Genomic DNA, 109,202 nt, shown 5'->3' with positions numbered 1-109,202 from the left:
TTTCACTCTCTCCTACTCTTTTACTCTCACATCGAGCAGGTAGGAGAGAGCTCTGTTGTTAGTGAGGCTAGCTGCCTGCGAAGAAGGTCAGTTTGTCTCAGACACCATCTGATACTGACGGAGGATGGATGTGCTCCCCAAAGCACGGTCCTCCGTGAGGCATCTTCTGGTGGCTGGACGGATTTTTTGTGGAGGGGCTGGGAATCGAACCCATGACCTTCCGCTTATGAAGCGAAAGCGTAACCTCAAGGCTACAGACCCCCCTATGAAAATAGGATGTTCATCTAAATATTGATGGGGATGTTGTCGTGACCCGGATTTGTAAATATAGACGATTAGCTATCCAATACAATAGTAAATCGATTGGATTACCAAGTTACCCAAAACTAATGTTTAGTGGTCTATTGAAAATTTTCACGTCATATAACAAATTTGGTCATAATTTCTTCACAATGAAAGCAGAAATCATTTTTGACCTTTGGAATCGTTTTACTGGATTGCCAATTCCGTAATATGTGACAATTAGTCTTGAAATTGATCTATTATCGACGTACAACAACAGTAATAACAACGATTCCTTTAGCAAATTGTTGCACTTTATTGTTATTTTCAAAGTTATTCACATTGTTTAAAAACCCGAAAACATATATAAGGAACAATACAGAGGAAGATTGATTGAATGGTAGTTTAAATTATAATATGTTTTATTATACAAGGAATAAAACATACTTAAATTCTTCAACTCAATTTTATTAACAAAAAAATTTTATCAAAAAGTATTTCAAAATTTGCAAAACCCCCCCTAGACCCAAATCTTGGTTGCGCTACTGGTCAATATTGATATTTGATCATCTGTATCCGAAGATATTCCAAAATTCCGTGGGGACCGACGTGTAGCCGTAACTCACGTAAATATCGCAGGCTACAATTTTTTATCGTATTCGGATATTCATACCTCGAAATAATACATTAATGCGAGTATGTTGTGAAAAAATGAAGCAATTTGGTGCAGCCGTCTTGGAGTTATGAGCATTTATGTTTCTGGTACCACGCTGGACAAATAAAGATCTTGAAAACTCTTAAAAACCTCATATCGTAATTTTCAGATTTCTTCAAGAATACTGAACCGCTTTGTATGATTTTTTCAGAGTAGCTCTTTATTATCTGACATTGGGCCGTATGAATAAAATGTAGTAAAGTTGAGTTTACTACATTCTCGGTAGTAAACGCTATATGTGGAACACGAGTGGAACATGTTTGTGTCATTTTCCTTTCTACACCTTTCGAACATACTACAAACAACGCATTGCTATGAATAAAGGTAGCATTTACTACAAAGCTACTGGTAGTTAGCTTCAGAGGTTGCTACACATGCTTTGAGATTGCGGAATTGAATGGAATAATTTACTTTTGAGTAAAAATCATGGGAAAACGATATGAGTTTTGATATTTCGGATGGTATTTTGAGTTTTGCTTAGGAATTCTGAGGTAACGAAAACATTCGCCCCGCCAATGCTGAGATTCCGGTAAGATTACCGGCAGTAGCAATTTGTAATATCCGTGTGAATTCTGGCATTACGATAATTATGTTATTTTCTAGGAATTTTAGGATGTCGTTAGGAATTTAGATATTTATAATATAATTTGGAATTTTACTTGTAAACTCTGACATCTCAGATTTCCTTTTGAATTCCGGAATTCCTGTAGGAACTTTGGGATTCCGATAGGGATGTCGGATTTTTTGTGATAATTCTGGAAGTTTAAATACCATTCTAGGAATATTGCGGAAATATTAGGAATCTGTTAAAAACTCTAGAATTGGGGTGGGAATGGGATTCCGAATAATAATCTCTTGGAATTCTGTGGGTATCTTTGAGACGGTATTTTTGTAAGAATGTATGAGATTGCGGTGGGATTCCTGCAAATTATTGTGTGAATATTTGTAATTCTGAAAACCAATCTTCGTAATTATTGTAAAAACCTTTAAGATTCCGTTGATCTCCAGTTCCGTTGGAATTTCAAAGCAAAGCTTTAATATAAACGATTTGAATGTCGGTAAACATTTTATAGATTTCAATGGGATTTTTTGTGAAATCGACAAGAATTTTGATAATTTCACCAGGGTTCCCGGTGTTTTAGGGGAGATCCTCATTGAATTCTAACGACTACCAATGAAATCACTACAATTCCCATAAAAATCTCGACATTCTAAGTTCTAGACATTCCAAGGATACTATCAGAAACCCCACCAAAATAACGAGAATATCGCAGAAACACTTAAAACTTCCGGAATTCAACATGCTGTTAAGAAAACACACGGGGAGCATCAAAATTCTACCGCAATTTCACCAGAATCTCAGTACTGGTGCTAGAAAATATGTGGTTCCAAATTTGATAGCTGTAATCTCAAGATCTCTTCATAGATGTTAAGCTAGTATTTAAAAAATCATCAATCACTGGCGTTGGCGAAGGCCGAAAACCACCCAGAAAATTCTTTGATGTACATCATCATAAAATCATAGACATAAAGAGAATACCAGACTAATCGCAAAATTACACTACAAATTTTGTCAAATAACAGCACCTTCATGATTTGTGCAAATTGTTGCGTAATCGATTAGATTCCATGCATTTTCTTCATATGCATGATTGTATTAATTTTAGGCGTCACTCTGAATAGATTGTTCTTTACGTGCAGAATCACTCTGCACTCTGAATGGAAATTTCTTAACGTGCAGCTTCAGTCACTGCTCATGTTCGAAAGTAGTAAGTACTACATGTTCGAAAAGTTTTTTATTCATACCAAAAGTGTAGTAAACTTTGTGGATTTTGTTTTTGAGTAGATGCTACATGTAGTAAAGTTCAAAGTTTTTTATTCATACCACCCATTGTATAGTACACATTATATTTTTTTGATAAATTGACCAAAAACAAAATGGTTGCCAAAGACATTTTATATGGAAAATGTCGGTCCCCAAAGGAACATTGGAATATCTTCAAAACTTGATCATTAATGACGACACGGATTCTTAAATAAGAAGAGTTTTTTGAGATGTGCATAGAGTATCCCTGGTATGAGCCACAAGTAGAAGCATTAGCCGTAGAAGGCCAATGTCGCGACTGTTCTTGTGACCAATATCTAGTTTGCCACGCTCTGACAGTCTGAGCACCGGGTCTATAAGTGTCAAATCAATTTTTTTAACCACAATAAAACATTCTCTACAACATGGCACTAAACCATTATTCAAAAACTTCAATAGTAAGTATTAAGAAAATAATTATATTTTGTGATAACAGCGCCACTAGCGTTCTACTACATATATTTTTATTGAGCCACACGATATACGAATGCGAAAATGGTAACTTTGGCAAAAAAAGCTCTCAGTTAATAACTGTGGAAGTGCTCATTGAACAGCTGAGAAGCAGGCTTTGTCCCAGTGAGGTCGTAATGCCAAGGAAAAGAAAGAAAGAAGAGAGATTCTTGAAGAAGTTTATGGAGTTATTCATAGGTCCCGAGAGAGTTATAAGGTGCAATATTTAAACAAAAATGTTGAGGAATCACTTAATCTATCTAAAAATCCAAAAGTGATTGCTAGAAATATATAATTTGTAACTCCACTGGGTTTATTTCTGAGTTCCGGAGTAAATGCATGGAAAAATCCTAATGCTGAAGAAATCTTCTGAAATAATTATCGGAGGAATCCCTAACAACATTATAGTAAGTGCTTATTAGACATTTTTAAACTTATAATGAAGCCATTATTGTATTTTGAAATTGATTTGCATGCTAGACAAATATCTTGAGGTATTGCTGACGACTCGTAGAAGAAATTCATGATACAACGAGGAACGATTTCTGGAATAAACCAGAGCGTTAATGATTAACGGGTCGCAATGATTGATTAAGTGATTAATGATTAAATTAAATTTTATCATGATTAATGATTATGTTTAATGATTAAAATTTTTGAAGTCATGATTAATGATTGTGATTGATGATTAAGCCAAAGTATGATGAATGATTATGATTGATGATTAAATTTCAATTAAAGATGATTAATGATTATGATTAATGAATTAACTCAGTATGACTAGTGATTATGATTAACCCTTACGTGCCTGATGTCAAATTTGATCAAAATTTTCAATTTCGAAATAATACTTTTTTAATTATCATTTTGATTATTTAGTTGACATCAAATTCAGGTTAACTTCTCAGTCCATGAGTCCTTTCGAGGTGTAGGGGTAACTCACCCTATCTAGTGAACAGGGAGTCGTGAGTTCAATTCTCACCGAGAAGATGTGTAACACAGCAATTCTTCATGTAGTATGTTATTACTCACAAGCTTCCAACCGGGTCTTCGGATTCGGATTAGAGTGTCCATTTCCCGATCATTTTGCTCGTCCCGGGATTCGGGACAAAAATCGAAGCTTGTCCCGGGAAATCGCGGGATCCCGGAATTCATCAGGTTTTTAATAAAAACAGTATTTTTGTTAGATTGGAAGTTAAAATATAACAATGCAATGTTTTCACAATGAAAAAAACATATAATGTGGCTTTGCAAGATGCAAGACCATCATAACACCATAAGACCATCATAACATAAATTTTTACATATGTGTTTTTTATTCTGATTGAGTAAAGCAACAAAAATGGAAGCTCTCCTTAGCTTATTACGGATTAGTTAAAAATTATTCATATTCTCTATTTCATAAATGAAAGGACGGTAACCATTTATGATAAATAGTCATACATAGTAGGCCCGGCAAACGATGTATTGCTATCCAGTAAGCCGTTAAGAATGCTATGAAGACTCCCATACAAAGTGAGTTTTATTTTTATTTGTTTTTTTTTTCATACTTTCCCGGAGAATTTCTTGAGCTATTTCTTCACACGAACATGTCGGAACACTTGACGAACAAAACGAAGAAATAATCATTCAAATCCGTTGACCTATTCTCAAGCCAACTCGAGACATACAAACAGATATTAAAACTGAGTAGTGTTTGATCCTTCGACCTTGACGCTTGCTCCTGCGGGGGCGGGCAATAAGGGCAGGATCAAACATGTCGCGCGTCGTTCACTCAGAGAAATTAAAAAGCGCCGCGGATCGTTAATAGTGTTTGATCTTTTGATCGCGTCGCTTGCTCTTGCGTGGGCGAGTGATGAACACTTGTTCGACGTACAATGCGATTATCGAATAATTTCGCGAATCCGGTTAGGCGTGGGCTTCGTGGCCGTGCGGTTAGTGTCGTCAGGCAATGAGTGCATCGTGTCATGGGGTGTGGGTTCGATTCCCGCTGCAGCCATTGAAACTTTGCGTGAGGAATGTTTCTCGGCTGTACCATTGGAGTATGCTTGTCCGTTGTCTAGTGTTAAGTTACAATCTGTGCAGCTAAATGGCTGAAGACGGTGTCCATGTCTTGTTTTTTTTTCGTGGATCGCATCACCAAACATTGGTGACTCCCAGATCTCTACCTTATCCCACTAACCCAATATGCTTTTCATGACAACCGTGGAGATGCAGAGGTGATCTCGGTCTCTAGTAACAACGGTAGTCACACTAACATTCCTTCCCCTCCCCGATGACCGTAAGGACGTGGCCGGCGCCGTTATTGACTTTTAAATTTGAGTTCTCGATTTGTGCACATTGAAGAATGGTACACAGATTCATTAATTCCCCGTGCAACTTCGATTGTTCTGGTCAATCACGGAGTAGCAACTACGAATTGTAAGGTCATCTATGCTTATGCCTATGCTTATACAGATATTAAAACAATTTGCTTCAGACATTTATGAAGTGAACTTTTAAGAACAAAACCAACGATTTAAGATTTTTTAAGGTATTGTAGTACTAAGTATTGTATCATGCTAAAAGTTAATTAAGTACTAAAAATTATCGGCTGAAGTATAGGTGTACTTTCAGATTGGCTACCTCAGCTTAGGCTTGAGAAAACGGGTCATGTTGAAGATTAAACCAATAAATAACCTTTTTAACTAAATGCATTGAAATATGATTTACTTTTTGGTTGGTTTGGTTTTTTAATGACAATAATTACCTATGTATGTAATGTTTAGCTTTTCGGTAGTTGTTAATAATTACCTATTTATTCTCTTTTCTTCATGATGCCTTTCTATGTGAACGAATATTCAAATTTATTATTATCAAATTTATCTAGAATAGAGTCTGAGAAAAATACGTCATTGTTTTACATTGAAATAATATGGTTTTCATCAAATTTTACGTTCATGTTGGAAATCCCGGGATTCCCGGGACGTTATAACTTAACTCCCGAAATTTGTCAAATCCCGGGATTTTTTACCCCGGGATGTCCCGGGATGGTCATTTTAATTCGGATCAAATACAACTGAGAAAATGCACCGAGCGGAAATATTTAAGGCTCTTTGTTAGTCTTATGGTAACGTCCGTGGCTACAAAGCACAGCCATGCTGTACTTAGTTGGATTTGGAACTTCCTTGGACATAAACTATCATTGTTCTTGTCACACGATATAAGAAATGCAAAACTTATTTATACATTAGAAGGCAATGTTGTAAAATTTGTTAAATTTTGTTCAATGATTGATTGATGATTGATTGAATGTTTGACTTATGATTAAGATTATGATTACTGAATAAAATTAGCGATCTTTATGATTATGATTAATGATTAATGATTAAAACATAATATAGCAAATGATTATGACTAGTGATTAATGATTAACTCTTGATTTTTTGTGATTAATGATTAACATTTTTGATTAATCATAATCATTAATCATTAATCATGATTAAATTTATGATTAATCATTAACGCTCTGGAATAAACCCAGGATTGACTATTAGTAGAATCCTTGAAGAATCGTAAGAAAAACGTCTAGAGGAAAACAGATAGATGAATTTCAGGAAAATATGTGAAGTTATTTCTTATTCAATTTTTAAATGTATTCTTCGAAAAATTCCTGTATGAAAATTTCTCATAGGCAAAAATACCGTCGAAAATTAAAGCAAAACATTTTTTGATTACGAATTATATTTCAAAACATGTTATGCAACCAAAACAAAAATAATCCAAAGAGGGTGATATTTTCTAGTACGAACATAAGTTGAAATTGGAAAAGAAAACTAAATTCTATGAATATAGATAGTCAATTCTCCATTGAAACATAAATTCCTGGGAAATACGTTAATACCGGGAAATCACATTTCCCGGGATTAAAAACCCTAGTATAGGGGGCATTTTAAATGCTGCCTGTGAAAATTTTGCTTGATAAAATAATCTTTTACATTGAAATTTTTTATTTTAGAAAATCGATTCTTTTCTAGCCAGCACATACCTTACTTTTGCGTTTTGTTGAAACCTAACTAGTAATGAATGATAATAAATCTTCGAGCTGTTTAGTGGAATACATATAAATAGATGAAAAACCGAATTAGGGCTATACCATATACAGTTGTGTTCAGAATAATAGTAGTGAAAGCCGATTTTCATACAAAATGCTCAACTTTGGCATGCTGTAACTTTGTTTCCCTGCAAGCAATTGGCATTAATTTATGGCGGAGAACTACAAATATACTCAATTTTATTATCACAAAATATGAATTTTTTCACACTACCGGTTAAAAATTTAAGCACCAGGTCAAATCGCTCAAAATAATAGTTGTTTTAATAATTCAAATATCTTCTGTATTTAGAGTTTTTGAATTTTTCTTCACTCATCATTTTAACAATTTCCACTCAAACTATAAATGTATTAACAATCCAATATTTTAGAAAATTGGTACTGAACAAAAATTTACTAAAGAAAAACTACTATTATTTTGAGCGATTTCACCTGGTGCTTAAATTTTCAACCGGTACTGTGAAAAATTTCATATTTTATGATAATAAAATTGATTATATTTGTAGTTCTCTGTCAAAATTTCAAGCCGATTGCTTATAGGGAAACAAAGTTACAGCATGCCAAAGTTGAGCATTTTGTATGAAAATCGGCTTTCACTACTATTGTTCTGAACACAACTGTAATTCCACTAGAGTTTGTATCTTTTGACAGATACGCGTATTTCGACCTCAACTGTAAGGCCGTCTGCAGTGTCGTGTACTAGACTCGCCTTAGTACACGACACTGCAGTCGGCCTTACAGTTGCGGTCGGAATACGCGTATCTGTAAAAAGATACAAACTCTAGTGGAATTAAATGGTATAGTACTAAATTCGGGTTTTCATCTACTTTGTAATGAATGTTATTATCAAAAAATTTCGATATGGTGAGTTCAAGTACATTGTATCTAAGATGCACCACAAGACTTTTTGTTTAAAATTTGATTTGGCATTGCTCGGAAACATTTTACAAAATGATTAAATTAAAAAAAATGCTAGTTTTTCTCTCCACATAAAAGTTATCTACGAAATCGTAGCTTTTCAGGTACCGTAAAACGGGGTAATTTTGATAGTTTTTTCGAATAAATTCAAAGAATTATAATTTATATTTTAAAAACAAGTAGGGGAAAAGCACTAATTTTCGACCCACAAGAATTCTGTGCCAATTTTCGGATTGTCATACAAAGTAGGCCGAAATCGTATGAATGGGTCGAAAATTAGTGCTGGGTCGAAAATTAGTGCTCTTCCTCTACTGACATCCTAACTATCGACTGCAGTTGATAGATTGCCAAAAGATTTATTCTGAATGGATATATATTTCTTCATATACTCGAAAGTCGGTTTACTGTTTTGGGGTAACTTTGATAATGGAGTATGAATCGAACAAAATTGATAGAATTATGGAACATTTCTCGCATAACTTATGATCTCGCCCTAAAAGCCATTGGTAACCATGTGTGTAGCTCGTTATTTCTGAATATTTGAATGGATTTACACGTTATTTAACAACTCTATGGTGAAGAAAGGATCATTCTCTACCTGCCAGTGGTGTTGGTTTGGATGCTTATTCATTCATTTACTCAGAAACAACGAGCTACACAGGTGGTTACCAATGGCTTTTAGGGCGTTATCTCAGATTATGCGAGATTTATAGGGCGTTGCATACTTCTAGGCGTTTAACGCTATATGGAAATTTCTGACTAACATTACAAAAATGAACCCAATTTTCAAAAATGGTTTTCGCTAAAAGATTTGAGACTGAATTCATGTTCTACTACAACTAGGCTGTCAAGGATAAGTGACGAACTCATTATGACTTCATCAAATAGTGATCGTAGAACATATTGTTTGTAAGCGTTTCAAAAATGCTAAAATCTCATAAATTTTTAATAATTGCATATAAATTCTCAAATGTACTTGACTCTAACGAAAATAGCTTTGACATGAAGTGTCATTCTAATACTCTTTACTTTTGCATTCGTTATGCTTAACTGATTAACAGAAACTTTGTTATTTCGTTTAGTATGTTGTAGGTCTCGCACTATAAAAGTTACCCGCATTATCAAAGTTTTACGGTATTTTCAATACAAAAATAATATAAAATTTTTCATTTCAAGTTTACTTGTCCAACATCTATACTTTGCGATATGCCACAAAATCTTTAGCTTTTTTACATGTTTTAACGCAAATAGCACTTGGTTTTGATCCTATTAAAATCGACCACAGCAGAAATCAGATTTTTAGTTTATATTAAAATTTCATATACTTAAGCTTCCGAGATGAGCTAGCCTCGGACTGCAAATCTCGTTAATAAAGATAATAATAATAATAATACTTAAGTTTATGGTTTCCAATAAAATAAGTGATAGTATGATCATTTCGTATCGGCAAAGATACATATTTCTTTCAAATTTTTATTGTGCGTACTTTATGACCTAGCAAAAATTTCGTACAACAAAATCGCTCGGATATAACGCGATTTGTGCAAAACTGACAAGAGGAGCTTGCAGAAATGTAACACCATCAACTAACAGGTAATGAAAAATCTGCTCTTAATAAGTGCAAGAATAAAATGTGTGATAATCAGATTTTTATTTGCACTAATTTCGAAATGGCAGTATGGTAAAGTCGTGCCCATTAATGTGGGACAAAATTCAGATTCTCGCTTCAGTCCACTTTTTGGATTGCATTTTAGTTGTATAACAGCCTTGTCGGTGAAACTATATTTTAACGCCAGCCGTTCATAGTTTTTAAGGGATTTACTATGGGAAAACTAACTTTTGCTAATCAAAATCCCCAGAGATCGCCCATTGACCTAAAATAAAAGTTTGCTTAAATAAAGTTTCACCGAACGAGCTGAAATTTTGCACAGTTGTTATGGGATAAAAAAAAGGCAGAAAATTGGACTGGAGCGAGAATTCATATTTTTCATACAATCCATGTCCCAGGCTAGTGCTCATACTTTCTGGGATACCCTATATTAAATAAGTTAAAATTTGAAGCCATCTTCTGAATTAGTCAGTCCGTTTGAAATATTAAAATGATTATAAATCTATTTGAGTTGTACTATAAACCCTTATTCAGTTGCTTTGGACCTACCGAAAATCACCTGGAAGACTCACTTTCCCGAACAGTGCAACGATAGATGATAGGCCTATGCCATTCAGCTTCCTGTGCGGTACCGGTAGCAAAAGAGAGCACCACAAAAAAGTCGAGTGAGCCGGGTGCCTTTTGAAGAACTGCAATTGCACCAACAGTTGCAGAACCAAAGCCAACAGCATGCGAAAAACGGGGCTAAAAAGAGAGTGCGAGAGATCCATCCACTAGCTTCACTACATAAAGCAATAGCACATAAATCATTTTTTCTGCTCAACTCGGACACTACAACCAATATATTGGTCAAAGATGAGATGAACTGAAAAGGTGGGGAGCAACTAGCAGAAGCGACGAGAGGTGCTACTGCTGCGGTAGGCTGTCAGCGGAAACGAAATTCAACAGCACGTTGCCTCTACAATGTGACACGACAAATTAGAGAGCACGAATCACTTTGGTTCGGACAAAAAGGCATTGAAGGCAACAATAGTTTTGGAACATGCTCTTCTCAAAATGAGAGTTTCCATTTCTTGGCGAAAATAATCTAATTAGGTAACCGGAATCGAAGCCAGCATAACCGTGAGCTTGGAGCTGCTGGCTTCATATGAATTAGGAACATTCTAACTAAAAACTGTGAAGGACACGCGAAACACCAAGTGCGTAGATTCTGCACCTGACGTTAAATGGTTACGTTGCTGTTGCGAAAAAATAAACTCTTCTATGTACTGCGTCTCTTTGTCTGTGGTTAAAGTCCTATTAGATCAAATGGTATAATTCAGATTTATTATCAGAACTCCAAGTCCGAAATACTTACTGTAAGAGCTTGTGTTCCCCAAGGCAGCATTTTGGGAAGAATATTATACAATATTTGCACATCTGACTTACCTCAGGGATGTCAAAAATCTTTGTTTGCGGATGACAAAGGACAAACCCTGCGTGTCATCTGTAGTAGATTGCAAAAAAGTTTAGATGTTATTTCTTAATACTTGCAAAAATGGAAGATTTCTCCTAATGCTTTCGAAACACAATTGATTGTATTTCCATAAGAGAGGGGTTTCAATAATTTGGTCAGATGAAGTTAAATATCTAGGGCTCATGCTAGATAAAAATGTAACATTCAAAAATCACATTGAGGGCATTCAAACCAAATGTAACAAATATACAAAATGTCTTTATCCATTCATTAACAGAAAATTAAAACTTTCTGTTAAAAATAAGCTTCAAAAAAATCATTAGTCCGGCCATGTTGTATGCTGTAGCAATATAGACTAGCAGTTGTAATACCCTTAGCTTAGCTTAGACTGACTACACATATCAATGGTTGCTATTCCGTGATTGACCGAAGTCAGTGAAAATGCACAAAGAATCAACTAGAAGTTCGGCTGGGATTGGCCATAATCTTCTTCAGTGTGCATAATTCAGTGCCTCTATTTATATAAGGTCAATAACGGCGCCGGCCACGTCCTTGCAGTCAAGTGGGATTGAGGGAAGGAATGCTAGTGTGTAACCTTTGCTATTTGGAGACCGTGTTTGCCTCTGCATCTCCACAAAGGTTACTGGGAGGGATGTTTGTTAATGGGGAGGATCGTTGGGTCAAAGGATTCACTTTGATAAGTGATTAGACCATGATAAATAGTTATTTGTCAAATATAAATATGCTTTTATGAAAATATAATATTTTCATTTGATACTAGTGGTCCCGGCAAACTTCGTCTTGCCATCAAGTAGGCTGTTGAATTCAAAGTTTGTTGAACAAATTCCTAAATGAAACATTCCTACAGCTGTCAGGACGAAAGCATGTGTTATTATATTTTACTTATTTGAAAAGAAACAAAAACTCGATTGTCTGGAACATCATAGAACACTCTTATTCTTATGCCGACACTTACAGTGGCGAACCATCCAAAGTTTGTTGAATAAAGTGAACCTTTCGCAAGTCTACACTTGTAGTGTCGAACCATTCAAAGTTTTTATTTTAATTACAAAAATAAAGATAAAAAGAAATGAGTGTTTTGAAAACAAAAAAATGTTAAACATAAATACTTCATGAATTAGAGTTTATGTCGACACTCACAGTGACGAACCATTCATAGTTTGTTGAAAAATCATATTTACGTCCTACCGTTGTATCGGTTAAATGTGCATTCATACATGTTTTATAGATTAGAAGTAGTAGCATGAAACGAGCTCACCAATTGATCCGTCATCCTTGACTGAGCAGCAACAATCCACTTTCAGCTTAACTCGTTTGCTCGGCTATATAAAAGCACTCAGAGAAAATAGGCGCACGACTCGAGAGGGAAAACAGCTGACGACTGCTCGGGCTTTCTTGACGCACTGCCAAGGTCGAAGATCAAACAGAACTAACCAATCGCGGAACTTTTTCACTTCACTCGACCGACGCGCGACATGTTTGATCCTGCCCTCGTCACCCGCTCCCACAGGAGCAAGCGTCAAGGTCAAAATATCAAACAGAACTCGCAAAACCGAACTGTCCTGCTTGGGCTTCACAAAGCACTACTCGCTGGTACACCTCCATTTTCATTGAATCGAAAAACACGACCTATAGACTAGCAGTTGTAATACCATGAACAAAGTTCAGCAGAGGATTTCACATATTTTTTTTAATGATTCTCAAGCTCCCTATCTGGTATAGTACTAATAAGTTACATAGAATAACCTTTGCTGAAACATTGGAACAAATGTCAAAAATATATAATAATTTTAGACAAAAGTCGTTGCTATCTTCTATTGCCACGATTAATGCGTCATATATTTAGGTTAAGTTAGGTTTAGTAAATTGAAAGCGTTTTTTTCTCTTTTATAAGCAGGTGATTTCGACTCACCTATAAAAATTCTGAACTGCTACGGCAAATGAAATGTAACATCATATTACATTTCATTTGCCGTAGCAGTTCATAATTTTTACAGGTGAGTCGATTTCACCTGCTTATAAAAGATAAAAAACGCATATTACTAATATGTTGTTGACATAATGCCACAGCTCATTTCTTTTCACTGAATCGTACGCCACCTTGAAATCAATAAACAGATGGCAGCATGTTATACTCTCTTGTCTGCGACTGTTGTCGAGCGGCCCTTACGAAACTACTTGGTATTCGCAGACGAAGGACTCCTCGAGCAGCTGTTTGTTTATGTTAAACAGGATGCACGACAATATTTTGTACGCCAAATTCAGCAGGTAATCCCTCTGCAGTTGGCGCACTTCCTTCTGTGTCTTTTCTTGTAGATTGGGCGTATGAGGCTATCTAACCAACCGGTAAGCATTTCTCGCATAATTTATGATCTCGCCCTAAAAGCCATTGGTAACCATGTGTGTAGCTCGTTGTTTCTGAGAATTTGAATAGACTTACACGTTATTTAACAACGTTATGGAGAGAAAAGGAACATTCTTTACCTGCCAGTGGTGTTTGTTTCGATGCTTACTCATTTATTTGCTCAGAAACAACGAGCTACACACGTGGTTACCAATGGCTTTTAGGGCGTTATCCCAGATTATGCGAGATTTCTTCGTTCTCCCATACCTTCAGAAGTAATCGGTGGATCGATTTGTAAAGCTGCTCACTTCCGTGCTTGAAAATTTCGGCCGGGATCTCATCCTTCCCAGCAGCCTTACAGTTCTTCAGCTGGCTAACAGCCTTATTAACCTCTCCTATAGTCGGTGGGTCTACAAATTGACCGCCTTCATCAGTATTCACCCTGTTTCTCGCTACATTTCCATTTCTTGCTAATAAACAACTGTTGAGAGTGCTCCATCCACCTGGCAGCCACCGCCGTTTTAACGGTCAGCAAATTCCCTTCTCGATCATTGCGCATTAAGGGGCACCATTGCCATTGACCATCGTATGAAATCTCCGCATATCGTTCCGGTTTATGCTATCTTGAGTTTTAGCTACCACTTTCTTCGCTTTCTGCATTTTCTTTCTGCGGTAGATTCACTTTTCTTCGACTGTCGCTGCCCTGTATCGCTCTCTTCATTACATTCCGACGACGCGTAGACGAAATCACCCTGAATTTTGATATGTTTACCTGCCTCTCGTTCTGATAACATCACAGTAATACATCATCAATGTCATTTTGTAAGGCAAGACAGTCTATGGTTGATTCGATCACTCTGTAGAACTTAAAATTATCTGCAAACAATTGCTTCGGGGACCTGAGTCGTTAGAAAATGTCATTAACGAAAAGAGTGAAGATGAGTGATCTAAGTACCCTTCCTTGTGGTACGCCAAACGGTATGAAGAATTCATCAAACCGTCCACACCACAGTCAAAGAGTGCTGACTCCTCGACATCTTCCAGAGCTTTTCGCACACTCTCTAATGAGGAACTTAGTTCAGGACCGTTGATATTGCACGTTGGTACATTTTCATAGCATTCCGCGTGAGCTGTAGGCGCATCTGCGCTGTAGAACTGGGCGAAAAGTCCTGCTGCTTCAGCATCCGAATCCGCAGTCACTCCGCCAAACAATATATTGATCAACAATATTCGTTGGTATTCTAGAATTTGCTTTCAATGACCTGACATATTTCCAGAACGACGTCAGATTTTGCTTCAAATCTTTCTCTAACTTCTGAATGAATTCTCTGTAAATGATGGCTTACAAATTCTTGTAAGGCGATTCCATATTTCGAACATTTGTATAGTTGGTCGATGACCTCGTCTTGAAGAACCGTTTCCTCGATTTACGATGCATGTTCCTCATGTTCCGCCGAGAGAAGGTGTTAAGTGCCCCACACATAGCAAGGATGTGGCTACCCGGACTTGATCCCCGGAAAAATCAACTACAGTTTTGAAGGACACTAAGCCTTTTCGAACTTTTAATTATCCTTCCAAAAATGCGTTCAAATAAGCTTGGTTTAGATTTTGTTTTACTTATCTCGTTTATTTGGCAGGCTCGGGCGCCGTATGGCATAACAGAGCCGAAATATTTTCTTTTTTTTTGTACATTATATACATTTTTAAATTTGTATTCATTTTAAAAACTATGTTAGTTTGGGGAAGTTTTAAGGTTAGGGAATACATTTGTACATCAGGAAAGGAAAGGATTTTTCGGGATATCTTAAGCTACTTAGACTACTATACTGATGAAGCTTGAAGGGACAGGATTTCCAGATCTGTAACGAATCTAAACAAAAACGGTTTATGGGAGACACGACGAAAAGAGGACAATTTGAAGGTGAAAAAGAAAGACATGGAACGAACGACAATCAAACTCGGATATTGATACTCTTCAAAAACAGATAGATAAAATTCATATATTCTAAATCAAGGCCCGCCAACACTTCCCTGACAGGTTTCTGCTGTTTTCCTCGGATCCGGAGAGTTTCAGTCAGCACAGATCTGATGCCACGATGCTCACCGCATCCCCACACAACATGTTCGATATCCTAGTAAGCCACGCCGCAAACATAGAGATTGCTTTCAGAGAGCCCAATACGGTGGGTATGCGCGCTTAACGAATAGTGATTGGACATAAGCCGACACATGACACGAATGAAATCACGGCTCATGCCCAACCCCTTAAACCATGGTTTTTTCGACACCTGTGGAAATATGGAATGCAGCCATCTACCCATTTCTCCGTCTCTCCATTTCTGTTGCCAGCTGATCAAGGTCTCCCGACGGGCCAATGCAAAAAATTCATCGAAGGCGATTTGACGCTCTTAAACATCACCTTCTTTAGCGCCTACCTTAGCCAGAGCGTCCGCTTTCTCATTGCCCGGAATGGAGCAATGGGAAGGGACCAAAGCTTGGGTAATAGTGTAAGAGCGAATTATTCTATTCAGGAAGTACGTTGAGTGCTTCACCGGCTTCATTGACCGAACAGCCTCCAGAGAACTTAAACTGTCGGAAAAAAATGAAGAAGTGCTCGGGTGGGAGAGAACTGATGTACTCTAAGGTGTAATGTATAGCTGCTAGCTCAGCAACATATACAGAACATGGCTTTTGAAGCATGTAAACACCGAAACCAGTGATATCATCCGTTTTTGACAGTGAAGAACTGTCGGTTCTCGCTGACATACCCAAATTTACTTAAAAACATGGGAGGGATAAACTTTGAACGAAAGTGATCTGGTATACCATGGATATCTTGTTTCATGGACAAATCAAATACTACAGAGGAACAGTTGAAGTCTAGGAAGTTGTCACGATTGGTGTTAACCGAAGATGGGCTGACCTCCAGCGTCATGTACCAGTAGTACACACTCATGAAACGAGTTTGAGGATTATGTTGAAACAGCTTTTCGAAGTTTTCAATAACCAATGGATTGAGAACCTCACAACGGATGAGGAACCTGAGTGTTAACTCCGCGAAACGATCTGTCAGGGGCTGTACTCCTGCAAGTACCTCTAAACTCATCGTGTGAGTCGAGTTCATGCAGCCTAGCGCAATGCGAAGACAACGGTACTGAATCCGCTGTATTTTCAGCATATGTGTTTTCGCCGCGGATTTAAAACAGAAACTACCGTACTCTAAGACCAACAAGATAGTTGTTTGGTACAACTTGATCAGATCTTCCGGATGGGCTCCCCGCCATGTGCCGGTTATAGTTCGCATGAAGTTGATTCGTTTTTGGCATTTCTGTGTCAGATACGCAATGTGTTTCCCCCAGGTGTATTTGGCGTCGAACCAGACCCCGAGATATTTAGAAGACATGCTATGTGTGATTGTCTTACCCATGAGTGTTAGCGGAAACTTGGCAGGTTTGTGTTTCTTTGAAAAGACAACCATCTCAGTTTTCTGCGTAGAGAATTCGATACCCAGCTTTAAGGCCCAAGTAGACAAATTGTCCAGAGTATCTTGTAAGGGTTCTTGTAGTTCGGCTGCTGTTGGTCCTGTGACAGAAACAACACAGTCATCTGCCAGCTGACTTAACGAACAATTTTCCATGAGACAGTCATCAATGCCTCTCACATAAAAATTATAAAGAAGAATGGGACTCAGATATAAGCCCTGTGGTAGAGTTATTGTAGCTAATTCGTGAAACTGTCAATCTGCCATGAGTAAAACTCATATGCTTCTCAGACAACAAATTGTACAGAAAGTTGTTCAAAATTGATGAAAGGCCACTTGCTTGAAGTTTGTCTGAAAGGACATCAACACGAACTGAGTGAAAAGCACCCTTAATATCCAAAAACACTAAACCCATCTGCTCTTTTTGGGCAAAGGCAAGTTGAATTTCTGAAGACAGCAGCGCAAGACAGTCGTTCGTTCCTTCCCGACTAGAGGCTTGTAACAAAAATATAATAAAATGTTATCAGAATATGATATGCATATCATATTATGATATAATTTTGTTAGGCTCCGTTATCCATAGAACATAATAAAACAGAAATATAACATAATGTGTTTTATTTCCCTTTAACATATTTTTTTGTTCATTTTTAACAACTTTAAAACAAAATAAATAGATAGTTATGCATTTCAATAATATACAATGGTATCGTATATCGACCAGTATTATAATTTTGATACATTGTATCAAACATTATAACTTGGTTTGATATGTTTTTGATAGAATTAAAACACATTTTGTTATGTTTATGTTACTATTGATACACTTTTTGTTATAATTTTATTTTAACAACATTCTGCATCAAGTTTGTAACAACCTATGTTCGAAAAAAAACTTATAACATAATAACATATGCTGATATAATTTTGTTATGTACCCTTAGTCGGGTTTGGCTCTGCGAAAACTGCGTATCTGACAGAATGCCATTCGATTCAACCCAATTATCCAGTCGAAAAAGAATCATCTTCTCTAACATCTTGCGAATACACGACAACATTGCAATTGGACGGTACGAATTACAGTTCGAAGCGGGTTTCCCGGGTTTTTGGATGGCTATTACTCTCACCTGCCTCCAGTCATCCGGAACAATGTTACACTCCATAAAGTGATTAAACAAGTTCAATGGGCGCCTCTTTGCGACGTCAGGGAGGCCCTTAAGCAAATTGAACTTGATTCGATCCATTCTTGGAGCGAAATTGTTACATGAAAGAAGAGCAAGTGAGAATTCAACCATCGAAAATGGTCTATCCAAGGCGTCCCTATCCACCGATATCTCGTCGCACGCGATCACGTGGTAACCCTTCCACAAAATGACGCCAATAACCGCTTTTCTTCGCTTTGACCAAGCTTTTAAACTTGCGTTCAAGGGAAGAATAGCGCTCATAGTTGTCAATTGAACCACGTTTCCGAAAGTCCTTAAACGCGGCGGATTTCTCGCGATAGAGTTCCTTACACTCGTCATCCAACCACAGATAAGGAGGCTTCTTACGAACCGACGGACCTGGCACAGGACGACGTTGTGCTTGAAGAGCGCTGTTGAGAATCAACTCGGATAAAAAGCGATACTCTTCCAACGGATGAAGAACTTCTACCGCTTGTGCTCCATCAATTATCGCATCCACGTACTTTCCCCAGTCCACGGCATAAAAATTAACAAGGCAGTCTCTTCACTAATGTAAATATCGAATTTCATTATAAACATGTGACGTCACTCCTATCGTACCATATACCTTCCGGACCACTAGATCATTTTTTTCGCAAATTTGTTCGAGGTGGATAGGAATGACGTCGTCAAGTAGCTGTCAGCTTTCGGAGTATATCACCTTCTTAATTTTAGTACACCGTGCCCCAGTCTATGTGTTTTGTGAGGTCGTATGCAAGATCGATGGATGAAGACTGTTGTGTTCCATTGGAAATTGAAACTACGATCGGCAAGTGATCGCTACCATGGGGATCCTGGATTACCCTCCACGAACAATCCAGCGATAACGAGCTTGAACATATTGAGAGGTCTAAACGGCTATCCCTAGGACTTCCATCTTGAGCTGGAGGTGCCACTCGTGTAACTTCCCCAGTGTTGAGAATTGTCATATTGAAGTCGTCGCAGAGGTCATATATCAACGTTGATCGGTGGTCGTCATACAGTTCCCCCCAGCCTGTTCCGTGGGAGTGGAAATTCCTAATGAACAACCGTGGTTAAGGCATAACTGAGCATACTCCCATACTGCCATAAAAGGCACACTTGTTATTCAATTTACTCAATGCCTACTCTGCCCATAACTGCATATTTGTAACATTCGACAAAAGTAGGCATTGAGTAAATGGAACGTTAAGTGTGCATTTTATGGCAGTATGGGAGAAAACTAAAATTTCTAAAAATTATCAGGAACTCAAAAGTGCTTATTTGAGGTTAATATTTTGTACAACTGATATCACATACTAGGTGAATAGTCAGAAAATAATTCTGAAAGAAATTTCATTGCTATTACATTACAAGGCTCATTTATAATCTCAGTGTGACTGTTATGCGGTTATTATTACCAATGTGACAAAACAACTTGGTATTTTTTTCGAATTTTCTAGAACAATCTCACAGATTTCAGTAAGTTGATCGAAAGTATTTATCATTTAATTACTCTCCATGGTATTAACTCCAATTTGTCAAAAATGTCGAATGTGACTGTTTTGCAGTTATGGGCAGTACTTTTGTCGAATGTTACAAATATGCAGTTACGGGCAGAGTAGATATTTTGTGATTCAGCAGACGGAGCAGCCTTTTCCAACAACTCGGTAAAACTCCGCCGATAGCGCCGCTCTAAAGATCGTCGCTGATGTTGCTGCCGGCGTACGTACGTCGGACAGTTTTCGAGGGCATGTGGTGGACTTTCATTGCAATAAACGCATTTTGGTATACTACATGCACCATCCACATGTCTCTCCCCGCAAGAAGCACAGCGAGGTTTATTGCAGCAATACTGGGCAGTATGGTCCAGCTGCTTGCAATTGGTGCAATTCATTACCTTCGGAACGTACAGCCGCACAGGTAAACGAAGTTTGCCGATTATAAGAAAATTCGGCAAAGCAGATCCGAAAAAGGTCACACAGAAGGAGTCTGAATTTGAATAGATCTTCTTTTCTCCCACCATTGATACGGAGTGCAATTGCTTGCATTCCAGTATGGGGACAGATGGGAGAGAAGGATTTTTGAAGCGACCACAACCCTGCATCAATTCTTCGCAGGTCATACTGCCTTCCGTGACCACTCCCGCAATCTCAACCCGATGGCTTGGCAGCTAAGTGTGATACTTTCGAGTAAAGAACTCACAGGCCACAATCTCATTGGCCTGTTTACGGTCACTGCTTACCAGAACCCACTGTTTCAATGGCGACAACGGAAGAGAATCGCTTAGTCAGATTCTTACTGATCTGAATAGTGTTCAACCGTTTGCCTTTGGGTTGAAAGAAAACAACAAAAGGCCCACCAGAGTCAGGCGGGTAGGCCTTGAGGCGGGGGACGTCGGAGATGATAGATTATTGGAGTCCATTTGAGACACATCTCCGCTGTCGCACACTACAGAAGATGATCACACTGTTGATCACTGCGCTGCACTCAGGTAGCACACGGGACGAGGTACGGGCTGTCTTCGACGATACACGTGATCGGATAATAACCAGACCGTTCACAGCTACGTGTGTATGTGTTGCTTGGTCTCTCACTCTGTCTGCTCTGCCTGCCACCAACCACCATTGGGTCGATAACGATGGTGACCACTGTCGGCGGGGAGTGCGTACCGCTGTCCACGCTACACGCTCACTACAGACGATGATCACTGTTAAATACTGCACTGCACTCAGGTAGCACACGGGAGGAGGTGCGAGCTGTTTTCTACGATACACGTGATGGGAAAAGAACCACGCAATGGCGAAAACGTCCAATAGTTTTGCGCAAAGCTCGATTAAACGACAACACAATGGCTTCGCCGAAAGTGTTCCGCTTCCAAGCCGAACTAAGGCTCTTCACTACAATAAAAACACTTTGCACTAAGCTTCGTTAAACCAAAGATTTGGAAAAAACGGGGGTGAACCCGGACACACGAGAACGAGAATCAATTACAGTCCTGACATCTATGACATCTGAGAAATGTCACCCATCAACCAGCACGTGGTTTATTTAGGAGCAGGCATCTCCACTCTGGTGTCGTCAGGTGTGTTTGCGGATATTCTTGCGTGCGTTACTATGCACAGTACTGCTGGTTTACATCACTCTAGCAGCAGCGAAGGTTACAATCCACAGGCCATTATTATTGGTAACGAAATGGAGGCTCTCCGTTCCAATGGCGGGTTGGAAGAAATCTTCTTACCCGATCTGCGCATTTGCATCGCACTGAAACAAGCGTTGCAGTAATGAGAACCATGAACGTGTTTTTAAATTTACTATTCCAACCACGATTGAGCTATCATGAACGCTTTTTATTTGCGTTTTGTTCCCTCTCAATCCAACCGCGTCGATAGCCGAGCGGCTAGCGTTCGCGCTTGACAATCGCCAGATCCTCGGTTCGATTCTGGTCTGCTCCAAGTTTTTAACCATGATATAGTAATTTTTACTATACAAATGGTGCCATGGTAAAATTGAATGCACAAAATATTCTAAATAAATGCGAATTTAGTCTGCACAAATCAAGTGGCGTTGTGTATTTAATTTAACCCTCTGATATAGTATTTTCAACCGCAACGCTGTTCTCAGTGCGCCGATGACTATCTTGACATCAACTCCACGTTCTGCTCTGCCACCGCCGCTGTAGCAGTACTTGAATGAAGTGTTGGCGATGCGATCCACCGCTCGGAATTCACGTTCTCCAGGTTTTGGTCAGCGTAGTTCCCTGGATAGCTGCCACCTTAGCTGGATAGCTGCCATCTCAAGTAATTATTAGTGGAATTGCTTATGAAACTCTTAACTATTATTTTAAAAATCGCTAAAAGAATACCGGGAATAGTTACTAATACAAATTCTAATAGAATCGTGGAAGGAATGATCCCAAATTTTCCATGCACTGAAAAATTACACTGAACATCTTATTGCCGAATTTCAGATAATTCGACCCCCCATACCAAAGTGAAACATGAAGGTGTCCAAGCAATTCTTTAGATGTGATATCAAAAGAAAAATTATATCCGTACATTAGAGCTCATATTTATTATTAAATCGATCTAAATGAGAAATCAATTACATTTACCTTGTTTTCTGACTTCGTCAACCGAACAATTTGTTGCGCCATGTCATATCTTGTTTCATTAAAAGCTCGATTCATCGGTTCCTAAATGCAAACGTCCGCTTGCTGAATGAATCCCAAAGGGTATTTGGATGAGCAGCTTCGCATATTGATGAATTAAACGCTATCACTTTAAAAACGTATTATTAAGTTAAATTTGAAGCTATCTGAATTATCTAGTGAACGACTGTCAAGTGAAGTGATTAGTGGACGTTAATCACGGTGATTTGAAATGGCATTTCAAATTTACAATTATTTTATGTTCTTGTTTTTCGAACAAAATGTTACGGTTGGATTTGATTCGTTAAAACTAGATTGAAAGTCTTCATCATATCAATTGAACGTGGCGTTGGTAAGACGTGAAATCTCGCCATGTTGTTCCTATATATCTCTGTGAATGAATGGAGTAACAACATTGATTAGTGGAACTTGGTAAATGGTTTAGTCTGGTCCTTGGCATTTTAAAACAGTCTAAATCCTTGTGGATTGGAGGTGACGACCACTTTATTCAGCAGCTGCTCGATGTGAGGCCATTTCCGCTCGGACACAACTCTGCTTTGTTCTTCCACAATTTCTCGCGAAAGTTTATCCTCGTAAAGTTTGCCTAGGTATTTCAGCATGCGCCCATACTGATTCAAGGTGTATGCATGCCAAATCGATGATAATAGCACCTGTTGATAATGAATGTGTTGTGAAGCATTATATTCATTTGCATAAAAGCATTTCAATTTGGCTTACCTTGGTGTCATTGTAATCGATAAACTTTCCAATGTCACTGAACAACTGCTCGATGTTTTCCAGCTGATCCACACCGTCATCCCCCACCTCGTTGCTGTCCACAACCGCCTTGATGACGCGCAGTTTGGATAGAGCTATTAGTTTCTTTTGAGCTGCGTCCAGTAATTGCTGCTTTTGTTTGTCCATTTGACTGCAATGACAAACCGGAAATAGGTACATTAGGAGTGTTAAGTTTACCTGTAATCAGAGTTGGCAGGGTCTTAAAAATACCTTGTGCATGCTATATGTTTTCTAATTTATCAATGAAATTGCAAACTATTTTCTGTACATAGTTCGACTACAATGTACAATGTTGTAATAATAAAAAAAACACCAAAATAATAAAATCTAACATGAATTAGACACAACGTTTAGAACGGTCGATTTTCAAACGTCTTCATTATTGATTTAATTAATTGACTGAAAGTTTGACAGTGTTATTTTTATTTTCAAAAAGGACTTGTTCTTCAAAAGTATCATCAATAAGAAGCCTTTTAAAATAAAACAAGTCATTTTTGGAGCAATATTTTTTCAAATCTCTTAACAATTTTCATCGAAAAATATAAAGAAATGTAAAAAAATGTAACTGGTTGGTCGGGAATCGCGTAAGAGTCTTTAAAGCCTGACTGTGAAAGAAGTGACATTTTGGTTAAAAACGAGACATTAGAGACCTTCAATTAAAAATAGAGATCTGCGTTAAAATAGTGACCAAGTATCTAAAAAGAGACCTGCTATCACCTTTTCTGAATAAATACTCACGTTTTAATTTTCGCTGCATTCGATCTACTGTCCGTTTTCAGTCCGTAGTATGCCAGTAGTGCGTTCTGATCGATTTCCTTCATTGCCAACTCAGCCAATTCAATGATCTTGATCAACTTGAACTTCAACAGTGCGGCGGCATTTTTGTCATTTTTATCCAAATTGTTGGCGAATGTGAGCGGCAGGTTCATCTTCAGGTCGTTGCTATCCAAATTCTCGATCAACGCCAAGTGAGCTCCCACAAAAGTGGGATTGTCTTTCAGTACAGTCTTGTAGACAGCTTCGGCGTTTTCCGCATCCAGTTTGGCAATCTGCGCGACTTGATAATCACGGAGGCCTTCGCTGTATTCCTCGAATTTGCTCTTGTTTTCCTTGGGACTGCCGGTGCCATTCTTCTTCACGGTTGGGCCTTCCGTCAGAATATATTGGAAGCCATGAGTGTCACACTTTTTACCCAATTCGTCCTTGGCATAAACTATCGTCCCTTCTAGCCAGGAGCACTGATTTGGGAATGAGGCTTTCTGAAGCTTTTCGTTTGTGATTGGAGCCAGATAGATTGGACGAGTAACTCCGGCCGGGAAAGCGAAAGTTGTTATCTTCTTCCCATTGACGATAGCTTGATTGTACGATTTATAGATGTCTACCGACAACGCATTAGCCAATTTGATATTTGCCAGCATGTTTGTCTCTGAAATCTTTTCTAGCAGCTCCTTCTTTTCGTGACGTACTTGCAAGCGTACAGTATAGTCACCTTTTTCCAGCTTCAAGAAGGAATCATTTGAGTACGCATCGCCACATCCAACCATCATTTTGTTGCAGTCGAAAACCATCCAGAACTGAGATTCGAACTCACTTTCATACAGTACGGTACTGAACAGAGGAGCGTAGAAAGCAACCTCTTGACTTTTATTCAAGTGCATACTATACGTTAGCACGTTTTGGTAGATTTGACGACCTGGGTGCACAACGTCTCGCGTGGTCAACGGTGTGATTTTCGTTTCCGACGGTTTCAATATCATGACCGCTGATTTGAGGGACACCGATGGGAGCACTTCTTCGGCCGACAGAGTGGTCAGATCAATTCGATGTATCCCACTGGCGCTATGCATAATATCTGGAAAATGCAAAGTATAAGTCGCGCATGAATACACCGATATATCTGTATTGTCTGTCTAATGTAGATACTTACTTCCATTCAATGGAGAAATGCCATGGAATTTGACGGAATACTTCAGTGGTACCGTACCGAAATTGGACCAATATTTTGCGATACATACTTCCAATATATTATCGCCCTGAAAAGTTTAAAACGGAAAGTTAGCAACTCAATTAACAACCTCACAATCACTAATTTTAATAACGACAAGTGTAACGCAGAGTTCCACCAAACACCCATTCATATGTTGCATTATAACACGATTGATCACACGTTAGCTTCGAAACTTAACCACCATTGCTGATCAGTACATAGGATGCTAGGGATGCTACTGCTCGTGTAAACGAATTGAAACATCAACAACCAGCACTGGTTTATAAGTAACTACTGAGCCCTGGCGGTCTCTCCGTCCGAAGAGGACCTGACAATATGCCGAAATATATTAACAGATCCTCCTCCTGAATGCAGCCGTTTCATGATAAATCATGAACCGTTAGAGGTGCGCCAAAGTATTGGGAAGGTGATATATTTCACATACGGATATTATTATGATGCACCTTCTACTTTGGCACCGTCAAACCCTGTGATCGTGGCCAGGGAAGATAATTAACAGCTATTCAAAACAATAAATATGATTGTTGCTTTCAATAAACTTTTTCAATTTCTTGCAATTAAAAACAATGCGTAGGAACAACAATGATTTTTAATCAGGATAAAACCAAAATATTGTTGAATTTAATGAGAGCAACAGGAACTTTGTTGAAACAATATAAGAAAAACTTTACATCAAATGAAACTTTTATTTGTTTTATTTTTTCATTGTTGATTCAATAAATTATGCGTATAGCATAAAAACAAATCCGCCATTTCGTTTCGAATTGAAACAGCGAGAAAGTGCTTTTTTTTCGTATATTTTTACTTATGATATTACATGAGGTTGATCATAGCGGAAGGCGACGTTTTTCTCTCGTCTCGATTCTCTTAATTGTTTTCTCTTTGTTCGTTGTTTTCTTGCACATAGTGTTTCGGGTTTGGCCAACAAGGACAAAGGAGTATAAAGAATTAGCAACAAACACCCCGCGTTGAAGCGGATGCCTCAATTACTCGGTAACACCACCAACTTGTGAATAGGTCGTTGATATGTAGTTTGGCCCCTCTGTAGAGTCACGTAACGCACCACTCCGCTTCGTTTCCAATATGCTGGCGGAGTGCAATCGTTTTTTACCAGCACCAAGTCAGTTACCTTCACATTTTCTACAGATGCTTGCCACTTATTCCTGGCTTGCAATGACGACACGTACTGTCTTGAAACGGTCCCACAGATCCTCAACTACTTTTCTTATACGTTGATATTTATCGAGGCGGTTCTCCGAAAGCAAATCCAAACCAGGTTCAGGAACAAGGTTCAGTGGTTGTCCAATGACGAAATGACCAGGAGTCAGCGCTTCGCATGAATCAGTAGATGAGGACAAAGCGTGAGTTCAAGCACGCTTCTATTTGTGCTAATATAGTGGTCATATCTTCGTAGGTTATCATATGTTTGCCAAGGACTATTCGAAGATGCTTTTTCATACTCTTCACAGCACTCTCCCATATTCCGCCCATACGGGGAGCAGTGTTATGAAGGTCCACTTTACTCCGAGACCACTCAAATAACGATTAATTTCGGAATGAAAGTTGACTGCAGAAGATCTTTCAGTTGATGGTCAGCACCAACAAAATTCGTCTCATTGTCGGACCATATTTGGCTGGGCAGTCCACGACGACTGCAAAATCGCTTCAATGCAGAATTGAAAGTACCTGAGGACAAGTCCATAAGTGTTTCCAAATGAACAGCCTTTGTGCCAAGACAAACCAATACTGCAATATACAGTGAATCCACAATTAAGAATCACCCACAATTTATGAATCAGCTGCCTTTAAAGGACAAAATAACAGTAAAAAATAGCACAAAACATCACGGAAACATTTTCACTTATAATTTATTTTGAGTAAAATTGTTTACGTGATGTTTTGTGTTGATTTTTGTTGTTATTTTGTCATTTAAAGTCAACTGATTCATAAATTGTGGGCGATTCTTAATTGTGGATCCACTGTACCCTTTGATTGTCTTGGTAGTTCTCAGAGCACTAGCTTTCAAAACAATGGGACCGGCGTAGTCGACACCTACGTTTTCGAAGGCACGCCTTCCTACGATCCTCACAGTCGGCAAACTTCCCATTACACGGTGTCTCTGGTAGAAAACATTAATATAAAAAAATCAGTATCGCTGAAACACCCACCAAATGAAAGCTTAGGCTTTCCCCTTTCATTTGAGACCGGTTTGAAAATGTTCTATCGGGGGGTCCTGAACATTTTTTTTATTTTAGTAAGAGATACGTACCATAAGTGATCTTCTTCCACCAATAGTATGATACAATGAATCGCTTGTACCATATGATGACAACTCAATCGAACCGTAGAAGGCCATGACACATATTTCTGGACAAACATTTGAAAAGGGCTGGAGAGGTCTTGAGCCTTTTGTCAGAAACGTTGCTGTTGAGCCCTTTTTAGCTCGCCCATGCAAACTAACACCACTATCAGAAAGATTAGTGTTAGCTCTTCCTGATACTAGTATTTGTAAGCGCGATCGAGTTGAATTGGGCTCAACAGCATCTTACAAAGCCATTGTTTACCAACGTCGATGTGCCCTTTTTAAATGTTTGTCCAGGTTTCCATAAAACAAGCTTGTTTTAGCAGTGTTGCTGTTCAGTTGATTCTAAATTCAGTAAATAGTAAAATTGTATATTTTTAATCAAAATTTATTTATTCATACAAAACTAAAATGGTTGTAAAAAGTATTTTAAATTTTATATAAAAAATATGTTTAAAGATTTAAAAGATTTTCAATAAATAACCCTTATTTAGATTCAGCTGTATGCTACCGTCTTAAAACTCAAATATATTTTCATAAGATATTGCTTTTTACGATTAATAATAAACAAAGCGTTTGAGAAAACATTTACTCATGGATCTTTACATTACAAATGGTTTCACAGATTGCACAAACAACTAAATTGGTATCAATAGTAGGGAAATCGGCGCTGCATTGCTTAAGTTGTCGCGTTCTAAGGTGGTATAGCGAAAAATTGGTGCTTGTGTCGCGTGATAAGTTTATAAATTCATTGTTTTGGGTCAACATTTTGGTTTGCTGATCAGAGGTATGCCTGTTAATAATTACAATAAATATATCCCAATTTCACACCTATTAATAAATATATATTTACGCTACACTCTGTCAGGAGACCTGAAACATGAAACCGAAAATCGTTCGAAGATTTGCGTATTGTGTTTAAAAAATAAATGCCTGCAACCGTTATCAGCAATCATGGTTGATATTATTGAACAGCACATTCTTCACGACATCAAGATTAAAGTCTGGTATTGTTCTACAAAAATTGGTTGGTTGTTGAATCTACACGGTTTACCACCCAATGTGCAACATAAAAAAAAAACATTTGTTCGCTGATGACTTGTTTTTGATTAGAAAAAATGTGATTTGAGCACCAGATGAACGTTGCAGTTGAGCAGCCGTCTAAAGGGTTTGGATGTTGCAATCACCCCAAATATCGCCTTCAAAATCAGCAGACTTAATCAATCAGTTTAGGGGTTTTTAGAGGTAACACATCTGCACTTTGATTTGAACGATAATGCAGAAACTTAATTAAAACCTGTAATATACTGTAAAAACGTTCAGGGGTTAGTTGATTAAGTGACGTCCAAACAGGGGGGGTTGGCCTGGGCAGTTCGATCTGCAAGCGATGGAGAAGGGTCGTTTAAGGTTACCCTCTCGATTGAGCATAATTCCGACGTCATCGGGACTCAAGGCCGATGTAAGTATACTGGCGTAAAAATACTGTTGCTGCTTGCTGTTGCTTCTGTCGTTTCAGATAAATATGGCAATATTGAGAAAATTATGAAGACACTGCTGCTTTTGAATAATTTTAGGTGCCTTATTGCTGGAGATTTTAAAATCGTCAATCTGTTTTGCGTTATAATGGGAGGTAGTTGAACATTTCCTTGCTCATACTGTACCACACAAAAAAAGATCTATCCAATGTAGCTGCTCATCCACGAATACTTGGTTACATACGCGTCCGTGAAATGGAAAAGTCTCGGCTCGGACCATAAACTGGCGGAGCAGTTCTTCAATTGTATTTACTATCCACTGCTCGATAGATCACCCGACGAACAAATTGCCCACCACCATCCTTGCATATTTCACTAGGTGTTGTAAATCCAATTGACAAAAAAGTATAATACATTGATCCAAATAATGTCGAAGAAAGGGTAAGTATCAGCAGTTTGATTGTGTGATTTATAAAGATGACCTTTAAATTAATTCTATTATCACAGGTGAGGATCATCAGTTGCCAAAGCCACAGCAAATGTGGATTCACCAGCTGAAACTGTCAGAAGCTTTTGAAAAATCGGCATGTTTTGGAAGTGAAATGGGATCCAAGTTTGCCAGCAATTGAAATTTATCGTACTGTTCTGTAAATTATCTCTTTTCAATGAAAAAATGGATTTCAGGCGCTCGATCATTTCGATGAGGTGCATAAAAGTTGTTTTCAAACGAGTCTGGATGATGATTTTGCAGAAAAGGTTGAGAACTTTTCAAAAACGTGGATTGCTTACCCAATAGCTCGAAGTTCCACATTTGCGCTATCATATCCCGGAGTTATGTTAAATCACAGGAAGTGGTTTGAGCAAATACGGGAAACAAGCCAGTGAAACCGTGCATTTCGATCTTCAAGTTGCTTGGAATCATGTTAAGGTTCCAGAGAACTCCGAAGCATATGATCGACAGCATCTTTGAGTTTAAATAGAATGGTATAATCCTAAATCCTTTTTATTAATTCGTTAACTATTCGTAGTAAATTTTCTCATGGCTACCTAGATAAGCAGGAAAGAAAATGACTATGTGAACCATAATTAAGAAATCAGTACTGAAAAAAAACGGCATTGTACTGTTTTGAAAAAAATGTTCAGGACCCCCCGATAGAACATTTCCAAACAGGTCTCAAATGAAAGAGAAAAGCCCAAGTTTTCATTTGGTGGATGTTTTAGCGATACTGTTTTTTTTATATTAATGTTGTTCTACCAGAGACACCGTGATTACACGGGAAAAAATACTGTGGTAAAAATTACTATTTTAGCTGACTACGCCCATTCTTGAAACTACCATGCAATTTCAGATCAATTTACTACACTCAAAAAAATCCAAACGTCGGTGCTACGTGAAAAATCACGTAAGCTCTCAATTATATCACTGTTGTCAATTTTACCTGACCAACGTAAGACTCACCAATCGCTACGTGAGCCAGACTCAAAACCTGTTTAAAAGTCACCGAAGTGTTGCATCAAGTCTACGTGAATTCCACGTAGCTGATTTCCACTTACGTTTCATGTAAGGGCGACGTTGGTTATTAGTAGAACTGAGTGGCTCATTGCCACTCAAATTTTGTAAACAAAAGTTTTCCTCTGACAGTTGGTACAGGTGTTAACATCGAGTAGAAATTGTAACATTTCAGTTTCGTGCATTTTGCTCAGTTAGCGCTCAACTTCTGAGCGGAGCAGTCGCGTTTCGCACAGAAAGTCTACGAAGTTAAGCACTGTTTCTTCAAGTCGTTAATTCTCGCTGGACATCGCCGAGCCACTTCGTATCGCGTTCTTCGTCGCCGCGTGCGAATGTTTCGCGATGAGTCGCCGCGAGAATACTTTTCGAATCGACTATTCGAAAGTACCAAAGAAGCCAAGCTTCTTCTTCTTCTTTCTGGCGTTACGTCCCCACTGGGACAAAGCCTGCTTCTCAGTTTAGTGTTCTTATGAGCACTTCCACAGTTATTAACTGAGAGCTTACTATGCCAATGACCATTTTTGCATGCGTATTTCGTGTGGCAGGTACGAAGATACTCTATGCCCTGGGAAGTCGAGAAAATTTCCCACCCGAAAAGATCCTCGACCGGTGGGATTCGAACCCACGACCCTCAGCATAGTCTTGCTGAATAGCTGCGCGTTTACCGCTACGGCTATCTGGGCCCCGATAAGAAGCCAAGCTATCAGGAGCTTCACCATTTTGTGGGTACTGTACTCGGGTTGACTCGCGAAGATGTCGCGAGAATCCAGATAAGTCGAAGTCTAGGTTGTGCGTTCGTGAAAGTGAGACAGCTTGAAGTGGCACAACGAGTAGCTGCCGAACACGACAACAAGCACTCGACAGAGGTTGACGGAAAGGTCTACCCACTACGAATCGTATTAGAAGATGGAGCTGTAGAGGTAAAACTCACAGATCTATCAGAAGATGTCTCGGACGAGTGCATTACCGCATTCTTGTCGGGATATGGTGATGTTCTATCGATACACGAGCTGATGTGGGATGAAAAATATCACTTTGGCGGCATTCCGACTGGAGTGCGGGTCGTGCGGATGATGGTTCACACCAACATTCCATCTTTCGTAACAATTGACGGAGAAACGATAAATCTGTCATATTTCGGGCAGCAACAGACATGTAAGCACTGCGGTGAATACGTACACAACGGTATTACTTGTGTGCAGAATAAAAACTGCTCGTCCAAAAATCATATGCAAATGTGACGAAGCAGACTTTACCCAAACCAACACGACCAAAGCCATACGATCCAAATTCATCAGGACCGAAGTCACGACCTGTAAAAAACATCCCTATCGCTCCTCCATCGGAGCCACCGGTCACTCAAACACTGACAAAACCGATTCCTGAATCGTCAGATAGAGCAATGCCTCCACCAGCATCGACGACTACCCACAAGACGCCGAAGCAACGCTCAGAAGCGGACTTTCCCCCACTCCCTCTCCCTAACTTAACGGATAACGCAGATGAGAACGCTCTCGGATGTGGAACCAGCACACGAAGACCGGCATCTCCTGAAGGCATCGAAAACGAGACCGATGAATCAACTTCGATGTATGTGAGAAGAGCACGCAGGCGACCGCCGGGCAAAAAACCTCGAAATGATCGTAGCGACTTCTCGAACGACGAAGATATCAGAACATAGATTTCACCATGGATTATACTTCGTATAACATTGCCACAATAAACATCAACACTATAACCAATGCGACTAAGCTCAATGCTCATCAAAATTTTATTCGTACCATGGACCTCGACATCATATTTTTGCAGGAGGTTGAAAATGCACAACTATGTCTTCCCGGCTACAACGTAGGTTGTAATGTGGACCACATGAGGCGGGGGACAGCTTTTGCGCTGAGGGAACACATTCAATTTTCCTCGGTGGAGAAGAGTCTCGACGGCAGGTTAATAGCTCTACAGATTAATAACACTACTCTCTGCAACGTGTATGCACCATCAGGGACAGCAATGCGTGCGGAAAGAGAACGATTCTTCAACAACACGATCGCGTATTATCTTCGGCACCAAACCGAACACGTAGTCTTGGCAGGGGACAATTGTGTGCTTCGGAAATGTGATGCAACAAATAACAACCACAGTCCGGCTCTACAAGCGACCGTACTTCAAGCACAGCTCCATGATGTATGGGTAAAACTTCGATCGCGTACCCCAGGTCCAACATACATTACACACAATTCGGCATCTCGGCTTGATCGTGTGTATGTTAGTAGTGGTCTCTATGAGCAACTGAGAACTACCGAAACACATGTCTGTTCCTTCTCCGATCATTTAGCTGTGACCGTGCGCCTATGTCTTCCCTCTCTCGGCCGTCCACATGGCTCAGGTTTCTGGTGCCTCCGCCCGCACCTCCTGACAGATGAAAACATCCGTGAATTTGGAATTCGTTGGCAATACTGGACTCGCCAGCGCCGTAGCTATCCATCGTGGATAACGTGGTGGCTCGCATATGCCAAACCGAAGATCAAATCTTTTTTTCGTTGGAAATCAAAAGCTGTTTTCGATGACTTCCATCACGAGCACCAACGATTATATGCAGAATTAAGGTTGGCATATGACGATTACTATCAAAACCGAGACATGATATCCACGATTAACCGCATTAAGGCGCAAATGCTTGCATCACAGCGAAATTTCACGCAACACTTTGTGCGAATAAATGAAACATATGTCGCAGGTGAACCACTTTCTACGTTCCAGTTAGGAGAAAGAAAACGAAAGAAGACAATCATCACACGACTGCAGGGGGAAGCCGATGAAATTCTCCATGAATCGGATGCTATCGTGCAGAATTTGTTCATACATTTTCGAGATCTTTACACGGAAGGAAGAAGTGAGCTAGCTGAAGAGGACATGTTCCACTGCGAGAGAATAATCCCACTAGAAGACGTCCATAATGATGCATGTACTAACGAAATAACTACGGAAGAAATATACTCGGCCATAAAATCAAGTGCAAATAGAAAATCACCGGGTCCCGATGGAATTCCGAAGGAGTTCTACCAGCGCACATTCGATAGTATCCACCGAGAGCTCAATCTTGTAATCAACGAAGCGTTAGCCCAAAATTTTCCTTCCGAGTTTGTAAATGGTGTAATCGTGTTAGTTAAAAAGAAAGGTACAAATGATTCTGCTCGTTCCTACAGGCCGATATCTCTACTTAACGTAGACTATAAAATCCTATCACGTGTTCTCAAAGGTAGATTAGAGACTGTAATGCAACATCATCAGATTCTCACCCGTAGCCAGAAGTGCTCAAATTCTGATCGGAATATCTACCAGGCTGTTCTCTCACTGAAAGATAGAATTGCCAGCCTGATCGGACGAAAACAGAGAGGAAAACTTGTTTCGTTCGATCTCGAAAATGCTTTTGATCGTGTAAGAAGAAATTTTCTGCACACAACTATGACCTCTCTCGGATTTAGTCGCGGTTTCGTGCAACTGTTAGAGCGAATAGGAAATTTATCATCCTCACGCCTTCTCGTAAATGGACATCTCTCAGCAGCAATACCCATACAGCGCTCGGTTCGTCAGGGCGATCCCCTATTGATGCACCTCTTTGTGTTGTATCTACACCCCCTAATGAAACAGCTGGAGCGCGAGTGTGGTACCGATTTAGTAGTAGCGTACGCAGATGATATCACTGTTATTGTGACGACGATAGCAAGACTCGAGAGGGTTCGAGAGGTATTCACACACTTCGAGCGAATTGCTGGAGCGAAGCTAAACTGGGAGAAAACGAAATCTATCGACGTCGGCTTTTTGGAAGGGAACCCAATAAGAGTGCCATGGGTGGCAACCGAACACAAGATAAAAATATTGGGTGTCATTTTCGCCAATTCCATCAGATTGATGGTTACACTGAATTGGGATGCTTTGGTGACGACATTCACTCGACTGGTATGGTTGCATGGTATGCGCGCACTCACGCTGCATCAAAAAATAACTCTGTTGAATACCTTCATAAGCTCCAAAATGTGGTATATTTCCTCGATACTTCCTCCGTACTGCGTGCACATTGCTAAGATCACTGCAAAAATGGGCAGTTTTATATGGAGCCGTAATCCAGCGCGTGTCCCGATACAGCAATTGGCGCGTAGCACAGACCATGGTGGATTAAAGCTGCACCTCCCAATCTTCAAGTGCAAGGCTTTGCTTATAAATCGGCACATCCACGACATCGACTCCATGGTATACTATAAGTCCTTCATTGGCCAAGATAATCCCCTCCCAGATTATCCTTGTTTGAAATTGATTCACCAAAATTTTCCAAATTTGCCACCTCAAATTCAGCAAAACCCATCCGCCGATCTGATTTATCGTTTCTACGTTGAACAAACGGATCCCCCAAAGGTAGAACTGGAAAATCCAAACGTTAACTGGGCCCGAGTTTGGAAGAATATAGCATCGAAAAAACTATCGTCGATGGAGCGTAGCGAACTCTATCTGATTGTGAATCAGAAAAAAGAACATCGTCGTTTGTTGCATAGGATAGGGCGAACGGATGGAGAAAACTGTGTACACTGCGGTGCAGCGACAGAAACACTTCAACACAAGTTTAGTGAATGTCCCCGTGTGATGGCAGCGTGGCAGTTCCTGGAAAGAAAAGTGTCAACGATTTTGAATGGTTGGCGCAGATTATCCTTTACGAACCTTTCTCAACCCTCATTGGAGAACATCGGACAGACGAAAAGAACTGAAATACTTAGACTATTTGTTTATTACATCTGCTATGTTAACAATATTAACGATAGAATTGATGTAAGCGGACTAGAATTTGCGTTGAATTGCGGAATTTAAACGAATTATTGTAAATAATACTTTTTAAATCGCACAATAAACAAAGTTTTACAAAAAAAAAAAAAAATTTACCTGACCAACGTAAGACTCACCAATCGCTACGTGAGCCAGACTCAAAACCTGTTTAAAAGTCACCGAAGTGTTGCATCAAGTCTACGTGAATTCCACGTAGCTGATTTCCACTTACGTTTCATGTAAGGGCGACGTTGGTTATTAGTAGAACTGAGTGGCTCATTGCCACTCAAATTTTGTAAACAAAAGTTTTCCTCTGACAGTTGGTACAGGTGTTAACATCGAGTAGAAATTGTAACATTTCAGTTTCGTGCATTTTGTTTTTAGTTAAAAGAAGTGATAAAATCGAATTGATATGGTTTAAAAATGAAGGTAAGTTCTTCTATAGTATATTTTTTTTTGGTTTACTAACATTCCATTGATTTCAGCTCGGATTTCAGGCAGCCGGCAAAAAAAATAACATTCCGTTAAGACAATAAAATATTTCAGAATGAATTAATCGCAAACCGAATCAAATCAATAAACGTGTGCTATTCTAATATGTTTCAAATCTCTTTGCTTTATTTTCCTGGATTTCTGAAAAACGAAATGAAAACCCAATATATATCCAAACCACTATTGCATACCTATGAAAGCTATCAAAACAATAACGTAGCTGTTACGTGAAATCTTAGTCACCTCGAGCTTCGCGGAATTGAGTTCCGGCACTCACCATTCACGTAGCTGTTACCTGAAAAGTGCGATGGAAAAAAAACTACGTATGTTTTCACGTAGCCTTGACGTTTGGATTATTTTGAGTGTATGTTTACGGTACATCACACCACATTACTGGTACATTTGACAGAAATAATTAACAACAATCTGATTTCGACTACAGACATGGTAAAATCAAGCGCATTTCTGGTCTGCTGAAAATTGCCGGTGCGAGCGCTTAAGTTAACCCCCTAAAATGGTAGTTTTTACCGCACAATTTTTTTGCGTGTAGCTGCTTTGCGGTTTTAGCTTTCCATCGAAGATATCGGACGCAGTTATTGATGATATTGCGGACGATTGTTTGGCACCCAAAGATCCAATATGCTTGACTAAGTGTAGCCACTACCAGTGTCGGTCCGGCATGTAGGTTTTCAAGGTGCAGATTGATGATTAGGAGCTCCGTGTAACGATGAAACTTAGGCAAGATTATGGGATGTTTCATCTCAAACGATTGGTCTGAGTTTTGTAGTCGTCCTCCTACACGAAGCGTTCCTTTCGCATCCAGAAACGGAACAAAAGATCTGATCATAAATAAATAAATACATAAATTTCTAATTTCTTTTCTTTTATGCCAAACGTTCATTATGCCAAATGACCATTATGCCAAACGACTTTATGCCAAATAGCTTTATGCCCAATGACTTTATGCCAAACGGGGTAGCCCCCACGTTACATCAATCATCAAAAATCTAATATAAAATGTTTAAATGGCAATTCCGCATTTGGTATCGCCATTAAGATGTGTATTCTAGTACACAACACTGAAGACGGCCTTACAGTTGAGGTCGAAATACGCGTATCTGTCAAAGGATACAAACTCTAGTGGAATTAAAAGGTATAGTACTAAATACGTTTTTTTCATCTACTTATAGGTATTCTACTAAACAGCTCGAAGATTTATTTTCATGTGTATTTTTGTTCAATTTTTCCTCATCGGTTCTATCTTTCGCTAATAACTTAGGTCAATGTTTGCGAATGTTATTATTGTTAAAGAACTTCTTATCGTCGATTGTCGATCTTTGTACTTTGTACGATGCATTGAATTTCGCATAACAATGAAAAGAGAAAATCGAAGAAGGAAAATAGATCACTGCTGATACGTCGTTCGTTATAACATTCAAAACATGAAGATCCTTAAAATGAAGTGTCTCCAGTTTGATGAATCAATCTCCACGGCACTCTTCGCCAGGCAAAACCTATGAAGCGGCGTTTTTCGACCCTCTCAACACCGTTATTGTATCTTAAGGCTCCACAGCTATGAATTGAAATAGCACATGTAGATCTTGCTAACACCTTTCCGGATTTTGTCCACGATCGCATGGAGTTGATCTTATTCTCTTCTTCCTGCATCGTCGGCAACATCGGAAGGTACATAACATTGTTTTCTTCATCACAGCCACCCTTTAAGTGGATGGTTATGAGTAAATCCTGTATTGGTTCTGACAAAAAATCTGTTGGTATTTCACATAAATGCAATAATACTCACCACGCACTTGAAGGGATGCACCGTCGTGGAAACACTGTTCACCGGCAATATCTTCTGCGTTTCCTGCGCCTTGCAGTACTTCATCGGCAAGATCTGCATCGTATGGATCAGGAACTTTCCCCCGACGGTGTCACTCTTGTCGGCCGAGATCATTTCCAACACGGCCCAGGTGGCGTATTTTGGCACCAGGAAGAAGTTCCGCAGAATCGTATTCGGTTTACAGGTGATAGCTTCGGTTTGCGTGTATTCTAGGCTTTTGGGATCCACCACAATCGGTTGCACAACCGTTACAGGGATCTCGAATAAGACGCCCTTTTCAACACACGAGGAATCGTATGCTTTAATACTGGAAATGTGCATTGATGCGAATAAATATCTTTTTAAGTGAATTATGAATATAATAATTACCTTGCTCTATGAACACCGGCAGCCAAACCGGTGGGATCAACTTTCACGCAGATTGTACGTTGTGAATAGCACAGATCTAGGAAAGATCCGCACTGAATCCATGATTCCGTTGGAATGAGAGTCAGTCTTACGTTGAAACTGATTTTATCAGCAGCGGCTAAAATACAGATCATTAGAATCCAATAACTTTTCAACAATGTAAGAACTTACAAGCATATTTATCGTTGAAAAATACAGGTTCAATACTGACGTTGAATTCTTCCGGCTTAGTTAGCAGTCCCTGGCGCATATGGATACCTTTGGCGCCATTCCCTCCCACGCTGACCGAAAATCTCAGATAGTTTTCTATACAATCCTTATAGTTGGTCAAATTCTCAAATGCCTTTTCCACATTCAAGAGACCGTTTCCTTGGGCGAATTTGTCAACGTAGTCGATTTTGGTGGCAGTGTTCCAAAGGGCCCGTTTAATACTAAATGCAGTGAAGTTGATATTTTTCTGCTTCAAGCCGGAAATCAACAGAGCAACTGAACCGGCGACATGTGGTGCTGCCATACTCGTTCCATTCATCAGCTGTGCCTTGGACATCGTAAACTGAGGAACAGAGGCTATCGCAGCACCGGGAGCACATACCGTCACTCCGAATCCACCGTCGATGCAAGGATCCCGGGAAGTCCAGGTGTAGACGTTGCCTGGCAGTTTCTGCCTTAGTGCATACTCAGCTTCCATCATTTCAGGAGATACGTAAGCACCAACTCCCACACAGCTTGGCTGGCTTATGTCCGGAGGAGTTCCGATGGTGCACAGTGCCGGTCCATGATTACCAGCTGAGGCAACCCAAACGACGCCATACTTGTTCACTAATTCGCTCATAAGTTCTCCCACTCGTCCGGAATTGGACCAATGGCCATGCTCTCCATAGCTCATGTTGATCACATCAATCTTGCGACCTGCCTCACATAGCTCCATAACTTTGATGATCGCCCTCACCAGCGCAGTGCCAGTCTCCATCGATCCCAATCGGCCATCACCGATCGTCAGTGAGACAACCTTTGCCGCGGGAGCAACACCGTCCAGTTCTGGATTGTCCGGGTGAAAACCGCATGCAATTGAGGCGACGTGAGTACCGTGGCTTGCTGAAAAAGTAAAATAGTAATATGTACATTAACCATCCAGTCGTCGCGTGGTTTGGCACCATAAGAACCACCACGCTGCTGTTGTGAAAGGAAAGCGAGGTTTTTTCAACAGTGTTGTACAAAATACAACAGCGCGACGACTGAAGTGTTAATGACCCGATTTAGACAGCTCCTTTTCGCGGAGATCATCACAAACTATGATATTCCCAAATTAGGTAAGTATTTGTCTGCAAGATTGAATCGTCGCGGCTTATTTTATCGCTATTCAAAAAGCTCACTATGCCCCGCCTATCGCTAACTAAAGATCTTTGCAATTCATACTTACAGCACATCCCCACAATTTCCAGCACATCTCCACCATCATGGACATTTATCGAAATAGACAGAAACTCGTCTAGATTGACCATCTCATGTGCCCTGCTGTACTCTTGCACGTGGACTGCATTCTCCAGATCGCCATTCTCCGTGGTATCGATTACGGCCATCCAGCCATCGTCAGTCGAGAACAGCACGCAGTCGTAAGTGGTCTTAAGATCGGAGAACTTTTTCTCACACGCATTCAAGAACTCCACCGTGCCATCCAGATTCTCTTTGTTCAATTTCTCTCTCAGCGGCAAGTTCTGTGCATTAATATTCTTCGCTTCGAAATCAGCCACCTCTCGGCTAACTTCCGCCATGGCTTTCTTGTGCGCTTCGTCCCATGTTTTCAGCTTGGCATCTGCGACAATCTTATCCCTAATACGCGAGGGATAAAGATCGTGCATACTCTTCAGCCCGATGCGATATTCCCCCGAAGGACATTTCGTTTTCATGACGTTGGACAAACGCAGAACCCTGCCAGACAGGCCCACAATCGTTCCATCCGGAGCGGCCGTAACCTGTTTACTCGTGTCGACATCTCCACAACCAGAACAATCGTACCGCTCGACGACCTTCACGTCTCCTCCGGGGACAATCTGAAATGGGGGTTGGGTAAAAACGAGATTATGACATTTTCACGCATTTAAATAGGGATTTTATCAATCAAAGATTGTGAAATGCTTCAATTGGTGTTTGTCCAGCTAAGGGCTGGTAGCGACTGAGATATGTGCCTAATGCCTGACCATAAAACGATCAGACAAGAACAAAAATGAGACCAAACAGGAACCAAGAAAACAAACAGTCCTGGTTCCAGAACCTTCATAATGATTCCATAAAGGCTTGCATAAAGGAGAATTCCATAGGTGGAATTACTGGAATTATTGCCTTAGTATTTAAACTTTTGTAGAATCCATGGAGATTTTATTTAAGAAATTACCCGAGATAATATGTATGGAAGAACTGCAGAAGTAATTTCTAGTTGAAATGCTGAATAAACTTTTGGAGTAACTTCATGAGAAATATTTAGTCGAATAGAGGAATGATAAGAATAGTTGTCAAAGATTCCCTGGAATAATTCCTAATAGAATTCCTGGGAGAAGTTTTTTTTTGCCGGTAGCGATAGGGGTAGTACTGGCACTTTTAATCTGCCCTAAGCTTTTTCCCAGTATTTGCTTTTATAAGCCTCTAATTGCGTTCAGCTTAGCTTAGCTTAGCTTAGACTGACTACACATAGCAATGGTTGCTATTCCGTGATTGACCGAAGTCAGTGAAAATGCACAAAGAATCAACTAGAAGTTCGGCTGGGATTGGCCATAGTCTTCTTCAGTGTGCATAATTCAGTGCCTCTATTTATACAGGGTCAATAACGGCGCCGGCCACGTCCTTGCAGTCAGGTGGGATTGGGGGAAGGAATGTTAGTGTGTAACCTTTGCTATTTGGAGACCGTGTTTGCCTCTGCATCTCCACAAAGGTTACTGGGAAGGATGTTTGTTAATGGGGAGGATCGTTGGGTCAAAGGATTCACTTTGATAAGTGATTAGACCATGATAAATAGTTTTTTGTCAAATATAAATATGCTTTTATGAAAATATAATACTTTCATTTGATATGAACAATTTCTATGTAAAGGAAAATTATGCCGGCACTTGAGGTGACGAACCATTCAAAGTTTGTTGAACAAATATCTAAATGTAACATTCCTACAGCTGTCAGGACGAAAGCATGTGTTATTATATTTTACTTATTTGAAAAAAAACAAAAACTGGAACATCATAGAACATTCTTATTCTTATGCCGACACTTACAGTGGCGAACCATCCAAAGTTTGTTGAATAAAGTGAACCTTTCGCAAGTCTACACTTGTAGTGTCGAACCATTCGAAGTTTTTTTTTATAATTACAAAAATAAAGATAAAAAGACCCCTTTTTTTGAAAACAAAAAAATGTTAAACATAAATAATTCATGAATTAGTGTTTATGTCGACACTCACAGTGACGAACCATTCATAGTTTGTTGAAAAATCATATTTACGTCCTACCGTTGTATCGATTAAATGTGCAGTCATACATAATCTATAGATTAGAAATAGTAGCATGGAACGAGCTCACCAATTGATCCATCATCCTTGACTGAGCAGCAACAATCCACATTCAGCTTAACTCGTTTGCTCGGCTATATAAAAGCACTCAGAGAAAATAGGCGCACGACCCGAGAGGGAAAACAACTGACGACTGCTCGGGCTTTCTTGACGCACTGCCAAGGAGCAATCGTCAGGGTCGAAGATCAAACAGAACTAACCGATCGCGGCACTTTTTCACTTTACTCGACCGACGCGCGACATGTTTTATCCTGCCCTCGTCACCCGCTCCCGCAGAAGCAAGCGTCAAGGTCGGAAGATCAAACAGAACTAACCGATCGCGAAACTTTTTCACTTTACTCGACCGACGCGCGACATGTTTGATCCTGCCCTCGTCACCCGCTCCCGCAGAAGCTAGCGTCAAGGTCGGAAGATCAAACAGAACTCTTTATAAGCCTCTAATTGCGTTCATCACACAAACGTTCCTAAGCAATGTTGCTCAAATGGTCACTGTGTACCCTAGCAGCAATCAGCCCTTACCTTAGTTTTGCAGTCTTGTAGTTCTGACTACTATCAAACTATGATAAGGCCTGAAATGCTACTAGAGTGGTTAAAGTGAAGAACGAAATAGTTTTATTAAAAGATCTTCATTCCTTATTTCATTTCATTACTTACTATCGACACTATCACGTATATCACCGATTATCACTCATCAACTTTCGTAAAACACTTCAGATATACGTTCCATTATGTCACTTTTCACTATCACAGCTACAAATTTTCATCAAAATTACATCACACCATTTTCATATAATTTCATTGTTATTACCATTTATCATCTGTTATCATTACTAAGTATATCAAAGATATTCAATTTAAATTGTTCATTATTTTTGTTGCTGTAGAGTCATTACTATTCAAACTACGATCAAGAAAGTTACAGTAAAAAAACACTTCGATCTATTCTTCTGCACTCGCTGGCATTATAAACACTTCTATCATATATGTGTGAAGAACTAGGCAATAGTGTATATCTTCAGAGAAATGATTGCAAAATGTATTATGGCCATTGTTAAACTAGTAGAGTTCATATAATTATTATATGTATATTTAACAAAAATAATCCCAATCACTTCAATTTTCGTCACCATACATTTTTTCAAACATCATTATTAGCACCCTCACAATCACTAATTTTATAACGACGAGTATAACGCAGAGTTTCACCAAACACATATTTTATGTTGCATTATAAAACGATTGAACACACGTTGGCTTTGAAACCAGTGCTGGTTGTTGATGGTTCAGTTCGTTTACACGAGCTGTACAATCCTTTGTATTAATCAATGGTGGTAATACAAAGGATTGTACAGCTCGTGTAAACGAACTGAACCATCAACAACCAGCACTGGTTTTTAAGTAACTACTGAGCCCTGGCGGTCCCTCCGTTCGAAGAGGACCTGCTAATATGCCGAAACATATTAACAGATCCTCCGCCTGAATGCAGCCGTTCATGATAAATCATGAACCGTTAAAGGTGTGCTAAAGTATTGGGAAGGTGATATGTTTCACAGACGGGTATTATTATGGTGCACCTTCTACTTTGGCACCGTCAAACCCTGTGTTCTTGGTCAGGGTAATAGAATTCCTGGGAGAAATTGTATATAAATTCTCCATACAAAATTGTATGAAAAAAATACTGGAAAATCGGCGTAGGATCTTTCCGGATCGTTTATGGAAGCGTTGAAGTTGAAATAAAAATTTAATTTTTGATTTGCAGGCAAAAGTTTAAAATGGACTTTTTTCAAATAAAATTAATTTTGAAAGCACTCAAAAAATTTATTTTCTGGCTGATCCTGTTTACCAGACTTAAATAATAAAATTTAAATTGACAAAACAAGATGTCATAGCATTAAATTTTGATTTATTGGCAAATAAGCGGCATTTAAAATTTAGATTTTCGTAATTTTCTAAATTGATATCAATTTAGAGTGTAATAAAAAATATATTTCTGCACAAATATATTCAATACACTCCAACAGTCATCTTTCAGTCGAGAAATCTACCAGTTATTGCTTTGAATTTCGCTTTGTAAGCAAACAGTGTTTCGTATTTTTTTTATTAATACATATATTGAGTGTAATCAAAAAATTCAATTTTTGCCCAAAAATGGTTTCTGGGCGTCTTTAATCAAATTCATGTAAAAAAAAATACATGTCACCGGGTCGAATTTTGAATTAAAAAAAAAAAAGGTTTAAAAAATAGGGGGTTTCGAGGTTTCTTGAATAAAATAAATTTTAAGTGTTATCGAAAATTTATATTTCAACCCATCATTCCTTTATTTAGTTAACATCTACACAGATAACACTGAATCAACAATTTCACGCCACAATACTCGGTTCGTGGCCGCATCTCTCTATCCTCGGTTTTGCCCCACGCTCGCCAAATCGATACGCACTTGATCCGCCTACCTAGCTCGCTGCGCTCCACGCCATCTTGTACCAACCGGATTCGAAGCGAACACCATCTTTGCAGGGTTGCTGTCCGGCATTCTTGCAACATGCCCTGCCCATCGTATCCTTCCAGCTTTGGCCACCTTCTGGATACTGGGTTCACCGTAGAGTTGGGCGAGCTCGTGGTTCATCCTTCGCCGCCACACACCGCTTTCCTGCACACCGCCGAAGATCGTCCTAAGCACCCGACGTTCGAAGACTCCAAGTGCTTGCAGGTCCTCCTCGAGCATCGTCCACGTTTCATGCCCGTAGAGGACTACAGGCTTTATGAGCGTTTTGTACATGGTACATTTGGTGCGGGCGTGAATCTTTTTTGACCGCAGCTTCTTGTGGAAGCCATATTAGGCCCGACTTCCACTGATGATGCGCCTCCGTATTTCACGGCTAACGTTATTGTCAGCCGTCAGCAAGGATCCAAGGTAGACGAACTCGTCGACCACCTCGAACGTATCCCCGTCTATCGTAACACTGCTACCTAGGCGAGCCCTGTCGCGCTCGGCCCCACCAGCTAGCATGTATTTTGTCTTGGTCGCATTCACCACCAGTCCATGATTTTCCATAGCTCTACACGGTCGATACTGTCGTATGCCGCCTTGAAATCGATGAAAAGGTGATGCGTTGACATTTTTGGAGGATTTGCCGTACAGTAAAGATCTGGTCCGTTGTCGATCGGCCGTCAACGAAGCCGGCTTGATAACTTCGCACGAACTCGTTTACTAGAGGTGACAGACGACGGAAGATGATCTGGGATAATATCTTGTAGGCCGCATTTAGAATGGTGATCGCTCGAAAGTTCTCACAATCTAACTTGCCGCCTTTCTTGTAGATGGGGCATATTACCCCTTCCTTCCACTCCTCCGGTAGCTGTTCTGTTTCCCAGATTGTGCGTATCAGCCGGTGCAGACAAATGGCAAGCCGGACCCATCTTTATGAGTTCAGCTCCGATACCATCCTTACCAGCAGCTTTATTGTTCTTGAGCTGGTGAATGGCATCCCTAACCTCCCTCAAAGTGGGGGCTGGTTGGTTTCCATCCTCCGCAGTACTGACGAAGGCATTTCCTCCGTTGTCCCGTCCTTCATTGCCTGTGCTCTCAGCGCCATTCAGGTGCTCGTCGAAGTGCTGCTTCCACCTTTCCATCACCTCACGCTCGTCCGTCAAAATGCTCACATCCTTATCCCTGCACATCTCGGCTCGCGGCACGATGCCGTTGCGGGATGCGTTGAGCTTCTGATAGAACTTACGCGTTTCTTGAGACCGGCACAGCTGTTCCATCTCCTCGCAATCCGCCTCCTTCAGACGGCGTTTGTTTCTCCCGAAAGGGGCGGGTATGCTATTGCCGTTTCCGTCTATAGCGTTCCCCGTTCTGCCGGGTCCCTTGCTGCGGCATGACCGCCCGCGCTGCATTCTTCTCCTCCAAAACCTCCTGGCACTCCTCGTCGAACCAATTGTTCCATCGACTCCGTTCCACGTACCCGACGTTGCTCTCAGCTGCATCGTTGATGGCTGCTTTTACTGTTCTCCAGCAGTCCTCAAGAAGGGGCTTCATCTAGCTCACCCTCTTCCGGTAATGCAGCCTCGAGGTGCTGCGCGTATGCCGCTGCGACATCCGGTTGCTTAAGCCGCTCTAGGTCATACCAGGGCGGCCGTCGGTATCGTACCTTGTTAAAAACGGAGAGTTTTGGGCGCAATTTGACCATCACCAGATGGTGGTCAGAGTCGATGTTAGCGCCACGATAGGTCCTGATGTCGGAGAAGTGCCGTCCATCAATCAGAACGTGGTCGATTTGCGATTCTGTCTGCTGTGGTGATCTCCAGGTGTATCGGTATGGAAGGCTGTGCTGGAAGCAGGGCGGTTAAGAATCATGGCCGGCTTGCGACACTGACGAAACCAGTATTCTCACTATCACTAGGCGAAGCTATATTTCATGTTTTCACTCCGTCAGATCGCAATGACGGGGCTCTCACGAGAGCTATTGTAATGTTGTTTTGCTTTTAACAATTCTATCTCATTTTGGAGAATTTCTGGAAGCAAATGTGTTCGATAAATAAAATGGATATCCTTTCATGATTCCAGCGATATAAATAACAATCATACTAGCTAATAAACTATAGATTGTGTAATTTACAATTCCGTCACAAGCCGTAGCGTCGGAAAAATGAAAGAGAATATGAAGAAAACTTCTGTCATTGATTTGCCGTCCGATGACAGTGAGAGAAGCAAATATGTAAAAGCCGCGCGACATCCTCTATTTACATTGACGCTTTCCAGAACTGGCTGGAAGTAGGTGCTACGAATGGCCATATTCTTGGAGGCGGCGAAATCAATTAGTCGTAGCCCGTTTTCGTTCGTCAGCCGGTGGGCGCTGAACTTTCCAATCGTCGGTCTGAATTCCTCCTCCTGGCCAACCTGAGCGTTTAGATCTCCTATGATGATTTTGACGTCGTGGCTTGGGCAGCTGTCGTACTCGCGTTCGAGCTGCGCGTAAAAAGCGTATTTATCATCATCAGTGCTTCCGGAGTGAGGGCTGTGCACGTTTATTATGCTGAAGTTGAAGAACCAGCCTTTGAGCCTTAACTTGCACATTCTCTCATTGATCGGCCACCACCCCATCAAGCGCCTCTGCATCACCAATCACTATAAAAGCCGGTCCCAGCTCATGTGTGTTGCCGCAGCTCTGGTAGGTATGGTAGGTATAGTTACCTCTAAACGTTCGCACCATTGATTCCTTCCAACACACTTCCTGCAACGCTACGATGCCGAATCCGCGGTCCTTCAGCACGTCGGCGAGTATGCGTGTGTTCCCGATGAAGTTGAGAGGTTTACAGTTCCACGTACCGAGCTTCCAATCGCTAGTCCCTTTACGTCGCTGTGGGTCTATTTAATTCCTTCAGGTACGCGAGGTACCAATGGTACGCCATGCCCAGCCATTTACCAACCAGCCATATTTCAACCCAAACATGTGAATTGTGGTTCCGGAACATATTTTTTACCGAGAAAACCATAATTTACCACCTTCAATATTGTTACATTGCTTAATTTGTACCACAAATCGGTAACAAATAATACTAAGAAGTATCTTTGTCAAAAAAATGTGTTTACTATATTTTTAAATATATTTCAAATGGGTAATGATCTCGAATAGTGTCTGATTCCTCTGCTGCAAAGATATTGAAAATCGGAGATATGCATTGTAAAAGTTGGACTTTTTTTCTGGACCCTTTTGTTGTAACTACTCATTTTTATAGTTTGCACTAACGTAAGAACTACACGACATTCACGAGACGCGACGGAGACAAGACATAACACTTATCGTTCTTACAAATCGTCAAAAAGTTTTAAAAATTACCTTTTCGTCGACCGGTTTCGGGCGCGATATAGCCCATCTTCGGGATAATGTCCGACTAAATACAGCGTAATCAGTCGGACATTGTCCCGAAGATGGGCTATATCGCGCCCGAAACCGGTCGACGAAAAGGAAATTTTTAAAACTGTTTTGACGATTTGTAAGAACGATAAGTGTTATGTCTTGTCTCCGTCGCGTCTCGTGAATGCCTTTGTTGTAAGCATAAGTTTTCAACCCCGTGATAGTAAATAGTTGAATGTTTCCAACCGTAAATATGTTTTACAACGCGTTCCTAAAGGATCAACTAGCATGATTTTTTTCTTAATAAAACGCAAAATTAATTTTATAGAGCTATCAGATATCGACGCCACACTTTCAATAATTTTTTTGAATCCTCACCATAGACTTTAATATTTTTGCTGAAACTGTGTTTATTTTATGGGAACGTAACTATTGATAACAATTTCGGGATTAAAGCACAATTGTGGAATACCTTGGGCGGTAACAGGTTAAGTTTTGTAACGGAAAAAAGGCCTGTATTCCCAGAGAGAGAGCTGCGAATAGGGCCTTTTACGGACTACGTAACCAGCTTAGGTCCCGCAGCTTGCAAATGGACACAAAATTCGCCCTGTATAAAACATTGATTCTTGATTTCGAGCGTAAAGTGCTGCGGACAATACTCGGTGGGAAACTCGACAATGGTGTGTGGCGCAGACGCATGAATCACGAGTTGTATCAAGTGTACAAAGATGCGAATATTATCAATCGTGTAAAATACGGCAGACTTCAGTGGGCTGGTCACTTAGTGCGAATGTCGGAAAAAAGAATTGCGAAAATAATATTCAGCAGGGAACCAGGTAGAGGTTGGCGGCTTCGGGGAAGACCACGAATACGCTGGCTGTGCGCAGTGGAAGAGGACCTGGCGACCCTAAACGTTCGGGGCAACTGGAGAAGTTTCGCCCAAGACCGACGAAGATGGAGCTCTACAACACGCCCGGCAATGGCGTGACGCTACGCTATAGTCATCAAGATATCAAGGTATAAGTCATAAAAATTAAAAACGATGAGAAATGAAACTACGTTCTATGTGTATATCAACCAATCTACATATTGGGTGAATTAAGAATGCAAAGAACTGCAGTAATTAGAAATATTTTTGAACAGTTATCCATCTGGGATAAGACTTGATTAGAGATTTCACTTCTAATTTTTTAAGAGACGAATATTAGCTTTGTATAGGTTACTATTTTCTCTGATTTCAGTCGAAAAAAACTCGTAGTTTATCAAATACATGAGCTCCGGAAAACAAAGTCGTGATAGAACTTTTAATGAAATTCTTGTTCATGAGGAACTTACTGGCAAAAATGCATCGAAGATTTTGATGTAGAGGTACAAAACGAATTACTTGAAGCATTTCTTAAAAAATCTGTGGAATAAAATGAGGTTTTTGGTTGTTGACAACATTATAAGTGGCAAAAATCGTAAATGATTTTCAGAACATTCTGAAAAAATCCTAGCAGAATTCAAAAACATGCAAAATTTCTGTAAAAATAATTTTAATGGAATGGTGAAGTTTGCCGGGACTTCTAGTAAACAAAAAATCCAGAATATAATTGATAATTGACGAATTTGAGACAAACCAAATTAGATGAATGTTGTTCATAAGTATGATTCCATACGTTTCAACTGAATTTCTTTCATATCATTCAGTGGCGACTCATACTCATACTCATACTCATGTCCGATTGGTTCGAGAAATTGCTACAGAGATTTCCATTGGCTAAATTAGAAATGACATTACTTTTCAACTGCGTACTGCGATCAAAGAAAACTGATTTTCATGAGCATTTCTGGCAAGTAATTTGCCACGCATCGAGATAGGCGATTACTTTTCTTTTCAACAGCAAACCAGCCTTTGATATAGAAATGGTCGATGGTTCGAGTAAAATCAGAATTTAGGTTTAAGGTGAAGATGAATCGAAATCAAACCTCTAAACTTCAAGAGCACACAATCTAGTAAACTAGACAATCAATTGTGCTGAAAATTTAATCGATCTGGTTCTAGAGATAAGGGCCCTTGAAAATTTAAGGCGTGACTTCGATGGCATATTTACTTTACTTTTTGGACAAATGTCTGGCGCATTTCTTGGAATTCCACCAGAAATGCATACGAAATATTCACTCTTCGATTCCCAACCTTATTTCCATTTCTTTATCATCAGATCTCGAAAATAGTAACCTTATTGACCATTTTCCTGAGAAAAGTGACTTCCAATGACTTTTTCCAAATAGTGACTGTTAAGTGACCAACTCACTAAAAAGTGATTCGCTACCAGTCCTGACATATACGATGGATGGAATTACTGGAATCGCAGTAGTATTTGGACTTTTGAAGAATTCATAAGGTTATTACTAAAGAAATAACTCGAGTATTTTAATTTCTGGAAGAGCCTCATGAGAAATATCTGGTCTATTGAGAAATGATTGGAAGAGTTTTCCAAAGAATTCCTTGAATCATCCCTACAGAATTTCTGGAAGAAGCCCTCCAGATGTCTTGGAAGAATCCATATGAAATGTATGGAAAAATCGACGTAGGAATACTTGGAGGAAATCTTGTAGTCTTTCCTGGAGAAAAATCCGTAATGAATATCTTCAAACCCTCTGGAAGGAATATTTGTAGGATTATTTGGCAGATATTTTACAGTAACAACTGAAGAAATCGATAGAAGGTTCAATAGAAAATCTCTGGAGAAAAAAAGCTATTTAGAAATGTTTGCAGTGCAATTCCTGATGAAATTACTGGAGTGCTCAAGGATTTCCTGGTGCAATTTCCGGAGAAATTCTTCTAGGCATTCCTTGAAGATTGCTGTAGAATTTGCTGGTAGTGAAGGGATGCCTGGAGGAGTTCACGAAAGTATTCTTAAAGTTAGAATTTCTGAAGCTTTTCCTCAAAGAATCTTAGAAAAATGAAAAATGGCTCTTAATATAAAAAAAAAAATAATAGGCTTTAGAATTCTATTAAAAATAGAGACTTAGTATAGAATTACATTGAAACAGTGTTCAAGTCTTTAAAAAGAGACCTGCAACCAGCCCTGTTAGCAAAATTTAAATTTAATCATCCCGACAATGAGTTGCCAAAACCAGTGCAGACAATGACAATTTTATAACCTTTGCAGTCCGGGTATGTAATTTGAACCACAAACTTTGGACCCGCAACACGACCATAAAACCATCCGTCTTACCTCCAGCCCCTTGGCCCGTGGGTCCACTCCGGAGTCCAGAATCGCAATCGTCACATTCGTCCCGTTGTAGTCAGGATACTTCCGCACGAAGTTCAGCGCTCCGGTTTCGTTTTTCGGCACCAGCGATCCAGCCGGGAACTTCACGTCAATGGCCCCTTCCATTTTCTTCAGCTTCTTGATGGCCTCCGCTGCGGCTCCCACTGAGTGACGACTTTGGCAAACGGGCTAGACGATGCACACAAAACACACGCAGGAAACGGTTCCGAATGGATAGATTACGGTTTTTTTCGTCCCGTTTGGCAGCAGAAGTACGATTCGATCGCAGCGAGCGATGGATGGATGGAAGATGACGATGATGTTTTCGTCCCGAAAGTACCGTTCGATGTGTGCGTGGGCGAGGAGAAGAGAGAAAAGAAAACAAATATTAAGCTCCGGTTACACCGCCGTCAAAACAATGAAGCGATGCGTGAAAGATGTAAGTCCATAATGAGCCTATGCATGCTATAAAACGTTTGACTTTTACTGTGCGCCCTGTTTTCAAGATGCCCGTGAGAGAGAACGAGACAGCACCAACACACGGCGCACAGTAAAAGTCAAAAGAACAAAATAATTTATGGCACGTACAGAGGCTCATAGTGGTTATCACTTCTATAAAAGTACAGCCTTAAATTTCTCGCATAACTTGAGATCTCTCCCTAAAAGCCATTGGTAACCGAGTGTGTAGCTCCTTGTTTCTAAGCAAATTTCGCATAATCTGTGATCTCGCCCTAAAAGCCATTGGTAACCGAGTGTGTAGCTTGTTGTTACCGAGCAAACGAATGGATATAAACATTATTCAACTATGCTACGATGAAGAGAAGATCATCCTCAATCTCCCAGTGGTGATAGTTATCATCCTGATCCATTAATTTGCTTAGAAACAAGGAGCTACACACTCGGTTACCAATGGCTTTTAGGGCGAGATCTCAAGTTATGCGAGAAATGAATGGATCAGGATGATAACTATCACCACTGGGAGATTGAGGATGATCTTCTCTTCATCGTTGCATAGTTGAATAATGTTTATATCCATTCGTTTGCTCGGTAACAACAAGCTACACACTTGGTTACCAATGGCTTTTAGGGCGAGATCACATATTATGCGAGATTTGTAGAATTAATCTTGTTATTATTTAATATTGCGCCGAGATATAATATAGTGTCTCACTTTTATGTGTCTATGCGCCAAGGTAAGTCGCTTGTCATGGACAGTGCGCTGTATTTTCCCTGCTAAGAGCAAATCTGACCTAAATAGTAGCTTTCACATAACGCTTAATATTTAAACGAACCAAAATCAGTTCCCGTTATCGTAACTTGCAACATGCAAAAACAATTAAATAGAGTGGCACGCTGATTTTTGGAAATGATAACTAATTATTTTTTCACCTTTATAGGGTTTCGCACTCGACAAGGACGAAAAGCCACCAATATAAAAATAAATAATAATAATAGTTTTTCATCTATAAAAGGGATTTGAAATACTTTCTCTCTCTCTCTCTCTCTCGGATTGTTTTTGTTCGCGTTTGATGTTGACACACTAGCGCCCATCGGCCAAATTTTTGCACTGAGCGCACATGTTCTCTCGACTACGATTTTGGTCGCGATTTATCCTAAGTGTTACGTCTGTTTGTCTGTGGGTTTTCGAAAACAATCGTGTAAAGGAAGACAATAAATCTCGAAAATGTTGATCGTAATTTTGAACCTTCCTTAACCTGTCTCGGTTTTACGTAGATCTTCAATACTTACGATAGCCTGTAAACGTAAAATCTGCTTGCTATTCAATCTTCGAACTCCAATATGCAGCGATAAATATATCATTTCATATGAACTTTGGAAGATTTAATAAATCACCTCAGACCGTTCCACTCACTTATGTTTCACTCACATTCACTGAAATGAACTGACTGATGTTGTTTCAATATCCCCGCACAAAGCCTCAGGAGCTTCAAACACGAACGAACTGCACGAATCTCGTGCAAAAGTTCACATTTTCAAATGGTTTCGTACACGCTAACATTAAAGTACCCTTCAAATGAGTTCCATGTACCCATTTTCGAGAAAAGTGGTTTAACTCATTAAAAGAGTAAAGTCGCTTTACCCATTAATGAGTATCCTCTTCGAACTTCAAATAATGGGTATTTTTCACTCTTGGTTTTCAAAACAAAAAATGGGTAGTAAAACCTCACTTTTTATGAATGCTGCCGCAGATTGAGCTTTTTTCAAGATTCAAGGAAAAGACCAGGAAAAAGTATAAAACACTATTAAAAACTTATAACACAATGTAATATATTTATCATTCATATACAAATTATACGATACGTTTCTCTTCCTGGAAGTTCACAAACACACTGGGCCATGCTATTGAAGATGCTGGTTTACTTTGTCTGCGCCAAATCATTCTCCTTGGAGCCGGCCCAACCCACTTATTCCACGGGTACACAGCCGTCCGTGTCCGTGTCCGCTATAGCGGACAATAAGAATATTCTATAGGGTTACTACACGCTTCCAAAGGGATGTTAAAATGTCTGAAACAAAGAACCGAATTGTGAAGATCGTCATTCCAAAAGAAAATACCGGCATTACTTACGTGTCTGTATGTGTCGATGGTTAGTTTTTTACGTTATATTTTAGAGGCAGTACTAATATTATATATATTAAACTATTTACTCGGAGATTTTTACATTGAAAATCAACTTATCATTAATACCGGATAGCAGCGAGGGAAAACACAAACAATGGAGGTTATGATGGCACCAAACTAGCATGTGCACTAATTACTCATTATTTTTACGAGAGATGATACTTTAAAATGGGGCTTATATACCCTTTTTCATGTCATTGAAAAATACCCTTCTTCTGACATTTCCATACTGATTAAAAAAATGGGTACATGGAACTCATTTAGAGGGTACTTTAATATTAGCGTGTAATCACACAAACAATAAATCACATTTCAAGCGTTTGCAAACGCTTGTCAAACGTAAAATGTCAAGTGCACACGTAGCTGAACCCTCCTAGTTGACGCACAGCCCTGTTTGTGTTTTGACAGTTCTCTGGCTGCATACGTCACACGTCAAACAAAAGAAAAACTCCAAAAAATCGTCGTCGGTGTATTTTCTCATCATCTTTGTACAATCTTTGCGACGACACTTTTTGCGGACCGGAGTTTGGAAAAAAATAGTTATTCCACTTAATTTGTGAAGTGCTCAGTGCGGTATTTGTGATTGTTCGATTCCCGTGAGGTTCAACTTGGAGAAAAACATCATAATGGAAGAAACACCATCCTGTAAGTAGAAGAATCGATCGATTACAAAAACCAAACATGCAGCTGGCCGATGGAACCAAATTTGCAAATGTTTGACTGGGAACCGTACTTGACTTCAATGGATTCGTAATATTCTGTGCTTTATTATTGATAAATGTGAAATATTTTACCATATCATATAATTTTTCACTGAAACGTGTGCTCGAAATTTTATATTCTTCTTAACAACGATATGTTATATTTTAAAGCATGTGTTATATTTTATGTAACAATCACTAGCAATATTTTTAAAGGAACTTGGGTAATTGAAGTTAATGCGAAGTTAACAATGCAATCATTCAAAGAGTCCATCATTGTATATAATGTGAGCTATGACTCATTACTACAACCTATTACATTTACTGCCCAGAAGGGAAGCTGAGCCAATCACAACTACCTAATCTAGTATTGATAAGCTTATCAATTCAATGTCTGGCTCTAGTCGAATTGATCATTTTCATAGAATGGTTCCAGATACTTAGTATGTATCCTGTATAACCAATAATATGGTTGCTGGGAATCTAATTCAGTTGTTGCACAAAACTTTTTATTTTGTTACAGCTTTAGATATGCAATGACCTGAAAGTGCCCGTCCTTATGGTTCTTTCCTTAATAATGGATTCTTATTCGAAACTCACAAGAAAGTTCTTACCTTTTTGCAGGGCTGGTTGCGAATCAATTTTCAGTGACTTAGTCACTTCTTCAAAAGTATTGAATTCATTTTGTTGAATTTCGAAAATACTGTTCGTACTGCTATATTTTTTTGGAATTTCCAAAGAAAATTGGAATGAAAACCGCAGATTTTGTTTTGACAGGTTGCTTGGCAAACAATTGAAATATCATATGAGAACTGCTAGCAGAAATCTAAAAGAGGCTTCCATGTCCATTCTCTTATGAGCAATCTAAATATAAAATCTACAAACACATCGTGTAAGAAGCTTTGTAGTAAATCCTGGAGTAAATGCTTGCAGAACAAAAGATTTCTATAGGAATTTCTACGCGTAGCTCCTCTGGAAATTCCTTTGTAGATACCTAGCAAAAGAGCTGCAAGAATTCTACCATGAAGTCCTTCAAAAATACATTCAGATACTAATCCAAGGACTCTTTCAGAAATTTCTCTATAGATTTCGCTAGAAATTCTTGCAGGTATTCTATAAAAACATATCACGATTTCCCTAGTCATGCTTGAAGGAAGTCTTTCAGAATCCTTCAGCAGAACCATACTTATTGTCCTGAAAAATCTTATGAGGTGTCCTCTGGGATTTTTAAGTAGAGGGAAAACCCCCAGTACCGGACATTGCTCAATACCGGACAAAGTCTGAAAATTGTGAAATCATGAGCCAAGCAAGATGATTTATTAGAAGAGAAGGAAGCTATTATGTGGAGTAATGTTTGCGTTGAATAATACATGTTTGAAATACGCAAACCTTTAAACAAAAAGAGATGTTTGAAAATCGTTAAATAGTTGATGTATCGCCTTAAATTTAAGCCTAATTAGTAATTATTTAGTAAGTAAAACACACATTGTTCTTGTAAATGTTGCAAATGCAATTAATTGTTTATGAAATACTGTTCCTGGAGTAAAAACATTAGATGATGTACAAATTTACAGAAATCGAGCCATTTTCAAATTGTTGTCGATATTGGGAGCCACCTTTTATAATTGACCAATTTGTTACTAGATTACATCATCAAAATGTCAAAATCAATATTTATATCTACACGGAAAAAAATTCTGTGGTAAAAATTACCTTTTTAGCTGACTACGCCCATTCTTAAAACTACCATGGAAATTCAGAACAATTTACTATGTTTACGGTACACCCCACCGCATAACTGGTACATTTGACAGAAATAATTTACAACAATCTGATTCCTACTACAGACATGGTAAAATCAAGCGCATTTCTGGTCTGCTGAAAATTGCCGGTGCGAGCGCTTAAGTTAACCCCCTAAAATGGTAGTTTTTACCGCACAATTTTTTTGCGTGTAGAAAGATTCGCGAATCAGGCGAAACTGACAAAATGTACACAATTGAAGAAAATATAGCGTTGAAATTGTAGCTCGATTGTCTATTCATTGCACTTGAACTTTTCCCCTATTGATAATTTAACTATTCAAAAAACGCAAATTTGTAGAAGACGAAACTTCACCTCATGCCAAACCACACACTTTATTGATTACGCTTGTGTTTTTGTTTATCAAAGTGATTGGCGCATCTGAAATCTAAATCAAAACACGGCGAGAGTAAACGGCGACACTGCAAACAAAAAATTAGAGATGTACCGAATATTCGGGCTGATTATCGCGATTATTTTGATTTTGCCGAATATTCGGTTTGCCGAATAATGAATTCTGTTATTCGGCCGAATAGGCCGAATAGTGACCGAATAGTAACAAAATTAACTAATTAAAAAAAAAGAAAAAAAATCAAAGAATTTATTCAAATTTAAAATTAAAATTTTCGTCTCATGTATTCTATGAAAGGAGTTTGATGCCAAATATTAAAAAATCTGTGAATTTCTCCGATCTATGGCATTAAGGTGACTACGGTGATGCTCAATATATAAGACATTCTCTGCAAATGAGCCTAAAGCTAACATTACAAGCTTTGCCAAATGTGCAAATATTTCACTAGGCATAAACCAACAGACAAACATCGGTTTCAACACCAACCAAATCTATGCGATGACAAACATTTCTCGAAGACTTATTCAAACAGACTCAAGTCGAAAAAGTTAAAAAACTTACTTTATCAATCCTACGTGTTTCGCAGACGTAATTCTACACGTTCCGCTCTAAACCAACTCGATTTTTCACTTTTGAAACGTTTAATTTCCGGATTTACAAAACGACGAAAGTAAGATTCTCCACTTTCGTAACCTAACCGCAACTTTCGCCGCTCTGTTGTATGGGAGACAAAGTGACTTAACCACGAATCAAAACAAAACACTACTTGAGCCGATTTTACACTGGTAGAAAAACGTCGAAAGTAACTGAATGAAACGGCTTATCATTTTGTTATAATTATTTTTTTGGGAAATAATAAAAACTACCTAGTTTTTGAACGCGAGCTGATTGTATGCTAAATTTAAGTGATGTACACGGCAAAAAAAAATGTTAAAAAGGTGGTTCATTTTAAAACAGTTTAAGAAGACAGGTTGTGATTCTTGTTAATTAATTTTCTCAAAACCGTATGAAAGTTACTTACGTCGATTTGAAAAAGTAATCGAGATTTGTTTGGCTCTGTATCAATCCATGTCAAATATTTGCCATAGTGTACTGATAGCTTTATAATCATTTTTCTGAGGCTGTAAGGTACCACTAGACTAGTTTGATGCGTATGGACTCAATGCTTTTAATTTTAACCGTTAACATATAGGGTAGGTGTACCAATTATGGATGCAATATGTCAACAGTAGTGATAAAAATCAAGTTGTAACCGCGTTTCTAAAACGCAAGCATGACTTGACACCAATTACTAGTTTAAAGCCTTGCGACTCTGTTGATTTAAACAGTTTTAGTACTAAATTGACTTTACGCTTCTAAAAATGGATTTTAAAAAGACAACGTACCAATTATGGCAATAGCGTTCCTAGCATTCGACATAAAAGTGTACCAATTATGGACTATCGAATATTTGCACGAAATGAACTCAAACGCCATGAAGAGCGAATGATAATGCAACGCTAATATGTAATAAAGATATCGCTCATAAAATTTTCCAAAAATTTTGGGTTAAATAGATGTTATATCATTTTTTTGCAATGGGTTCATGGGAGAAAATTAATTTTCGAAAAAGAAGTCAAAATGTAGTGTAAATGCAAATTATGATACAAAACAGCATTAATGATCTCACATTATCTTTCCAGTGCCAATTTTTATCGAAAAAAGAGGGAAAATTCAAAAATCGAGTGTCGCTGAAAACCCCTCTCTACCATGAAATTAGCATCTTCCGCTCGCGAACGTTTTCGAACGTGTGATTGAAAAATCTTTGTAATTGAGTACAAAACATGAAGATAATGCCTTACCGAACCGTCCCATCGTGGAAGTCACTCGTAAAATAGCTTTACTTCTTTTATTTCACTGATCAAAAAATGTAAACAAACCGCCACCAGAGTATTGCCATAATTGGGCTCTCATACACTCTTTGTACCAGTTATCGACATAGTGGAAATAACACGGTTTCCAACTTTAAACAGTAGAATTGATTGCATACCAGCTAAATTTATTCATTTGTTCTCACTAGGCAACATACATTCACCGGTTGAAACAGTTTATCAGGATGAAAACATACATTTCGTAACGGAGGTCCCTTAGCCAACTGTTAAGAAGGTGACATATATGTGAGGCAAAATTTTCAAATGTTCATTTTTCGAAGTTTATTGCACGATTGTTCTTTTCAAGGTTTAGTTACCATCAAAAACAAATAGTTTAATCATTCCTGTGAATATAAGCCATTATAGTCTAGTGAAACAATAAGAAAAATCTCTTTTTGTTCCCACTATTGCCATAATTGGTACTATAGCCATAATTGGTACTTCTACCCTATTAGCACTTTCCATTCTTTCGATATTGTTTGGTTTGAGACACCTGCTCACGTCCTTCCTTTATTATGCTAGTCAGTGGTCTTCAATCTGTTTGTTCCAATTTCTTTGAAACACTTTCAAAAATCGGATGAGAAATCTAGTGACGTATATTGGGTTATTCTTTAACAAAAAATGAAACGGATAAAAAGTGCTAGCAACAGAATACAGATCCCTTACTTTAGAAATATGAAAAATCTTTAGAATTTACTATTTTTATGATTCCTTCAATCGGTTTCAAAAGCTCAAGAAGACGATCATTCATTTTTATTCATAATCCGTTCAATTTTTCACCGTAGACGCTTTCCTTACTTTAGCAAACCCGTTTTTTTTTTCTTTACCCAGGATTAAAAATATAGTTTTAGAGAAATTAGACGAATATATGGGTGTTATTCCGCCGAATATTAAGATTTTGTTTGGCCGAATATTAGGCCAAAGGCCGAATAGTGGTATTCGGTACATCTCTACAAAAAATAAACAAGGCGTACATGGCGGGCTTAATTGAAACCAGAATGTAAACACGGCGCAAAAGTAATAGGCGACACTGAAAATAATATCGATTACAGGCTCATAACATTGGACGATACTGGCATCCTTGAGTGCGTTTAAGGCGAAACCTTATAATATTTTTTTTTAGTACGAAATAGCTAGGGAAATTGTAGGAGATGTGTGTGGTATTGACGAGGATTTTAAAACTAGGTTTATGAAATGTGTATTAAAGTGGAAAGGTTAAAGTTTGACTATATTTTCTCCAATTGGGATTAAAAATTGCACATGAGAATTTCATTGGTTATTTTCTCATTGTTATTGATTTGTCGGATAGGCCCTTATCGCGAATCCCTCTCGATATATGATAATTTGATATTTATGATAAAATGGTAACAGGAACAGATACAATCAATATTTTATTAATTTAGTGGCGTAAGTGTCCGGTACTGGGGGATCTCCACCTAATTCTTTTAGTGATTTCTAGAGTTGTTACTCCAGGAAATCATTCGAAGATTGCTAAAGGAATTCGTCCAGGAGAACCCAAAAAATGTTCCAGAGATTTTGGAGAAATTTGTTTTTAATTTTCTTAAATTTCTATTCCTTCAATAATTTCTCCATGAATTCTCTTAGAAACTGATCGAAAAATTACTCTAAAAAACTATTAAGATTTTCCCGGATTCCTCTATACATTCATCCAAAGATTTCTTATGAAGTCCTCTAGAATGTCGTCCAGGATGGTTGTTTCTCAAGTGCATTCTGCATGGATTCATTGGGCGGTATGAATAAAATGTAGTAAAGTTGAGTTTACTACATTCTCGGTAGTAAATGCTACATGTGGAACACTAGTGGAATATGTTTGTGTCATTTTATTTTAAAGCTAAAGGTAGTTAGCTTCAGAGTAAAAATAGTTATAAATAAAAATAGTAACTGGTAGTTAGCCTTTTGAGTAAAAATCATGGGAAAACGATGTGAGTTTTGATATTTTGAATGGTATTTTTTCTATCTTTATTAACGAGATGTTTAGCCCTGGGCTACTTCATCTCGGGACCAACGGCTTTACTTCCCTTCCGAAGTCACTACAACCTTTATGTCATAAGTGACTATCTAGGGGATGGGATTCGATCCCAGGTCCTTGGCGTGAGAGGCGTGAGTTCTAACCACTGCACCAGGCCCGTCCCCTTTTAGTATGGTATTTTTAGTTATCCTCAGGAATTCTTAGAGTAACAAAAGAATTTTAAGATTCCGGTAAGATTACCAACCGTAGGAATTTGTAATATCCGTGTGAGTTCTGGCATTACGATAATTATGTTTTTTTTTTTTTCTAGGAATTTTGAAATGTCGGTGGGAATTCAAATATTTATTTAGAAATTCTGAATTGCACTTGTGAACTCTGACATCCCGGATTCTCAGATTTCCTTTGGAATTCCGGAATTGCTACAGAAACTTTGGGATTCCGATAGGCGTTGTGGATTTGTTATGATAATTCTAGAATTTTGAAAGCCATTCTTGGAATATTGTGGGAATATTAGAAATCTGGTAAGAACTCTAGAATTCGGGTGGGAATGTGATTCCGGTTACTATTCTCTTGGAACTTTGTGTGTATCATTGAGACGGTATTTCTGTAAGAATCTTTGAGATTTCGGTGGGATTCCTACGAATTCTTGTGTGAATATTTGGAATTCTGGAAATCGATCTTTGGTATTATTGTAAAAACCTTTGAGATTCCGTTGATCTCCAGCTTTCAAAACAAAGCTTCAATATAAACCTTTTGAATGTCTCCCCTAAATTGAATAAAAAAAAAGTGTAGTTTTGAATGTCGGTAAATATCTTCTGGTTTCCAATGGAATTTTTAGTGATATCGATAAGAATTTTAATAATTTGAAACGGAACCCTGATGGTTTGGGGAATATCGTCATTGAATTCTAACGATTACCATCGGAGTCACTACAATTCCTATATTTATTTATTTATTTATTAGTTCAACATCTTTGGCGGAAGCCACACAGACTGCTTAAATATTCTTAATTCTATTTTTAAAAACTAATCTACTAATATTGAAGTCGAACAAATCGTAAACGCCGTTGAATAATCTACAAGATCTGTCCAATGGGTTATTATATCCATAAGCGGTTCGGTGTGAAGGAGTCCATAAGAAGTTAGTGTTGCGCAGTTGTCGGAGAGGGGCATGAATATTGATTTTCTGGAGCACGCTGTTGCAATCAATATGATGATTTATCATGTCAAATATGAACAATCTCTGTAGCGAAGTACGGCGTTTTGACAGCGTTTCCAGTCCGATAAGCGCACATCTATGTTCGTATGCTGGTAAGCTATCTGGATTGGTCCAAGGGAGCCGCCGTAAAGCAAATCGTACAAAACGTTTTTGGATGCGTTCAATACGCAATTCGTGGACAGCATGATGTGGAGCCCATAATTGAACTCCGTATTCGAGAACACTTCGAACTAGCGAGCTGTACAATGTCTTCAGAGCGTAAACGTCGTCGAAGTCTGCGGCATTGCGGCACATGAACCCGAGCATGGAACTTGCCTTAGCGATTGTTTTTGATATGTGTTCAGTAAATCTCAATTTGCTGTCAAGAATGATTCCCAGATCCTTAATAGAGTAAACTCGTTCAAGCGGAGCATGATTCATAAAAATATCTACATTCCTATAAAAATATCTACATTCCCAACTGAATTTAAGAGTGTCCACCAAATCGAGGACTATCTTGTTCGGGCGGGACACTTAAGAGTTCTTTTGAAGGGTAAGTAAAGATGAGCATCGCAACAAGAGAGAGATAGTACCAGAAAAATCCTCGCATTTTTAGCACTCTCACTCGAATTGCTTGAGGATCTGTGTTGAAAATTTTGAGTTTAGTTTTTAATCCTCAGAAAAATGGCAAAATCGCCTCATCTTTGCATCGCAGAGGAGTTTCTATCAAGCCTGGCTGTATTTTGTTTTAGAGTAGATCAGGGGTTCTCAACTGGTGGTCCGCGGACCCCTAGGGGGCCGTGAAGCGTTCTCAGGGGGTCCGTGAAACCATCCAGAAAAAGTGTCGTTTCTCCTGATTGGTGAATAAATATGAGGACTCTTGAATCCAATTTGGTTTCATTAATCGAGTTGCAATTTTTTTATCTGTGAAGTATTTTTAAATTGAAACCTATCTTGTTTCTTTCAACAGTGAAAATACTAGGAAATACCTTCAATGTGATTCTGCGAGTTAACACTTCAGTCGTCGCGCTGTTTTATTTTGTACAACACTATTAATAAAACCTCGCTTTTCGTTCACAATAGCAGCGTGGTGGCTTTGACGGTGCTGAACCGGGCGACGACTGAGAGGTTAAAGATTGCATGTCAGCTATAATTATTCAACATCCATTCAAATTCTATCCAGTGAGATCTTGAAAATTAAAAACAATGATAATTCTTGGAGGTATCCATAGGAAATTTTTGGAATATTTGTGGCTTAATTATTGGTAGGTTTTGACAACCTACTGTAGAAATCTAGGGTTGCACAAATTTTCTAACGATTTTTTTTTTGATAATTCTCCAAACGGAAGATAGTTTGCTTCTAAGGAACCCACGAAATCTGCAATTGATTCCTGGGAATAGTTTTGACGATTTATTAGCGAAATTAGGAATGTTTGCATGTGAAGAATTTTATTTTCTGCACTTCTGATTCACTTTGACAAGGTTTTTTTAACTGCTGAGCTCATATTTTGACTTTCTGTTGTTTCTATGTACTTGCCCTGCATTAATTGTTGAATTTTGTCAAGAACCTTTATGGAAGTTCCTTGTTGTATTATTGCGATTGAACGATGGGCAGCTGGAAACGGCCTACACCCCAATCCCAAAAAGACGCAAGCGATAATATTTAGCAGAGAAGAACTTCCTCCTAACGCTGATATCATTTTCTGTGGTGAAGAAATTCAATTATCAGAAGTGGTAACAAACCTAGGCTTGCAATTGGACAGCAAATTCAGTTGGTCACAACAGGTAAATGCAATCACGTCTAAAGTATTCAACTCAGTAAGAGTCATGAAACGTTTCTCATCTGTGTTACCTGTGCCCACGCGAAGAAAATTGATCCAAGCAATTGTGATACCGATCCTCACCTACGGTGATGTAGTATTCTACCCTGGACTTACGAACCTGCAAAAACAACAACTTCATCGATGTTTCAAAGCTGCAATTCGCTTCGTCTATGGTCTACGGCGCAGAGACTCGACGCAAGCCTTCAGAAACACAATCACTGGTTGCGATCTTCAACAATACTATCACCTACGAGTATGCTGCTTTATGAGACTAGGATACCATGGACAGCTGCCTGAGTATCTTCAACAGCATATGCAACGAGGACAAATGGAACGAGCTAGAACCTTCGTAACTCCACGGTATTCTTCGATCGCTAGAAAGAGTATACTTGTGAGTGGCATCTCCCAGTGGAATAATCTCCCCTTTGCACTTCGAACGATGCCATCAGCAACAAGCTTCAAGGAAGCTTTGAAGCAGCGTACGCATAGTAATTAAGGAAGCAAACACTTTATTTTCATTATTATGTTGAAAGCTTTGTTATCAAATGTAATTTAATCTTGAAAATGTTTTTCCTTGACTTGAGCAAACGTTTGTATAAACAGCAAGTTATCGTACACAATAGCTAACAATAAATACAAATAAATACAAAAGAACACTAGGTAGATTTTAACTCAATTGTTAGTGGACTCCTCCGAAAGACCACAGCATAATTCTTGCATTGACGATTTCTTAAGATCTGTTGTGGATTACAGACCCGATTTGTATGAATGCCTGTTCAGGACGTCAACTAGCACTTCAATATTTGCCTGGTGTATTTTGTACAACACAGTTGAGAAAACCTTGCTTTTCGTTCTCAGCGGTGGTCAACCGCATGATGACCGGAAGGGTAAATCATTTTGAATGATTCGGTATTTCCATAAACATTGATTTTAAGGACATCCATATTTAGGGGTCCGCGAGATGTTTGTAAGGGTTCAAAGGGGGCCGCGGCTCCGGAAAGGTTGAGAACCACTGGAGTAGATGTTACATGTAGCAAAATTAAGCGCTTTTTACTCATATCACCCATTGAAATTTTTCTATCGGAAAATGCTACAGAAATAATGCCAGAAATTCCTCTTCCTATTTTCCCAGAGATTATGTCCAAGTTATCCAGTTTTTTTTTCAGAAAATCCTGCAGGTTAGGGTGCAGAACCACTTTAGCATGAGGGGTTTTTCTTAGCCGAATGGTATGAAACTTTACAATAAGAAGCACGTCAGTACGACGTATATTGTGGCCAAATATGAGCTCTGTGACTCTCAAAAACCCCTCTGCTGAAGTGAATCAAAATTGCTAAGAATAGGATCCGGCTTCCTATTATCCAGAATTTCGTTAATTTTGTTTTGTTTTTCAAAGATCAATTTAGCATGTATGGAGCATGTATGGATAATCATACCAGGCTTTTTAGGGATCTAACGTGTTCTTCAGAGACTCTTACAGGTCTCCAGAAGTTTCTTCAGACACATTATAAAATATTCAATAGACAGATTCTATGAGAACTTCCTAGGAGTTAATGAAAGAAATCCGTGCGCGATAAACTGGATATTGTAAACAAATTCCAGGAAGAAAATAGGCCTTGAAATACCTCGATAAAAATCTGGAAGCATCTCTGTTCCTCTCAAGAAGGGGTAAATAAATGTTCTACAGAAGCTACATTTGAAATGACATGCACGACATTTTGACATTTTCTGGCACGATCTTTCCCACGCAATGAAATAGGCTATTACTTTTCTTTTCCGGTGCATAGTCCCATAGTTTCTGGAGATGTCAATTTTCACCGGGTTAACTGATAAAGAAATTCGAAGTTTATGAAAAAAATCTGATAGAATCTCTAAAAATGTCCATAAAGGAATCTCTGGAAATTACTGATTGAATTCTTGATGGATCCTATGAACAAATCTATCGTGACTTATTACATCTATTCCCTACAAAATCCTTATAGGAATTTCTTTAGATGTTAATTAAATGAAAAAAATGGATAATTACTTGAGGGAGACTGAGAAAATGCCTAAACTAATGTTTGATGAAATTTCTGAAAAAAATCATGACTAAAACATGAAAGTAATACCTGGTGTAATATTGAAATAAAACTCTAAGGAAATCCTTAGAAAAATACTTAATAAACTGGTGTAATTCTCGCAGAAATCCTCATAGAAGCGCTTAGAATATTTGTTGGTTTCTGTTGAATATCTGTTCGGTCGGATGCATGAGGTCTCATAACCAGCCCTACAAACGGCGGAAATTTGAAAAATGATTCACAAATACCGGGTACCCCCGGTACGCATAATCAAAACAAAACAGTGAAAGAGGTAACCAGAAACACGTTTCTAGGGTGACTAGATGTTCAAATTTCATTTTTAAATCCCGATGGTTTGCATGAGGTACCGTTCAAATTAACGGGGGTGTACGGGTACTCTGAATCAAGGAAGTAATAAGGATTGATGTTGTGAAATGTTGAAATTCAATTAGTTTTCTTTTTTATAAATCATACTAGATGAATAAACTCCTGGTGGCGTTCCTACAGTCATCTGTAAATCTGTTAATCACAAAGAATCCTCAACCAACTTTCTGAAAGAATCTCATCAAAACTCCTTCAAACGGTAAAGCTGAGACTCTCAGTACCATGACCCCACAGTTATGGATCAAATAGTGTGGAGTCCAACCTATAAAATTCAATAAAACAACATGGAAAACGTAAAATGGTAATTTAAAAGCACGAATCGAATCATTTCAACTTAGAATTTCGGTTAGTAAACTATTTTGAGTATAATATTTACATAGGATTGCATAAAAATTTAAAATTGTATCGGTTTCTGAAAACCATATTATGGATCAACGTTCATATTATGGATCAAATTGTGACATATTACGGATCAGTGCGCAAAATCAAGAGATTTTCAACTCAATGCATATGTATTGCATGTTTTGACGAAAGATAACTATGCGTCATATATTACTGCAAAAAAATAGCAGTGTTCGAGCTGGAAACAAGGGTAAAATGCCTTTTGTTTGTGATGCTGCATTGTAATATCTGAGACATGTACTGTTTTCGCTCAACACCAACTTTTTTACCCATTTTTGTCGGCTAAAAAATGAAATTTACAAACCTTGATGTTTTATTAGTTTTATCCTTAGTCCTATTGTCTAAAAATGTCGAATCCAATGCTTAAAATGGCAGAAATCTAGATTCTTTGGAAGTGATCCATAACCGTGGTAAACAATCATTTCCTGATCCATATTATGGATCACTAGTTAGAAGTGCTAATATTCGATATTTAGATTCAACAATCGAGAAAAATGTTTTCCAAAGATGGATTCATACTCAATCGTAACGAATGAGTATAAATTTGAATTTTACATTTGAATTTTACCACCTGTGCACAGCTGTGGGAGCTTATGAATGCTGACGGCATTTCTTACAGAAAACGAACATATAATGATAGCTGTGTGGTACCAACTAAACATTTGTCAAATACTCCGCTATTTAGCGGTTGAACGTTGTGCTTAACACTACAAATGGTAGAAGACAAATAGTATAACATGGGAAAAATATGTTTTACATCAACTTTTATGTTTTGAGCGAGTTATCCGATGTTGAACGCCAAAGTGATCCGTCACTGTGGGTGATCCGTAACTGTGTGGGCATGGTAATTCCAAGTTACAATCAAAGATTATTCTAAGAGTTGGCCAGCAACTCGTCTTGGATTTATGCTTAAATTTTATTTGGTGTTTCAGCAATTACGACAATTGGGTCCTAAAATTTTTAATAAAATCTTGTTTTTATTTAACAACACGAAAGAGCATGCTACTTTAACTACTTTAGCTATTTTTCCCACTCAAATAACGGCTAAATCATGTTCAAACTTTAATTTAAAATTTGGGACCATAAATGAACCTTGACACTTGTGATCATGTTTGACGTTCGCTTAGTCGACAAAAACACCACAGGGGTTTCAGTTTTAACACTGGGGTTGTTCCTATTTGACATTTCGGAAGGGACACGGAAAACAAAATACACCCAAAATTTGAGTTTAAGCCAAGGGGTGTGACAAAATCTAAACAAACATAAAAAATGTTTTTTGGACTTAAACCAACGGAAAACATTAGAAAAGTGGGTAAACATGTGTTTTCCGTCTAAACTAAAGCGTTTGACACTAAAATCGGGACAGGGCTTTAGGACCCTATTCGTCCGGTGGGGTGTGCTGCTGTCGTCATGATATTGGTTGACGAGAGCAATGTCAAACTCATTCATGGTTTCGAAACATTCAGAACAAAATATTTATTTTCACCGCTTACTTCACATGAAATTGAATGAGATCCAATGGTAGAGAATTCATTTATCTACCCAATGGTATCTTTAGGGGCAGCGGAGAATGTCCCGAAGCGTGTTTTATTCAAGCGCAAAAATCGCTCAGGCGAAAGTTCCAATAAAACTAACCTCACATATCCTGGTTTTCCAACCTCAAACTAGTGCTCATACCAGCCGTATCTCAATTTTTATGAAAGTAGTGCAATAATACAACAAACAAACGCATGTAGAACATAGAGAATGGATATTCCTACCTTTTCCGCCTAACTGTTTCACTGTGAACCGTCTAATATCAGGAAAATAAAACATTTTTCCCCACAGCGGCATGTGATGGATGCGTGAAAAATCAAATCTCTCATCATCTGACTAGTTGCGCTACCAAAGTATAGATGGCTAACAGTATGTTGCGTTGTGCGATTGGAAGCGTATACGCTATTTTTTTTTCTATGAGTTTAACATGAAGCTCCAACAAATTATCCAGACATCTTCTACTTCTTCTTTGAATTACGTTTTCACTGGGACAGAGCCTGCTTCTCCGCTTAGTATTCTTATGAGCACTTCCATAGTTATTAAGTAGAAAGCTCTCAGTTCTTTGCAAAGTTGCCATTTTCGCATTCGTACGATGGTACTATGCCCAGGGAAGTCGAGGAAATTTCCATTATGAAAAGATCCTGGACCAACCGGGAATCGTACCCAGACACCTCCAGCATGGCTTCGCTTTGTAGCCGCGGACTCTAACCACTCGGCTAAGGAATGCCCCAATGTTATACTTGCTGAATAATTTCCTGGTAGCGTTCCTACAGTGTTCTGTGAATCTGTAAATTATAAAGAACCTTCAACATTCATTCTGAAAGAATCTCAGCCATGAACCATTCTCTCCCACGACTTCGATTATATTTCTAGAGCAAAAACGCGTTTCCATAACGAATGCTTGAACAAGCACCATAAAAATTGTCATTCAATAGCGACATGATTGTTTTCAATAATTCAATTACTGCGAAAATAAATTGATCTAGGCATACTCATTTGGTTTGCTTTGTCTCTTGTTGATCGAATATCAAAAGCGCTCTGGAACTATCGTGGAGATGAGAGAGTTAATGTTAACTGGAGTTCTGCTACAAATTTCTCATGAGATGCCTTTTTTATTCTGGATTCTGAGTAGAATCTTCTGAACTTTATCCACGATTTTTTTTAATTTGCCAAAAAAATGTCTACAATCTCCCCCAACAACTTCCCCTTGAACTTCTCCAAAATGCCTCAAGCAATTCGAGCAGCTTTGCATTTCAGAAATATTTAATAAATGTTAGAATGTATGTTTGAAGTTTGTCATATACTGAAATTCCAGCCTACATTCATCCTGCAAAAAAAGAGAGAGTTCTCCAACGCGTAATCTTATTTGTACAACCCTTAAGATAATTATAATTACAGTGCTGTTCGTGATCGTGATAATAACAGCTCTTGTCTAATTTCTTACAATACTTTGTTCTAGTTAGGTTTAAAGTAAAGACTTTACAGCAATTGAGATGATATTTGTTCCATAGAACTACAAATATGCTTAACTTTGCAATCATGAAATTTCAAAATTTTCTCAATCTGATTGTTTGAAATAAAGCCAAAATTTTAAATCTGTCTAACATTAAGTTCTTAAATTTTATGTTAACTATGGTGTGAACAACCTCCAACTAATGAAAAAAAAAAACAAAAACATACAGTCGACTCTTCACATCTCGATATCGAAGGGACCATCGAGATAGGGAGAGATCGAGCACAAATTTTTAATAAATACTAGATTGAAAAACACTCCGTTACCAGGAAAATTCAAATCAAATAGACGTAATTTCGTCCACGCAAATCGTTTTGAATCCCTAAAATCTAGTCTAGTAATCTTTGATAATAGGCATATTGATATACGGAGAGAAAATGAAAAATCACATCGAGATAAAGAGATATCGAGACATGGAGAGTGAAAATGTACGCAGAATAAAGGGACCAAAAAAAACCATCGACGTAGGGAGAGATATCGAGATGTAGAACATCGAAACTTGAAGAGTGGACAAATTTTCTGTAAAACAACTTTTTACAAATCAAACGCTGCTTTTTTAATAGTTTCGCCGATATAATCGTCTGAAAACTTGCAATGAGAAGCACTTACATATGAAGAATATTATGACCAATATATAAAATAACTCCAATGGTACTCGAAAAACTAGCCATTCATACGACTCCGTTCGAGCTCACTGAGTACCTTAATCCGGGGGCAAATTGATCACTGGGTTGAATTCGATCAGGTCGGTACCAAATAGTATTTCCTTTCAAGGATGATTTCTACTTCGTTGGCATCACATACATTTCATATTTATAGATGTTATAGATGTCTAATGATGATTTTAAACTATTTCATTTTTATTAGGGTCAGTTTTGCATAGAAATATTCACACTTTATGAAGGTGTTAATAATAATGTTGGAAATGTCGGTACTGAACAATCCGTTGGTGCTAAGCCTGCAAGCAAACTTTGAGTATCAAAAATGTTGTGTAATTTGCGCTCGGATTGCGGTATTTCATTTTTGATCTTTTGTCCTTTCGACGTTTTGTATTTAGAACTTTCATCACTAAGACTACATTCTTGTATTTGTTTTTTATCGAACACAAACACTAACTACAGGCCTCATAGTCGTGGACAACGTCATAAGAAGTGTAATAAAAAGCCTCTTCTACTTAACTTTAAGATGTTCAAATAATGGATAAATGTTCATCCATTACGCCAAAGTTTTTATGACTTTAAAAGCGTTTCGTTGCTTCATTTCCTCTTTCCGGACAATTTCTTTGTTAACTGATGTTTTACATTTCGGTCGTGCCCAAAAAAGCTCATATAAAGCCTTATAGCTGCGAATTGAGCAAAAAAAGGCGACTTCTAGTATACACATTACCTAACGCCATACGGCCGACCTATTAGCATAGGGTACAATTTCCGACGAATATGAGCTAAGCAGATAGAGCGTATCTTCGCGATCGACGTCATCATCTTTGGCGGCTTTGGGTGCAATGGTGAAAGGGAACTTCCAACGGAGGACGTTCGATTGGTTTTACTCACGTTGCTTTGCCAGCTCCTCCGTCTAGCTACCACAGCTAGGCTACCTTCACGGTTGGTACGGTCGGCCCGGCGACGTGTGTAGACAAAGGTTCGGGTTTCATGTCGTGTGACTCAGTGACTCAGGACGATATGCACAAAATATCCACAAAAATTGAAGAATTTGAATTTACTTTTTTTGTTACAATTACAATTTTATTGTTACATTTCATGCCAACTTATACATTTTCATCCCATATGACAAAGAGACCAAAATTCGTCTAAAGCATCGACATTAACCATTTCAATCTTAGAAAAAAGCGTGGAGAAACGTCCTTTCTTCCATTTTTGCCACATTTAGTGACAGTTTTCAAATTTACTTTTTCTGGAAGAAAGTTGTGAATTCAGAAATATTCCCTTCCTTTTGTTTGTGCTAGCAACCATATTCAGTGAATAATCGCCAAGTCTTCTAAGAGTTTTTTTTATCAAAACGTCTGACACGATAGACGAAAAGGTTTGAATCTCTTTTGAGATTGGAGCCAGGTATCAAACAAGTTTTAGTAATAACCATTGGCGTAGGAACAGAGTCAACAAAAAACAGTTTTTTTGATGAGAATAAAAAAAACAATTTTACATGAAGCAAAATCTTCTGAATTAATTAATGAATTAACAAAAAAATCGCATCACTGGTTACGATATTTAATGTTTTACAACTATGTGAAAGAAACCTCGCTTCTCTTACACAGCATCAGCGTGGCTGTTCTGACTTTGGTGAATCACGCGACAACCGAAAGCTTAACCGTCCAGTTGTCGATCGATTGATTATTGTTAGAACTAGTTTCTCGTTGTATGTGATAAGCGTAATTTTTCGACATCTGCGTTGCAAAAATATACCTTGGTACAAAAAAGCGTCATAGCTGTTATAGCATATTAACTGCATTCTGATTTCTCATGTTTTTTGAAGATACCCTGCTCGAGGTGTCCGGTGATGTTGATTTCCCTTATGAGAATTCACTAAAAAAATCCATACATTAACTTCAACTCGTATAATGTCCAAAAAAAATAATTGAAAAAATGGACAAAATTATTGAAGGAATTTCTCAGGCAATACATAGCGGTAATTTTTGTCGGAAAATAGAGTTTAACTTTCAAGTTTCGGCGTGGACAAATTTTTCTTCAGATGAATGGCTAAAAAATGTAACAAATTGGACAATAGTGTTTTATTCCATCAGTTAATTCTTTCTTTGATTTTGATTCAATGTTTTAAGTATTTTCGCGTTAATAAATGTATTGCTTAAACTATATTTTTTCAAGAAAACTTATTTTTTCATAAATTATTTTATTGATTTACAACAGATTTGTTGCGATTCTTCATAGAATTTTAGTTTAATCAAATTTCTCAAGGAATATTTAAGGGAGGCTTCAGAACTTTTGCAATTCCTCCTGGTGGACATCCATTCATTCTACTTATTATTAGCAAGTTGATTCCGGAATATGTTCCCGGATTTACCTAAAAAATGCCACTCAATCTTTCAAAAGTTTTCCCTCGACATTCCTCCAAAAAATCATTGATTCTTGCAAATCTTATACTGAGATATTTTACTGTAAGTTCTACTAGAAATTCTTTTGTTAATTTCTTTAAATATTTTTCCCAAACATTTTATTACAAATTATTTCAAAAGCCCACAAGAAATGTTTCCAATGTACATCACAAAATTAAAAACTCTTCTTCTTTTTTTTCTAGAGTCCCCGGTTTATTCATGAATTGTAAAAGAATTGTTTTTGAAATGTCTCTTGCCTTCGAATCTTCAGAAGAAATTTGTTAAAATACCTCAGGAAAACTGTTGCTTCCAAAATTAATACAGCGGTTAAGGAATTTGTAACAAAATAATTGGGAAGGGGGAAAGGATTTATTAAGATGTTCATAAATAATTTTCTATTGATCTGCCTTAAAACACTTCTTTAGAACAACATTTACCTATTATTGTCATAATTCATATTCTTGGTTTGAATTGTTGTACGATACAAGGGGAGAATTTCTAGAGGATTTGTGGTAAAATTTTAGAAAACCAGAAGTTGAGGAAGGATAGATTTCAAGGATAATTTCTAAAGAAGATTCTAATGGAATATTAAGAAAGGTAATTTGTAGGAGTTTTGAAAATTGCAAAATTCCTAAACGTAATTTTTTTTCGTACACCCCCGTTAATTTGAACGGTACCTCATGCAAACCATCGGGGTTCATTTTTAATTTGAACATCTAGTCACCCTAGAAACGTGTTTCTGGTTACCTCTTTCACTGTTTTGTTTTGATTATGCGTCCCGTTCCACAGCGTTCCATTCCACTTTACTCCGTTCCTTGAGCTAAATGACGTTTGAACCATTTTTAATCTGAACGATGTGCAAATTAGCGGGGTACAAATTAAAAAGTGTTCAGATTAAATGTGGTCAAACCAACGGGGGAACCCGGTAGTGCACAATACAACTTCGGTAATGTTCTTGAAAAATACCGGCAATATTTTCGCGTTAAACTTTAACTGTACCTACAACAAAATAAGCGATAAAGACCCTTCAAAAAAGTTTGTTGGAATTTTTGAAGGTAGGAAAAATGGGTCTTTTCTACATCAATATGTTCACTATATAGTATCATGAAACTTCGGAGTGCATACAAAATATTATCTAAGATCTTAGTTACAAATACTTTCAGTAAAGCTTCCTTCCGTTTTAACACCGATCGTTTTCTATCATAATAGACAAATTATGAATTTTCAACAAAGTTCCTTCAAATCTGAATCTGATATGGAATGATTCGTAGAGGAATTTTTAAAGCAATCCCTAAAATATTGAGATATTCATGGATTAGTTTTTGAATTAAAAAAATGGAGAGTGGATAAATTTTTAAATGTTATTTATAGAAGAATCCTGAGATCACCACTCCAAAAAAAATTGGAGGTTTCTAGATTCTGAAATGATACATGATGGAATTACTGGGTTTTATGTTGAGAAGGTCAAGAATGAATTGCAAAATTTTAGTGAATCTGATGAAAAACATCTTTTGGAAATATTTGGGAGATTTCTTTCGTTAGTGCGGTTTAAAGAAAAAAAAAATCTCTGGAAAAAACTTTGATAATTTCTGGATTTTTTCGGGAGAAGCTTAGGGAAACAAAAATATAATTCTCTAAAAAAATCTGAACAAATTACTCGGGAAATCTTTGAGTATTTTCGTGGAAGAGTTAGCAGAAGAAATAACAGTTAAAATTCTTTAAACATTCCTTTGTTACGCATTTTTGAAAAATTAAAAAATAAATTTCGAGAGAGCTTGGAACGAATAAGGGATAATACTCCTTGATTTAAGATAAGTCTAAAAAAAATAATCATCTGTTAAAAAATGCAGATAGATCTGCGGAGAGCCTCTTTGAGAAATCATGAATAAAATTTTCCCAATTGAATTCTTTTTAATTGCCCATGAATTTTTTGTGGAGTTTTACGAGGAATACCTAGAGTAACACCTAGAAGAATCTTATTTTTCGGGAAATCTGGATAATTTTTGCTGTGATTTTTTCGAACAATCCTGTAGAAAAACTTTAGGGAGAACTTAAAAAGCTAAAAATTCAGAAGAATTCGTGGAATGAATCCTTGCTTGGTGATCTTACAGACATTTTTGGCGAGACTCCTGGATTTTTTTTACTAGTCGCCTCTCCACATCTCGATATCGAAGGGACCATCGAGATAGGGAAAGATCGAGACAAAGAAATTCATTTAATGAACAATAGATTGAAAATCACTCCGTTACTAGGAAAATAATCTTCTTCTTCTTTCTGGCGTTACGTCCCCACTGGGACAGAGCCTGCTTCTCAGCTTAGTGTTCTTATGAGCACTTCCACAGTTATTAACTGAGAGCTTACTATGCCAATGACCATTTTTGCATGTGTATATCGTGTGGCAGGTACGAAGATACTCTATGCCCTGGGAAGTCGAGAAAATTTCCAACCCGAAAAGATGCTCGACCGGTGGGATTCGAACCCACGACCCTCAGCTTGGTCTTGCTGAATAGCTGCGCGTTTACCGCTACGGCTATCTGGGCCTCAGGAAAATAATAAACAAACTAAATTTCGAGTTTCTAAAATGTTCTGAATCATTCAAATCTGGTCTAGTAACCTTTGATTATGACATATCGACATATGGAGAGAAAATTAGGAACACAAAATCAACAGGAACACATCGAGATATGGAGATATCGAGATATGGAGAGCGAAATCGTATGCAGAATTAAGGGACCGAAGCAATCATTGAAATAGGGAGAGATATCGAGATGTAGAACATCGAGATGTGGAGAGTCGATTGTATTCGTTAGAGAAATCCCAGCAATTCTTGAAATTCTTAAACAAATTATTAATGATCAACTGGAGGATTAATTTAATTAACTCATTACGCGTGGACAATTTGTCCATCTTTACCACGCGTAATGAGTTAATTAGTTTAATAACCATGCGGTTTGGATTACCGAACAGCTCAATATAAGCGTCAATTTAACTGGAGGATACTTTAAACTAACAATTCTGTTCCGGGTTTTCTTCCGTTTTTTGTACTGAAAATGGACTGTAATTAAACTAATCGCAAATATCGTGTATCCTCGCGTCGGTCCACTAACTAATTCACCCAAAGTAAACAACAATAGCATGAAAAAATAAACAAGACAGGGTTACCAATTCAGTAATTCAATTATTGGTATTCGAAGTGACCGTTCGCCTGAACAAATTCAATTTAATTTATATGTAACTAGTGGTCCCGTCAAACTTCATCTTGCCATCAAAAAGGCTGTTGTAAAACTTTATGTAATCCCCCATACAGAACGACACATGAGACTTTTCCCGTTTTCTCGATTATTCCAAAACTTTCTCAGACTTATTCCTTGCACTATCACGTAGCATCCCTTGCCTAGTGCAACTATGAAAAGCTTACGTCAATGCGTTCATCCGTTCTCAGGCCATTTCGTGACATACAAATACCACTCCATTTTTTATATAAATTTGTAGAGGATGAAATGATTAAAAGAATTTCTAAGCACTCGAGCACTCGACACTGAAGAAGTCTGTAAGTCGCAGACGAAATAGGCCTATCTGTCAAGATAAGCAACACATATTAGAGTTTAAAGGTATTTGCTCGCCTTGCAAGTGATTTTAGTATTTTTTTTTTTTTGCAAAAGTGAAGTGTTAAAGTTCAATTTGTAGTTTTAAACATACTCTAATAATCCCTCCCCTAAATTTAATATAAAAAGTATAGTATCACTGATATGCCGACAAAATAACAAATAGTTAAAATCTGAGACGAGACTCGCGGAGACGATCTTCTTTTTCTGCGATTGCTGAGTTTTTTCTTATTCCACTCAGTGTTGACATCAATCTTGCGCAAGCCGTTCAAGCTCTCACATGACCATCTCAGCAAAAAACTATTGCGTTTGCATCACATCGGAGCAAGAACGGCATTTTGAGTGAAATTTCATGCCAGCAAACGTAGCAGACATTATAAATAACTAGTCCTACGTTTAGATCTATCAGCATCTTTAGAAAAACAGCTCCACTGGCTGAGGTTTTTAATAAAAGTTTATTTTGAATACATTACTTTTGACTTTTTCAGCCATAAAAACGATGTGCTGCATTTGACGTTTCGTGACCGCGGAATCTGGGATGCATATGACCAGTTCAAAAATTAAATAGCTCGTCCTCTTCACCATTCAAAAAACGAGCATTTGAATTTAAAATGTTCAGATATTTATTTGTAATCGAATTTCAATATTATTGTTGAACTTCACGCCCACTTATACAACGTCATCTCTTATTACAATGATTATAAAGCCATTGAAAGCACAACAGGTCACCTTATAGAAGTAAAATTAATAAAGTTTTAAATCGTTAAGTTGCCAGTATCGCAACAGCATTGCATACCACCCTGAAAAGCCTCGGAAATCGCCAGCAAGTGAACGCACAGACAGTCAGTCGGTCAACTGCTTTCGCATGCGATCGCTCGCGAACCACAACCTTTTTAATGTTGCTTCTATAGCGCAGCTATAGGTCTGTATAGCCATCCATGGTTGCTACTTCTGCTCTGTCGCTGACTGTTTTTTATGAACGCTCGATTATTTTTCTGGTTTCCTTCTTTTTTTCTCCTCACCGGCGTTGATGGGGTACCTATACTGTAAATACCTCTATACCAGCAACAGTGCGATGGATGGATGCAGAGCAAAATATAGAGCTTTTCGCGTTCAAGCACGATTCCAGCCCGACCAGTTTAAGTCGGTGCTCTGCCTAAGTCGCATGTTGGCGCGGGTTTTTATTCGAATCTTACGCGTACGGATCTACGCGTGAAAGTGATCTCTGAGACCGCCTCGCTAGGTTTTGCGTGCGGTTGAAGAATCACTCCGACTTATTATTTTCTCGATTGTTCATCAGTGTCGATGCCAATAATTATTTGAAATTTGTTGTTCGATCAAGTGATTACCGTTGGTTTTGTGGTTCTATCGACTAGCAAAAAGTGGTTTGGATGTAACCAGATACCTGGATTGACACAGCAGGAAATGTGAATTTGTTCAGGAAACCCGGTCCCATGGGGCTGTTTTTCGCAGGAAAATAAAATTCGTTACGAAAGTGATGCGATAGAAGTCTATTCCTTTGTGGTGAAATGTGTTTTGAACGTTGACCGACATCTCATCGCTGATTCTGATCGGGTAGCTGACCTTGCTTGAATGATCGGCGAGGTCAACAGATGTGTATCAGTGAAAATCCACGAAGCAAAATACAAAGCGTGGCCTAATTCGAATGGTTAGAAATAGAAGTGAGCCTTCCAGTAAGAGTGAATCTCATAAATGTGAGAAAGAGGCTATTTGCAGCGTTAAAATTACCCGTTACGTAAAGCAGTCTTTGTGTTGTTGAATACAGTGCCAAGAAGTAGTGTTAGAAAAGTTTCCTCTTTGTTGAAGTCTTTCTTCGTTGCTACATCGCTTTATGGAGCTTCATGCTCTCGAACAGTTGAGAGCCAACAATAAATGCAATAAGCCTTCAATTGGCAACCACATTCATTCATCGCGAAATCTATACATTGCTGCCATTACCACCGAACAAGACTAGAAAAGCCTAACGCAATACCTTCGATGGTTGTTTATAATAAACAATTACAACCAACCAACATGCTGTCGTAACAACTCGCTTGCAATCAACGAAGAAAAAATATAAAGCACTATCTAGTCATAGGCAATTCACATTGGCGACTGAAATCGATACCACCCCTCACCACACAGCAATCATCCAACCAAAAATGAGGGTTGGCGAGGATGATTTGCCGAGCCTGGAGTACATTGAAGATCCTTACATTCCCAAGCTAGACAACTGTATAACTCCGTCCTTCGACGTCATCACCGAGTACAATGCCGATGAGTTGGGCGACGAACAGAACTGGCCCGAAGAGACCGAGCTCTACCTGAGGTCACTCACACTGGACCAAATCCTCGGTGTCTCGTCCGACGAGGATGTCGATCCAGATTTGGAAATGCAAACAGTGGAAACTGAATTTAGTCCTCCGTTTCCATCGGAAGCCGGCATGAATGGAACTGCTTCCCAATCGCCAAACGACGCTAGAACCGGTGTGGGGGTGATGAGAAGTCTTCTGGCGAACAAGTTGCTCAAAAATCGTACAAATAAGTTCAACCTGTTCAGTAAAAAGAGGATGCGAGACGTGCGGGTAACATTCATAGATTTTTCGAAACCGTACTTGGCGCGGATATCCAGCGGTGATAACTACAAGAGTTTCCTGAACATTGGGAGTGCCGTAGGTGGGTATTGCTAGCTGAAACGTAATCAGGGTGGTAGTAAGAATATTTTATAAACCCTAAACGATTTTAATTGACACTTGAAAGGTTAGAAGTGTTTTTATTTGATACCTGATGGTCCTGTAGTAATTAGCTTCGCTAAATTAAATGATTCTACTCGATTTTAGGGCACTGGACTCTTGGCTCCTTAATTTTCCTGGCATAAAACCCCCACCAGGACAGTTTTTTTTAGTCCGGAGCACATTTCTACAGTTATTATCTAAGAGCTTACGTTGCCAAGATTGCCATTTCGCATTCTTATATTGTGTGGCATCACACATCATATCCAGAGAAATCAAAAATTTCCAATCTGAAAGAGTTCTGAGCCGACCCGGAAATCAATCTTAGGCACTTTCAACATGACCTTGCATTTTAGTCGTGTATGTTGCAATAGGTTGAGGAAGGCCTTAATCTCCAATTGATTTCGTACTACAGCTATGTTAAAATTTGTTCAACAATTATAATAAATTTCACCTCAAATTCTCGCGTTTTCATCGAAAACAAGGCAAGCATAAAAAACCGTTGGGAATTGCCATAGAGAAACAATCTACATTGAGAAACTCCTTCGAAATTTTTGTCAAGTATTCGGTCTAAAACAACCTTCAAAATTAACATTAGCCCCTTTTTTGGCGTTACGTTCCTACTGGGACAAAGTTCAATGTTTTAATGTTTTTTTCCTCCACCAGTTTCTCCTGGAATTCTTGTACGCTCCAAAGCTTCATTGCGCAGCTATTTAGCAAGACCAAGCTGAGGGTCGTGAGTTCAAATCCCACCGGTCGAAGATCTTTTCGTAATGGAAATTGGCTCGACTTCCCGGGGCATAGAGTATCTTCGTACCTGCTACACGATATACACATGCTAAAATGGTCAGTTGTCAAAGAATGCTCTCAGTTAATAACTGTGGAAGTGCTCATAAGAACACTAAGCTAAGAAGCAGGCCTTGTCCCAGTAGGGACGTGCGCTAGAAAAAAGAAGGCATAAAACGAAGCAAATGAATACTATGCAATAGTTACTAGAATATGATTCTATACTCATTAGATTAAACCAAACGTAACTTAACTTAACATTCTGAAGGTGCCTGGGATCGATTCCCGGTCGGTCCAGGATCTTTTCGTAATGGAAATTTCCTTGACTTCCCTGGGCATAGAGTATCATCGTACCTGCCACACGATATACGAATGCGAAAATGGCAACTTTGGCAAAGAAAGCTCTCAGTTAACAACTGTGGAAGTGCTCATAAAACACTAAGCTGAGAAGCAGGCTCGGTCCCGGTGAGGACGTTAATGCCAAGAAGAAGAAGAAGAACTTAACTGTTTCAACAGTAAAACTATTCCCATAATGCAGCTCACAATCCCCCGGAACAAATCAAGCATTTCAAATGACTCAGATGACCGACTTTCGATGTTTTTATGACTTGCCAAAGAGTGGAGAAGTTCAATCCCCTAAAACCCCACGTGTCCTTGACACCCCATTTTACGATATTTCTTAAAAAATGAGCCAATATAGCCGGTTGTGCTACTTTTCCCCGAACGCCTGTTCCTCGAATATCCCGTTTCCCCGAATAGCCCATTTCCCCGAAATGGATTTTGGCACTCATGTTTGTCATATCTTCATACATTTCAGGGTGGTGAACGTACTGATCACCTGATATCTTCTTCTTCTTGGTATTAACGTCCTCACTGGGACAGAGCCTGCTTCTCAGCTTAGTGTTCTTATGAGCACTTCCACAGTTATTAACTGAGAGCTTTCTTACCAAAGTTGCCATTTTTGCATTCGTATATCGTGTGGCAGGTACGATTCTACTCTATGCCCAGGGAGGTCAAGGAAATTTCCATTACGAAAAGATCCTGGGCCGGCCGGGAATCGAACCCAAACACCTCAGCATGGCTTTGCTTTGTAGCCGCGGACTCTAACCACTCAACTAAGGAAGGCCCCCTACTCATCTGATATGCACCCTTCTTTATTTGATTGGCAGTTCTTACGAGTTTTACCGTCCTCAGCATTTTTGACAACATGTATGTAGTCGAGAATGACCAAATACCTTTTTTTTGATTGCTTATCGATCTTTTTAATTCACCATCCTATCACTGAAAACTATTCTAGGACCTATTTGAACTGCAGCTACTTTTCGGGGAAAAGGGCCATTCGGGGAAATGGGTCATTTGGGGAACTGGCGTTCGGAGAACCGACATTCGGGGGAAAGTAGCACAATCAATATAGCCAAGTCCTTTTATCCGAACTTTTGGTTGCTTAAGACACGAAGTACGAATACGGAAATGGCAACTATGGCAAAGAAACTTCAGTTAATAACTGTGGACGTGCTCATTAAATACTAAGCTGAAAAGCAAACTCTGTTTCTGGCGGATGTAATGCCAAGAAGAAGTTGATTTATTCTTTTATCAGTTGAATCTAACATTTACGAAAGATATTACTTTATGATGCACAATAAATTTGGACTTAATGCCTGAATGATCTCTGTATTATACAGAATAAAATTATTGCAAAAAAATGTCAGAATAATTAAAATTTTTATACAAGTCAAATCTTACTAAACCTTCCTACGTACTTTGAAAACGTCATAACCTTTGATCGTAACATTATTTTGTACTGAAAATTGATGAGTTTTATTTTTTTTTGATAATTTTGAAGAGCAGTACAAAACAGTTAAATTAAAGGTGTAGAGTAAAGTGGGGTAAGAGTTTATTTTCAAGATTTCTAGCATGTCATGGTGGTTCGACTGCTGTTCAAGTAAGAGACTCCAAATTTTATAAACATCGATTGAGATTTGCGCAAGTTGATTGCCAAATGTGAAAACTGAACAAACTTTTGGGCTTCTCGGATCACATATAACATTTTTGATGAAATGTTTATATAATCCTGAATATTTTAATATGCCGCTAGACCCTGTTCTATCAAATAACTGAATAGAACTGATTTGAACACTTTTCCAGAACTCCAGGAATCTGTTATAAATAACTAGGTGGCCACTGTTATCACAAACAACTGAAAAACATCTCTGCCGAATTCTCTATTAAATTCTGAAAATCATGATGTGCAGCATGATTTAATTAAATCATATCTTTGAATTGGCCATTTATCCGGATCACTCCTGAAACCTTTACGAAATCCATCAGTGTTGGCCACTGTTATTTCTGATCTCTGATGAATTCTGTATGAAATTCTGCAAATGTCGATGTGTCACGTAGTATGGTTCTATCAAATGTATGACTACCCAGTGAACCACGTATCGTATAAAAATGTGCATCCAAAATCACATATTTGGATCGGCGTTATCCATGTCAACACAACTTGTATATAAATCCCCAATACGATTCATATACGACAATTTGTGTTGACAGGGTGGCCACCGAACCGGGAAAAACGGGAAAAGCGGGAAAAAGACGGGAATTTGATTCCATCGGGAAAAAGACGGGAAAAACCTGGAATTTGAGATGGTCACCGGGAAAATAATATTGAACGAACATCTTCAAGCCTTAAATAAATTGTTGAAAGTATGATATTTCCATGAAGCATCTGTAACCTTGGGCAAATTACATTTAAATATTAATGATTCAACTACTTGTAGAAATAGTTTACTTTGTTATTGAAGTTTATTCTTAGAAATGTTTCAAATTAGTTGGTAATGTTTCGAAATATTTTAAGATCTTTTTTCTCTTACTGTCAGAGTTACTGTTCTCTAGCTTATCATACTCGAAGTATTGAATCAGAGTTTTAAAATTTATTGCAAAAGTTTTAAGCACTCAAACATATTGGATAATTTTATTTAGTTACCGAAAAATCTGAATATTTCAGACAACAATTCTTTATTTATAAGAGCTTCTAATGTATCAACCGTTATCTAATCGGCTAAAAATTAAATAAGTAAGGTAAGACACATGCTTTAACATGCACACTTAGAATAAATCACAGAATTCTGTGAAATTTCACCAAAATCTAAACAGCAGATTTTTCTGTAAACCTTTCTGTGATTTTTTAATTCACCGAACGATCTGTAAAGATTGAAAATGATCATCTGTCAAAAGTACCGACAGTTCGGTGGTTTTTCACAGATTGTTTTGTGATTTTGTTGCTTATTTTTGTAGTTTTCACAGGACGTTTCGGTGCTTTTCCACAAATTGTACTGTGATTTTTTGAAAACATAATACTCATTTCTTCGAAAATTTCGGAGTATTTTAACATTTGTCCTGCAAAAATATTTTTTTTTCGGATTTAACGTGTGCTTTGCCTTTATTTCAATCACCTCGATGCAACGTCTAACTTTATTGAAGCCTTTTAAGTTTTGAATTTTGAATTAGAAGATTTGACATCGTCTGGCCACTCTTCAAAATTGAGTTCTTCGTTTTGCTCAAGGTTCATCACTTCTCGTGGAGATAGCGCATCTTTTGTCGGATGTTTTTCAATGATGTGCCTTTGAGGGTACAAAACTTTCCATAGCGAATAGTGTATTTATGGAAAGCGCAGTCGAAAAACATTTCACCGGATCGAAAGTGATTTTTCTTCACATGATCATTCATGTGGCGATGTAATCCTGACACATAACCAGGAACTTCGGCATGGCAGAAAGAACATGTAATCGACTACAAAAAAGCTTGGTGTATTCAATACTTACGGAAAACACAAACCAGTCTCGTCCTGTGTTCGGATATTTTCCAAAATATCTTCCATTGTGAGCTCTGTTTTCACTTTTTCACTGACACTTTAAAACTTTAAGCACAGATCGCGGTTGTCAATATGGCGACCGATGACAGTTTTCACCAGGTATCGCATTTCATCTCATCATTCGATCATCTGAGAAAGATACGGATCGAATAACAAGATATCATCTTAGAGCTCTTTGATTGATCTTTAGTCAATATCTTTGGTTCATTTGATGCTAGATAAAATCTTTCAACTCAGTAGTCCACGCACAAGAAATTATAATGATAAACAGTCGAAATCGATGACAGCGTGCGATGGTAATTTCATAGCGCTTTTCGTTTAAAACAGTCAATTGAAAGTGAATCAGTTGAAGTAAGTAAATGATGCTTATTTCAAGATATCAAATAATCCATGTTTTTAACTTGAAGGTTTTCAAACTTCCGAGAGATGCCATTGGTGTCCGAATTCAATGTGTCCTGAATCATCTAGAATTTAATACGTAATTTCATCGACAATTAGCAGATTCACAATTAACCGGATTGTCTCCTAAGGATCTCCTTCAAAATATGCGTTAAGCAAGACCCTTGTTTTTTCGGAAAGTTATGTGCGTGGGATTCCAGTTGGATTCAATAAAAAAATCTGTGCAAAAACGATATGTTCAATACTTAATTTTATATATACAAAACATCTTACAATACAAAAATCAAAAGTTATCCTACGTACTTCGCTATGTATTTGGATGGAAATTCTTTTTAAATGTTTACGAATTTTGTCCAAAAAATGCAATGAATAGAATACTCTTAGAACCACTCAAAATATAAGCAAAAGATCAGCTCAATCAGCTAACTAGAAAACTGCTGAAAATGTCAAAATGGATGAAATCTTGCATATTATCATGTCAATGATATCATAAGAACTTTTTCATAGATCTGGACACGTCAAACGATGTATCCACCAAATGCTCACAATAAATATGCACAAGTAGGTATGCTTAAAATCCGTTAAACATTTTTTTTAAATTGAATCTGCCGAGGATCTCGAAAGCGTTCCCAAGGGCGAATTTCGCCCCAAATCATCCGCTAAGCACTCAAATTGCGGACCTTAATTGTTTGTTGGTTTACGTATTGCACTGAATTCCTTAAGCATTCCTAGGTAAAAAGACGCATAATGTAGGTAGATTAGTTGTGGATCAATCCTCCAGGAATATTCATACAAAAGTATCTTTAACCGTTTTGTAGTGAACACAGTTTAAGCCTTATTGTTTGACTTATTCAAGCTTCTCTTTCACCTTTCATTTTTAAATTGGTCAGTTAATTTAAGGATCAGATCCTGAACACCTTCGTACAGTTAAATTTTCTAAGATGATTTAGCAGATTGAAGCATTATCTGTACCCCCAAACAACTGTCAAGATCTTCTGAAGCCTCATATCGAAAGATGATATCACATCAAAGCGCTCTTGGATTGAGGATAAAATCTCTCCACCATCCCAAGATGATCTAAGTGATCAGATGAGATTGTAATGCCTGGTTCTCACAGATTTACGGTATAATTCGCGGTGTACGGTGAAATGGTCGATTTTCACCGAACGGCTTGTAAATATTTCACCGTACTCCGTCAGATTTTCGCGTTCACCGTATTTTATGTGAAACTTAGACAGTTCTGTTGGAAAAAGTCGCATTTCGCAGAAAAATCTGTAGAATAATATTTCACAGTTCAGTTTCGGTGGTTTATTTTACAGACTTCTGTGACTCATTCTAAGTGTGTATGTCACGAGTTGGCTTGAGAACATAACGATCGATGTGAACAATGCTTTCACTTTTATTTTTATAAATCCTCCGAGAAAGTTGAAAAACGGGAAATGCAAATTGGACGTAAACTTCGGGATTTTTGTCAAAGCCACTACCGCCTACTGGTCAATACAACGCACTATGGTCCAGGAATCAGTTTTACGCGGAAAGATGCATTTTGAGCTTTAGAATGAACAAGTTAGTTTAATCATTTCTATGAAAATGTGGTCCACCCTAATTTTCAATAACACCAAACAAAGGGCTCAACTAATACAAACAACTTTGTAGAAGACCGTTTTTGTCTAATGTTTCATTCTAAAGCTCAAAATGCATCTTTCCGCGTAAAACTGATTCCTGGACCACTGTGAAACGTTTGCCAGGACAGCTGACAGTTGATAAATATGGACTTGGTAGCTTTTAAATAAACCCATGTCAAAATGAATCAAAAGTACCAAGAGTAGAAACCGTCCTATTGGCACAATTGGGGGGATTAAAAACTCAGTTTTGAGAAAATCGACTTAATTTTTTTTTGTTCCATAAAAAAAATTACGGGAGCCAAAAAACAAGCCAATCTTCTACGAATAATATAGTTTTTTTCTATTGGATTAAAAAAACAGTAATTTTTTTGGTATATTCAATTAAAAAACCGGCCGAAGGGTCACCCTTTTGCGTTTGGGCCCCTCAATTAAAAACCGGGAAAATTTAGAAAAATATACCGGGAAAACTGGGAAAAAAGCGGGAATTTCAAAATGGATATTTGGTGGCCACCCTGGTGTTGACAGCAAAATATGTTGTAAATAGTGCAACATATAATCGCGTTAAGTTGTATGAACTGACAGATCATTTATCAATCCAGAAAGCATCATATGAAATCGCAATAACTTAGCAAAAAATGCCACCCAAGTTGGGTATTTGCTGACGATGGGCCTCAAAGGACAACAAAGCAAGTGTCGCTGTACATAAAACATGCATTAATATCGGCTTATAATTATGTACTAGCCCTAGGTGGTGCAGTGGTAAGGTGTCAGATTCCTAACCCAGAGTCCCCGTGTTCGAGGCTTGCTGGGAACTTTTTTTTTTATTTTCATCCAAATGTTGGCATCGTATATCAGATCGCAAAAAGTCGTGACAAGTACGCATATAGCCTCCACTTTGGTATGTATATACACTGAGAACAGCGTTGCGGTTGAAAAAACTATATCAGAGGGTTAAATTAAATACACAACGCCACTTGATTTGTGCAGACTAAATTCGCATTTATTTCAAACAGTTTGTGTTTTCAATTTAACCATGGCACCATTTCAATAGTAAAAGTTACTATATCATAGTAAAAAACTTGCAGCAAGCTAGAATCCAACCGAGGATCTGGTGATTGTCAAGCGCGAACGCTTACCGCATGGCTATCGATGCGGTTGGATTCAGAGGGAACAAAACGCAAACAAAAAGCGTTCATCGCAGCTCAATCTTGGTTGGAATAGTAAATTTAAAAACTTGTTCATGGTTCTCATTACTTCAACGCTTGTTTCAGTGTAGCCTTTTTATGCAAACTTTACGATTGAATTGATTCATATAGAAAGATGTATAACAGAAGTTATACCAATCAAATCAAAATGTTGATTGGGTAGCTTCCCAAAAAACCCAAATCCTGCTTCGGGAATCGAAAAGGACAATATTGTCATACACAGCTTTCAACGATTCTGTAAGTTTGCAAAAAGGTTCTGCAAATTTTGAACAACACGACTGTAACGCGACTTGGCTCTAGGCGGCATCCACAAATTACATAACGCTCGAAGGGGGGGGGGAGGAGGTAAGCTCGAGCGTTACGACTCATACAAAATATAAAAAGAAATCCATACAAAAAGCGTTACGGAGGGGGGGAGGGGGTCGAGAATTTCAAATTTTAGCGTTGCGTAATAAATGGATGCCGCCCTATCAAAGATATAATTTGCCCACTACTCTTAGGGCCTTTGGAACCTTTTTATGTCCTCCGGAATAAGCGCCTTGATATCAAATAGCACCCACAACTTACTGGTTAATATGGGGACAGGCCTGGTGTACTGACCATATTCACATAAAAGTCCTATGTATATAGGGAATCCCATAGAACATAGAACTGTTATGCGAATATGGGCAGGATCGCTAGTGGTTAGAACACACGCCTCTCACGCCAAGGACCTGGGATGGAAAAAAAGAGACACTTATGACGTAAAGGTTATAGCGTTATAGTGACGACTTCCTTTGGAAGGGAAGTAAGGCCGTTGGTCCCGAAATAAACTAGTCTCGTTAATGTAGATAGACAAAAAAAATAATGGGGCAGTTAAGGAGATTAGGGGCATAATGAACAAACGAGGCGAAATGGACATCCCCTTATTCTCTGAGAATATGAATATTTCATTAAAATTGTATACACTGTATGAAATTTGTATTGCATATGAACTGTTTAACGGTATAAAATATTATGATTTGCTTCAATTATTCTCTGAAATTTGACTTCATTTTTTTCTCGGCTTCAAATTGCCTTATAAGCTAGGCGGTGGAAAAATCTATGTTTTGAGCAAAGTAACTAACCAAGAGAAGTTTTTTATTGCTAATGTTATAGAGGGGGATCCCTTTTACATACAGTCGAAGCTTGTTATAACGACATCGCAAGAGATCGTCGTAATAGAGAAATGTCGTTATAGAGAATAGTGATAACATTAAAATTTTTTTCAAGGGGCCGAAAAATGTCGCTATAGAGAGCTTTTGTCGCTTTAAAAGTGGTCGTTATAACGAGCTTCGACTGTATAAGAACTTTTGACACCCAAAAATAAATACGTTTTCGCTAAATTTCACAATACCCAAGTAACCAATGAGCATTTAAACCAGCACTTATTCAGCATTATATGCGTCTATACGACAACGCATTAAATGTCAATCAAGCGTATATGCGCCTGTAGTGCTTCCCCAGTGCAGGTTTTGGCGAAATAACGGGCTACTTCAGTGCTGCACCTTCAGGAACGTTTCATTTGACTGTCAAAATATGTAACGCCTCCGTGAAGAGCATACCAAAACAAAAATATGTTCCCTCCTTCTCTCGTCTTGACGTTGCTACTGTCTTGTGAACTTTTTTTGTTGTGTTGTGTTTTTTTTTATTCATTTTTCAATGTTGCGACTTGAAATTACAATCTCACGATTGATATAGTTGACGATGGTGATGCTTTGCGCTGCTGCAGGATAGGCTACAGTTGGTAAGGTGCCGAGCGTTGAATTTAAGCCCTACTTAAAGAACGTTTTCTTCTGAAGTGATTGTTTCTGCTTCATATATTTATGACTTCGACGCAGGGCATCGTAATTTTTGATAATGATGTTTTAATTTAATGATTACGCTGGTGACTACTGATCAAATTTAATACAAAAATTCGGTCAAAGGATGAGAATCATTTTCGCCATTTGCAGCTGATTATAAAGTGGCATATACGGCTTTAAAGTTGCGAAAATTAGCTGGCATCTTGCCAATTTCCCCATAATTGGTTTGAAAATCCCCTTCTCGAACATTTCATGCAGATGTTGAAACTAACGTATAGTATGAGAGAGACGAAATGATCTATCAAATTAGTAACATATTTATTGTACTCCTCTTTCGTGTCATTCAACAGCAATAAAAAAGCACTTCGATTGCTTCCAACCGAAATTAGCCCGTGCAATGGAAATGCTTCTTAGCAGCCGAGTGATTTTGAAAAGCATTGCTGCTGCTGATTCAAAACAGCTAAGCAATCGAACTGCTTTGATAGAACATCAAGCAGTTAAAATGCTGTAGGCTATCTTCTGTGAGGCTTATTCAAATGCTTAGTGGTTACCTGGGTAGTGTTCATTTTGCCTCGATACCTTTTTACCAGCCTTGTTTTGACCCAATTCTCTATCTCGTTCTTCTGATATTTGATATGGTTTTCATCACCATGGCATTTTATGGTCTCTAAAGCATTTGACATAACCTTAAACTTTGAAGAAATAGCTTCATGACATCTTCGGCAAAATTGTAGATTTAGACAAGATGAACAAGTTTGCTAGAAACAGTTTCTATGTAAAATTTCACTATTTTCAATACTGTGTATTTATTAAAAAGATAAAATAATTTACGAAAAGCTCGATCTCTAATCCTAGAATAAAAAAATGCTCATTCATAGTGTTTTTGTTAAAACAAAGATAACAATAACAAGTTTTTAAAGTAACGTTTAAAGATTCCCTCAGACTTATTAACCCTTTAACACCTCTCAAATGAGGATGTTTCGTAGAATTTGGAAATTAAACAATTCGAACTTTATTGATTTCAAGCAGTGCACAGATTTTTCTGCCAAAATTATTTATTTTTGTCGTTCCAATGCTGAAAAAATATCCGTGTTTTTTTTCAATGTAATTAAAAAAATGACAACATGACGTAGGAATGGATCCCCAGTAGCCGCCCAATTCATTATTGGTTTTATATGATCTTATTACCCGTTAATGATAAATATCATCATTATTGATTACAAAAATGACATTGAACTTTGAATTTTGACATTGAACTTTGATCAAGTATTTCAGTACCAAATTTGCCAATCTCAGAAAGTGGCCTCCAATACTGGACACAATAAAGTGTATCGAAGTTATAAAATTTGATCAATTTCAGGAGTAGGGAAAAGCACTAATTTTCGACCCACGAGAAATCTGTGCCAATTTTCGGATTTTCATACAAAGTAGGCCAAAATCGTATGAGTGGGTCGAAAATTAGTGCTAATTCGAAAATCAAACCTAGGTGAAACCCTAGGTGATTCAAAACATATTGATGGACAATTTTAATTGAACATATTTAGCTAGACGTCTAACAGAACACGCTTGTTTTCGCAAAAAAAAAAACAATGTTATTCGAATTGTTCATTATTCTCATTCTAGTTTAAAACAGTGGTGAAACGAAAATTTGGTGCAGATACTACATTATATAGGGTAGATGTACCAATAGTGGAGGTACTAAGCACGGTTGAACTTCATTTAACCGCCTAAATTCAAGAAGCGCAATTAATGTACATGTTAATGTTGTAACGGGAAGTAACGACCATTGACTTAATGAGAAAACTGATTTCATCGCAGTAATCCACGGCATGTCAGTGAAAAATAATACCTCCACTCTTGGTACGCTGTTCCTTTAGTTGCGGTATTTTTTTTAATTTGTGTTTCTATAGTTGCGGTATCCGTTGTTTTCTTATGGGATCCTCCACTATAGGAACACTTTACCGCAACTATTGGTACAAGCAAGAAAAGTTTTAGCAATTTGAGTGATATTTCATCAGTTTTAAAGCAATTTGAACACTCTTTTCAACTATTCCGTGTATCAACAAGCCAAAACGTCGATTGGCAGTGTCGGTTCTGTGGCTAATGCATTAAAATAAGTGAAAACGGAACTACCGCAACTATAGGAACACCCACGACTAAGGGAACACTTACCCTACTGGAGCAAATCAATTTGTTCGAAGTTGTGCCAACTACCGAAGTTGTGCCTACTACCAAAACAAAACCTTAAAATTTTCCTCGACTTAAAGTGAAACAATTTGGAATCTAACTTCTAATATTGCACTAAAACTTCAAAGGCACTAATCTCGCGAAGGAAGCAACAGTGCACTTTTTATTTTGGTTTTGTGCACTAGTAGAAAGCTTAAAATAAGAAGATCTACTTCTCCAGTTTAGTGCCTTTGAAAACGAGAGTAGGGTCACAAGTCGGCCATTGTGACGGCCATCTTTGGATTCCGAGATGTTTCACCTTAAATAATCTAGTTCAAAGAGAGCGTCTCTTGGTAACTGGACTACTGTTATTGTGCAGATTGATCGGAAGCTGTTGCATACTTTTTTTTTCTAAAGCATCATGATTGAACAATGATTTCCCAACTTTTCAACAAGGTAGAAAACAAATTTCAAACAAAAAATATAGAATACCAACGAAGTGAGATAAACTTTGAACCTTTTGAATGAAGTATAGAAGTTTTCATTAGACTGTAATCACAAAGATATAGAAAAAAACATTTTGGTTTTTTTTTGTGAGGTGTAAATCATTTTGTTAGACATACTTTTTCAGTCATTTTTTCTATTTTTAAGTATCTAGTTGAATGAAATGTATTGAATCGATTATCTATTTTGGGCGATTTCATGTAAATTGATACGGAACACATTCTCGATCTCGAGTTTCCGAAATCCACGATCGGAAAATTAACACATTACCAATTCACCTATGCACTAGTTCACTCCTTGTGAACAACAGCTGTTCCTCAAATTGGCGTGAATTGAAAAAACTCACTCATGTCGAATGTCACATTTCATGGTCACCACACTTGCCACTTTCATTGCCGATTTTTTTTCACCCGTGTAGGAAACATAATGGACGATGCAATTTTATACTTGTTGTTGATTTTATTTACACAATCCATTCAACACTAACGGATTCAGCGGATTTCCCTTTCGTTTTCGTTTTGCAGCCTTTATTGGTCCTTCTGAGTGGCTTGTCCGTACCCACACGGCACGTTTTTTGTTCATCGAACTATTTATGTCGTGTATAGATATCTATCTGCCATCAGCTGACGGCTACGTGGGTATTAGTTATGTGCGTTAAATCCGCTCAAAAAATTGGATTTTTTTTTTTTAATTTATCAATATCTTCGGAAAACGCTTGATACATAACTGTGTAAAACATGACCCTCAAATCCATCTGCATTTTTTTTTGTGAAGAAGCCTTCTGGTTCTGGGTTCGACCCGGAATCTTTTAGTAATATGAATTTTCTTGGCTTCCCTGAGTATAAAGTCACTGGTCACATTTACAATCTTCGATCTTAGAACACTGAACACAAGCTCTGTTTCAGAGAGGATTCAATACAAAACAGATTTTTTTTAGTAAAACCATGATATCTTAGTCATAATAAATTATATAAAAATAAACAAAAGATAAGTTTAAAAAAATAATATCATAAGTTTAAGAAAATTGGCAAATAATAAGCTATAGAAATATGACAAAATATTATAATATTTATTTATTCATTAGAGAGGTTTTAATTACAGAGTGATTCGCCATTTTATTGTTGACCATATTATATAAGGTACCGCGGGGCGAGTGGGAACGAAAAAAAACGATAGTTCCAACAAATTGTTCAATAAAATTTTCAATTTTTTCAAATTTTTCAATATTTTTCAAATCAAACAACACAATCACATTTTGGCAACATATTTGCTGGTGTGTGCATAAAACTGATCGAATAATTTCGAAATTGTGAAAACCTTGGAAGAAAGTCTTAGAATGAGCCAATGGACGCAGTTACCTCGCTAAACGGGGCAAGTGGGACCAATCCAGTTTCATGCGTCAATCCACATCAGTAAGTCAACCATTACAGTAATAGGATTGATAAATCATAGATTTTTAATTTTAAGTAAATATTTGATGTACATGAGAGATCAACCATAAAATACGTAACGTTTTAGGAAGAAAACCTTTATTTAATAGTATGTTATCTCACATTTAATATTAAATGAAAATTCCTCAATAAAAGCGTAAAAAGGAATTAAACATGTTCAAAATATGTCATTTATAAGTTGTCAATAAGAATGTAGCTCATAGACAATCAATAATTGACGAAATTATAAATATATTTTTTTTATATTTTATATGCATCACTACTTAATTTGGTTGAAATAACAAAAAAAGTTCAAATAAAATAGAAAAGTAATCGTTATCATAATGCATTTCAAAGTTCACCTTTGTGCTTGTTCAATTTTGAAGTCGTATTTCTAAAATAAAAAATAAAATAAAAAAAATAAAGAACAATTACACTTTTCTTCTCCCTCTTATGCAATTACGTAATTTAAGATTGATCTTTTTTGATAAAAATCATTTGTTTGAATGTTTTAGTGCTACTCTCTAGGAAAATGTATGAAACGTATACGATAAAGTGTTCATTCTGGTATTTGTTTTGATAGGTCCCACTTACCCCGGGTACAAACATATTTTGGGGTAAGATAGACCATCAAAAATTTCATATTAAATGAAAACAAAATACTGGTTTATCGTTAGCAGCTTGTAATAATACTTAAAATTGTAGCTTACAGATGAATATTCGATTTATAACACATTTATTTTTTGCGAGTCAATGCAAGACGTGAAACGTGTCACAATTTGTCATGCAAGTTGAAAATGGCGCTGAATGGACAACTGTTACATGAACCACATGGTAATAAAAATAACAATATTTTTAGTACTAAATACATTCCTTGTCATTGTATCTTCAACTTTCTAGAAGAATACCCCCATGAAAAACTTTTCCTAAGTGAGCTATGACGAAACGCCCCACTTACCCCGTATTCTCACTTGCCCCGGGGTACCTTACATGCAAAAATAAATGTTTAGATATAGGGTCAGCGTTCCCTTAGTGGACAGTCCCCTATAGTCGCACTAGTGGCTTTTTACGGCCGTTTTGCTATGAATCTTTTCAAAATATTTTTTGACATGAAGGTCAGGAGCTATTTATCTAAGTACCATTGATACACAGCTTGATTTTGTTCAAAAAATGATCGAAATAATTATTTTTGCCTAAAATTTGAGCTCCCTTGCGCCTATAGTTAACTTATTGTTCCTATAGTAGCACTAATGAGAGAAACTATTTTTTATTATACGAAATAATTAATGAATTAAGTACTTTTTTACATCAAACGAAAGCTTTTGATCCACACTTTGAAGGAAAAATTTAAAAGCTTTGTAAAAATACGGTTTTGATTAGTATTTTGCCAACGCCTTGGTGCTAGTGCTACTATAGGAACAGAAATTAGAAATAGTGCTACTATAGGCACATTTATTCCTATAGTGGCACAAGCAATAATAAATGCAAACATATGAATTTTCGCAGTTTTCATATTTTTCCCACAAAACCAAGATAAAAAGCTTTCAGATGATGTAAAAATAATGACGCTAGCGTTATTTTCCGATTTTATACGAATATTTGTTCTTAGCTATGCGGCTATTGGTACATCGACCCTACTAGATTTTTTTCTAAACCAAATCGTTATAAACTTTTTTTTAAACGTTGCTTTGAAATTAGAGCAGCTTGATTTTATTTACACAATCCATTCAACACTAACGGATTCAGCGGATTTCCCTTTCGTTTTCGTTTTGCAGCCTTTATTGGTCCTTCGAGTGGCTTGTCCGTACCCACACGGCACGTTTTTTGTTCATCGAACTATTTATGTCGTGTATAGATATCTATCTGCCATCAGCTGACGGCTACGTGGGTATTAGTTATGTGCGTTAAATCCGCTCAAAAAATTGGATTATTTTTTTTTAATTTATCAATATCTTCGGAAAACGCTTGATACATAACTGTGTAAAACATGACCCTCAAATCCATCTGCATTTTTTTTTGTGAAGAAGCCTTCTGGTTCTGGGTTCGATCCGGAATCTTTTAGTAATATGAATTTTCTTGGCTTCTATGAGTATAAAGTCACTGGTCACATTTACAATCTTCGATCTTAGAACACTGAACACAAGCTCTGTTTCAGAGAGGATTCAATACAAAACAGATTTTTTTTAGTAAAACCATGATATCTTAGTCATAATAAATTATATAAAAATAAACAAAAGATAAGTTTAAAAAAATAATATCATAAGTTTAAGAAAATTGGCAAATAATAAGCTATAGAAATATGACAAAATATTATAATATTTATTTATTCATTAGAGAGGTTTTAATTACAGAGTGATTCGCCATTTTATTGTTGACCATATTATATAAGGTACCGCGGGGCGAGTGGGAACGAAAAAAACGATAGTTCCAACAAATTGTTCAATAAAATTTTCAATTTTTTCAAATTTTTCAATATTTTTCAAATCAAACAACACAATCACATTTTGGCAACATATTTGCTGGTGTGTGCATAAAACTGATCGAATAATTTCGAAATTGTGAAAACCTTGGAAGAAAGTCTTAGAATGAGCCAATGGACGCAGTTACCTCGCTAAACGGGGCAAGTGGGACCAATCCAGTTTCATGCGTCAATCCACATCAGTAAGTCAACCATTACAGTAATAGGATTGATAAATCATAGATTTTTAATTTTAAGTAAATATTTGATGTACATGAGAGATCAACCATAAAATACGTAACGTTTTAGGTAGAAAACCTTTATTTAATAGTATGTTATCTCACATTTAATATTAAATGAAAATTCCTCAATAAAAGCGTAAAAAGGAATTAAACATGTTCAAAATATGTCATTTATAAGTTGTCAATAAGAATGTAGCTCATAGACAATCAATAATTGACGAAATTATAAATATATTTTTTTTATATTTTATATGCATTACTACTTAATTTGGTTGAAATAACAAAAAAAGTTCAAATAAAATAGAAAAGTAATCGTTATCATAATGCATTTCAAAGTTCATCTTTGTGCTTGTTCAATTTTGAAGTCGTATTTCAAAAATAAAAAATAAAATAAAAAAAAAATAAAGAACAATTACACTTTTCTTCTCCCTCTTATGCAATTACGTAATTTAAGATTGATCTTTTTTGATAAAAATCATTTGTTTGAATGTTTTAGTGCTACTCTCTAGGAAAATGTATGAAACGTATACGATAAAGTATTCATTCTGGTATTTGTTTTGATAGGTCCCACTTACCCCGGGTACAAACATATTTTGGGGTAAGATAGACCATCAAAAATTTCATATTAAATGAAAACAAAATACTGGTTTATCGTTAGCAGCTTGTAATAATACTTAAAATTGTAGCTTACAGATGAATATTCGATTTATAACACATTTATTTTTTGCGAGTCAATGCAAGACGTGAAACGTGTCACAATTTGTCATGCAAGTTGAAAATGGCGCTGAATGGACAACTGTTACATGAACCACATGGTAATAAAAATAACAATATTTTTAGTACTAAATACATTCCTTGTCATTGTATCTTCAACTTTCTAGAAGAATACCCCCATGAAAAACTTTTCCTAAGTGAGCTATGACGAAACGCCCCACTTACCCCGTATTCTCACTTGCCCCGGGGTACCTTACATGCAAAAATAAATGTTTAGATATACTAGATTTTTTTCTAAACCAAATCGTTATAAACTTTGTTTTAAACGTTGCTTTGAAATTAGAGCAGCTTTTAACAAAAACCTTATTCAGTATTTCAGAAGGAACCGCTTAGCTCTTCCGCTTGGGTTTCAAACTGTCCTTCAACATTGTATTACGTGTGTCTATCAACACAAGTACTTAATGAATAACCTGCACTACACTTGTTATACACCATTGTACTAACGCTGATCACCTGTTGCAAAAAGCCACACGTTCGGCGTTTTTTCCACAACTCAATCGTTTGTGGTAAGATACAAGAACCGATGCGGAACGAATCGCACCAACCTATATGTAGTATCTTACTCAACGCGTAGCCTCTAGATGCCATTTCCTTACCCCTATTCATGGGCGCCACCAAACAATGAACGTGATTATTGAAACAGTTAACGCCAACAGAAACACACAATAAGGCGAATTTGCGTAAATTTGACCTAACACTTGTTTTTATCTGAAGATATGTCTTGCTCACAACCACTTTCGTTTTCTCATTCATTTTCAGACAATTCTGGAAAATTGTCCGACGCATCTCCCGTCGGTTCGGTGAGCTCGGCCGAAATTGCTCATGAATTTTCTGGCCTGACCCTCGAAGAGCAGGAGGCGCAGCGCGCTGAATGGAGCCAGGTAAGTGTACTTTACGTTACAGTTATATTACAAGTACATTAGTATACTATATAGTATCGGTTCTACACTTAAATTAGTTCACCGACATCAGGAAACCGAATGCGAAAATGCAGCCGCTAAGATTTCGGTTGTTGTCAATACCGAATCTCGATATTTATTTTACCGAAAGATAGATTAAATTGATATAAATTTGTTTGGTCAACTTAGAAACATTTGAAGTCGACTACAAGTGAACTGTTTTGTTCATAAAGTGTTTCTATGCATAGCAGATTGTCTTGGTTTAGTTTGTTCCACAAATTCACAAAAGTCTGGAACTTCAGGTTTCAGGCTCAATAATTCAATGCTTACAACATAACCAGACAGCTTTATTGGACTACACAAATTCCTCCAGCAATTCCAGGAAATTCTTCAGGAAAAGATTCTTCCTCAAATATCTTTATTTGATTCCTGAAGGAATTTGTCTACACGCAGCGAACAGGACTATCGAATTTCATGCATTTTGCCTTATGAAAGGTGGAACCGTGGAACGATTATTGCAATACGAACGCTTTATGTATCGTTTTAGCATCACTCCACATCAAGGCGTCGATAGGCGCGTGGTGTACGCTCGGGCCTGTCGATTGCAAGGTTCTTGGTTCGATTCCAGGTTGCCGCGAAAACGTTTTTTGTTTTCAAATTCTGGTTTCACAAGGCAAATTTATGAATTTCAATCCGATTTCTTGTGGCGAATTTTCATAAGGGGTTCCTATGTTTATCGATAGTCCATTTGCCTGAGTGTAGTAAAATATCGAAGGAAGTCTATGGGAATTCTTGCAGGAGATTTTTAGCAATTCTTCAATATAATTAATTCCACAGGGATTTCATTCAGAAGCAGTTCCAGGGTTTTCCAGAAATTCCAGCAAGACTTATTTTGAGAAAAATTCCTAGAATCTTTTCAGTAATTTTGTAGTTGATTCCTTTTGCTAATAACTCAGCAGATCTTTCAAGTATTCCCATATTTTCAGAGATTCTGTCCTAGATTACAAGGGATTTCGCCAGAATATTATACAAGGTATAGTTTGGTGATTTTTTTCAATGATTTTCACTGCATTTTTTTTTTTTTCAGAAGAATCTTTTATGATTTTTTTGGGCCGTTCTCACTGATGCTCCATTTTTTTGGTCCAATTATATAACCGGTCCAAAAAATAGAACAAATTTCATGCGCTTTCACTACAGTTTGATCTAAATTCCTTCTTCCTCTTCTTGGCATTAACGTCCTCGCTGGGACAAAGCCTGCTTCTCAGTTTAGTGTTCTTATGAGCACTTCCACAGTTATTAACTAAGAGATTTCTTTGCCAAATTTGCCAGATATTTTTCAGGAATTCATGCCATGACACCTCCAGAGACTCGTCTCAGAATTCTTCCACAGATGCTTCATTTTTTACCAGAAGCTTTCTTTATGGCTATTTCGAAAAGAATGTGTGTTGGAAAAATACACCACGAAATTATTCAGAAATTCCTCCAAGTATTTCAGTAGTTCCTTCGAAAATTTCACATTTGACCTTTATTTGATTTGACCTTGACAGAATTCAGATACTTTCCAGATATTTCTCCAAGGATTCCTCCAAGGGCTCCTTCCAAAATTCTTCCATCGATTTCTCCAGAGATTCTTCCAAAAAACCCAATTTCTTGAGAGATTCCTTTACAGAAGTCCTTCAAGAATTCGTATATTTTTTTCGAAAATTCCTCCAAGGATTTCAGTGATTCCTTCATGGTTGCATCTGGACATAATTCAGACAATTTTCCGGAGTCTCTCCAAGGATTCTTTCGATAATTCCTCCTGGAATTCTTCTAGCCTTTCATCAGGAATTCCTCCAGAGATTCTTAAAAGATTTATTCCTTAAATTTGTCCAGGGATTCATAAAGCGGATCTTCAAGAGATTTCTCCTGGAATTTTTCCAGCGATTCCCACAGGAATTTCTCCAAAATTCACTTCGAAGATATTTCGAGGAATTATTCTAAGACTATCTTGTTAAGAAATAAGAAGTATTTTCGAGAACTTCTCCCGTTTTCCAATAATCCCTTTAAGGCTTTCTCCAGAAATTCTACCAAAAATTCATCCAGGAACTCTTTCGAAAATTCTCACGGAGATTCCTCTAGGGATTCACCAAGGCTTCCGCCAGGAATTTTTTGAGGTTATCCTCATACAGGTCAACCTCTTGATATAATCATGAACGAAATTCCATGAGGAATCCATTCGAAAGTGCGTAAGTGGTCCTTTAAAAATCGTAAATTAATTCTTTACAAAATATTCGGAGTAATCTCTGAACCGAACTTGGGGCAAAGGCCTGATGTAATGTCCCAATAAAAACTATTAGAAGTATTCTTAAATAAAAGTCTGATTGGATTCTCTAATGAATCAATCTTTTATGTCCTAAGCTTTTTTAAAGTCATTTTTGTTTTTTCGCTTCTTTTCGTTTTCATTTGTCAGGCATGAGATTTCTATAGTATCTATTTTTAAGATGCTCAGTCGCCTTGCCCTGAAGTTGTTGAGTGAAAATCATCATAGATTCTACTTCGAACATATATTTTACACAATGCTACACATGCCAGCACTAGTATGTAATTTATTATCATTTGAAAACAGGAATTGGCACGTGTCGAGGAAGAAATCACCACCTTGCGGACTGTGCTGCAGTCCAAGATTCGACATTCAAGCGAACTGAAGCGCAAGCTGGGCATCACCGTGTGGAAGGAAATCACTGACGATGTTAGCCAAGGCCTCAAGAATGTCAAGGAGAGCAACGTGTAAGTAGCTATTCTGGTGTCATTGGCAAGTCAGCGTTTTGAATGCAATAGTTTCATAGTATATAATAGCTCTTATCCCACGCATTCTTGCAAATCAATTGGAAGTTCTTTTGCTCTTAATTATAATTTACAATCCACTAGTTATAATCTTGTTTTGTTTTATTTTGCTTTTTATTTCGTTTTCGTTTCGTTAAAGTTATCAAACGGTCGAGACCAAAGTTGGGGAAATCACGACAGCAGTCACCAGTGCCCCAATGTAAGTATCGTCGAACAAAAAATGTTGGTTGTGTCCTCTCCTCTGTCTGTCGTCTTGTTGCGTCAAACCTTTACAATTTTGTTTTTCTATTTTTCAAAGCCCTATGTACCTTCCACTTTATCTTTCTTTAACTTATTTTCTTACTGTTAAAAATGGAGTTTTGATTAAAAATGAATCTTAATTCCCGATCTATTATAAACACTAAACAAACCGGCTTAACCCTCGATAACGATGTGCATTTCCCTTGCCTATTTATGTCTTTCTTGATACAACCCGCTGGCTTCCGCTTTTACGCATGTAGGATAGCAAAGGGGTGAGTACTGTTGTAAAATGTCCAATAATTGGCCTAAATGTAAAGCATGTCATTGAAATTCCTTGAAAGTCCCCAAACATTTCTCATCCCTTTATGTTGTATAACCTATATAACTGTTAAACTTAAATCGAACATATTTCCAACAATCGAAACGTGTCTTGCTTTCAACAAATTCCAGTTATCAAAAAACTGAAACGGCCCTCAAGACAACGGCCGGTAAGACTACATCCGTCCTCGGTGGAATCACCAGCAAGATGACGCAGAAGATATCCGAGATGAAACAATCGGATTCCTTCCGATCATTTGAAGAAAGGGTTGGATCGGCCTACGAGAACGTCAAGGTAAGGGATATCGGGATCGTACTGATAGCGCAATAGTAACATGATGATCCTTTTTCAGTCTAAAGTATCCTCGCGATCAAGCTCCGTGCAAAGCTTGTCAGATTTACAGAACGATGAACGTCGTAACTCGGTAACGACTCCCACAGCAATTCCGGAAGAGAAAACCGATCCTTAATCACTTATTTGTCGGGAACAAACACAGCTGTAGTAACAGCGGTAAGTACAGATCGGAAAACACTAGAGAGCATTTTTCACGTTTTTGGCTACAGATTTGTGAGGTATCACTGGAGAAAACCTAGACAGGTTATTGCAATTTATATGTTGTTCTTAGGGCACTCTAAAGTAACATTAAGAAAAAAAAAAAGCTATACGACAAAAAACATGATATTTTCTCACATGCAAGGCTTTGGATGTACACCCTGGACGTGGAAACAAGAATGACTACCAATTGAGGTGCAAAGTGAACAACCATAACTCGAGAGTAAAATTAGATCCTCTTTGTTCTACACCGCCACCTCGTTGGCTAATTAACTTTAGTTTATGATATCACACGAGTTCGTTAGGCAGCGTAGAGCCGACGCCACTTTATTTTTCTTATCTTAAATATAAAACAACACAATAAAAAGTCTACTGAATGTGCCTAAATGTAGTGTTTTTCCATCGTGGAACTCATGAATAGCGTTTTTGATGAATTTTCATAACTTCTATCTCTGAAAGGGTGCGCTCTACCTACACACGTGTGTGTACTTAAACATAATGTGTTATTCCTGACAATTCAAATGGCCAACAAATTCGTCGCTTTTCTTTCGGTATTCTTTGCCCATCTAATAAGAGCCTACAAAAATCATATAAGCGAACTATATTTTTCTTTAAACCTACATCAATAAGACTATAATATTTAAATCTATTTAGACTAAACTAAACATATACCTTACTTTGAAAGTAGTGGAAGGTATTACTTTGTGAGAAGGAAACGATAGTATGTGCTCATAACGGCTGGAGAAGGCAAGAATTGTGCATTGCATTAATACATTCTATAAAATGATAGCTGTAAATGGCGTATGATATTGATCCGAAACATCCTTCCATCCATCCGAAAGTAGTGCTATTTGTTCAATTCTATTGTTGAAATGATTGTTTCCAGATTTATTTTATTTTATTTTTTTTTTGAGAAATTCTCTAATACAATTTAGCACTCTCTTGCTAAACATACATGCTTGAATGCAGCTCAAATAATCTAGGTAGTACAGAACCATTTCCTTTAAAATATTTGTTCAGAATTCCTGATATGTCTCCATTGATTTGTTCAGCGTTCCTTAATACTTACATTCCCACAATTTTGATGTAGGTACTATTTTTTATAAAAAAAAAACGTTTTTATGAAAATGGCTTGAACAAACAATATTGTAAATGGGTTAATTTACAAAATCAGTCTTGAATAGTTTTAGTATTCAAACAGTTAGTTAACTGTGTATTGATCCAATGCGTAAGGGGCTGTCCATTTATTACGTAAGACATTTTTCGGGGTTTTTCAACCCCCCCTCCCCCCATAGTAAGAGTTTTTGTATGAAAATTAAAAATAAATTGTATGGCGCGTAAGAAATCTCAGACCCCCCTTCCCCCATAAACCCTTACGTAATTAATGGACCACCCCTAAATAGTCAAATTCTATTCAAAGCAACAGAGCACTGGGCTACCATGAAAAAAAGAGAGTTGAGATTTCTTCCAAAGCTTTTGTTTACGAGCTTTTGTTGCGACATCGACATCGAATTACTTCAGAGATTGCACTATTGCCTCCTTCATGGATTGTTCCAGAAATTCCCCTGAATAATTGATTCCGAGCTGATTTCTGCTTCATTTTCTCAAATTGCGCTACAGCGAAACTTCTTATGAGTCATCTATTTTGCGAGGTCATATCCAATGTTGAAACATTGGAACAAATGTCAAATAAAATAATCAATTATTTCAAGCAAAAATCGTTACAATCTTCTATTGCCACGATTAATGCGTTATATGTTTAGGTTAAGTTAGGTTAAGTATATTCAAAGCGTTTTTTTTTCTCTTATAAGCAGGTGAAATCAACTCACCTGTAAAAAATCTGAACTGCTACGGCAAATGAAATGTAATATGTTATTAACAAAATGTTAATAAAATCTTAGATTTGTTTTACCAAATTAGGATGATAGTGTTGTCTAATAACACAGAACACCTAGATATAAGAAATAATGAATGTAATGTTTAGAATGATACTAATAAAGAAATTAAAAAAAACTATTTTGCGAGAAAGGAGAAATCAATCCATGTGCAGTTTTCACAGTTCACAGTTTTCAGTGTGTTGGTCCAGAAATCTTGATTATGTGCAAATCGTACTCAATTGTGATAAACTTTGTTTAGGCGTGCATTATTTCTACCTGGTAATTTTCTTTATCTCATGGTTTGTTGGAGAAATCTCCCTAGAGTACGCTCAGCAAGCGATTCCTTTGTTTTCACCACCGAAGTGGTTTTTTAGGTTTTCGCGTTTTGCTGGGCAGTTCTGGTGACGAAATTGAAAATGATTGGCAACTTCCCTGTGAACGATGGACTATTAATTGATGAGCTCGTTTCATGCTTCTATTTCAAATAAGTTATATATGTAAACACAGATCTTTCTGTGACAACGGTTCTAATCTTACGGTTTAGCATTTAGTAAAAAAATACATTGCTCATTGCTCAAGTGTCGATATATTTTTATTCTTCTTTTACATAACAAATTAACCCTCTAATACTCAATTTTTTTTTTCATTCTAAATATCATTTTTAGTTATCTTAAATCATTCTAAACACGTTTTAGGCAATGATTTATTTTTATTCGCAAATCTATAAAAATTGATTTTTGATTTTTATATAAGGTACCGCGGGGCAAGTGGGAACGAAAAAAACGATAGTTCAAACAAATTGTTCAATAACATTTTCAAATGTCGATATTTTCCAAATCCAACAACACAATCACGTTTTGGCAACATATTTACTGGTGTGTGCATGAAACTAATCGAATAATTTCAAAATTGTGAAAACCTTGGAAGAAAGTTTTAGAATGAGCCATTGGATGCAGTTGCCTCGCTAAACGGGGCAAGTGGGACACATCCAGTTTCATGCGTCAATCCACATCAGTAAGTTAAACATTACAATAATAGGATTGATAAGTCATAGATTTTTAATTTTAAGTACATATTTGATGTACATTAGGGATCAACCATAAAATACGTTACGTTTTAGGAAGAAACCCTTTATTTAATAGTATGTTACCTCACATTTAATATTAACTGAAAATTCCTCAATAAAAGCGTAAAGAGGAATTAAACATGTTCAAAATATATCATTTATAAGTTGTTAATTAAAATGTTGCACATTAACAATCAACAATTGACGAAATTATAAATATGTTTTGTTATTATTTATATGCATTGCAGAAAACCACCTTATGGGATGGAATTGTTTTCCATCACTACTTAATTTGGTAGAAATAACAAATAAAGTTCAGACAAAATAGAAAAGTAATCGTTATCATGATGCATTTCAAATTTCAGCTGTGTGTTTGTTCAATTTTGAAGTCGTATTACAAAAATAAAAAATAAATTCAAAAATAAAGAATAATAACACTTTTCTTCTCCCTCTTATGCAATTACGTAATTTGAGGTTGATCTTTTTTTTTATACAAATCATTTGTTTGAATGTTTTAGTGCTACTCTCTAGGAAAATGTATGAAACGTGTACGAAAAGTTTTGATTCTGGTTTTTGTTTTGATAGGTCCCACTTACCCCAGTTACAAATATATTTTGGGGTAAGATAGACCATCGAAAATTTCATATGAAATGAAAACAAAATACTGGTTTATCGTTAGCAGCTTGTAATAATACTTAAAATTATAGCTTACTGATGGAAATTCGATTTAAAACACATTTATTTTTTGCGAGTCAATGCAAGACGTGAAACGTGTCACAATTTATAATGCAAGTTGAAAATGGCCCTGAACTGACAACTGTTACATGAACCACATGGTAATAACAATAACAATATGTTTAGTACTAAATACATTCCTTGTCATTGTATCTTCAACTTTCTAGAAGAATACCCCCATGAAAAACTTTTCCTAGATGAGCTATGACGAAACGCCCCACTTACCCCGGATTCTCACTTGCCCCGGGGTACCTTATGTTTTTATTTTTGAACATTCCTATCCTTTTTCATTTTTTTCTTGAAGCCTCTTCTAGTTAATGATTTTTGGCAATAATAAAAATTTAAGTTTTCACGGTACTCAATATTCTCTGGAAATATTTTTATTTTCCGTGCAATAAACGGAAAAACAGGTTTGAAATAATTTTAATACCACCAAGCTCTTCTTCTGTGATAGGTTGATAGTAGAAAAATATAAAAGGTACGATTTTTTTATATTACACGTTGAATGAACCCCTGGCATTTGTAGGTTATATAAGAATACAATTTTCAAAAGAACAAAAAAAAAAAGTTTCAAAAGTCATAAAAAAACTTTTCTTATATGCGTGTCATGGGTCAAAGTTTAAGCCAAAAATAAAATTATTTTGGTTTCCGAGCTACGAAAAAATACACAACATTCCAAAGTGTACCCCGTCTAAAAGGCGGGATAGGGTCTTCTTTTTCTTCTTGGCATTTAACGTCCTCACTGGGACAGAGCCTGCTTCTCAGCGTAGTATTCTTATGAGCACTTCCACAGTTATTAACTGAGAGCTTGGCTTCAGCATGGCTTTGCTTTGTAGCCGCGGACTCTAACCACTCGGCCCAGATAGCCGTAGCGGTAAACGCGCAGCTATTCAGCAAGACCAAGCTGAGGGTCGTGGGTTCGAATCCCACCGGTCGAGAATCTTTTCGGGTTGGAAATTTTCTCGACTTCCCAGGGCATAGAGTATCTTCGTACCTGCCACACGATATACACATGCAAAAATGGTCAATCGGCATAGTAAGCTCTCAGTGAATAACTGTGGAAGTGCTCATAAGAACACTAAGCTGAGAAGCAGGCTCTGTCCCAGTGGGGACGTAACGCCAGAAAGAAGAAGAAGAAGAACCACTCGGCTAAGGAAGGCCCCGGCGGGATAGCGTATTATAGGAATAAAATAAACTTTTAATTTGTATTAAGAAAAAATTGAAAGGTTTTATTCTTAGAGCAATTGAAAGGTTTAATTCTAATAACACAGAACACATAGATATAAGAAATGAATGTAATGCTTAGAATGATACTAAAAAAGAAATAAAAAAAGAGAGTTATGCAGATAACTCTACAAATTCTCATACGTGTGTACAAATAGATATTGCAATACTTCTAGTAAAATCATCTGGTGTCCACTGAATTTGCCAAGAATCTTGTCAATAGATTACTAAACATGTTTCTAAGAGTCCGAAAATAATTTTCTGAAAAGGATCTTTGCAAGCAGAAAATAAGGCAGTTGAGATGCTTCCAATAAAAAAATCTGGCTGGCTTGTTAAAAATATTTACAATGGTACAGTGAAGTTCTGAACCAAAATCCTGAGAGAATTCTGAGGAGGATTTTGAGGAGAACCATTGGAGGATTCTGAAAAGATTCCTGAGAGGATTCTGAAAAATAACCCTTAGAGGATTTTGATGATAATCCTGGAGGATTCTGACAAGATTCCTGAGAGGATTCTGACGAGAATCCTGAGTGGATTCTGACGAGAATCCTGAGAGGATTCTGACGAGATTCCTAAGAGAGTTCTGTTGATTTTGATAAAAATCCTGAGAGTATTCTGATGAGAAATTTTGAGAGGATTTTGATGACATTCCTGACAGAATTCTGATAAGAATCCTGACAGAATTCTGAGAGGATTCTGAAGAGAATCATGAAATTTTTTTGATGAGAATCCTGAGAAGATTCTAATGAAAATTCCGAGAATAACAAGAGCATCTGATGCGAGGATACTGCTGGAAATCCATAGAGTATTCTGATGAGATTGTATGAGGGTTTTGATGAGAATCCTGAGAGGATTCTGATGAGAATCTTGAGTGGATTTTGATGAGAATCCTGTGAGGATTATGATTAAAAATCCTGAGAGGATTCTGAAGACAATCCTAAGAATCCCCTTAGGTCGATGACAATCTTGAGAGGATGTTGATGATGAGGGTTCTGATGAGAATCATTAGAGGATTCTGAAAAATATTCCTTAGTGGATTCTGATGTGAATCCTGAGAGGATACTGACGATAATCCTGAGAGAATTCTGACGAGATTCCTAAGAGAGCTCTCAATAGAGACCTGAGAAGATTCTGATGAAAATTCTGATATGAATCTGATATAATCTTGACAAGATTCTGGTGATTATACTGACTGGATTCTGATGAGAATGCTGACAGAATTCTGAAAAGAATCCTGATAGGATTTTGTCGAGATTCCCTAGAAGATTCTGATGATAGCAGTGAGAAGATTCTAATGAGAATTCTGAGAGTTCCGAGAGAATTCTGATGATAATCTTTATAGGATTTTGATGATAATCCTTTCTAACGCAATGTTGAATGGTAAACACGAAAGGCCAACTCCTTGCCGTAACCCTCTGCAAGATTCGAAGAAACTCAAGATGATAAGAAGAGCGGACGACTAGTGGCACGATCTATAGAAATTCCGTTCAGCAACTTGGTTTCGCCAACGACATTGATATTGTAGCACGCAACGCTAGGCGAATCGGACTAAACATCAATGTGTCGAAGACAAAGTACATGATAGTGAGGGGCTTAAAAGAGGACACGGCACGCCCCCCTCGAGTTCATATTGACGGTAGTGAAATCGAGGTTGTCGAAGAATTCGTGTACGCAGAGCCGTAGCGTGCGGTTGGCCAGGTTGGCATCTGCCAAGGGCGCCAGCCTTTAGGGGGCGCCAAAATTACCCAAAATTGGAGAGACAAATTATATAAGATTGCATCTTTACTGCCCATAAACGCATAATTGTCCCATGTGAATAGGAAATCCAGCAAACATGGGACTGACATGCATTTATGGGCAGTTTAGTCACAACATAAAAAATAGGTCTTTAAAAATCATTCAAATAAATTTTCAAAGCAAACTGCAAAAAAAAAAAATCCAAACAATCCAAAAACAAGTCTTTAGAATGATAAACAAGATTAGAATTAGAAAAAAATAGAAAATAAGACTTCCGAAAACTTTGGCCAGATTTTCATATAGGGAAGGTGTACCGGTATTCGCCATGTGCCAGTTATTCGCCACCCCGGATTATATACAGTTTTACGACATATATGGTTGCCAATTGTTTAGTGTTCGCTAAATTGCTTTAAGATGATACGGAAACATTCTTGGAAACCGCAAAATTTGTATGTATGTAGGTAACCACCATCCTAGCTTGAGTCTTGCTCTGCATGCGGTTCGACTTGGAAACCGCAAAATTTTCTCAGAAAATAATAGAAGAAAAATCACTTTTCTTAAAATTTTTGCTCCTTTGCACCTATTGTTCGCCATGGTGTTCCTGATTCGCCATCCTCCATAAGAAATCAACGTAGGTGGCGAATTCAGGAACCGAAATTAAAATCGTGACGAATACTGGTGCAAGTGATTCGCCGCCCCCATTTTTAATACGAAAACAAAGTTTCTGATTAGTTTTTCTATTTTCCCTGCTGAGGATGAATTGACAGCTTTCGTTTAATGTATTGACAGTAACCAAAGGTCGTTTGATTTATGTATAAACAATATGTTTCCTTAGGGTGGCCAAAACTGGTACACCTCCCATAAAGTTGAGTAGGATTCTTGCGAAATCTAGGGCATGGTACTCAAATAATCCTCTACACCTGCAGGATTATTATGATAGAGTACGAAACATAATTCTCACAGAAAATCATGAGCCTATAACACAATTTAAGGTGAATTTCAGGCTGATTTTCTTTTTTGAAGTTCCTGTACAGCATTTTTACAGGGTGGAATTTTTGAAGAATTTAAAGTTTTAAGCTTTTTTAGAGAATTTTATAACAGTAAAAAGCGAACGTAAGTTATAAGCTGTAAAATTAGGTATTGTTTCTAACATGTGAAATTGAATCAGCATATTTCAAAGCAACTGAATTGATTTTACAAAAATGTTGACATAATTGTACGCTAATAAGTTTCAGATTACAACATGTCTGAGATTCACTCCGCGCTTCAAAAGTTTGGGTTGACCTAGTTAAGATTCTACTAATCCGTATGAGGAGAGATAACTAGATAACTAGGTTCTGGAACATTTTTTGTGTGAGTTTTTGAACAAGTGTAAAAGCACGGACTACATCATTTTTTGATAATTTTACACATAAATTGAATTGATGGATTCAAAATGATTTTCATTTATTTATTTTTTTCTGAAAAACAAGGCTTTCTTACCTTACTTAAAGGATTTGTCGCAATTCCGTTCAATTATTGGATGAATGTTGATTAGTTGGTCGCAATTTTATGTAGGTACCTATTTTATATAAGTAAATATTCAAGCTACACGATGATATCTTTTGAGGATTTTATCACTCTAGTATTTTAAATAGTATCTCTAGGGGTCATTCAAAAATGACGTCCATAAGTTACGGGTGTAAACGAAAGTGATCATATTTTTGTAAATAATTGGATTAATTATGATTATAATAGATAGATTACAAATTAATGTACGACAGTATTGAGAAAATTGATCGACATATGGTGTTAATGTAGAAATATCACAGGGAATCGGATGCGTGAGTGCATGTCAAAATAAAATGATG

At 37.7% G+C, this 109,202-nt stretch overlaps 2 protein-coding genes and 1 long non-coding RNA gene across 9 annotated transcripts; 1 reads left to right on the top strand and 2 right to left on the bottom strand.

Annotated features, from left to right (window-relative positions):
- Positions 1-22,469: 22,469 nt before the first annotated feature.
- On the bottom strand, positions 22,470-52,883 carry LOC5572106 (tripeptidyl-peptidase 2). Its single transcript, XM_021842717.1, has 10 exons — positions 52,630-52,883; positions 50,845-51,069; positions 39,633-40,263; positions 38,384-39,307; positions 38,174-38,330; positions 37,766-38,111; positions 25,290-25,395; positions 24,101-25,214; positions 23,303-23,492; positions 22,470-23,235 (listed from the first exon to the last, which is right to left on the bottom strand). Exons 1-10 carry the CDS (start codon positions 52,699-52,701, stop codon positions 23,026-23,028), a joined length of 3,975 nt encoding a protein of 1,324 aa, XP_021698409.1. The 5' UTR covers positions 52,702-52,883; the 3' UTR covers positions 22,470-23,025.
- A 261-nt stretch (positions 52,884-53,144) lies between these two features.
- On the bottom strand, positions 53,145-53,876 carry LOC110676117. Its single transcript, XR_002500084.1, has 2 exons — positions 53,471-53,876; positions 53,145-53,408 (listed from the first exon to the last, which is right to left on the bottom strand). It is a non-coding gene; the product is annotated as an uncharacterized LOC110676117 (long non-coding RNA).
- Positions 53,877-53,986: 110 nt separating this feature from the next.
- LOC5568881 (tumor protein D54) lies at positions 53,987-101,502 on the top strand. Of its 7 annotated transcripts, XM_021842712.1 has the most exons (8): positions 77,001-78,535; positions 96,637-96,758; positions 99,385-99,545; positions 99,742-99,801; positions 100,103-100,114; positions 100,293-100,455; positions 100,514-100,671; positions 100,859-101,502. In XM_021842712.1, the coding sequence occupies exons 1-7, from the start codon at positions 78,022-78,024 to the stop codon at positions 100,628-100,630; spliced, it is 1,149 nt and encodes a 382-aa protein (XP_021698404.1). In that variant the 5' UTR covers positions 77,001-78,021; the 3' UTR covers positions 100,631-100,671; positions 100,859-101,502. The 7 variants fall into 7 exon arrangements, with proteins under 7 accessions (XP_001652606.1, XP_021698404.1, XP_021698406.1 ...); XM_021842714.1 differs by lacking the exon at positions 100,103-100,114; XM_021842711.1 differs by having other exon boundaries at positions 100,514-101,502.
- Positions 101,503-109,202: the final 7,700 nt, after the last annotated feature.

This window comes from Aedes aegypti, chromosome 2, assembly GCF_002204515.2.
Source record: "Aedes aegypti strain LVP_AGWG chromosome 2, AaegL5.0 Primary Assembly, whole genome shotgun sequence".
In the NCBI taxonomy this organism is placed as follows: domain Eukaryota; kingdom Metazoa; phylum Arthropoda; class Insecta; order Diptera; family Culicidae; genus Aedes; species Aedes aegypti.
Note: the sequence above shows the minus strand (reverse complement) of the source record. Positions and strands in the feature narration are given on the sequence as shown.

Bases quoted from the DNA above. Each gene is read 5' to 3' on its own strand.
- LOC5568881 (XM_021842712.1), top strand. From the start codon at position 78,022: ATGAGGGTTGGCGAGGATGATTTGCCGAGCCTGGAGTACATTGAAGAT. The intron at 78,536-96,636 runs GTGGGTATTGCT...ATTCATTTTCAG, and splicing joins GAACATTGGGAGTGCCGTAG to ACAATTCTGGAAAATTGTCC. The intron at 96,759-99,384 runs GTAAGTGTACTT...ATTTGAAAACAG, and splicing joins AGCGCGCTGAATGGAGCCAG to GAATTGGCACGTGTCGAGGA.
- LOC5572106 (XM_021842717.1), bottom strand. From the start codon at position 52,701: ATGATATATTTATCGCTGCATATTGGAGTTCGAAGATTGAATAGCAAG. The intron at 40,264-50,844 runs GTAAGACGGATG...CCCCCATTTCAG, and splicing joins CACGGGCCAAGGGGCTGGAG to ATTGTCCCCGGAGGAGACGT. The intron at 23,493-24,100 runs GTGAGTATTTAT...TTGTCATTGCAG, and splicing joins AATGCAGCGAAAATTAAAAC to TCAAATGGACAAACAAAAGC.